This window comes from Apostichopus japonicus, chromosome 16 (genome assembly GCF_037975245.1).
Source record: "Apostichopus japonicus isolate 1M-3 chromosome 16, ASM3797524v1, whole genome shotgun sequence".
In the NCBI taxonomy this organism is placed as follows: Eukaryota; Metazoa; Echinodermata; class Holothuroidea; order Aspidochirotida; family Stichopodidae; genus Apostichopus; species Apostichopus japonicus.
The window spans coordinates 14,793,944-14,938,122 of record NC_092576.1 but is presented as its reverse complement, the minus strand read 5'-3'; the positions used below and the strand labels follow the sequence as shown (position 1 = coordinate 14,938,122).

The 144,179-nt window shown below is 36.7% G+C and overlaps 1 protein-coding gene, 4 long non-coding RNA genes and 1 pseudogene across 12 annotated transcripts; 3 read left to right on the top strand and 3 right to left on the bottom strand.

Annotated features, from left to right (window-relative positions):
- Window positions 1-297: 297 nt before the first annotated feature.
- On the bottom strand, window positions 298-13,393 carry LOC139982022 (AP-3 complex subunit mu-2-like; annotated as a pseudogene).
- A 7,611-nt stretch (window positions 13,394-21,004) lies between these two features.
- On the top strand, window positions 21,005-24,879 carry LOC139983697 (uncharacterized). Of its 2 annotated transcripts, XR_011798800.1 has the most exons (4): window positions 21,005-21,094; window positions 21,203-21,407; window positions 23,372-23,454; window positions 24,643-24,878. It is a non-coding gene; the product is annotated as an uncharacterized lncRNA (long non-coding RNA). The 2 variants fall into 2 exon arrangements; XR_011798799.1 differs by lacking the exon at window positions 21,005-21,094 and having other exon boundaries at window positions 21,107-21,407; window positions 24,643-24,879.
- An 8,703-nt stretch (window positions 24,880-33,582) lies between these two features.
- Window positions 33,583-37,591, bottom strand: LOC139983421 (uncharacterized). Of its 2 annotated transcripts, none has more exons than XR_011798662.1 (3): window positions 36,941-37,591; window positions 36,108-36,264; window positions 33,583-35,836 (listed from the first exon to the last, which is right to left on the bottom strand). It is a non-coding gene; the product is annotated as an uncharacterized lncRNA (long non-coding RNA). The 2 variants fall into 2 exon arrangements; XR_011798663.1 differs by having other exon boundaries at window positions 33,583-35,831.
- Window positions 37,592-47,529: 9,938 nt separating this feature from the next.
- Window positions 47,530-138,649, top strand: LOC139983700 (uncharacterized). Of its 5 annotated transcripts, none has more exons than XM_071997435.1 (17): window positions 47,530-47,604; window positions 85,546-85,626; window positions 88,447-88,767; window positions 98,567-99,220; window positions 100,003-100,341; window positions 100,436-100,549; window positions 101,162-101,211; window positions 101,796-101,817; window positions 102,291-103,807; window positions 118,588-118,793; window positions 121,203-121,279; window positions 122,583-122,638; window positions 123,667-123,786; window positions 124,409-124,617; window positions 130,704-130,780; window positions 132,118-132,188; window positions 136,687-138,649. In XM_071997435.1, exons 2-17 carry the CDS (start codon window positions 85,566-85,568, stop codon window positions 136,702-136,704), a joined length of 3,912 nt encoding a protein of 1,303 aa, XP_071853536.1. In that variant the 5' UTR covers window positions 47,530-47,604; window positions 85,546-85,565; the 3' UTR covers window positions 136,705-138,649. The 5 variants fall into 5 exon arrangements, with proteins under 5 accessions (XP_071853536.1, XP_071853535.1, XP_071853537.1 ...); XM_071997434.1 differs by lacking the exon at window positions 47,530-47,604 and adding an exon at window positions 77,014-77,169; XM_071997436.1 differs by lacking the exons at window positions 47,530-47,604; window positions 136,687-138,649 and adding exons at window positions 77,014-77,169; window positions 133,634-136,579.
- LOC139983705 (uncharacterized) lies at window positions 52,153-58,278 on the bottom strand. Of its 2 annotated transcripts, none has more exons than XR_011798805.1 (5): window positions 57,946-58,278; window positions 55,775-55,917; window positions 54,812-54,986; window positions 53,346-53,512; window positions 52,153-52,485 (listed from the first exon to the last, which is right to left on the bottom strand). It is a non-coding gene; the product is annotated as an uncharacterized lncRNA (long non-coding RNA). The 2 variants fall into 2 exon arrangements; XR_011798804.1 differs by having other exon boundaries at window positions 53,352-53,512; window positions 57,946-58,273.
- On the top strand, window positions 89,870-96,034 carry LOC139983696 (uncharacterized). The gene is made up of 3 exons (XR_011798798.1): window positions 89,870-93,004; window positions 93,678-93,763; window positions 95,027-96,034. It is a non-coding gene; the product is annotated as an uncharacterized lncRNA (long non-coding RNA).
- Window positions 138,650-144,179: the final 5,530 nt, after the last annotated feature.

Here is a 144,179-nt window from a genome sequence, read left to right as displayed (position 1 = left end):
AAGATGACATGCGTGTGGAATAAAGTCGTTGGAACTCTCTGTTTACTGAGGCCGACTCCATTGAAATATTTCCTTGACATTTTTTATATCACCATTTTCCTTTATTTTGACAGTTAAGAAAAACACTCTGAATTCTGCTGTCTGCAAGCGATTTATGCAAGATTCCATCGTACATACTACATACAGTGTACATGTACGAGGTAATTGCTAGTTGTGTAAAGTGGTTGTGTGAAGGTTTTGCATTAGGTTTAATTCCAGTCATTCTCTCTAATGATCAATGGTGATCTATAAGACTGGTTAAAGGAGACTTATGTACTCTGTGATGAATGTAACTTATCTTTCCTTTAGGCTGGTTTGGTTTGTTTGAAAGAAATATTTCCGAATTTCTTGATAAAAAATGAAAAAAAGAAAGATGGAAATTTACTAGTTCATTGGAAAAGCGGCATCTTTGAACAAATAAATGAAAAAAGCACTATCTTTGTTACATGTTAAAAAGAGGAAACAAGTGACAGTGTGACAGGCCCTTTCTTGATGAGTGCCCAGGATAATTTTCACTAATAACAGTGTGACTTGTACAGTCTGTCAATGTGGTATAAAGGATATCAATTTTTTGACAGTTAGACTGACAATCCTGATATGGTAGCCAGGATGGTTATTTATGTGACAGCATGACTGACAGTATCCATCTGCATCTGTGACAGTGAGACTGGCATTCCATTGGTATGTTAGCCAGTACTTCTCTCTGTGACAGTATGACGCACAATCTTGACAGGCCAGCCAAGATGGCTACTTAGTGACAGACATGATGGCCGCGTGACTGCACCTCTTGACGTGACACGCGAGAAGGCTACGTTGTGACAGTCTGACGGACACAATCTGGCCATGGTATCTACGATGTACTGCATTTATCAAGGAAATATTTTGGAATGCACCGACGGTTACTGAACTGGCAATGTTTTCTCTGCTATTTTGTGGACAGCAATAATTCATTAGGTACGGACTTGGAACTTGCCGGCTTTGGTTATGTACTTGACTCCTTTGAATGGTTTGTACTTCTGCAGATTCAATGCAAAAGTTGAGAAAGAAAGCACAGGTCAAAGAAAGAACAAATAACATTAAGATAAAGGTGTTTGATAAACGGCTTCATACCCATACATCATTACAAAATAAAAACTATATATATATTAATAGATATATATGAATGTGTAGCAAATGGTATGATAGACATATATTAAATTAATAAAGATTAACACACCAGAAAAATTCCACTCCCCGACCAGTTTCGTCCTCTTGGTACTCAAGTAACAAAATAACAAGTAACAAAGTAACAAGTATCAAAAAAATAACAAAAAAAAAAAACTCAAGTGCAAAATACAAAGAGAAAGTTGTTTTAATTACCTCTCCGTACATGTCGAGTCGATTCACTTTAACACCTGAAATTGCAAGTTGCTGTATCTTAAATTGCACCTAAATATATGAAAACCTGAGAAGAAAACAAAATATTAGTGTTTACACGGGTCCAAAAATCGGGAACCGGGTACCCGAGGGCCGTTACCCGTCGGGTATCCGGGTACCCGGAAAAAATTTGTTTACGCTCGTGTATCACGATTTTCAAGAAATTTCATATTGGATGCTGTAATAAATGCATTATATTCTCAACTGACAATGTTTTCATGTTCAAATACGTAGGTGTAAGATAAGCTATTAAACCTCCCTCAATAATTTTTATTTGCTTCTGTTTCTTTCATTAACTTGTTAATAAATTAATTATTTAATTATAATTAGCATTACTACTTGCATCTGCTTATGCTAGCTCGTGCACGTCTATTGGATCAAACCATATAAATATCCAATTTAGCTCTTAAACAGTTTTTAATACTACTACTATCTATTATGCAGGCCCAGTGTTCACATTAGCCGCGAGATTGCGCGATTCGCGCAATTTGATCGCATTTGGAATAAACGATTAGTAAAAAGCCACTTGCGAATACTATTTTTTAGTTATCCCGTCTATAATCCATAAACATCGCGTTAAATTCCTTGTCAGCCTTTCCTTCTTTGAAATAAACGAATGAATAAATAATAATTTCTTCCACATGGTAGCCTAACACCACACTAAGTCAATGAGAAATCTAGCTAAGCCTAACCATCTGTTTATTTGCTGGAATTGTGACGCAGTTATAAGACATCCATGGAACACTTTCGTTATTGCTGTTAGGTTCGACCACATGGTTGCCTAACACCACACTAAGTCAATGGGGGAAGTCTAGCCTAGCCAGTAGCCATCTGTTTATTAGCTAAAATTGTGAGGCAGTTATAAGATATCTATGGAAAGCTTTCGTTATTGCTGTTCTCTTCGAACACATGGTAGCCTAACAACACACTAAGTCAATGGGAAATCAGCCTAACCATCGGTTTGCAATTTTTTTTTTTAAACAATCACACTTTGCGTATGATTCGGGTAATAAATTAGGAACCGGGTAGTATCGCGTCGAGCGGACCTCTTCGTTATTGTTGTTATCTTCAACCACATTGTAGCCTAACACCACACTAAGTCAATGGGAAATCTGCCTAACCGTCGGTTTTTTTTTTTTTTTTAAATCACACTTTGCTTAGGATTCGGGTAATAAATTAGGTACCGGGTAGTATCTCGTCGGGCGGGTACCCGGATAACCCGTGCAAACACTAAAACAAATGTTAAAAAATAAAGTTGAGGGGGCGAGGAGTAAACTACTTTACTGTTGAATTTTATTATTGGATTTGCCAAAGTCTGAAGATCACAACAATTCAAACAGTCCTCTCAAGGGGCACCACAGTGTACCACATCTACATGTCCCTTGGGAGACATCCCATAGTGTGCACCACATCTATGTGTCCCCTGGAGAACATCCCATAGTGTGCACCACATCCATGTGTCCCCTGGAGTACATCCCATAGTGTGCACCAAATTTATGTGACCCCAGGGGGACATCCCATAGTGTGCACCACATCCATGTGTTCCCTGGTGGACATTCCATAGTGTGCACCACATCCATGTGTCCCCTGGAGAACATCCTATAGTGTGCACCACTCTAAATGTGTCCCCAGGTGAACATCCTATAGTGTGCACCACATCTATGTGTCCCCTGGAGTACATCTCACAGTGTGCATGCCTAATCCTTAACATTAAACAGGATTGTGTGAGGGTTTTGTTCGCAGAACAGATTTGATACAAAAACTATGGGAATAACATTGTGAGAGTGAAGAGCACAATATCACTACTAAATATCATGTTCAATAATGGAAAGCAAACATTTAGGCATCCATTAAATGGATAGCCAATCATTCTACAACCTTTCTCAATCCTCTCCTGAATAATGAAACACACATGGTACGCACATATTACAATTAGCTAGAGAGAGCAACAAGTAACTTGCCTCAACTACAGGATACACTACTATATGTATTGCTGTGCATGCCATTAAACCATTTCTCCAATAATTAAATTTTGATAAATTTATCAATGGCAATTTAACTATAAGTAATTCTTAATACTTAAAGGGTTCTTACAGCTGCTAACCAACCTGAAGGAAAGCCCCTTTAAACCTTTTAAGTGGCTAGTCTCCAATGTCAATATTCTTCACGTTCACTTGTCGATGAGCCTAGTTCTCTACGGTATCAATGATAACATCTCACAAAGAACGTATTACCGTTTCCTACGTGATTAGACTAACCAGTTAAATCCTGACTGTGAGAATCTTACTAAAGCTTCGTTAACATCTTTCACTTACATTTATAGCTGGGTTGGCCTCAGGAGGTGGCATGCCACTCTGCAGAGATATCTGAGCATAAAATTAAAATAAAATACAAGGATGACTCACATGTTGACATTATGAATATTTATAATTCTGCTAGGGTAAACAAATAAATGTCAAACATTTTTATTAATTGAGACTAAAGTGGGCAACTTGTCACATGACCTGCTTCCGCTTGAAGCTTTGGTCAGGCAGCCATGTTCCAGTAAACTAGGTGTCTACTGATCACATGTTTAATTCATATTGTCAACTGAGATGTAGGCTACATTAAAGGGTCAGGTGGTGTAAGCTGGTTACTTGTATGTATGTATTTTAGATCCTCCTGCAAATGTGATGAACAGTTTTGTCAAGTGGCTTGGTATAATCAAGTTTTTTATTATAATGGAACACATAACCAACCATCAGGACTCAGGGGTACATATTTTGCGAGCAACGATATCACACAGGTTTATTCCATACATAAAATGACTACTAGACAAGCACATGGCCGACATCTCTGCAGAATCTTAAAAATTCAAGAAGGTTGCCATGGGTTGACCAATCATTTCACAGGCACAATAAAAAACAAACGCAACGAAAGATAGAATAACACATACGCCTAGACGCACATAGACCCCTAGTGGCAATAATTTAGGGTTCCAATTTGTGTGTGTAGCAGTTTATCGAGGCCTCTGAAGTTTGTCCAGTCTTCTTGTTACTGTGAACTATACAAACATGCCACAGATCTTAACACTTGTAAAGCACTTCTATAGCCCATTTCCCTATGCAATATCGGATAAATGATTCCCCGCATTAAGACTGCGATGAATATCATGGAGAGCACCAAGTCCGCTTAGGTTATACTTCTCGGTTAAACTGATTCATCTCACCGTGCCCTTGATGTTTGGAATCTGTTTCTGGGGGTTGATCTTTCCGACCTCCCAGCGGAGGGTCTTGTTGACCGGGTCAAAGCTGTAGGTGCCTTGATTGGGTGTCAGGTTCATGTTTAAGACTTGCTTAGGGAAATCTGATGTCACAACCACGTCTTCCACCTGCACAAAGAATATAATAGGAAAGAAGAAATGGACAGATGAACTGAGAGCCGATTTTGAGGTGATTTTTGTAAATTGTTGATATCGTTCGATAATAAAAGCCTATTTACCAACGATAAAAATGGTAAGAATATTAGCCCCGCTGATATGCTTTTTGTATGTTTCTAATGTTAACATGAAAATATTTCTGGGCAAAGACATCTTTTACATCAGATGGCATTTTTTTCACATTTGACTTGATAAGAAAATATAGCATAATGACCTATTTTTTAAACCTATTTAAGGTTCGGTAAATATCTTAGAGCTTTGTAAAACAACCGAAAAAAAGCTGATGTAATCACCTGTAATCGCAATGTTCAAGCATTCAATTCTTGTATAGCAAGGCATAGTGATTACAGAGCTGAATCATATTAGAGACCTGTGAGCTTAATTAACAAATACAACTCCCTTGTAAAACTGGTAAACATCGTATAATAAAAAAACTTAACTATTATATCAATTTTATAAGACACAATTGACATATGCTTTATCAAATGATCATAATGCACAAAATAAACACCACTTATCACACTTTATCCTGATAATTTCATAATTTGAAAATCTGATCTGATTTGAAAACTGGTGACTGCTGCTTCAACCTCCTTGACAAAGCCTTTCATTCCAAAAGACCGACGGATACGAAAAGAAGGTGATTTTACAAAGTTAACATGGCATGTTAAGACCACTTCCCGAAAGTACGTACCAGCCACAAATGTAGTATTTCGCCTCAACCTAATTTACATACCTAATTTACATCATAAAAGGAGACTTGTTCTGTAATGTAAAGGTACTGTCTAATCACAGTAACCTGATCAATTTCTATCGAGCATCAGAAAGGCAAAATTCATGGTTGTCTTATGAGAACTAAACACAGCAGCAAGCAGCAACACAGACTATCGCGGTTTTGATGCTCAGTAAACGGAACCACGGTTGGACTGTTTACCAGTTAAACCATTTGAAGTGATACAATCTAGTGATTAATTACTCTACTTTTGTTATACATATGTTATAATAGAACCTTACCAGTTTTCCCATGGTTTGCTTTGGTCCAATGCTGAGTTAAAATTTCCCCGAACCCTCTCGTATAGTTATGTTTGGACGCACGTAAACCGGAATAGCTGTTAAACTTAACAAGAACCAAACACAATTTACATTAACGATATAATCATCTACACTTCATGACAAATAAAAAATAACGTTACATTATTGTGAACAAACCTTACATTTCTTGAATGAAGGCATACAAAGTAAATAAAATGTACCATTATCTCACTCATTAATCTAATTATCTAACTGTACACCAGCCTGAGAACCTCCCGACCATTTTTGTGAGATACTGTTATTTAGGCACTTTTATCTCCACATAGGCAGAACTTTTGTGGCAATTCCAAAATTTCAGTAAGTTTTAAAATGTTTTCTGCTTATATGTTTGGAAGACTTTTTTCATCAAACTTCAGCACAATGCCCGATCCAACTTGCATGACTTTTCCAAGTTTTCCATGACAAGAAGATCGCTAGTAACATGCATTTCCATGGGTGCTGGATATACAAGGCAACAGAATACACATGCGACTTCAGTATTGAAATTATTACCATAGCATCATGTAAGCAACTGACACGATAATGGCCTGTCATACTACAATATGCTATGGTATGTCATGATAAGCTAAGATCTATCATGATATGCTATGACATATGCTATGCCATGCTATGTTGTGATGCTTTGTATGTCATGGTATGCTACAGTGTTATACCATGCTCTGGTATAAGCTGTGTCATATACTCTATGCTGTCATGCCATTCTATGCTATGCTGTGCAATGTTGTGATGCTATGATACTGTATGTCATGGTATGCTACAGTGCTATACCAGGCTATAAGCTATGTCATATACTCTATGTTGTCAGGCTATGCTATGCAATGCAGTGCAATGATGTGATGCTATGATACTGTATGTCATGGTATGCTTCAGTGCTATACCATGCTCTGCTATAAGCTACGTCATGTACACTATGCTGTCATGCTATGTAATGTTTGGATGCTATGCTACTGTACCATGCTCTGCTATTTAGCTATGTCATGTACACTATGCTGTCATGCTATGCTACGACATGCTATGCAATGCTGTGATGCTATGCTACTGTACCATGCTCTGCTATAAGCTACATCATGTACACTATGCTATCATGCTATGCTATGACATGCTATGCAATGCTGTGATGCTATGCTACTGTACCATGCTCTGCTATAAGCTACATCATGTACACTATGCTGTCATGCTATGCTATGACATGCTATGCAATGCTGTGATGCAATGCTACTGTACCATGCTCTGCTATAAGCTACATCATGTACACTATGCTATCATGCTATGCTATGACATGCTATGCAATGCTGTGATGCAATGCTACTGTACCATGCTCTGCTATCTTGCTATGTCATGTACACTTTGCTGCCATGCTATTCTATTGTGGACTTACTTTGATGCTCCTATATGGTATGAAAGCAGTCTGAAGTTACTATCAGGTGGAACAAAAGATAACACTCTCTCGGACTGCGAACAAAAAAATAAGAAATAGAGAAACCATCTCAGTACAGAGAACCTTACCTGTTTTAGAGAGTTTGAACACAATCAAACCTAATATCGGCACCACATTGTGGAATAAAGAAACCATCTCAGTACAGAGAACCTTTAACCTGTTTCAGAGAGTTTAACACAATCAACCTAATATCAGAATCACATTGTGGAATAAAGAAACCATCTCAGTACAGAGAATCTTTAACCTGTTTCAGAGAGTTTAACACAATCAACCTAATATCAGAATCACATTGTGGAATACATCACAGCAGGTGATCATTGTAGGAGCAAAAGACTTGTAATTTAAGATAAGGCAAAGACGATATGGCCACAAAAACTGAGGGATTACTTCCCCAGACTTGTCTGATTTTCAGCTTGAGTCTCCTTTCATTGGAATTTTGGCCATGTGATTGTTCTCTTGTTTTTACAAGTTAAGTTTTAATTTTGAAGCAGGATCCATATTTGTAAACTTTTCTCCTGGATGAAAATGGGTAACTGAACGATTTTAATAAATACCCCAAAAACACAGAAATTGTTTCAACTGTTATGATGTCAATCAACCAGCTCTTGCCAAAACATTGGTGAATTTTACCCCAAGTAATAAAAAGTTTCTTTCCTGCCTCTGACCTTGCCTCCCCCCCCCCCCCATAACCCCTCTCACTGCCCATCTTGTGATAAGGAAAATTAGCAGAGAAAGCTTAAAAATTCACATCTGCCACTTCAGCTCTTTAATATTCCAGCACAAATTTCAAACCATTTTATAAATAGGAAGCTTTAAGGAAGAGACCTATTAAAAGCTGTACTTGGGTTGGGTAGTGACTTCTTATCATTCTTACCAGCCAAATAATATTCACAGATAATTGGATACCCTTTAAAATAACTATGAGATGATTGCAGATCTAGATACTAGAATACTATTCACTCAACAGCGTGTTATTGTAGTTTCCAAGAAAAAAGCACCACCAACTTTATTTTCTTCTCACCTCATAGACAACAACATAATTTTCCTTGATGGAAGTTTCCGTGCAATCACTGAAATAGTCTTCGAATGTGTTTATGATGCGATGAAGGAATTCAATCACGAATAGAGGAGAGACTGTAAGAAGAGAACAGAAGCATGGTTACTACAGGAATTCAAATAATTATATATACAGGACAGAATTATATGTCAATAATGAGAACATCCCTCACAGGAACATTCCAAAGTATATCAAACGTAGGTACTTGCTCTGTTTGCAGGGAATTAACTCTCGGCTCCACCAACTTCAAAAAGAAATAATTCAACCGTTTGAAATTTCAGTTTTAGTTTGCACTACAGCCTTACAGTACAGTTATTTATGATAGATACTAATGAGGTAGTAGTGGGGTGTGGCTATCACCCGTTTACTCACCTTCAGTTTGTACTACAGCTTAAAAGTGAAGTTGTTTATGATAGATACTAATGAGGTAGTAGTGGGGTGTGGCTATCACCCATTTACTTACCTTTAGTTTGTACTACAGCTACAAAGTACAGTTGTTTATGATAGATACTTAATGAGGTAGTAGTGGGGTGTGGCTATCACCCATTTACTTACCTCCAGTTTGTACTACAGCTACAAAGTACAGTTGTTTATGATAGATACTTAATGAGGTAGTAGTATGCTATGGCTATCACCCATTTACTCACCTTCAGTTTGTACTAAAGCTACAAAGTACAGTTGTTTATGATAGATACTAATGAGGTAGTAGTGGGGTGTGGCTATCACCCATTTACTCACCTTCAGTTTGTACTACAGCTACAAAGTACAGTTATTTATGATAGATACTAATGAGGTAGTAGTGGGGTGTGGCTATCACCCATTTACTCACCTTCAGTTTATACTACAGCTACAAAGTACAGTTGTTCATGATAGATACTTAATGAGGTAGTAGTATGGTGTGGCTATCACCCATTGACTCACCTTCAGTTTGTACTACAGCTACAAAGTACAGTTGTTTATGACAGATACTTAATGAGGCAGTAGTATGGTGTGGCTATCACCCATTGACTCACCTTCAGTTTGTACTACAGCTACAAAGTACAGTTGTTTATGATAGATGCTAATGAGGTAGTTGTGGGGGTGTGGCTATCACCCATTTACTCACCTTCAGTTTGTACTACAGCTACAAAGTACAGTTATTTATGATACATACTAATGAGGTAGTAGTGGGGTGTGGCTATCACCCATTTACTCACCTTCAGTTTGTACTACAGCTACAAAGTACAGTTGTTTATGATAGATACTTAATGAGGCAGTAGTATGGTGTGGCTATCACCCATTTACTCACCTTCAGTTTGTACTACAGCTACAAAGTACAGTTGTTTATGATAGATACTAATGAGGTAGTGATGTGGTGTAGCCAGTGGCGTAGGAAGGTACTTTTGAGTGGGGGGGGGGGGCTGAAGACTGATGGCCGGCCTGGGGGAGGGGTCTAGGGGGAGGGGGTGTCCCCCTCCCCTTTGGAATTTTTTGCATTTCCAGGTGGCCTCAGATGCAATTTGGTGCAATATAGCACACTTCAACACTCACTCCATTTGGAAACTTAATTTTGCATTTTCACCTGGCCTTAGATGCAATTTTGTGCTCCAAATGAGATTTTTTTGCTCATTTGGAAATGAAAAAGGGGATTTCTGACTTGCGAACCTGGGGGGGCGGAATGATACTTCCGCCCCTCCACATTTTTCACTGGGGGGGCTGGCGCCCCCAGCCCCCGGTTCCTACGCCCTTGGGTGTAGCTATCACTGCTGGAACATCTTCATTACTGGAAGCCTGAAAGGAAAGTAGCATACAGTATATGGACAGTTAATTTCAGTAAAATGATTTAGGTGTACTGTACCTAATACTGTTAAAAGTACTGGATCTAGTACTTTATATCCATTGTATCATGTACAGTACTGTATCAAGTACTATGTATGATACTTCATCAAGTAATTTATCAAGTACTTTATCTAGTACTGTATTTACAGTAGTACTGTATCAAGTACTATGATACTTTATCGAGTACTGTATCTAGTATGGTATCTGAAGCTGTATCTACAGTAGCACTATATCTAGAACTGTATCAAGTACTATACATGATACTTTATCAAGTACTATATGATACTTGATCAAGTACTGTATCTACTATCTAGTACTTTATCTACTGTAATACTGTTTACTACAGAATATTATTCTGTGGCACATTTTCAGTCATACCACAATTAACTGTTCCACTTGTTCTGTATACTGAGTGACATCAGAGCCGTGTGCAATGTACAACATGCAACATTCTGCTTTGTGATTATATACTGTATATATACTAGATCGCCCAAAACACTACCATATATAATACATTTTCATCTCTCTATTTCTTACAACTATTATTGTAACTCTACATAACTATTTAATACAAAAGATTAAGCCAAACTATATTACAAATTTTCAAATCATGTTCATGGTGGTATGAATTCATTTACTAAGAAAAAGAAAAAACTTACTTTTTCTTGAGCCTCAAAGAAGTAGTCACAAACAGACCTGCTGATGACTCTCTTCCAGTGTTTCTCCATAAAGATGTCGCTGTAGAAAGATTAATCACAAAAGAAACCCACAAACAATTCAAAATTGCATCAGTGTTTCGTTTCTGGATCTCAAACATTCTGGCTTTAAAAAGATGATGCTTAAACTTTATAACTAATAAAAATGATAGTTGAATAACAACTGTACACACATAATTAGATGGAACATAGATTCCTAGCAGGATAGATTTAGCAAAACACAAACAAACATTGCTTACAGAGATACTGAGTTTCAAGGCCAGTCAGAAATATTTCTGTGGGTATCTGAAAATATAACCAAATTTTTCTGATTTTCATCATGAATGTGATCTTGTGGATTGATTCCTGCGATTAGCTTGAAATAGTTTGTGTCTTGAGACTTTAAAATATCCGGTTTATCGACTGTTACTGATAGCAAAGAAAGAATTTATTTCCTGCACCTGAAGGTTCCATTTTAAGGTTCTGAAGAAAGAAATAGATTAGCATTCAGCCTTAACTGTAGATAGAAATATGGCCATGTTAAACCAGGCATTCCTATTTATTTTTTAGCAAGGACAATTACATTCCTTCTTAACTTTTGTGACAATTGGAAAAAGCGATTGAAATGTTGCACCAATAGGACTCCTAGATGGCACCCATCTAGTGGTTATAGCCTATATCACTTAGGCCAGGGCTAGCCAATATCCTAGTACTAACTTAGGCTATTGAAAAGGGAGAAACTATAGAATATACAGTATCCAGGGCCACTCCGGAGGCCGATCCTAGCGTCTTGATGCAAGGATGCCCAGTCAACATTGCCAGAGCTAACTATACTTTCTCCTTCACCCAGTTGCCATCATATATTCCAACTCCCAAGTTGCCAACATATTAATAGAATCTAGCCTAAGTTCAAGACTACAGTACTTAATATCCTGCCGTGGAAGCAGAGATACGGCCAAGGCCAATATTCTGAAATGGCTGCTCCGATGCTAGGAAGTGTGGTCCAAGACTTGTGTGGTCGCAAAACTGACTACAAAACTTGGCATGGATCCTCGGCTACAGAGTGGGTAAAGGAGTCGACTGGGCATCTATACATCTTGGAACTACTAGGCTATCTATCTCTCAAGTAGCCCTGCATTCACTTTTGACATTGTAGCATAGTGTGTCCATTCATGATGCACTTAAGACTTTAAACTGGCAAAGAGTGCTCATTATTTAATAGCTACATTTTTACGCACCATACCGGGACCTATTATTATTCAGGACTTCTACTTAAAGGGTGTGAAGAATCGCGCAAAAAGAAATGTCTAATGCCGGTAATTTGACCTAGTTTCGAATGAGGTGTAACAGAGTGTTAAACACCACCATCGATCCCAGAAAATACACACACACCTTGCTACAGTGTCGGTTATTAGACACTAGTGTACAGTCAGTACATACAGCTGCGGTCAATACCCACAGCACAGTATACAAACGATACAGCGATGGGCATCTCAGGTCCAGCTAAAGATAACAATTAAGGTATCAAGTTTTATTACAGTCTGCATTTTGAAGCGACACGAACAAAACGTCACTTGCAAGCAACAGAAAGTTAACTTTTTCAGATGGACGCATGTGGTGTGGTCTTCAATGCCTTTAAAAGCAGAATTTACTTGCATAATATTAATTGACCTCCTTTAATAGCAATACTTTTTATGCAATAAATTAATATTCAGTTCTCCTATTCATTCATTACATTGGACACAAACAAATAACAGTTTAGGCCAGCCTAGATATGTATACAGCTTACTTTGACTTTTGAAAATGTTTTGTAAATTTGTAAAAAACACGCATGTGGAGATTTGCTTGGATACGGCCTACTTCAACTTCAAGTTTGCTAACTTTCTATGATACATGGTATAAAAATCATGAATTTCAATAGAGCATAATGCAGAACAGAAGAACACATGATCCCTCGACTAGGGCCTAGGCTATAGCTTCAAATTCAAATGAGTGAAAGGTTATCACTATCAATCTGCTGAAATAAGTAACAACCTTCAAGAGTGGTGTACCACTTTAATACTTAAACAAAACGTTGCATTTGGTCATAATGCTGTCCTCAGTAAAGCCTACCTTAGGCCTGTAGTGCAGTGATACTGCCTAGGCTACAGTGTTAGTTGTAAGCTATAGCCTAACCTAAATACTACTACCATTTCTAGCCTACTTTTGGCCTAGTTAGGCTACGGACAAATACAACATAGGCTATGTTAGACATTTCTGTATGAAGAAAACTCACCCAGAAGCGTTGATTATAAACAAGCTACTGATCATTTTGAGATCAGATAGGTAAATATGCGGGAGAAAAAGGGCTAGTATTAGGTCCAGTCAGTCACCTCATAAACCGTGATGTGTAACTTAACTGTACGTAACTTATCGAGTGGTATAGGTGTGGCAGTAATGAGTGTCCGTGCGTCCGTAGAACACTAATTACTAGGATATAGTGTCTCATGTGCGTGAATAGTGTCTCAGGGACACTTTCCCTTGCTTTCTACGCCACCGTGGAAAGTGTCCGGGTTCTCTTTAAAGAGCTTTAACGTGGTTCTGTTGAGTGACAAACGTTTCCTGGCCCTATCTACGTTCCCTTATGACCTTTAAGGAGGAGGTAATTTACCAGCAAAGACCAAGTTGACAATGATATATCGGTCGGCATGCACCCTCAAAACTCGGTTAAAGCATAACTAATACTCCGAGTGTCGACTGTTGTGGGAAGGAGGCGGCAAATGTTATTATTCTCGTGGAGACTACACCCAGAGGGGCGCTGTCCGCTATATTTCGATCGTCGACTGTCAGTGTCAGAAGGCTGCATAATGTTAAATTATCTTCTGAACTAATTAGTCATGTCTGTCTGTCTGACTCTGCTGCTTATTAATCGTTACTACCATTAGGGTAGTTGTTTGGAAGGTCGGAATTTCTAAACGTTGGAGAAAGATCAACCATGTAGGTTGAAGGTAAATGTATTTCAACCGGTACGCGGCGGCGGAAAGTTCCCCGCCATCCGGAGCATGGAGGTCAAATCCGGGGTCAGAGCAGGGAGTTGTTATGGAAAAACTCCCTGGTCAGAGTCAACATATTTTATTCAGTACGCGGGAAATGTGGAAATCTCCCGCTCTACGTTCTAGGTGTGACAAAGTTTTTATTTCACGCATGCGTATTTGCATTCTACTGTAAAATGTATACTGCTTTTTACTCAGTGAAGTAAGCCGAATGTGCCGTCTACGTCGTTAACGTTACATGTCGTGGGCCCAAAATTTCTTAGTAGTTGAATATTTGCACGCACAGTAATTGCATTAAGAGTTGAGACCGTTAACTTACTTAGCCCGATCTGATATTACAAGATGAATTCTCCTGAGCTGGATACCGATGACGAGTAGGCCTACATTATCATTGTAAAATATCTCTCGTCAGGACTGTACCCTGAAAAGTCTACGTTAAATCTAGAAAGATCGATAAGGGGAAGATCGAAGAGTTTCAGACTGACGGGAGATGCCGATCTAGTTTACGTCGGCCCACATGGCAACGAAGATAGGCCCTTGACCAAAGCCCACAAAATTAAAGCTTACATGAAGGGTTTGGCGATAAGTGTATTATTTGTTTATTTGTAAAAAACTTTTAGAAATTATTTCCACTGAAGAAAATGATTCCATAGATATGCATATAACTTGAACTAAGTGCATTGGCCATTTGGGCCTTGCAGATTATAGGTATATTTTATTATTTGTAATCACCTAAGAGTAGAACTGAAAAGTCTAAACTTTATTAGTGTTAGAGAATATCGTGATGCATAATTAGTCGGCAAGACACGAATAGTATTAGGCTACTATAGGCTAGCCTACTGTAGCCTAGGAGTAGGACTTCTAGAGTTAACCCTATTTGCAAATAAGTTGCTTTATTCAAATTTAAGCCACTCCGATTGGCAATCTCTGAAATAAAGCCTACTTGGTATAATTTATGTTACTGTGGTAGCTGCCAAAACTCCCGGATCAGCTGTCTGTTACATATCAGCTGTGTAGTGTGTACCCATGCTACCATGAGTATACAAGCTTTTAATTTCAATAATGATTATGTGTTTGAAATTGCTAGGTAACAAACAAAAAGAAATCTTCAGGATAGGACTTTTCAGATTTTCTGAAAGATATGTCCTGGGATTAGTCCCCTTACTAGTTAAAACACAAGGTAGCAAGGGAGAGGGGGGGGGTCCCTGTCTTGTCCATTTGGGAGGATCAATTAAATTAATGAGTTTTATTTTATTATCTCTTTCTTTTTAGAGGTTTTCCCATAGTTTTTAATATATTGGTGCCGGGATGTGCACAGACACTGCAGCAGGTGGAATATATGCTATAGGTAATCAGTTGGCCACCTGCCCATCACTTCATTGTCAGAAGGTTAGCTGTGTTGGCTAATAATGTACGGTTTAATGGGCCTTTTTGCTGGTGATATTTTAATTATGCAAACATGTACATGGTTATGGTATGAATATTCATTAAACATTCTTCCACAGTAATTAAGGTTGTTAATATATGCACAAAACAATGTTGCAATTAAATTAGTGCAGGTTAAACCATGGAGCTATAAACCTGGGATTATAGCTCCATGGTTAAACCAAGTTTATATCATTTATATTAAATTTGCAATGTATTATCACATGTAGACACTGCTTGGTGATATACTGTAGTATTGCTAGAATAGTGACCAGAATGGACCTAAAAACTAATATAGACCTAGTGTAATCTCTTTGACAAATTTGAGGGTGGGTGAATAAATTTCTATTCAGGAGGATAGCTGGGTGTTGAGAGAAACAATTGAAAAAAGAGCAAATAAAAATGCACAACAATTTGCTTTCGTTTTATCCCACATGTTATCATGAACTTATTTGACCAAATGATAGGAGTATTTTGGTATAAGACCCTAATTTGAAAGAAAGGGATCTGAGAAGGTGGCTGAATCAATAGAAATATCAGGTTCATTTCAATTTCTGTAAGAGTCCTTGTAGGACACGAGTGGTGACAAGTTCACCACCTAAGTATTATTTTCATCGGCATTTCAGCAGGAGGCACATGTACACCTGATTTTGATGGAATCTGCAATGGAAGTTGTGTAACATGTTTTTTTTCTTCAAATACCTATCCTAGCTCATAGGCCTTACATGTTAATGGAATACATATGGACCACCTTATGCGTTCAGCTTATAAATGCTAGGCCTGGGTCGAAAATACTGTTCACAAGCAGCACAGTTATTACTAAATCACTTTGTTTTTTGTCATCTAAAAGCAATATTTGTTTGCATGATTGTAACTGCAAAGTCATTCACCATATGCATATCAAGTTATCAACCGATGCTTAAAGTTTGCATCCCTTTGTTGGCCAGTGCAAGAGTATAAGGAGTATGTGTGGAGATTGCCCAGAGAATGAAAGATCTAGCTCATTCATTTGTTCTCAAAGTTATAATTTACTAAGCATATATTAAAGATGATCATGATGGTGGTACATTCAGTAGACTTAATGACTCGCAGTACTGTCGGGAATTTTCATGTACTGCAGCCATAACACAAATTCCGCTAAGAACACATTTTGGTATTTTTTTTAGCTGCGTATAATTAAAGCAACAGGAAAACCTTTACATAGGACTTCATAATTATCTGATATGAATTTCAAAATGAAAAGAAAACTGAATTGTGATATGAAGCAAGAATGACACATGAACATAACAGAATTCAGTAGTTGAATTGTTGTCATAAAGAAGTATCCGAGAAAATGTCTTAGGTACGTGCATTCATATGCAGTTCATAACTAAAGTACCAACAAAGCCATAGCCTTTTGTCCAAAATTCATCCCCAATGAACCCATATGCTTATTTCAACATCTATTAAAGTAAAATTTGCTCCTTGGTTAATAACCAAGAAGTCTTTCCTTCCATACTGTAACTCTACAGTGTGAATTTCTGTCATTAATATAACAATTTCTGCAAATTCCCTTCAAAGATTATTTTGTAACATTTCTAAATGCTTACAATATATAGATACCAAAGTATACATATGTATAGGTTGTAGCAATGTATGCTTCCTACATCAGTTAGGTGTAACCCTGTCATCTCACTGACAGATTCCAAGGCAATTTTCTGTCTAACTATCAATCACGCATCCAGGTACTTATACATCTGCCCCCCCCCCCACCCCACATTCAAAGGTGATGAAAATGGTTACCAGGCCTATGATAGTCCCTAGTGACAATTACCATCTAGATTGTCAGCTAGATCACTGCATGTGACTTGCATCTCACTTCAGAGATTTCCCATTGGACTTCCATATAACAGTTGGGTTTGACAAGTCAGTAAGTAATAGGTTTGGTAATGAAGAAAAACATTGGTAACAGAGTCTTCCAGTGTGAGTTACAATAAAAAAAAAAACAATTGAATGTTTAGCATTTTACAAAACTCAGATATAAATCACTTGAACATCAGTTCGTATGATTAGATTGTGTATGGTTCTGAATGCCATTTTACTTCTTTTTTTAGATGGGTGTGGATATGATTGGACCCCTTCCAGAGACCATCAATGGAAATAAGTACATCATATAAACCCTATGTGACTATTTTTCAAAATGGCCAGAGGCTGTTGCTGTAAGAAACAAAACAGCAAAAACTGTTGCAAACTTTCTGTTTGAAACCATGGCCAGATAAATATCCATCTACTTTTGTTTCTACTTTACATGGGATTAGTTACGCAGACCTGCATTTGCACTGTTTTAACTGTGACCCAGAAAGCGGCCAAATGGATACAGGAATTTATAGAAGTTGTTTTTTAAGTTAATGTCAATAAAATGTTAGTGGGATATGGTCAGTGCTTTTAACTTACTTCTTTTTTTTTTTAGATCAGTGCTGAAATGATTTCCTGATTAAACCATGCAGCCATTCTGCAGATGCCAGTAGTTCATTACATTACTCGTAATCAATACTTTAACAATAGTTATTTAAATGTTTCCATTTATTTAGATTTGGGTGCATGAAAATTGTCATCTCAGACCAGAGAGGAGAATTTGTTAATGCTCTGAACAAGTCCCTGTTTGACATGATAGGGGTAGACCACAGAGAATCCTCTAGCTACCACCCACAGACCAATGGGCTTGATGAAAGATTCAACCAAACTCTGCAAAGGTCACTCATCAAGGTTGTCAATGAAAACCAACATGACTGAGATGAAATGCTGTCTTCAATTCTCATGGGGTACCATAGCCAAACATGGTTCAATAGGTCTTTCACCTTTTGCTGTGATGTTTGGAAGGTTTGTAATAATTTAAACCTACCATTGCTGAATAGAGATTTACATTTGCTAAGGCCATATGGTCAATTCCATGATAAGGTCAACATCATACCAAAAAATTTAAAATCATTGTACATTAAAATTGTATAAGTTTCCAATAAATAGAATACTTGTAGATACTAAAAAAAAAATGTTCACCTCCGAAACATCATTTGTTTGATTATGGGGTCGGTAATAACAAATGGTTCCCGTAGTAACTCAATTATGAAAAATACAGTGAAATTTCATTTTGTGCAGATTTGCACATAGTAATCATAGGTATCATCAGTTTTTTGGACTAATTATATTTGCTATAGCATAGTGATCACTTAATAGCTTCAATTTTTTTTCTACATCAAGGCATTAGACAATAGTGGTGAATTGAAAATACCCTTGATTTACTGTCACGCGAGTCACAAAATTGACTGTTTTTGTTTTTTTTTTCTCCTTGCCTGCACAATAGTTTTACTCCAAATAATGAATATCAAGTCTTCACATAGATACCAAAAGGATTACTGAATTTTCCTTTGCAGAAGATTTTCAAATTTTGCAGAAAATCACCCTTTACGAATGTCACGCGAGTCACGTCACGCGAGTCACGTCAATTCAAGATAGTGTTTCTAACTATTAACTGTGTGTTGGACTAATTATATTTGCTAAAGCATAGTGCTCACTTAATAGCTTCAATTTTATTTTGACATCAAGGCATTAGACAGCAGTGGTAAATTGAAAACAGTAAACACACTCGATTTACTGTCATGTGAGTCACAAAATTGACTGTTTTTGTTTTTTTCTCCTTGCCTGCACAAAAGTTTTACTCCAAATAATTAATATCAAGTCGTCACATAGATACCAAAGAGTTACTAAAGTTTCCTTTTCAGAAGATATTCAAATTTTGCAGAAAATCACCCTTTACGAATGTCACGCAAGTCACGTCACACGAGTCACGTCAATTCAAGATAGTGTTTCTACCTATTTACTGTGTGAAAATTACAGGGATGTTATAGTTTGATGAATGAATCACTGATCAAAGATATCATATGCATTCCCCTTTAATTAGGCAACTTGAATAATATGGGCACACATGATGCAACTAATTATAATACTTTCATTGAAATATCAGAATTTAAAATCATGAATATTTATTTGCAATATAATGCCTGTTTTATCACCACATTTGTAAAGTTAGCACATGTCATTGATTTTTTAGTAATATACAAAAACATAATCTATATTTGCATCTGGCACTGCCATGTGATATGACTTGACAACCTTAAGGTTTTAAGTGCTCAATCATTCCCAAAATCCTATGAGCGAATGTATCTTCTCAAATATTACACTTTTGGTTTATTCAAATACTACAAATGAGAGGTAATTTGAATCACATTTTGATAGATCTGTTTCTTAGAACTTTCAAATGAGTGACTTCAACAGACTAAATATTGTTATAAATATTAATTGACAAGATATATTGCCTGAACAACTGTACTACCCGTACAGTATATTACCTACTGTCTGCAATCATAAAGGTAACTCGGGGACATTAATATCGTCTGGACATACCCAAGGGAAGTACCTTTTGGACACTTTCTAGACCAATGAATGTTTTATTTCACTATGCAAGATATAAACCTTCGATTCACTACTGCATTTGGTCTAGAACTATCCGAAAAGTGAACTTGTCACGCGAGTCACGTTTTCTTGTCACGCGAGTCACATTACATCTTCACTATTATTTTCATGCATTACAACATTTTTTCAAAGTTGCATAGCAATTGAGGTAGAGGTGTTTTTCAACTTCAGTATGATTATAAAAAGTGACTGGAAAAATTTTAATAAGACATAAGAAATCGAACATTGTGTGTGCATTCTGATTTTTGCTAATAGTAACTGTCACGCGAGTCACGTTTAGTTTTTCGCCAATTTCACCCCCAATACTTGAGGTATAAATATTTTTTGTCTACTGTTGTAAGCATTAAGGCGTACCTTCACTGCTACATGAATGCTTTCCTCCCAGGTAATTTCTTTATTTGTTTAATGATATCAAATAGAGAGGAATTTGAGTAAAAATGTCACGCGAGTCACCATGGAATTGACCATATACAGAGAAAAAGCAATCAGAGATAAGAGAGTTTGGACAAATCTTGCATAGCTACACCAGTCCTCTGTACGATAAAATCTAATTTGACACATCCCAGGTCCTGGGAAAAACCGCTAAATAGAGGACCATCAATAACCCAATTTAAGTTACAATATCTAAACAAATAAATATTAACCCTGTATATGGTACACTCTGCAGCAAGTACAAAATATGAGCATTCATTAAACTGTAAATGCATGCCCATTAATTTAAAAGATACATGCAATTAAAGCCACTGACATTGGTTTCGTTTTTCATATACTATATATTTATCATAATTGGCTGGTATGCAAGTTGGACCTATAACAGCACAGAATATATATAAGGGTTTTATATTTGTGCTGGATTGAGTATGTGATGTGACTCAAATTTCTGGTTCAATGGTCTTAATAGTGAAAATAAAATATATAAAAATGTATTTATTCTTCAGTCAACAAAGTGTTGTGAATAATCGATTGTTAATTTATCTTCATATATCCAGAGAGCCATTGTTACCAGTCGACATGGAAGACTCCATGTATTCCATGGGAGAGGGTTTTTCAACTCATGTCACAGTCGTGGGACATAATCAAAGGTGTTGTGAAAGAAAAAATTGGCAAAGCCTAAGAACGGCAAAAAAAGAATTTGGATAATAGGCACCAAAAAAGGTAATTATATAATGCTATGTTGTACATTGAAGTTGTAGTTAAATGAATGGCAACATATGCATTGTATTATGATGTTTACGTATATCTGCTGGATTTTATTTTATTCAGAGCTTCGAAGTTGGTTCCAGTGTTCTCGTACGGAATGCTAGAAAGGATGCCCGAATAGGAGGGAAGCTTGAAAACTCTTGGCTAATTGGGCCGTATGAAGTGAAGGCTGTGAATGAGAAAGGACTGTACACACTTATGAACAGTACCACAGGCCTTCCTCAGAAGAAGAAATTCAATTCAATTTTTCTTAAAGAATTTTGCACAAGTAAGATTTCTTTGCAGTATTTTTTTTTTGGGGGGGGGGAGTGGGGGAGGAGGAGGATTGGCATGATTCCTCCAAATTTCCTTAAAAATAATCAGCAACTTAATCAGTTCTGAGTATTTGCTGGCTTATGTGAAGGTAAAGGACTGTAGCTGCCTTCACACAATAAATCAGTTTCGACTTAATGGCCTAACAAATTAACCATTATTGCCAACAATAATAAAGACAGGAATAAGTTAATTGGAAGAAAACTTCAGTTTCCTGACAATTGTTTTCAGAAATTAAACTTCATTTGTTTTAGTTTCGAGAAGATAATTTTATGTGATGTTAGTTTGAAACTGCAATTTAATGTTCAAGTTCTGAAGAGCAGCTTTCCAGGCTTTGATAATAATTGTAACCTATTCATTCATGCTGGCGTGTGTTTGCGTGTCCCACATTGTAAACACGATTTCTCAAGAATCGAAGCTTAGATTGATCCCATAGTTTGTGCAAAAGAGTACATTGTTGAGTAAAAGAAGGGTATCGTATTGTTTGAGGTCAAAGGTCATTCGGGTCAGAAGCCTAATGTTGTGGGCTGAGGTCATAGGCGTACGGGACCATTTTAGTTTGGGGGGGGCAGAAAGTTTTGTGTCCGAAAGTTCCCGTGACACTATCTAAGCGGAGCGCCACCATCGGTTGGCGCGTAGCGTACAAGAACAAGCCTCTCAGATTGCCGGAAACGGCACATCTGAGGCCTTGCAAGTTGCATATAAACATTCTTTATTTTATAATCTCACATTTTAGAAATTTACACTTCCCCAAACATTTGGCAAATTAGAAGAAGAAAAAATGGTTACATCACTTTGAAGAGGAAAAATAGGACAGTATATTTTTTAAGCTCATATTTAGTTACCGTATTTATTATTTTAACACAGTACTCAGCTACCTACAGAAAAACATACATTGTTCAACGACACGTAGGCGGGATAATGTCGCTGTGTCGGGTGAGACTGCAATTTGTCTCACAAAACAGTATAAAATGTACAAAGAATATGATAAACCTGTACTTCTAGGCTTGTAGGCACTCCCCCCCCCCCCCACCACCCATTCCATCAAAAAGAAAATGTTTCTTATATACACTCACTAGTTAGAAAAAAAATTGATCGTGCAAAAAGCGTGGTAGCCCAGGTGAGCTGCGCTTACGGTGGTGTTACACGGAAATATTCGGGCATCATGATGCTACATAAAGAAAATCAATGAATTGTCGGGCAAAAATTTGAAAAAAATTTGGGCAAGCTACTGCATATTTATATATATATATCTCTCTATATATATATATATATATATATATATATATATAGTTTATCCTCATAGGCTGCCAGAATTTTTCAGGACTTTTGCCCGAATTTCTTGTCCTCTGGAAATTTGTTTTTTAAGACTGCCCCCCCCCCCTGCCTCGTACGCCTATGGCTGAGGTCAATGGATCGTTTGAGGGTTCAAATTGTGAAAACCATGTTTTACACAATATTTCAAATGGACAGATGTCATATTTAGTATGTTGATGTATCACAATTAGTAAAAGAAACCTGTTGTTGAGGTCATCATCATTTCAGGATAGCCTGTGATATTGCAAATTTATTGTTTGTCACAACACTGCTTTACTAAGATGGGGGGTAAGTTGTACACCCTATAACTATAAATTATGTCAGATTCATGAAAAAAAAAACTGCTCATGTTACATCATTGAATTAATGCTATTTGAAAGAAGCACATGGCATTGCTCACAATATTGCTAGTAATATGAGTAATATTATAATAATATTCCTAAGGAATTTTCTGTGCTATGATAGCTGAAGGAGAGAGGGAATCCTTTTACACTGGCCAAGTGGCAAGTTTTTCAAAATATTTTCCTAAGGCCTATTTTTACAAATCATGGTTAAGTAAGTTTCCAGTGTGCTATGATTGTGTTCTTTGCTTTGATTCAACAGAGATCTGTTTGCAACAGTTTTTCTTCAAGTTCCACGAAACAGTTGTATGACCAATTGAAGAAACTCAAAAAGTTTGAAGTACAGTAAGTGTTAAATATTTAATTAAAGTGGGATTATATGCACTCCAAAATCATGCAGTTACTGATACCAACCTCAGTGGTATACATTGGCAGTTACAAGCAAAGTTTTGTAGTGCTTAAGCAACTCTCAAAATTCAAGCAGAAACAAATAGTGATTAATATTAATGATAAAGGTGCTCTACCTGTTACCTATCATCATCGCTCGGCCAAACGCTTTGAGATGTTTCGCTACTTGTTGCAAACTTTTGTTGTGCTATATAGTAATGATATGTATACTTTCAACGGTTAAGCACTGCATTTAAATTAATTTTTTATTGAAAATGGGATCCAGTCCTTCTGGTCATATCATTGTTTGTAAGTTTATCGCCCTAAGCCTTGCCTTGTCATGAATTTTACTTTGTGTGATTGAGTGCTTGAACTCTTGGCCCAGTCCTGCCAGAAAATTTGAATCTAACACTAACTTACGTCGAGACGTGACCTTAGTGCTGCAAATAGGTCACACTTGATCAGATCTCACTCTAAGCTTGGCCTTGATACAATACACAGGAATGCGTACAGACTTCAATAGGCTATCAACTTGCCATACTGTATATCTGAATGCTCGCATGCTCAAGGAGGATCAGATCCCACACTTGGGGATTCAAGTTGCTATACTCTGAATAATCGCATGCTTAAGGAGGATCAAGCAGACCCCACAAATGAGGTGATCAACTTGCTAGTCTGAATCTCACATGCTCAAGTAGGACGAGACCTACAAGGGCGATCAACTTGCTATAGTTTGCATTCTCGCATGCTCAAGGATGATCAGACCCTACAATTTGGGTGATCAACATCCTATAGTATAAATTATTGCATGGTTAAGGAGGATCAGACCCACAAGGGCGAACAACATGCTAGTCTGAATATACTCCATACATGCTCACGGTGGATCAGACCCACAATTGGGGGATCAATTTGCTACAGTCTGAATGCTCGCATGCTCATGGAGGATCAGATCTGCATTTGTGGCAATAAACAATATTGCTAGTCTCAATGCTTCACCTTGTTATTACCGAATGCTGCAACATACATTTATTTGAAGTACCCATTCGAAATGATTGCTGAAATCATGTTTTCACAGTAATATTTACTTTCTATTTAATTTCTGTAACTTTGAAGCAATGCTTACTATTCATGCGTCCTTTTCTGCAGGCTGAGTTACCTCAATGACGTTCTTGTCTCTCATGCTGTGGACCATCTCTACCACCTTGTCACAGGTTGCACCGAAACAGAAGCTGAAGCAGCCTGTAGTCTACTGCGCAAAAGCTTACCAAAGTAATGATCCTGATGCACAATTATCTTTTCAATATGATATGTGGTGTAAACATGCATTTTTTTTAGCTTGAATGTGGTTACTTATTAACTTCTCTATTTAGTTAATAATTTTAAACTTTTATATTTAGGTTTAGGTTGGTGCCAAGGGTCAGAGCATTTCACCAGGGCTATCCAAGCTGAATATGATGAGGTTGGAGATGATCAGATGTTTGAGTATAACAACCAGTGGTTAAGACAAGAACTTGATAATTTATGATAAAAAGGTTTCTTTCTTTCATGCATATCGTTATTGTTTGTCCCCCCACCCCCACTGATAGACAATTCCAGAAAAAAAATCCCGCTTAAAGTTTAAGTATGTTTATATGTGCAAGATAGATTAAAAACAGCAAACAACAAGAAAAACAAAGCATAAATGCCATCAGATAGCACTTTTTGGAACCGGCAATAAGTGTCATTATATTAAGCAATATTTAATTCACACATTCCCTCTGTTCAAACCACACTAGATTGGTTTCAATTCAATTCATAACCCCCACCCCCCTCACACACACACTTCCTCCCCCTCCATATGTATCAAAGGGTCTGTTTTTCTCCCCCTGGCAAGGAGAAAAATGTGCACACAAGTAGTATACTGAATAGAATTAGTATTTCTATTATCTTATAATGCATAAGTAATGTCATTGTAAGGTTGAATCAAGAGCAATGTTGCCAGAGAACTCCAGTCAGAATGATGGTAGAAGTAAATCCTGGGATGGTTTTTGTTGATTGTGAAGTTCAAAGTACTCTATGGTGACACAATTCTAACAAAAGTCTCACATAACAAGCATATATTTTACCACACATAGAAATTAAGTTGTTCTATTGGTAGTTGTAATCTATAAACTCATGTGTCACATCCAGGACAGTAAATGGCAGTTAGTTCGTCTTTCTTCAGGTTAATGGAATTTTTACATTCACCATCTAATTTTTTAAATTCTGTTCTGCTATGCTTTGCTGAGGTAATAATTAACAGAAAATTGGCTAAAACAAGCAGAACAATTATCTTTCCAAGATGAGGGAAGCAAGCTCACTTGATATAGCATACATTTCATTGTTAGTTCTAAGCATAAACTTAGAGTCGTGACGGTATGGGTTAGAAAGAAATGATTTGTCATATTGCGTCATCTCAATATCAATGCTTAATTTGTTTGCTGATTTAATAAACCTATGCATTAATACTTGTGTGTGTGGTATGACACCTAGCTTCACACACGCTATCTCAAGAAGGGAAGCTTGGGAAAATGTCACATTTGTATGTGAATCACATTGATTATACCCTATTTTTGGGGTGGATGTCAAAGGGTAAACAGGGTTCAAGTTGTGAAAACCTTGTAAAAATTATAAGTTCAAGAAAGGAAGCTGAACAGATATCATATTTAGTCTGTAAGTATACCACATGGCCACAAGAGGCCTTTGTTATTGTGGAGACCAACAGTGGTCAAATTTGGTAAACCTTTAAAACTTGATATCTCAAGACGAGGAAGCTGGAAGAGATCTCATATTTACTGTAGTATGTTCATGTATCACATTGAGTGAGTAGAAGCAGGCTATCAGTGGTCATTTGTGTCAGCATCTGTCATTGTGAATATACTGTTTGTCACTTCTTGCTGTATTACTAAGATCAAGTGTGTCAGTATGTCCCATTCATATGAAATTATATTCATGTTGGATCATAGAAACCAATCTGGTTTATGCATACATGCTACTTGACAGCTGTCCTCATATGCCATTCAAGTATATCGAGGCAAGTAGCAACTGGAATATAGTTTCTTTATCTGTGATGCATTATGTAGTTGTTGCAACTGAATAAACGTTTTTGTAGCTCAACTAGTTGATTGAGTTCGAATTGTCATGGTAAGCATTTGACTGTCCATCAGCACTGGTTGAACTTTAAGGCCATTGAAGACTTCTTGCCAAACTTGTTGAGGTAAGCATTTATCTAGGGGTTGAATTAAGAAAAAAAAAACAGGTCTGCTTCAAAGTCTTCAGAGGTCAGCTTCAAATCATGGAAAAGCCAAAATTCCTACTTGTATTAAAGTTTGATATCAATCAAATTTGGTCATTGTGATCATCAAATATTAGATCATAATAGTTTTATTTTCAGTGTTGACTGGCCTTGGATGCTCCCCAGTGAAGCATTCAGGTGATTATGCTGTTGACTGTGTCAAGACTAAACTTTTAGTGCAAAGAATATTTATTTAATGTCAAAGGAAAAGGTGGGCCAAATATGTAGACAAAAGCAAGAGAAATGTTAACTGATACCAAGTTTTCTGAATTGTGTACAAATATGATTTCACTGGCTTCAGCTTGCATTTCCCAATTAGCCCTAATTCATTTTTTTTTTTATCTTTTCCAACATTTGAACAATAGTCATTGAGATACTTTGACTAACACTAAACAATGTGAGTGTAGTAGAACTGGTTCTCACACAGCCTCCTTTCCCAGTGTTTATGTTAAACCAGATACTTAGTGTGACCAGCAGCATGTCATTTGAAGGTAGTCTGTATAGGCCACAAAGTTGTATCGTGACATCGAGAAGTACTTTTCTCGAGGTCTTTATAATCTCCAAAATTTTTCTCAGACATTTTAAAAGAACATGCAAAGGACAGAATGTCCCAGTGAGGTAAATTTTCTACAGGTGGTACAAAAACAGTTTTTATTTGAGTATCTGGCATATTTGGAGCAAATGCAACATAACTTTCAGCTGATTTTTGTTGAAAATAAATGATATAGCTTAGAGGCCTTTATACCCATTAACAATACATCGTAGCAACAAACGTTTTGGTGTTTATCAATACCAGTTGTGCATAGTGAGATATTCGTTTGGAAATACCTTCTAATGAATAATGCACTGCCTGACTGTGCAGGCAATATATCATGATGCGATCGTTGACATGTCATGAACACACGAAAACACCCTACACAAACCCTCTGCTCCTATACCATATGATTTTATATTGCTTCCCAAGTACCCTTTCCAACCAGCTAGGCATTGCCCAATCTTAAAATATATCACATGAAAAGGAATTCCCAAGTATTTTCACCATAGTTCACATTCACAGCCTGTCGATAATTAGATTAACAGTATAGCCTGCCTTATATTGATTGCCTGACCAACAAATACTGCTAGGCTACAACTGTGGACGCCAAAGCATGATTTACTTTGATTTATATAACCTTTATTTTCCATGTGAATGTCATTTTGTCTTGAGATCCCCAAGATTTCAAAATTACTAGATGTCAGACTATCTGTTGTTGTCAAGCATTAGTATTAAAAGTAGAAGGGAAATTGGATGATTTTTATAAAACAAAGTATTTGAAACAGCTTGTACTAAAAATAAAGCAACAGATACAGTTGTTCTATGTCACAATAGACGTAGGATGTTGCACGAGTCTTGCACCACTTTTGTCATTTTATAGAAATGTATTTATCTTATGCAGCAGAGATCATGAAGGAGAATTAAATTTGCAATAAATTTTAAATTAAATTAATATTTCCATTCATTTGTCTTGTTTGTCTGTCCAAATATTATCATGCAAGAAATCATTAATGACCATATATTTCAGCCGTTCATCATGTAGTGAAACTGGTCTAAAATTCCTCTATAAATCCTGCCATTAAGAAATGCAAGATGAAAAGGCATACTCCAAAGAAGCCTTGCTGTCCTGATGTTTTTGCACTACGTTTCCATGCAGAAGAGCTTGTAGGACACATTTGTCCGTGCTATTTTCTCATCCTGTCCGCGCGGACAGAAAATCACCACACATGGACGTTTTTTCTTAGTTAATAGTGTCCGTTCGGACAGATAATAATGTCCGCCGGACACAATTCCCCCCGAGAAAGTTTCCTACGGACACAATTCCCGTGGAATAGTGTCCGTGAGACGCCCGGACACTATTCTCTGTCACACCGGTGCCTTCCAATCATAAGGTCCGTAGTTCGAGTCACTCCAAGATTAATGTACGTCGTCCAGTTACAGAGTTGTTGAAAATTGACAATTTAGAATCATGGACGTTAAGTATGAATCTTAGAGACTGACTTCCTCGGTCAGCTTGCGGCTTTGATAAGCCAAGTTAGCTTCTTCGCGAGTTCCTGCTTGCAGGAAGATCTAAAATACATACATACAAGAAGGTATGCTGTATTGGCCCCAAATATGCTGGATATTCAAAAATGGTAACATTTGGTCAAACTTCTTTAACTTTTTTTTTAATTACAATCATTGATGAAACTTTCCTCACTGGGACATTCAGTCACCTTGTGTGTTCGTTAAAAATGTCTGAGAATTATTTGGAGAGTAAATAGTTCCAGGAAAGTACTTTTTGAAAACTTCTAGCAATTATAGTGTCCTCTAATTTGGGGCCTATACTGACTACCTTTAAGTAGTTAAATATATAAAATGATCACTGTAAAACAAGTTCACAACCTGAACTAATCAAACCTATAGTTAAGATATGTTGATTTAGCAAAGAAATAACGTTAAACGTATTGGCCAGAGGGAGGAATGCAAAAACCAGTGAGTTTACATGCATATATCATACGTTTGTGATGATTTCATCAAACGTTGCTGGAGTTTAATGCCATTTCCCATATTTATAACAAATTCAATCCCTATACTCAAATTGAATAAATGTTGTTAAAAATTTCTCATTGATAACTTGAGATAATAAGGGAACTATATAAGGATCATATAATATGTTGTATTTCATTCTATTTAAAACTGAACTATAACATGAAATTAAATATATATATATATATATATATATATATATATATATATATATATATATATATATATATATATATATATATATCGCAATATAATATATATATATATATATATATATATATATATATATATATCGTTATATATATATATCGTTATATATATATATACATATATCGTTATATATAAATATATATATATATCGCAATATAATATATATATATATATATATATATATATAGATATATATATATATATATATATCGTTATATATATATCGTTATATATATATACATATATCGTTATATATAAATATATATATATATATATATATATCAAAACGAAAATCCACGTTAACTCCAAAAGGAAAATATTATTAGAGAAAACCAGAGAAATAAGATATGACTCATAATTGACAAATAAGGAGTAAGTTTTAGAAAATATATTGGAATTTTCGGTCCCCTGGGACCTTCGTCAGCAATACTTGGCAGTCGAATGAAAAGTACAAAATGTAACACAATGAAAGTATGACGCTAGATAAGTGTAAGTTGCAATGATGGAATTAAAAACCAAATAAACCATGACTATACAGGAAGCGGATTAAGGAGCAAAGAACGGATTACATATGCTTGTAGAACTGATAGTTGTTAAGGGCTCCCAAGTCTTTGTTGGGGCCGGTGATGTGAGACTTAATACGAAAGATCCAATCGATTTCTTTACGTTTACGCTCAGTAGTGGATTTGAATTTTGAGGCAATTAAAATACATTTCAGGCTTTTGAGAGAATGACTATGAAGATTTGAAATGTTCGGAAACTGGGAGTCCTGCAAAATAATCACGAATAGCTTTTGTGTGAGTATTAAAACCTAAGCGGAACCGGGAGTCATTGTCTCAAAACCCAAGAGAACCTGGATATGGTTATTGAAAACATACAAAGACGCAAAACAAAACATAATATGGTGTAGCATAACATTTATAACATAAGTTATACAGTATAGCATAGCAAATATAGCATAATATTATAATATGGTATGTCATAACATAACGCAACATAGCATAATATGGTGTAGCATAACATTTATAACATAAGTTCTACAGTATAGCATAGCAAATATAGCATAATATTATAATATGGTATGTCATAACATAACGCAACATAGCATAATATGGTGTAGCATAACATTTATAGCATAAATTATACAGTATAGCATAGCAAATATATCATAATATTATAATATGGTATGTCATAACATAACGCAACATAGCATAATATGGTGTAGCATAACATTTATAACATAAGTTATACAATATAGCATATCAAATATAGCATAATATTATAATCAGAGAAAACTGATGTTAGGCGTTCGGTGCTTTGAAGTAGGTGAAAATTCTTCTGAATGATATTAGCCAGTGGTGGGAGACCAGGGTGGAATTCAGTAACTAATGTTACCCCTTTTGGAACTGGTTTGACGAGTTTTGTACGTCAATGTTTTGGTACGGGGTTTGCTTTTGGCCTTTTTGATGGCATTCCAATAGTACCCCGAGAATACTGTCTGTTTAGGACTGAGGTGTTGTGATAGTTCTTTAGTGCGAGAGCAAATGCGTCGAATGCGCAACGCTTGACTGTACGGAATATTTCTGATACAGTGACGTGGATGGCAACTGCTTGGTAAAGGTAGATGTGCTTGTTCGTGGGTTCATTAAACAAGTCTGTTTTGAGTAAACCATTTTGTAGGGTCACAGTGTGTCCAGTAAGTGAACGTCATGTCAAGAAAAATCTGCAGTTAACTTGATTGTGTGATGAAACGAGTTTTTGTCATCAATGAAGAGTTTTACTTTTAAAATTTGCGTCGCAATGGGCCCATATCATAAAGATGGGTAGAATATGTTTTATTTCCCCAATTTTCCGGATGAAATCCGTAGTGTCATGCACATAGGACGGTAGGGCCGAAACAAGAGGTTGGATATACAGTATATACATATATATATATATATATATATATATATATATATATATATATATATATATATATATATAAATATATATATATATATATATATATATATATATATATTGGTCAGATCCTAACTGCGGGTATATACTGTATAAGGGGTTGTATGTTTGACCGTTTATTGGTCAGACCTTAACTGCGGATATATATATACATGGTTATATTAAGGACTGTTGATTGGTCAGATCTTAACTGCGGGCATATATACGGGGTTGTATAAATGACCGATGATTGGTCAGATCTTAACTGCGGGTATATGTACAGGGTTGTTCACATGACCGTTGATTGGTCGGGCCTTAGTGTGACCGGCTTAGTCCCAAATGACGTCACTCTTACATGTATACACCACGTTCTAATATAACCTCACGTATGTTTCTCGTTTAGATTGATCAACGTTAGCTAGTAAATAATTTACTAATACTGTTTCTTTCATCGTATACAATATATAGTATTTCACTGACATACCAATTTCTTTCCTTTCAGTGATCTGGATTTCTGACACCAATAAGTGGGATCAACAATATCTGCTGGATCAAGAATCTGGTGATTGGCTGGTAAGTACCACGTATTTAGTAGGTAGTAACGGGAAGACATCAGTGATTTAACTCACTAACAAAAGGAACAGGAAAATAGGAAAGTTGGAGTCATAATGTGTAATGATGGTAATTAGTGTTTCTTCAGAGTACTGTGAACCTAGCGTGGAGCGAGATACTCAATAAGATTAAGACAGCAGTTAGGAACAATTAAAGTCAATGAACACATTGTAAGGACATTCTAAATTAAAGAGATGTAGCAGATAAAAATCAGTAAACATACAATAGATAGATTAAAGTGATGTGTTTAATACATTACCACGCTAAACATACAATGGATGGATTAAATTGATGTAGTATCACAAAAATATCAGTAAAAATCAAATGTGTGGATTAAGGTGATGTAGTAAAGCAGAGTACAACTCTGGTTTGAAGGGGGGGGGGATCATGAGAGAGATTCCTTTTTTATATACATTAAGTACAAGTAAATCGAACAATATGATACTGACTTGTAAAGTTTAGACGATTTTAAACTGTTAAGTTTAGACAAGGAGCAAATAAACTTATGTCTAGAACGAGATCAAACCAATGGTATATGGATTACAAGTCCAGGGATCTACTGAGTTTTCCAGAACCTAGTTAGTGGCGATACCTTTATAGCCATTACCTTGCCGGGGTGCCAATCAGATGAAACATTACTTTGCATACCGTGTAAACATGGATCAACATGGATCATGTTTAATAACCCAAATGATGTTTACAGCAATGTAGGAAACATATGTTATTTATCGTTTAAGAAACGAAGATTCATTCTTATAGAAGTTAAATAACAATAGCATTGTTCCTTTTCAACAATTACTTCATTTTGGATTCCACTGTATTTGTAAAATCAACAGCTTTAAACAAATAATATTAATAACCACCAAGTCTTATTGTGCACATGGTGCCTATTCGCCTATTTGTAATAATGGATTTATATGCGTGGGTTGTTGTGAAACATACTCATCTTTAATTATTTATCTCATCTCACAATTAAGACACATTGTTGGAATGATATCAAAGTCTATATTTATATCATAGAATAGTTGAGCTCATAATTTGTATTATTGTTTCTTCATTACTTTCTACAGAAGCAAGGATCATGGTAGGTGAATACACAGCATATACAGGTTATTGAAGACAACCTCAATCTTGGATCTCTGAAAATACTCTCGGTATCTAGAAGACACATGCACGTCTAATGTAGATGACTTTATCAACAACATAACTAAGGAAGTTGCAGCAACTGGCGTCATGATTGTAAATAGTTTGAGGGTCAAACTTACGTCAAATTATTGTGGTTACTGCAGCGTTTATTATCTGAATCTAGAAATACTCTCTCTGGGATACGCAATACATTGACATACATGGCCAGAGGAATGACAACATATGTGAGTGCTTACCGTCAATGAGGAATCAGTATGATGAACAGTCGGAGCTTGAATATACTATGTCATGTGAAATAATGTACATGGATATATATAGGCCATCAGCTGAAGCTCAAAATGTGGCTGTAAAATCAGTTTCGTTCCAGCAACACCGGGTCTAGATTTTTAATGCATTTTTGGGTAGTTTAATGCATCACAAACATTATATCAAAAGTTCTCCAAAAAATTTCCTGCAGTATTTTTGTAAGAAACCCTTGAAATTGGGTATGTTATGTAGACATTACGTGCTACGATGCTATGTATTAGGAACACATGTGCTAGCTAACGTTAGATTTGGTACAGTGGTGCATACATACCACTCTTTTCTTATATGTTAAATTACGACTGATATATTTTTTTTGTATAATAGTTGGGTCAGGGTTACAAGAATGGTGGAAGAGGATTCTGGTCTAAGGGTCAGTGTGGGTTGTTTTCAGGCATTACGAGTTGTGCCCCCCCCCCTCCATTTTCGCCAAAATGGTAAAAAATCACATTTTCAACTTTGAAATATGAAATACAATTTTTGCACATTATAACTTAAGGGTTTTAATTATAAAAATGTACCACTTTTAATAAACTCAGATATAATGCTTTGTAATAAATCAAATATTTTTAGATTTTCCCCCTATGTTATGAATGCATTTCATCTGTGCATGTATGCGTAAATATACACATATAATGAAAAGTTCCTCTCCATAATTGTTACACTCCCCATCCAAACTGTTTTACAAATGCGACCCCCTCCCCCTCTACTTTACATGTAGCTAAATCCCTAGTTACAATGAGATGTACCAATGCCCCAAGACCAGTGAGCTATTTCTTTTGTATAAATCAATATATAAGTTGGCACACTAAGACGTCATGGCATATTGTAGATGTGAAATAAAGTTATAGTCGGTATATATCCGTTACCTTAGTACTCTTTCTACAGTCTCCTGCAAAACTAGGTACTTTCTCCTTGTTACTGAAACGACATGTTTATAATTCGTATTCCTGCAAAAAGAGTTTCCAAGGGAGTTAACGCTTAAAAGAAAAGATCGACAAGGTTTCGAATGGTATTTTGAATAATAATAGTTCTATATTCTACAAATAATATGAATAATAAAGGTAAATCGTACAAATAAGTGAATAACGAAGACAGTTAACTTAAGCCCCAGATATAAAGAAGTAATGTATCTATTAAGACTGGGTCGATACACTCAATGGTGTAGTAGAGCTGGGCCTTTGCGATGATTCAAGATACAGGTTCTTCATCAAAAGGCGCGGCGCGGAATTAATAAGTGATTAAAAGTTCATCCAAGGACAGTTGTACTAGTCTTAACAGTATCCACTTCAATTCACTGCATGGAAGTCAGATATGGTATGGAAAAGGGAAAGTCTATTCCGTAGTAGAGGTGAAGATAATTAGATGAAATAAAAGTCACTAAAGACTTGAATATCCTTCAGTCAAAACTTATACAGATGCACAGAACATATTAACAATATGAATAAAACAGGTAACGAAATGTTAGGGCAAACAATAAAGAACCGTGATATTGGAACAGGGTCAGGGGCGATGGTTCCCCAACAACAGTATATAAACCTTTGACTGGTTTCAGGACGCGGTATTTGCGTCATCGTCATCAGTAAATGTAGTTGTGAATATGCAAGAGGTAAAGCATGCCCATAACACCCTCCTCCCCCCTCCCTTCCCCTCTAAAAAAAAAGTGTGATTTGAAGAAAATGTGGATATTTATCAAAGGTGTCTGGTAGGTAGGGTAATCTACGTAAAACTACTAATGCTAAAATGAATATATGAATAAGATCATGTTTACTGGTTCCTTTAAACTCTGGGGAACAAAATAATGACAACATGACTTTGAAAAAGTTAACCCTCTTCACAAACTTCAAACTTGATTAAAATTTCAGACTAAGATATCGAGATTTAACACCATCACAGTTCATCCTCCAAATCATCTTCCCCTGCATCAACAATCTCAACATCTTCTTGGAAGTTGCTGCAATTTCTATATTTACATAGGTCTGTACACGGTAGTTGTGCATTCATTCAGGAACATCTTCCTTTAAGACATTTGCCGACTCTACAGCTACTGCTGACACACTGAAGCAAAACATCTGGGTCAGGTGGCTTCGTCATCCAAGTGATTATAAGGTCATCATTTTCAAGTTTACATCCATGTCCCTCTGGTGAGAGTGCATCAATCCTTGGCTGCAATGCCCTACTGTGAATAGCAGCCTGGTTGGTGCAGCGCTTAACATGCTGGATCAGAGCATCTTTTGTTGGTGGTAAACTCTGCTCTGAGGAGGAGATGAACAGAACACCTTGTAACATGAAATTGGATATTTTTGAGTCTCACATTTTATGATGGGGTACCAATATAATTACAATTCAGCTAGAAATATGTTGCAAATTTCTTTAATAATTTCAATGGAAAGATTAACCTGATATTGCATCTCAAAGCATTTAGAGAATTTTTTAATTTTCCTTGGGGGAGGACCCCCATATTCCAAAAGTCCTAGATCCACCCCTGAACACTCAATGAACCACACATTGAAGAGAGTACTTTACCTTTCAAGATCTGTATGTCTTCCTTGTCAAGAATTGTATTTAGTTTCTTCAACATAGAGAGTGGTACCTCACTTCAATGGCAACACGGTCTTTTCCTCTAATATTCATAAAATCTGGGCTCATCTTTTTTCCGCTCTGCTGCTTGTCGAAGCAATACCTTAATAAAATGAAATAAAAAAAGCAAATTGTTTTGCATTTTCTGTTGATCAAAATGTAAGTTTGAACAAATAAGAACTAAGACAATTTTATTTATATACCATGTGATCTGCTCATCTTCTATGGACAAACAAAGACACATTCAAATTTTGCAAACCAGTGTCATGCAAAAAAGAATTAAAACAGGCTTTTTTGACAGTACAGTTCATTATCTCTTAATGTTATGGTTTAAATTATACAATGGTAGATTATATCTGTTACTAATAATAAAGGAGACAGATACTTGTTCATTTTGGTAAAGCTAGACAGGCTGACCATAAGACCTTGCAAACCTAACCTTATCGCACCTTTGTTACACTTATCTTTCTAACTAATATAATATCTCTATCATTCAAATAAAGGGCCACAGTAAGAAAACTATGAAGGCTGTATTTAACACTTAGGCTAGTGCCCCAGATGGAGAATTTGAAACAAATTTCCGTTCCTACCACCTTATAACAAAACAAATCAGATGACCATGCCACTAAGTAATTATATTATGTTCAGGTCCAACACTGTGCCCTTTGACTTAGATTCTATCCCTTAAGAGCTACTGATCTTGCATTATGCAACTTCTCTTAACACTTCAACTATGCCACAGAAGTACAAGTAGAGTCGTGTAGTATGCTTAGGCTTACCTCCATCGAAAGTCTCTGCCTGCTGCAGCTTGTCCCGTTTGCAACGCCTAGTAATGTATTGTTTCTTTTCCCACATATAATAAATTGAACAGGCAATACACCAGAGCTTCTGCTTGGTTTCCTCGATCTTTTCCGTCAATTCTTCGTTTAAAATCATATGGGGTCTCCTCTGGAACTGTCCGTTTTCTTGCAGCAATGTGCTTGCTATCAATGAACCGCCTGTAACACTTATCGTGGAACCCCATCATACTATGCTGTTGAACACACGCTTGATCGTAGTAGGCCATGGAGTAATCAGTAGTACGGCGATATCACTGTCTCCGCCGCTGAGATTAAGCCAATCTTTAGCGCAGGAAGTAACTTTATTCCATCGTTTATTCGTCAGTGCCTTGAATGCTTCAAATTTTACAGATTCAATATGCACTGAGCACTGTAGATTCCCGTGTGTCGGAGACTGACTAGCGCCCGTGGGAGCCGCCATGTTTGTTGTTTTCTACAAAGATTGCACACAGAACTCATGGCTCATTGGACAATTCATATCACATGGTACAGATATCTCACTGGCGCACAACTTTTGAACGTAAAACGGCAGGTTTCTTAACATACGCAATAAAAAATATAGTTCGATCTTTCGAGCGGAATTGCAAACAAACTGCAGGAAAGTACATGGAGAACTTTTGGATCATTAATCTTAGTTAATTTATGTATTCAATGCTGTAGAGAAATTTTAGACCCGCAGTTGCTGGAACGAAACAAGCGAATTTCGACCTTCAGCTGATGGCCTAATACCTACGTTTATTATAACTACTTTGGTACATTTATGTAATTATTTTGCAAACTGGCTTTGCTTTATTGGAAACCTACTGTAAATATCATTGTGTATAAAAAAAATGAGCCATGTGTATAGTCTTATGGGTTTGATAGAGTAATAATTATTGTTATGACATTAACTGTTCATCATTCAAATATTACTACAAAAGTAAGTGATATTAGTATTTAATAGTAATATTGTTTGTTTAGATAGGACGGAATGGGGAGGATAGCACAAATGGGCATGGGTGTTTCTTCAAAGAAATGTCAACTATATAATCTTAGCAGAGGGGGAGAGGTGATGATTGTGGGTGGGATTTGCAGGGTAAAGTATTGCCAATTGGACAGAGTACCTTTAGTATGACGGGAAGTTGTTATTTAAATATGACTACCTGTATATTAATATTATAAATGTGGGTTTGGAGAAGGAGGGGCGGGTAAGAAGGTGTGAAATTCTTTTTTTTTTAAAGTAATTTAGAATGCTAAAGAAAAAAAAACCCATCCTCAATGGTGGAAGGCATTGAAATAGTTATATCAACATACACAATATCATTGGAAGTGAGAGAGACTTGTGGGGTATATGAGGTAGAGTTAAGATGTGAATAGGTCATGTAACATGAATTTAAGAAAGCATACAAATTGTAGATATAATAGCTGACTTAATGTGTATGACTTCTAGTCTATTAATATTAGACATGGCGGTTTTTGGGGTGGGGGTAAGAGAGGAGTAGAGGTGAAATATAAATGCATTAGATATGACATATATTGACTACTTAATCGTCTCAAAGTAATAAACAATGATATATTATAAAGTGAAATGAGGGTCCCTTACAGATCAATTGAAGTTTCCCTTTCTGTGATGTAATGCTGCAGTGAATACATTGTACTGACTCATACAGGGGTACACACTTATATCTGGCTATTATTGTTGACCGAAACATTTCTGTGAAGTCACATATTAAATACTTATCATTAAGAAGGGTGTCCTCTATGTACAGAATAATTTTAGAATACAGAACTGTATACGTCGCTCAATGCTTATTCAATTGTATCAATGTGTTTATCACCTCTCGACTCGACTCGATTATGACAATGTCGTACTTTACAAATGTTTATCATCACTCAATAATAAAGTCCAACTGTGCAAAGCGCGACTGTTTGATTAGTCATGAGTGGAATCACAGAAAGGAAGTATTTTTTTTTTTTTTTAAATATGACTACTTTTGTATTAATAATATACATGTGGGTTTGGAAGACGAGGTTGGGGGTGGGGGTGGAAGGGAGTTGTGAACTACTTGTTTTGAAAGTAATTTAGGATCTTAAAGAAGAAAAAATGTCATATTTGATGGAAGGCATTGAAATAGTTATATCAACTAAACAATATCATTGGAAGGAAGAGAGAGGTTGGTGGAGATATCTGAAGGTAGAGTTAAGAGGTGAAGAAGTCATGTGATATCAATTAAAGAAGCATAAAATACTGTAGATATGACAAGCTGATGTCATGAGTATGATTACTTGTTTATTAATATTAGATGTGGAGGGTTTTGGCGGTAAGAGAGGGATTGCGTGAAATATAAATGGCTAAGATATGACAAACGTTAACTATTTAATCGTATTACATTATTAAACGATGATATATTATCAAGTTAAATTAGAGCCCTACTAATCAATTTAAGTTTCCGTTTCTGTGAATGTAATGATGAGATGCATACCTCATATTCATCATACAGGGATACACACTTAGACCTGGCTGTGTTTGTCAACTGACATATTTCTATGAAGTCACATATCAACTGCTAATACATAAACCAGGATGTAAAACAGGGTTTTCAAAATTTGACCCCTGGTGAACTCAAACGACCATTGACCTCTACCCACCGCATTAATCTTCTTGTACTCAATGTGGTACAATAACATTCCGAATACGATCTGTCCAAGCTTCCCTTCGATAATATGTTTAGGAAAATGCGTTTGTGTAAGGATACAGTTAAGAGAGGTGTGAACTAAATGTTTGGCATTTGTTGACTTCATGGGACCTTTGACCTCCACCAAAATCAATAGTTGGCTCCTTAAATTTGATAAAACCAAATATGAGATCTATTCATGGTTCCTGTAAGAGAATGTGTTTCTTCTTGGCCAATGAGAAAATGCCTCATCTTTATTCAGTAGGTAAGGTCATGCCTTTTGCTGTTTGATCATTCCTTCAAGTGGCATAGAGAGATCAAAGGGCTCATTAGCATTCTTGATCTGCGTATGATTAGTTGTATGACTAGAGTTCGACTGTATAATTTACATGTTACTTATGCCAAGGTGTGGCCGCCTGTAATCCCCATACTGATACTGTGTGACCTTTAATTGTCAACAAATTTGCGTTAGGAGTATAATATACCAAATAGGTACGTTTTCACTATTGAGAATTATGGAGTTTTAAATGTAAATGTGAGGTTGTAGAAACTATTTGATTTGCGTCTTTGAGGCTTGCGTTGCATTTTCTAGTCTTTACGATACTTTGTATGTTTTGTACTGCTTGCGATTTATCGATTAGTTTGTGATATATTTGAACGTTAATAGAAAATGTATGTATATATATATATATATATATATATATACTGTAGTTTCCACGGATTGAATAGATGTAAATATCTAGTCAAAGCATCGGTGTCTTCCTTGTCTAGGTCTCTACACGACGGTTACAGTTCCCTTCTTGCAATATCATGTTTAAAGGGATTTCATTATTTGACCTCCACCAAAGGCTTCAACCTACAACAAAGTCTTACCATACTGAATCATCCTTGCATCGTCTGCTTCAAGGCTCTGAATTCCTTGGCCCGGCATAGTTATACCACTACCTCGAAAGACTCTTTTAAAGAAAGACTAAAGACACATATCTTCAAACTTTGCTTTTGATCAGAAGGTTCATTTTGTTTTTTGTTTTACATTGTACAGCGCTTCGAGCATACACCATCTTCTGGATAAGGGCGCTTTATAAATTCTTAATTATGCATCCAGAAGAGAACTAGTTTGGACTCACTGCTGACAAGCAGACATCAACAGATCCATTGAAACTCAGTGCAGTGGAACAATGGGTACATTTGCAAAGGGATACTATAGTGGAAATCCTGACAATCAGGATTTACCTTATTAGCGAATAACATGATAACAAAACCATTCCACATCAATTAAAATTCATCCTCTATTAAGGTTTATTTCTGTTATTTTCTACTGTTACATATGTGTATTTGATAAGAAACAACCTGCTGTGAAATAAGTATTGAATGGAGTCACTGATTTCCAAACCACAATGGCCATTTTAGTGTTCAAGACCAGTATGTGTCACCAATACATTGTTCATAATACAATAATTTTACTGTCTTGACCTAAGAGACGAATACAGTGATATGTTTCACTGATTCAGGAAAAGACTAATGAAAGGATAAAAGATGAATCGGTTTATTACAACATTGTGAAATATATTATCAGCTTGTTGCACCATTATCATGAAAGGCAAATACCTTCAACCAGCCTATAATTATGTGGTTGCATTTACAGCTGGCACATATTAAAGCTTTTAGAGTGAGATTAAAATTGATAGTACGTGTGCAAAGATCAGTGACTGTACCTACGCACCCTGGATATAATTTTCACATGGTAACGACATGGTTAAGACATGGTTACAACATGCCTGAAGTATGGTTGTAATATGATATATATAATATATATGATAAGAAATATTATCAGATAACAGGAATAAGAACTGATTTGACCTTGTAGTGGCTATCTCCTCCAATACTATTTCATCAGAGACTAAAGACATCAGTACCTAAAGTAGTCTATTAGACACACATCTTCCCCCAACATCCCGTCCCGCCACCCATACTTCCGTCCTGGCGACCTTCCGCTGCTCCACCATTCAATACTTAACCATACAGTATTGCTCATATTGAATCAATGAGTTTATGGACGTAATCAAAGGGAACAAAACAATGTTATTCCACATGCTCGCACCCCTACCTAGCAAAGTTAGAAGAAACTATATATATATTGATATATTTTCTTTAACTAAGCGTTCTTTTTTAAGTATATATTGAAAATAATCCCTCTTCATGGATGCTAGTATTAGCCACGAATAATTATAACTCAATGGTAATCTATGATAGTTTTATTAATATTGATCATGAATAAGCAGACGTGTTTATAAATGGGACAATGCTTCACAAACCTGGTTCTGAAGATCACAAAGGCCAAGGTTCCTCTCTGTTTTCCTCATCAAGAATTGAATCCTTCTATTCCAATCTTCTTCTCTTTTGGAATGGTTTCTCGAAACACAAAGGATGTTGTCCCTTGACAGAGAGCTTTTCAGAAATTAACCAAATAATTATACTTTCAATACGACCAACCGTGATTTCCAATAAACACTTAACAAAAGAACATGGTTTCTTAAAATAAGCGTTTGGCAGAGGTCAAGGTAAACACTTTTTGCCGCTACTTTGGTCCAAGGTTGCCAATTGTCGACCTATCTCAGAATCTTAATGAATGGACGAGAGGGCGGATCCATAACTCTTAATTGTGTCTGGTTCTCCTCCTGAAATACCGCTATAAAGAAAATGTTTCACGGGAAATGAGCTAGGTGATGCCAGAACTGACGAGCACCATTCCTAAACTGTATTCATAGTTGCAAATATACTGGGACTTCTGGACGCTGCCACCATATCAGAATCACTCACCGAATCGCCCTGGTCTCTGAAGGAGGAGTAGACAGTGTTCAGGCTGTCAGGTTTAGAAACTTAATGTGTGAATCTCTCAATGCCCTGTAGCAGAAGTAATATGTAAACAGTGGAACTTTTTGGACATCGAAGAGCACGCTGTGCAGCAACAGGATCCAAGGTCTGAAGGAAAACCAGGAGTGAATTGGATCGTGCTTGTTTTGTGCTTGATATAACTTCACACGGCCATTGAGGGTATGCGGGCATGGACGAGGGAATATATAACATTCGATACCTTTCCAGTCGATCGCGATTCCATCTGTTGTCCAGACTAGCTGGTGTAATGACCAAGAGTAACAGTTTGTCAAGTTGATATTGATCATAGATGCAAATAAGTTGTTGTTCGGTCGACAACATCTCCGGAAGAGTGAATTGCAAGTTTCGTTTGATATTGAACACTCCGTTGTACTGAGATGGCCCCGTGACAGAGCATCTGTGAGTTACATGGAAAAATATATTGTTCCGATGAATCCAAGGAAGGAGGTCTTAAATCAATTGACTTCGTTCTCCCTTGTCTGTAAGTCTTAGTGAAAACCGTAATTGGCACAAAACAGTTTCCTGTGAGTGAGTAAGTGTTCTTGCCACCGCTTCTAGTGCCATTTGATTATATTTCGTCTCCTGAACTGTCGGGGACTGCCAGAAGTCAGTCAGCGATGAGAACAGACGTTACGAGTTTCTTGAACAAGGTAGTGAGAATTGAGTGCCACTATCTTCCTAAGACTGGAATCGCTTGTAATAGTGCAGTTAGTGTTTTGAAGCAGCCAAATTGAAAGTCTTAAATAAGGAGCAAGTCTACCACACTTGTCATGAGGCCAAACTTTGTTAGCCTAGATCTTGACGAGATTTAACTTATTTTGACAAATTTGGCGAATTGATGCGAGTAGCTGGTGGATCCTGTCCGGTGCAGGCAGGCCTTACATTCTGTTGAAGAAAGTGCCCTTGCGCTGAGATGGCCCCGTGACAGAGCATCTCTGATTTTGGTTCCATTGACCGTTATATGAGTAACATGAAAAAAATATATCATCGAAGAAAGGAGGTCTTAAGTCACTTGACTTCGTTCTCCCTTGTCTGTAAGTATTAGTGGAAACCGTTAATTCAGCCCAAAACAGTTGCCTGTGAGTAAGTAAGTGTTCTTGCCACCGCTTCTAGTTCCAGTTGCTAATATTTGTCCGCTGCTCCACCATTCAATACTTAACCATACAGTATTGCTTATATTGAGTTTATGGACGTAATAAAAGGGTACAAAACAATCTTACTCCACATGCTCATACCCCTACCGAGCAAAAATAGAAGAATATATATTGATATGTTTTCTTTAACTAAGGGTAATGAGGTTAACTTGTGACAGGAGAGGACCAAGCCCTTCCAATGTATACTTATGCAGTCTTTTCATCATAACCTATTCAAACATAAAATGGTAATTGATCTGTTAAGATGAACCAGTTACACGAAACTGATCAAATTTCTATGTAATGTGCTTATATCAGTCTGGTTCTTCAGCTAACTGTCCATCAATGCACTGCTTTGATGTCAGAAAAAAAAAATGTATACTTTTTTTTCCACATTTAGTTTATAATATTCCATTCCATGCCATCCTGCTGTAGTGAATAACAAACTTTCCTACATCAGCAGTGGAAACTTCTCTTTCACATTAACACGGCTTCCTCTGCAAGCATCGAACCAGCAGTTGCCCTCTCTGAACATTTGAAGGAATAATATATCTGCAAAAGATATATGCACAAATAAGAAATGAGATGGGAGAAGTTTAAACTGTGAGGTTGAAAGCTGAAGTTTGTACCATTTTACAAAACAATTTTAAATGTATGAAAATTCAACATTTATCAAGTCTGGAACATATCTAAACTATTATAGAGATGAGTGATGAATATTTTGTCGGTTTTAACCGATTCAGTTGGTGAAACAAAATATGTAGCATTTTACTGACTGGCAGTCAGCAGTGTTTGGAGATTAACAACTAAATATGCCCTAATTTACAAATGCAACTAATCACATGAAAACATGTTGGATGGTCAAGTAAACAAACCATGGTGTTTAACAGCAATTATTCCTTCTTTGACCTCCTCAGTTATTCAATGAGTCGGGGTCAGTTGCAAGTTAACATTTGGCACGAATAAAAAACACAGAAATAACAGCACACGGAGTATAAACGACCGGTGTGTTGTACAACACATTATAAATGTACCGTACGAATTTGTACGTTCCTATACATAACATAGAGAAGCTGTACACGAATAGTTTTTTTTTTTAAACATATATCACCTTTATGTAAGGTATCTTTATATTAATGATTTCAATAAAAGCGACACAACGCAATGAACTAGGCAGGAATCGAACCAGCAATCCTTGGATCACGAGTCCGAGGCTTAGCCAATTGGCCACCACGCTCTCGTATTGTTATAACAAATTCCCTGGAGTGGATAGACTTAATCAAATTCATTGTTCTATCCTCATAAACCAACCAAATAGTAACAAGAAAGTATTAGTGCAGGTAATACAGCTACATGTATTCTAGTTAATAAGACATTCAACATTGTAGTCTGTCAAATTCTCAGCGCGTTCTTTGAATATGATATCGATGATTTCCTGCAGATACATTGTAGGTAAGGAGTTTGTGACTGAGTTAATTGCCACGGTGAAAAATATCTAGACTAATTCCCCATGATTTAATTCTGCACCTCTAATAAGAAGAATGAAAAATAAAAGGAGACAAAAACTATACGTTAGTTATAAATATAAAAGAGTTCACTTTTGTTAGTTTCATTTTGTAGGAGGGAAATTGTCTACATGGTTGTCTTTGATTACCAGTCGTTTGATTATTTTGTCCAGCGGATGATGATATTGGGTTTGTTGATACAAGAACTACTAACACGTTGCTTGTTACAGGGTTATTTTACCTCAATATTTGATGACTTTTGCGAACAGTTCGGAAAGTCAGGACATAAAACAATGGAATTATTACAAAACAGCTAAAAAATGTAATAATTAATGTGTAAACCTTGTACAAAAATTATTCTCTTCGTAAAAGCAAAACTCTTCACCGAAGAAACGTTCTGTTCCGTACAAAGTAACGGAGACTGTCAAATTTAGATGTATCTTAAAAATCCATACAGATGCGATCTTTAATGTTATGGGTGATCGCAAAAACAACGAAAGCATTACCAAAAAAATCTAAAATAATTCGTAAACTGCACATGAGAATATTAAGAGATATTTAAAGCTTGGTGGTATCAGCAAATGGTTGGACCCAGTGTACTGTGCATAGTCACATAGATTGGCTGGTCGGTTGTTACATTTGTGATTATTTGTGGATTTTTGCGCGTATTTCTTCAGTAAACAAACGTTTTTTTTTAAACAGCAAGTCACTGGACGTATGCTTTTAATTGTAACATCAGTACCACTGCTTTCACTTAATTTCAATTTGCATCTTTAGCCTTTCTGAATAAATAATCTAGATAAATAATTAATAGGTTTAAGAATGGAGCTGTTCTTAATAAGCAAATGTATACTGTGAAAATATCGTACTTTGTACGTTGAAGATAACTTGCGACACTTCAATAGTCCCAATTGATGCCCATTTAGCTAGAGTCCTTGTTGGATAAGTTTCTTTGTCCTTTTAAAATACTGATTGACAATTTCATCAACTGTTTTATTAACCTCACAATTAGAAAAGAATGGCTCATACGTAACGGAAAAATATTTGACCCTGTAATATTGATGTACCACGCACATATGCTTAAGATTTTTAAAATTTTATTTTTATTTTTAGATATATGCACGAAAACGTTTTACTTCAAGAATACATGCTAGTCCCTTATTTCTACCCCAGAGTAAGTTTGATCAAATATTGACAATGTTCTCTCAACAACCGGTGAGTCGCTGAGAACCATTAACATTTGTTGTGATATGAATTACCCTCCTGTGAAGCATCATATGCTAACACTTATTCTCAGTTAGAACAAAACTATGTCAAACCTCTTTCTGAAGTTAGAAATTTCTTTACATTCTTGGAATGCTCTACGTTCTCTTTGTAACCACTTGAAAGATACACCACTTGTTCAATAACCTGTAGATGGGGGTGGGGGGGGGGGCAATGTTTCTATTACATCAGGTGAATGATAAGTAAATACCTCAAGATATTATTTTAAGTCAGTATCATTCTTGCTCAACAACTCTCATATTATCAATTGTAAGGTTTTACCAATTTACATCAATCTTATAGCCCGGATAAATAGCAGACTCTGACTTAAGAATACATTTTTCTCTTTTCAGGGTTTAAATCCGCCGACTCTAATTGTGTGAGTACTATGTTCATTGTGTCCATATAATATGTATTTGACCTACCTGTGCTCCATATATCATTCAAGTACATATTACTTGTGGTATGCATTGTAGGATGCTCTCCAGTATTCACTGAGAAATGTAATATGTTGAATCGGTATAGCCCTTTTTGTGTGTTTACTAATACCCGTTGCATTATATTGTCATCTAGCAGTACCTGTTGATGCACCTGGCTAGGCTAAGATCAATATTCGAACATTTCTTTCCACGCGTGAATGTTGCGAATATGTCTTCCGCCTTTGGAATATGATAGTTGCCAATCTCAGCTGCCTGGTTAACTGTTAGCTTTTAATCTCCGTAGATGCGTATTGGCTCGTCTGGTTTCAATACTTGAACTATAGGCGCTTCCCATTCATCATGTGGTACCGGTTCGATGAGTTCAGCTTTCTCTAATCGCATTATATCACCTTCAACCTTGTGTCTAACAGCATAGGTTACGGTCCTAGTTCGACAGTACTTTGGCGGTATTGTTTAATCAATATGAATGTTAGGTTAACTTCCATTCAATGATCATGTTCTTCTTTGATTATTGGCTCATGTCTACTAAGTATCTCTTTTAGCGACTTTGGACTATTCATATCACTAACCTTGTTTACACTCTGAAATATGGTCACCCTATCAAGTTTCAAACTCGTTAACCAATCACGACCTATAAACAACAGCTAACAAAGGTTCCGCTGTGAAGTCATATGCTTATATCGGCGGTCCTGCCTCACATGACAACGTAATTTGGTAAGTTCACGATACCTTTATCGCTCTTTTCTTCAGATTACATTAAACCAATATCTTTAAGTCTTTCTCCAGTGTTTGTACATACTCTGATTTTAGCTGTACTTAGTACATAATGTGGAAAATATTCCTGATATAACGCTCTCCAACTACGGTGAATGACGCCCTATATAATTCAAAACAAACCTGCTTACCCTCACTTCCTCTATTGCTGCCAATGTGTTGTAATGTAGCTTCATTCGATCATTATGATGTATTGTAAACATTCTTCCCGAGGTGAGTCATCACTTTCACTCCTGTCGTTTTTGGAATGCTTAACAGTCTGTGGTTAGAACGATTTTGGACTTTCATAATGTTCATGTTTCACTTTTAAACTCTGATTGTACATAGACGCTTTTGACCTTTCACACTGCCGCGATATGATTGTTCATCTATGAGCAATACGACTCAGTACGATAATGCTGTGCTATAGGCCTTCTCTCTTTATCCCTATAGATTTGACATGGATTGGCTTTGCTTACACTTTGTGTACCGATTGTTCATTCGTTGTCACAGTAATATGTCTGCTAATTCTTGACTATCTTTAACGTTTTTAGAAGCTACTGCTGCTTCAATTGCTAACTCTAGAGCTCTCGTTAATATTAGATTCCGATTAAGGTCTGGTTTGTATTTGACCATCGTTAATTGCACGAACCAGTAATATGTCATATAGTAGTTGACCAAAGTTACAGATGTCAGCCATGCATGTCAATCAACATAAACATTGCAACTGTCACGGTAGACTTTCTATTAAGGGCTGTTGAATTTAAACATTTACACTATTTCGGATGGTGGAGGATCGTCATGATTTGTCATTAGCTCAACCAGTTTGGTAAATTTACGTTCTTCTGGTTTTTTCGGTGCCACTAAATGTATTATTATATTGTATGCACTCGACCCATTTGCATTATGCACAGTTTCGTACCGTCCTCTACAATGTCAATAACATTGAAGAAATGGTTCATTTGGTCATAGACTCTGTAATCCAGTCGTTCACTACAACTTCAGCATACCACACTTATTACAATGCTCTTATTGCTAGTTCATCTGCTACGGGGTGTGGACTTTCGGATATAATTTACCTAGCCGCAAACCTTCCATCATCTCTCTAGTTATAATTTTGTTGCTTCTAAAATGAGTGGTAATTAGTGTCAATTGGGACTGAAAACAATTGGTCAGGCGATATCATCTTATAAGATCTCAATGGGCTCTGAACAGCGGTTGTTACTGTTCACGATCAAGTTGTCGATTACCAGAGTCTCTCGAGAAGTATATTTAGGCATCCAGCTGATCTAAAAGAGCATTGTACCTAATAGTAGCATCACATTGCTGTATATCATAAAAAATATCTTAATCAAATTGACATTTCTTGTATCGTAGACAATATCCTTTAATGTTGTCGTATTATTCTCATTCTTCCAGTTGTAACTGTCCTTTTTCCAAAAACATTGTCAAATGACAAGGAAAACATAAATATGGTTATTTTCATAAAAAAAAAACATAAATCTCTGTTTCAACTTGCTTGCCGTGACAACTTTGTGTAAAAACGAGCCACGTTGAATAATATCACATTGTAAGTGCTGCCTCCTATTTATTTATATAGTGTAGCACTGTACATTAGCTCGAGTAATACGCCATTATGTGCTATGCAGCTTGTAACACAAAGAACAACAGAGGAAGTTTCCTGAATATGTATGATTACCTTCATCCATCCGGTAATCACAGGGTACCAATTTCAACGTATCATATTTGTTGTTTAGAAATTACTCCATTATTAGTTTCGATACCGGACAATTCCGACGATCCTTTGAAGAAGAAATATGTTGGCACTTTCAGTAAAGAATACAAGTAGCAAGCATTATGTATGTATTACCTAGGTTAAGGACCTGCACAATAGACAATCGCAGACATGGGGTTAAACAAGCAGTAGTGATAATAAATTAGAACGGTGTAAATGGATATGCCTAGGTACGGTATGTCACGGTAGGCTAGACTTAACGACAATCGTATTTATGATAATGCAGCCCCTGGCAATGACTAGTAAGTTAGACACTGTCAGTGTCTTGAACTGGATATTCATTTTGTGGAGTATTTCACGTCGACAAAAACAATCAGACTCTGTCAATATGAATCCCTATCAAACTATTTACATAAGTAGTTTAAATATACATGGTTAAAGATACGATACACTATATTTCTACGTACTGACTTTTGTAACATGTTTTTTGGGACCCCCTATTAAAATGATTCAACGTTTATTTGTTGCAAGTGTATCCTTACAAATATCAACGAGATATATAAAGATATAAACTTGAGTCTGCAGTCAAAAACGACATTTAGTCTTACTTAATGTTAAGTTATTGAATTCGATATCGTAGTCACTAGAAGTATATTTTCGACACATTAAACGTCATATGGCAACTGAGAAATATTTGTAAACACACATATATTGATAAAGAGAGCTCGCTGGTACAGGTACCAAATCCTCGGATGTAAAAACAGTGTGTCATATGTGGTGACTGTACATACTTTAGTTGCTGTATGGCAGGATACATTGGGTTCAGTTCATATCTGACATTCAAATTCTTCAGGTTAAACGTCCAACGAAGACGAAATTAACCCAGGTTTTCTGTCAAGCAAATTACACAAAAAGGAAATGTCGTGTGTACTATTTCCAGGTAGAATCTAAATGGTTTGCTGTAATCATTGTATTATACATATCGTATTATGAAAAGACTTTCAATCGGATCCAAGATAAAGATTGATAGATAAACAACAACATATTTCAAGGCAGATTTCAGACGCGAGTAACTTTGCTTAGGCCAAGTGTAACAAAATGCTGTCATAGTTTGACACTGATAAACGTTTTTGACTATTAAAAAGAGGCTAGGAAACATTTAGGGTTTCTAGGAACTATTTAAACCTGATTTTTATCCAAGAAAAAAAAAACTTTTTGTTCAACATTGATAAATTTACCAGAAATTATATTGCTTTTAATGACGTTTGCACTCGGGTATAAAAATATGGTATATATAAGTGAAAAATCTACGCTATGACTGTCATTGTCTTTAAACCTTCAAAATGTGAGTTAAAAAGGAAAATGCATGGTAATCATACTGCAGATACATAAATTTGAGACAAAAATAGCACAATGAGAAAATTATTTTTTGTTTGTACCAACTTATGTATTTCATGTTATATTTTATCTACATGACCATAAACTGAAATTTAGTAGGTTAATTTCTTACATGACTTAAAAGGAAGGAAAATACCTCGTCCCTGTACAAAAGTGAATCAGTGAAACAAATACACCCCACAACTGCAAGGGAGTGTCATTTAGCACCAAGAAGAAACACCATTAATGGCTTACAATACAGTTCTGAGGGGCGTACCAATACGCCCCGCTACTGGTTGGAGTGTCATTTAGCACCAAGAAGTAACAACATTTAGTGGCTTGCAATACAGTTCTGAGGGGCGTACCAATACACCCCACTACTGGTTGGAGTGTCATTTAGCAACAAGAAGTTACAAAATTTAGTGGCTTGCAATACAGTTCTAAGGGGCGTACCAATACGCCCCGCTACTGGTTGGAGTGTCATTTAGCACCAAGAAGTAACACCATTAAGGGGCGTACCAATACGCCCCGCTACTGGTTGGAGTGTCATTTAGCACCAAGAAGTAACAAAATTTAGTGGCTTGCAATACAGTTCTAAGGGGCGTACCAATACGCCCCGCTAATGGTTGGAGTGTCATTTAGCCCCAAGAAGTACCAACATTTAGTGGCTTACAATACAGTTCTAAGGGGCGTACCAATACGCCCTGCTACTGGTTGGAGTGTCATTTAGCACCAAGAAGTAACAACATTTAGTGGCTTACAATACAGTTCTGAGGGGCGTACCAATACGCCCCACTATTGGTTGGAATGTCATTTAGCACCAAGAAGTTACAAAATTTAGTGGCTTGCAATACAGTTCTGAGGGGCGTACCAATACGCCCCGCTAATGGTTGGAGTGTCATTTAGCACCAAGAAGTGACACCATTTAGGGGCTTGCAAAAACAGTTCTAAGGGGCGTACCAATATGCCCCGCTACTGGTTGGAGTGTCATTTAGCACCAAGAAGTAACAAAATTTAGTGTCTTGCAAAAACAGTTCTGAGAGGTGTACCAAAACGCCCCGCTAATGGTTGGAGTGTCATTTAGCACCAAGAAGTTACACCATTAGTTCTGAAATAACATAATAACACCATTAGGTGGCTAAGAATGCAGTTCTGAAGTCTGTACCGATACACCCCCTACTGCTCGGAGTGTCATTTAGCAATAAGAAATTACATCATTAATAACAACAATAAGTGGCTTACAATGCAGTTCTGAAGGATGTACTATTCAGACCCTCAGATTGCTCTAATGGGCATACTGATACCCCTACTAATAATTTTTCACCAAAAAAAATACAATAATATGAGAAGTCACTGTAACCTTACCCCCCCTCCCCCCCCCCCTTTTTTATTTCACACACACTTAAAACAAGCATTTTAGGATTTGCAGAGTAGAAGACCATGTGGCTGTTTCAGTGTTGCCACTTTCTGAACATGAACACATATACCCTACAAGACAATTAACCTCCCTGTTGTCCCCAAATGACCTTTGACCTTCACCAAAATCAATACGCTTCTTTTAATTAGTGCTACACACATTTTTTTCATCCTCTGTGATTTAGGATCATCACTAGCAACAATAGGCACATTGAGTTCTGTGCCATCATCCCATCAAAGTTTCCTTGCAATGGTTTTCCTCTTGAACGCAATGGCCAGACCAAACAGACTCAGTGTGAGTATTTCTGTGTCATCTTCAGAAAGAAAGAGAGAAATAAAACTTTATTCTACACTGACAGTCTAACCATTTTATTTATTTTTTATCTGTTGCATTGATAGTAAAAAAACAAATGAACAAAGACTGCAAATGTTTTTTGATATGATAAGTTAGCAGGACTATACTGCCATATGATTGCAGTGCTATCACTCTGCTGTCCTCTACAATCTGAGTAATACTATGACAGAGGTCACATTTCTGCCTGTATTAGTAGCCTACATGTTGTTCCCATTATACAAGTGAAGATTCCATTTGAATGTAATGTGTCCCCTTGGAGTAATATTGAATTAAAACATTGAATTTAATTTGATGTGACATTTGACCTATGTTTCTGGGGGGTCTGCTAGACATAGACTTTAACCCTAAAACACCTTCATACCAAGTTTTAAGAAAATCAACCCAGCCATTTAAGAGGACTGTTTGACATAAAATTGGACACCCCACACAGACAACTTTTACCCCTCCCTCAGTCAAACACTTCCGGTGACCATGCAATACCCCACAATGAATGACCCCTATTGGGAAAACTAACCACTACCATGGCAACTGTTGCGTAATACTGTTAATGGTCCAACTGGCAAAGGAACTACAATATTGTACCTAATCCTCCCTATAGAGTGATTAGATAACAATTATTTGAAAATTCACATACTGTAAGAGAGCGATTCTGTGTGCACAACACAACGTTATGTGTTATGTGTAGACAAGGACTTTCCATACACACTTTCAATGTCTTAATGCATAGGTCATTGCAACCTGAATATACAATATGGAGGAATGAGATGAATAACTGCTCGGCAGAAATTCTTCTATAAAAACAACATTCATAGTAGTCACCTTTACCTCAATGCTCATCTGATGCCTGGTTTCCCCTATTTTGATGTGCTTGTTTGCTAACCAAAGTTTTGTATCTTTACATTCTTGTCTGGATTTCTCTCCCTCAGCTCCTTACAGGCTGTCAGATTGTTGATGCCACCAATAACTTCATAATGGTATCCATTTGCCTGAAAGAAAAATTTGTTACAAAATGTGAAAATGAATATATCAGTAACTTAAGTCAAAGTAGCGTAATGTCAGACTTTTGTCCTCAAAGATCAGGTGTAATTGACATGCAAACAGAAAGCCACAGGGCTTAGTGATTCCTTTGCCTATTGTTATTGTAGGGCATTGGAGGGGAGAGTTCTACTGAGTACATGGGATCCACAGTGAAATGGAAAAAAAATCTCTTGCAACTATTAGCAAAGGAGAACTAAATGTGTACTCAAAGATATGGTGTGGACAACCCTGAGTTATCATGTTTTCAAAGGTTTTTAATATTATGATGTATGTAGGAATCCACATGTCAAGTAAAAGATCTGTTCATGTTGTTCTTCTTGTCTAGGGCTAATATTGCCATGTGCATGGTGAGGTACCATGTTTAAGAAGTTTTTCAGACTGAAAGTAACTGACCTCGAGTGACCTTGACCGAAACAGCCAAAAATATAGAAGACAAATGCTTAATTCCTATCAAATTTGAAATTTACCAAAACTTCACTTCTTCAGCTAGAAAAGTTGTCAGTTGTTGACCACTAGTGTTCATACTGAGCATTAACTTCATGCAAGCTGTACTTAGTGAGATATGTTTTCAGAATTTAACTAAAATTGACCTCAAATGACATTTGACCTCAAAAAAAGTTAACATTATAGATGGCAAGTATTATATCAGAGGAACAAATTTGACATTCTATGTAGCTTTATTCTTTGAGTTAGCTCATTTCACAAAGTTTTCAGGTTTAGACCATTGGTTATCTCATATGACCTTTGGCCCCTCCCAAAGCAATAACAGTGAAGAATTTACTAAGGTGGTAGATACCGAATACATTCTTCTAATTGTTCAAAGTGTGAACTATATGTAAGCTGTACATGGTGAGATAACCTGTTAACAAAGTTTCAGATTTTTAGGTGGTGTGGACCTCAAACAATTTTTGACGTACTAAGTAACAGCAAGTGGTAAGCACTCGATTGAGGGATAAGCATACTAATTTCACTTAACCTTTACTTCAGTAAGGTCATTTATAGGGTTTTTAACGGTTGACCACTGGCAATTAAATAACAATTGCAGCTGAGAATTTGCTAGCTTTCTACCAAGTATAAACTTCATGCATATTGCACTTGTTGAATTATCAAAGTTTTCAAAATTTGAGCTAAGGCATCTCTCTCTCACATATGCACACACAAGCAGTCACTGCTGCATGGTTTTTGATAAACAATTATGAAGCACTCCATTATAAAAATCACTTTATAATCAAGTGCTGATTACTCACCGTGGGTTCTGAAAAATTCTCCAAGTTTTCCAAAGTTGTTGCTATAACAGTCAGTGGTTGATATTGTGGTTGTTAAAATCTAACATAGCCTCTTTTAGTTTGGTGAGAAATTACACATTCACTTCTCTCAACTTCCGACCAACTTCTAGATTTTCTATGTCAATATTTGCAACACCTGTGGAGGAGTAAAAACGATGGTAAGTAAATTTCTGCAAAGCTAACATCAACTGACAGGGAAATGCCATACTGTAGGTATGCAAAAGGTTTTCCGTAAACTTTGTAAAGCTAAAAATACTATTCAAACCAAATGTACACAGTGACTATAATGATTGTTAAAGTATGTTGAAAAGCAATGTTCAATTATTGAACACATTATTAATGGGGTTCTGACCCCTCCCCGATAACACTCAAATAAAAACTGATACTTCTATTGATGTTGTAAATTTCTGGTGAAAAGTCACAGTTGAGGCAGTTCTTAATGGGCATGCAGTAGGAGGCATACAGATGGCTCAGTATGAAGGACACTGCACAGAAACTGATGTAAAATGAATTTAACAGTTGCCTACTGTCCTTTTAGTTGTGGGTTGCTGAATATTACTCATACAGTATGCGGGCCCACCATGGTAGCCACAGGAGGAAATTTTGACTAACAAAAGGCCAAAAATAGATTGCTGAAAATGGAAGATGATTGTTTTAGCATCTAGGACAAACTTTTATCAATGTTTTTTCGTGTTGAAAATTAACGCTTATTGAAATTCTCTTCAATTTTTTTTTGTCCAGTAAATTGGTGAACCAAAAAGTTTGAGTTTTTTTTTCCCTTTGTTTTTTGGTGGGCCAGATTAGATTGTCTGGCATGCTCAATCTGGCTAGTAGGGGCCCCCTGTTCTAAAACCACAACAGTTCCAATTCCTGAGGCAGTATATTGTACTGCTACCGTACCTGACAGCTTCTAAGGGTTCTCACCTAAGAATGCTGCATTGACTTCCTTCTTGATGAATTCTAAAGGGCTGACAACTGGCTGATCCTTATTACTCTTCCTCTTTTTGTGAAGCACAGGTAACTTGTGCTGAGCCTTTCTTTTCTCTTTACTTCCTGATGTTGAAGGTCTGTTTTAAAGTGGAAAGAGCAGTTAGTAAACCTGAATATGATAATATGCTAGTGTCCTTTGACTCCTTGGACTCCAATATCTCAACCCCAATCTTGGCCCAATGTCTGACCCAGAGGGGAGAAGGGGTACACATGAGGCTTTCACCCCCATGAAATTGAAGACTGTAAGCATTTTACTGCACTGGTGCATGTCAGTCTCTGAAGCAATAATATTCCTTGTTACTATATTATATTGATTCAAAACTAATTATATACTTGCAATAAAATTTTAGGATTTTGGAGTAGCCGACAACAGGAACGAAATTAGGATTTAGGAGCACTTCACGTTTTAACAATTTTGATATGTTAACACTATCCTGGCTTCACTGATTAAATAGGCTTAGGGCCTAGCTCTTGCTAAGTTGGAGTTGGACGTGACAATGTTATTTTCTACGATATTTTAACAGATTTGTAGGTGCAAACAACAAAGACACACGTTTTTTTTTTAAATGAAAGCTGAAGGTTAAGGAACGTGAAGCATCAATCGAATTAATCAAATAGCTGCACGAAATTAGGACTCACCTTTGATGTTGTGACCTAGCCTACACAGACTTCAGTCTAGAAATAGTGTGCACGCTACCTAGGGCCTAAGTTAGAGTCCGTAGAGGCCCCTTTTCTTCTAAGTTCTATTTGAGGCGTATTACAACGAACCGAACTTGTCAAAAAATTGGCAAAATCGCTTGGTCAATAACTTCCTGGGCTCCTGCCTTCAATTGTACCGTAAATTGTCGAGAGGAATAATAAATTTAAAATGCCGGTATATCCTAGTCATTGAATCAACTTGAAGTAGGCCTAACGTTTAATACTAACTCACATCATGTAGTGTACTTCACTTTTTCACCTTTGACCCTCAAGTTTTCTGTCAAATTCACGTACGTACATAATATAAGCTTAAGGAGGTAGCACTTGTATGTTACTACGCGACTGTGGTCGCCGTTTTCTTGTTCGTCGGAAAATATCACAGAAACAGATTGTAGTAGTAGAAACCGTCAGGAGTGTCACTCGTTGACTTGTTAAATGGCTGTCAGCTTTGCTTGTTATTGCACTTGCTTCAAGTAGCATTTTTTCACTCACAATCAAGTCAGAATTGATTGAAATATCTTTTCTAATCAGTTTGGGTTGTAGACAAGCCACACTACATGACACCGACGGTTTTTTCGTCAAAGTCAGTCTAGAGCAATGTATAGGGTGTCCATTATGTGTTTGCATGAACAACTTAAAAATAGTAATACACAAAATATGACGACAGTCTCGACAGATCATAGAGAAGTTCGAATTCAAGGTATAACGTTAAATGCTTGTCTACACTGCGGTTGGACACCTGCAATCACAAATAAGTTACGCTTGGCAGTTACATTAGCACAACGCGGATCAAGCGTCCTTTGACTCGAGTCAGAGAACAATAGTATTCACTGTTGATGTCAGTTCTGTATGAAGATAAAAAACACTGATAATGTGCATTCTGACAGTTAACCCACCACAATGGAGGTTATAGGTCGGTTAATTACGCGGTGACTTGATTCGGGTTTTCAAGAATGGTATGGTTTAGGCATTTTATCCTTCACTGACCTTTTCAGGTTTGCCAAGCAGAATTACCAGAGATCAATGTCTTAAACTCCAGAAGTTATAAGTACCATATATTTGTCAAAACTCCTTTTTATTCTCAGAGGGTTATGGAATAATTTGTCTGAGAAAGTTGTACTTGCAAGTAGTGTACGAACATGGGAAGTATCACTTCCTTGGTAAGAATGGCTTTGGGTGTTCATTTAGAATATTTGAGAACAAATGGAGAGTGAATGCTTCCAGGAAAGTACTTTTTGAAAACGCCTAGCAATTTTAGCGTGCTATGATTTGGGGCGATTGGCTATGCACTTTCAATTTATTTTAAAAGCATACCCATATACATGCAAGAACCAAAAACTCCACTTGGTTATTCTTAACACAAATATATTTCATTATACGGAAATAAGTCCAAAAATTTTCCTCACCTTAATGCTGTTTGGGATCGGCGGTATATTTCGAATCTTCATGTAATTGGTGACAAGGGCTCTTTGGTTCCAAAAGTAGAGTCCGGACAAGTCCGAAAAAAAGTAAAATTTGAGTCTTCCTCTGCCACACACCAATTTCTTGGTCTCGTCATTTTATAAAATTATTATTTAGGCGTTTCGAACTTTTTCGCAACTTCGGCTCTACGATTTTGCGTTTGGTGCATCCGTGCATGAGCAGTCTAACCTTGTCAGGGTATAAATACGTTGGTGGTCTGAACAACTCCCTGGTCTAACAAACGTATACGTATGTGTGTGCAACTACGACAGTGAAAATTTACGATATCAAGTAATAGTGCGGATGTTTGTGGTAGAAAAAAGACAACAAAGTCTGGTTGAACATCTCCACTTTTGCGGTCAACATCGGGAGGGCCGATGAAAGATGATATTACGTAATCATTCCTATCACGTTGCGTTCTCTCACACAGGAAATGAAGGTTAACGTTTTTTAAGTTGACGACATGCCATGGCCTTAGCCTTTAATTAGAACTATAGTTGTAAATAATGAAAACAGTGTAATTGGCGAATAGGATCATTTATATACCTACCAGTATGTGTATGCATGGAGGTCAAAAACAGGTAAAAATACCAGGTAAAATGCTGGAGACCAAAACTTCCCCGTATGCAACACCTTTGAAAATAAAGAGGCGCGGGGGGGGGGGGTCGGAAAGAGGATTCAAGAAAGTTTGTAATATATAGGCTTCTTAAATAGTGCAGTTCCTAAAGGGTCTACTCGTTTGTATTGGGTTTTAATGCCTTCTAAATCGCTTAATTTTCAAACAGTTTCTGTGAAGACTACTATATTTCAGTCATACTTTCTCAAGCGTGGGCACAATGCCTAAGCGTGGGCACAATAAAGTTACTGTCACACATGCATGTTAACCAATATGTATATGTGTAGTGTACGCGGCTGCGTGCAGTACATATGTTGTCTATGTATATATGTTAATCGTACTGTCTTTTTCCCGTGTTGATAGATGGGCTATAGTATGGGGTGCCTCCTATGATAGTAAGAAACCCGTTACCATTAAGTACCATTGACGTTCCCATCAGTGGCGTCGCCAAAGGGGGGGGGGGGGGCTGGGGCCTGAAAAAAACCGTGCCCCCAGGTGCCCTTCCCCTTCAGATGCGGTTGTAGTGTTAAAAAAAATACTCAGACAAAAAACTTTATTTGCCTAAATTAAAAACATCAATATTGGACAGATGCAAGCCCGAAAATTACTTCAAGTTGCTAAATATAGCACCAGATTGCATCTGAGGACCCTTAAAATTGATCCAAAATTCATAAAGTGGAAGGGAGAACTCTCCCCTATCACCCCTCCCCCAGGACGGCATTTAACAATACACATTGTGCCTCCATAAGTAAGTGATGTGCCCCCCCCCCACCTGTACTATATGAAAGAGGACAGTAATGATGGATGAAGAACCCGAAGTACATCTGTTTTTCCGTATCACATATTATTTCACAAAAAATTACAAAATTTAAACCCCAATGACGTGCGGGCATAATCTATACGAATGCAATACATCACTAACTATAGGTGGTGGCGAGATCTTCAACCCTAAATGTGATAGATTTTGTGGGTAACTTCTGCATATCAGTTTCCAATCTTATTTCCGAAAATATTAATCAATAAGAAGTGCTGAATGTGAATAAATCCTAAATGAGAGTATATGCCTAGAGTCGGCGAATAAACAATTTTGGTTGTAAAATGTATACATGATATTTTTCTCAAATTGATACATATGACCTTGAATTTTACCCATCTTTTTAATTGTGTTAATGAAAATGACATATGTAAAGGAGGATTTTGTAACACCTTTAGATCCACAGATATGTGTGTTTTCCACGTCGCAAAAAAGTACGCCCTCTATTCCATTTTGTTGCTAAAATGTGTTTTTTCCCTCTTTTGTTGGAGACTAGGTATTTTCCTTTATATAGTAACATGATTCAGCTAGGAGTTGATCACAATGCACAGAGTAAATTGGTAAATTTGTATAATAATATTCCAAACAAAATTAAAATAACCCTAACAATTAGACACAAGCATTTTACTGTTTTCCAAAATTATCATGGAAGTTTGATGTATTTTGCCACATTAGGAGGCTTTAAATGTATTGTCAATGTTAGTGCGATTAATTAAGTGAAAATAGCTATGGCTGTAGAAAATCGGAGGGTTGAGCGCCGTAGGCTAGGACTATATTGTAATGGACTTGTCGCAACAGAAATGTGTATGTGTTTGTGTATGGGTGAGGCGGGGGGGGTGGGGATATAATGATATTCTTCATAGCAAGTGATTTTAATGTTATGATCACAAGCTGGCTGAAAAAATATACCATAATTTATCTTACAAGCATGCAGCTATTTTTTTTGGGTGGGGAGGGGGGGGGGGTGGTCAAGTCGACCGTTGTTTATATAGGATCAGCAAAGTCGTTGGGAGCTGGGGTTAGCATCGATGTGGGGCAGATCTCCATGCCCCTGCCCCCATATCCCACCGTGCTACTGTTTACAAACAAGTGAAAGCGACATTTTCCAAATGTATCCATGTAAACCACAAATGAATACTTCTACAGAAAGGCTAACCTAACACAAATAAGACTATAGGCATGCATGTGTGTTTGACAAGTAATACTGATGAGAACTCCGCATAGTGCATATTTTTACACAGTACAACTAAACAAGTCTACTACAGTACTCTTATAAAGGTTACCAGCGTTAGCCTTTTCACACGATAGATCTAGCGTATTTTTTCACCTTTCTAGGATTCCAGCATACGTTTTATAAAAAATCGCACCAAATCGGTAATTCACAAAATAATTACTTTGTTTTCTGAAACTCTGAGACCAAATTACCACTTGGCAACCCAATAAAATATATTTATAGGCTTCCGTGGCTTTTACACTATAATACCGCGTGAACTGTTTTAATATTAATGGGTTTTTCATACTTGGGTTTTTCATTAGGACTGAATCAGTATTTTTGTAAAATCCACAGTTAATTTTCTTGTATTATTTCCTGATTGTTATTAACCGTTTTAACTTGTTAAAATAATCACTAGACTGCTTATGATATGAATCAGTGCAACGAACAGTCAACGAATTATTGAAAACAACACATAACAAGTGAGTGAAACTGATTATCTAGCGTTTTCTGGGGTTTTATTTTGGCAAATCTAACGTTTTTTTGTTACTTGTCGCTGGTAACCCTGATTATTATTATTATGCTAACCGTAAATGACCTTTGGCCACCCCGTACTAGTTTTAAGTGATTGACAGATCAGCTGTGCCGCAACCCATTACAACTCCCTGGTAGTACAGTAGATACTGTAAGTGTAATCGCACAAAAACATCGTGTGTTATGACACATACGTTGTACTCCCTGTCCCAGGGCAACTCCGAATATTGAGCCTATCGTTTTAAATTCTACACTAGTTGCTAGCGTCCATACTGACACGATTTTTATCGTCAACTCTTCTTTGAAATCGGGTGTTTTTCGTAAAAAGCTTGCATCCTGAATTCCTGACTATCGTCGATACAATACAATCAGCGACGTAGCGAGGAATTTGAAAGGGGGGGAGCACTTTTTGCGATTGATATGGATTTTCAAAGTTGTAGGCACGACTATCTGAGCGGAGCGCCACCATCAGTTGGCGCGGAGCGTACAAGAAAATTTTTGGTTTTACAAACCCCCCAGATGGTTCCCTGGCCTCTTGCTAACTTGAGACACCTCATTCAATATCACTTTTAAACCCCAAAAAACAAATGAGTTAAAATAGTACGTAATTCAATACTACATAATGTATTTAAAATTAGCAAGGTACATGTACAGAGTAGTCTTACGTTTCAACTTCTGATACTTATAGATACAAAGATAGGCCTGAAATGTCTTTGATACAACTATATCCAGTAATTGTCTTTGATACAACTGTAGCTATTAAATGTCTGATTCAATACTATTATAATGTATTTAAAATTAGCAAGGTACACGTACAGAGTAGTCTTACGTTTCAACTTCTGATACTTATAGATACAAAGATAGGCCTGAAATGTCTTTGATATAACTATAGCCAGTAATTGTCTTTGATATAACTGTAGCTATTAAATGTTTAAGTTAGCCTAATAAGAGAAGGCGAGAGGTATCCGACGATTGCAATCTGATGCAAATTTCTCAACTGTTTTCTTAACTGAAATATTATCAGCGTAAACGGGTTCTTAACTACATGTTAAAAAACTGACAAGATCGGATCCTAGTCTTTTTCGGCGGGTAGAGTGTTGAATGAAATGGCACGCGATAGAAATGACAGCCTAGATGACAGAGGAATAGGTCACTTAATTTAGCCATATTCTTGCTACGTTCATTTCAATAGTTTTTCTTGTCTATAGACTCTTAAACTCGTCCAGCAAGCTTATCGATTTTAATTATGGGTGTTTTTAAAAAAAAAGATAACTTGGCCAAGAAAAATGTAGGCCCGGGCCTACAGTGCTACATACTGGCTACGCCCCTGATCATATGATATCATAATCAGCAGATTTTGTTTCCTGTTTGAATTCTTTTACATGTTCTTTTACATAATATATCAGAAAGACAAAAATAGTGCTCTTTTACAATTTTTCCAGTAGGATGATTCCTGTTTATTGTCCAATGTCTGGACTTTAATACATTTGACGAACTTAACTGATGGACAATATAAACTTTCATATTTTGTAATATTGCCAGATATGCAGTGGCCTAAAAACAAATATTGTTATCGCAGTGTATTAGCAGTGTAATTATTATTACAGGAAGTGCGTATCACGTACGATTGCTAGCTTAGCTTCATAACATGCTGTTCGTGCAACACCTTAGGACGACTCATAGAACGAACGTTGTCGACGTTGTTGTGCATACAGTTCGTGACATTCCATAGAGTGCGGTCAGGTAGGCAATATGTATTTTATTACACAGTGGCCAACTGTAGGCTTGTAATTGGCTATAAGCTAAATTTAGCTAATTGCATCTGCCAAACTAAGTAAGTAGTTGAATCAGTAGGCGTGAATGTTACTACGATTACAATCGATTTAACGGAGCTAACGAGTATTCAAGATCAAGAGAGCACTGACAAAATACCATGCTAAAAACGACAGTTTAAAAAAAAAAATCGACACTGAAAGGGGGGGGGAGCTGTTGCTCCCCCTGCTCCCCCCTGGCTACGTCCCTGAATACAATATAATAATCATAACTGACCTATGAATCTTACTTAGCATTGTCACTCTAGGCTATGAACCTTGAAAACGAAAGTTTTGGACCAAATGTACTACTAGTACGCGATTTCCGGCTGCGAATGACACATTTCCAATCCGAATTTTTTACCGGCCCGGGCAAGGATCAGATCCATAGTACGGCTCGAGTGCAAATGCGACTGGATCAATGCATCAGTTTACCCCGTGGAGAGATGATCGTCTGATAAAATCAGAGGATCTGATCTGGATCTTGTATAAAAGCACAAGTCCAAGAACAGATTTAAGAACTTAGGTAAGTGCTAATTTTCAAATTTAATCTTTATAGCAGCAAATATGCTCATATACTGCATTATTGCATACTGTACATGGTGCATATTGCTATAATTTCAGGCTTTTCCAGTTACAAACATCCCCCTGCCCCCCCCCCCAAGAAAATATAACAAAACATAAATAACAGTTTTGGCATATATATGACCCTGCATGGTCCAGTGTGCAGATTTTTACTCACATTTGTTGCTCTCACTATGTATGATTGTGGGAACTAGGAACTGTGTCCCAATGGCTAGGAAAATTATTGAAGGTCAGGCTATTTTATTGAAGTTAATGAGTTTTGTCCTTTTTTACAAGTTGTACTGAAGTTTGGTAGAACAGTACCATTTCGACAAGATATTGTCAACTAAAAATTCACTTTTCAACATTGCAGCATTGATACTGACATTGGAGAAGTCCTCTCCCTCCATACATCCACATACAGTACCTCACAGATGTGCAAGATTTCATAACAGGGCTACACAGTCTGCATAAAGTACTAACCTCAGAAGCCATCAATCACAACAATATTGTCTTGCCTGATTGCAACTCCATTGTGGAAATGAAACCTGAAAACTTTGTCCCTATGGTTGTGGTCAAACAGTATGTCAATAAAGGATCATATGACACCTAGCCAGTTCATATCACAGTGTAAGGCAGTCTGTACTGCAGCAACCAACAGTGAATATATACAGTCTTCAAAAGCAGGGTTAACCACAGAAAGGGAGTAAAACTGTTGAGCAGTGGTCATGCTCTGAGCAGGGAGTTGTTATGGAAAAACTCCCTGCTCTGAGGACTTACTCTTTCAATGCATGCCTTTGGATACTGTTTCACATTCATGGCTCATATTATTGTGGTGTGCAGCTGAGTAAATGAAGATTTAGTTGTGCTCATTTGTCATTGTGCTCCACTTACATGGGAAACAAAATGTGTGAAGGAAACCTTACAAATTTGAACAAATTACCAGTTTTCTCTCAGAATGTAAAGAGGGTGATCCCGACAAATTGGACATTGAGCCAACTCTTTTCTCATCTCCACACAAAAGCAAGGGAAATACATCCCTACCTAATACACTTAAAAGGAACGTGAGCATGGATAATGAAATGGAAAATTTGGAAGAGGAACCAACTTTAAATAATCATACTAAAACAAAACTTTCACTGTCGTTTGAATGGGGCAGTCACTGTGAGTCACAACATAAGTAATATTTCTCCAGATACAACAAATGATTCGCTGCGGTTGTACCTTGACATAAGTTCAAATGGAAGTAGTAGCAGTAGCTTTGGTATTGCCAGAGAATTTTCTGCATCAATTTCTTCATGTGATCAAAACCTTTTTTTTTTCACCAGGAGTGAGAAAAAACGAAGGAGACGCAATCAAGCATTGATCCACTGCCTATGTTCCCATCTGATTGCTGTGATGGTAGCTGTATCAAATCGCTTTCTTACGATGACCTAGAACAGTCTTTTCTAGAGTTTAGTGAAGTGAGGGAAACTTAGCTAAAGCAATTCACTCTGGACAAGATTTGGATTCATCAGGAAAGATCATGTCACACCTGAGACAAATCTTGTTCTATTCATGTAATTTGTGGGAAGATTGTATGTGAGAAAGCATTTTGTATGTTCTTTGGTATTAGTAGCAAGTTATTCAAAGATTGTCTGAAATAATTTCAAGTTGGCAAAAAAATGCAATTCATGGCAATAAAGGCAAGAAAAGGATGAGAACAAAAACTCCATTTGCACTAGCTTGGATGAGGTGTTTATTTGAACATATTGGAGATTACATGCCCCACAAAACAGAAGTGCACCTTCCAGTGTCATACACAAAGACTTCTCTCCATGCACGCATGAAGAAGGAAATGATAGAAATTGGCATTGGTGAACAAAGCATCATTTCCAAGGAATACTTTATGGAAATCTTTAGAAGAGTTCAAGATTCCTAATTATTTTATCTTGTGAATGTGCAGGATTTATGACAGTTATTGTTGCATACATTGCATGGGAAAAGGGGAATAAAATTTCAAATTCCTCATAGCTAGTAGCTTTAAATTGATTATCTAGCATGAAGACATTGATAAAGTATACTGAAACTTGTGAGGTCGAAAGTGCTGTTGTAAGACTGTTTTGCCAGAATTCAATTTCACACAAACAATAGCTGTGTACATTACAAATGATAACTTTCAAGTACTGTACATGGTCTGCTGATCAATCACAATTGGTGGGTTTTAGCCCGGGGTGTCAAAACCACAGGCATTGCATCCTTTTATCTTTGCTGACTATGGAGGCTTTAACTTCATACAATCCAGTGACATTTAATCTGTTTAGTTAACTACATGTGCAGTCCATTAAACATTTCTTCAGAAAAATGCATGTGTCTCTATTGTTACAGTAGCTTCAGCTTCAGCAAGCACAAAGCTGTACTGTACATACTGGAGAGAATACACCTCACAGCTAGTGTACCACTAAAGCTGCATTATCATTCCTTAAAAATATTAGAATTATTGTCAAAAATTTTGATTTGAAGAAGTTCTAAAGAACATGTTACATAAGTTTGATTGCAACCTCCACTCAAATCAGGAGTAAAAGTGCTTTCTGCTGAAATGTCAATGAACAACTCCCTTAGATAGTGACATTTTCAGAAAGTTCCCCCAAATATGCCGGAAATTAAAATATGCTTACCTTTGGTCAAACTTCTTTAATTGTTTTAATTTCCACCTTTGAGGACATTTACCTCAACTGTCTGGGAAAATGATTAGGGTCTTATTTCCAAACATCCCTATCAATTGGTCTAATAAAAAACATGAGAAGATGTTGTACAGCTTTACTTGTTCTTTTCTCAATAGCTACTCTCAACACCCTATACTCCTTTAATAAAATTCTCTAAAGTACCTAAAAGAATGCTTAACTTCAGTTATTATTAGTAAAAAATTTCAACATGCTCATTGCATTATTCTATGGGTATTCATAAAAACAACATGGTTCAAATTGACACAATAAAACTCTATCACTAATCACTACATTACTTTTTCTTGATTAGGTTAAGCAGTTCAATTTTACACCATTGTGTGAAGTAAAACTTATACTTTAAATGCTTAATTAAAGTATTTCAACATTATATTTTTCTAGACGACTGAGTTTACTGTGGGTGGTACTTGAAAGAGGTAGCGGAAAGAACGAGGAGTGGAAAGAAAAATGAAGAATGCCGACAATTGCAAGAAGTTCATCTTAATCATCTTAAGTGAGTCAAAATATTTTACTAATTTAGAGTTAAAAGTTGATGTCTGCTTTCCTTTTTGAATCCTTGCAGAAGTCAAAAGCAATAGAAAGACTATAGATCTATTCCTTCAAGTCCTCTATATGTGTGGGTGTGTCAGTGATGCTCCTAGTTAACACTTATCTCTTTCAAAAACTTGCTTGAACTACAAATTGGATATAGTAGCCCTAACTAAGATGATAAACCCTAAAGTTCAGAGAAAGGTCATTGGATCGGTCTCAATTTTTCGTAACAAGTAATTAAAATGGCAGAAAATGAGATAGGGGCCTTTTCTGGCCTTACTTTGAGTGTGCTCTATATTCACAAGCAAAGGCATGTTTGACTTTTTATTTCCATAGGATCCTTGCCCAGTAGTAGTTGTACGGGAAAAGTGCAAAAAAAAGTCAAGCGGGTGGTACGTTTTATGAACAGCGCCCTCAAACTTAAGAAATCTCACTTCTGGCCCTAATTGGGGGTCCATTTTGGGCCTGTGGGTATATTTATTTTTTTTTTTAAATACCATTTTTCAGGAGCGTATTGACCCTATTTTTAGAAACTCAAGTAAAAGAGTTGTGTATTTTGTGTTATCTACTCAAATTTATGACTCGAAAATTGCGAAAATCACCTCGTTCATACGTATGAAAATGCTTGCACAAGCCGATTTGAGTAATTCAAATGACAACAACTTCTTAGCATTAGCATACAGGTGCTTAACAATTAAGAGGGTGGTCCACTAGCATAAGGACTACAAATAAACTGCATTTCCAGGGTCATATGCTGAACGATGTCTGTGAACAGCACCCTCAAACATCACATTTTACAAATATTTTGGGCTATTTTGAGCATTTCAAGGTCAAATTTGGTCACAATTAAAAGTTTTATTTTTGGTTTTCAATACAAACTAGTAAGATATGTATAGTTATGATGCAAAGAATGTGCTAAAACATATTTTATATAAGTTATTAATGCTCTGGAGAGCAGCTTAAAGTGGCATATATGAGAGTTATATCAGCCCTACAGAAACATGCTTGCGAGGGCAAACAGTGGTAACATTATATCTTCATTCAAGGAGATCATGCTAACAACATTAAAAACTATTGAAATGTATTAAAAGGGTTCTGTCTAATACTCTTTGACTCCCACCCCCCACCCCCTAACACCCTCCCCATAGTGCACTATGCATATTTGTATACATGCATACAGTATGTGACTGGCTTTTACTGCAAAGAGACTGCATAAACATGCATTCAAGGTATACTGAATTATTGGTATGGTCCACAGTGTGCACTATATATGTGTGTACATGTTCAGTACAGTGTTATTTTACACTAAGTACTATTAAATACACACTGTTCAAAATAATGAACAGTATACACACTGTACATGTATTTACTGGTTAAACATTCCTTTTAAATTATTGAAAGTCTTTTAATTTATTGAATTAGCAAAAGAATTATACACTACATTGCAAATATTTAAAAAGACATTGAAATATGCACTATGCACTATATATGTGTGTACATGTTCAGTACAGTGTTATTCTATGCCTAAAACACAGGTAATCACCTACAGAAGGACAAAGGCCATTCAGCCTGACAGCTTCATCTGTGATATTAGTGCCTCATCTCTTGCTTCAATTTCTAGTGACACTCCAGCAGACAATGCCATCAGTCTGTATAACTCTGTCCTATCTTCCATCGTGGACAGTCATGCCCCAAAGAAGACCAGACGCGTTCCGGCGCGTTCACAGCCAGACTGGTATACGGCTCTGATAAGAGAGGCCAAGCAGCAGCGGAGGCAGTGTGAGCGGCTGTGGCGAAAGACCAGGCTTACTGTGCACAGAGATATGTTCATCGAAGCTAAGCGAAAAGTTAACATCATGATAGCAGAAGCAAAGTCAAGTCATTTCCACAACATCATCTCTGAAAATAGCGGTGACTCCAAGAAGCTCTTTTCTGTTGTTAGCAATCTCCTGGGTAGGAAGGCAACACCAACATTACCCCCCGACAAGGATTCTAAGGACCTTGTGCATGAGTTTAGCACATTTTTCATTGACAAGATCACCAGAATTAGAGCCAGTATAGTCAGTGAAGGGAAGTCAAAATCCTTCTCGTTGACAGTGCAGAAACCGCCATCTTGTGCACTAGATATGTGGGAGCCAGCTACAGAGGATGAACTGAAGCGGATCATAATGGCCTCCCCGTCTAAGAGCTGTGGCCTTGATCCGCTGCCTACAAATCTCCTTAAGCAGTGTGTGACACCTCTCTTGCCAGTTATCAGCACTATTGTGAACAACTCCCTCATAACTGGCGATGTACCATCCGCTTTCAAGCTCGCCCATGTGACGCCACTCATCAAGAAACCCTCGCTGGATCCTACCGTTCTCTCAAATTATAGGCCAGTGTCAAACCTTCCATTTGTTTCAAAGATTCTAGAAAAAGTTGTGTCATCCCGTCTTACATCCTATCTTGAACACAATGGTCTACAGGAGACTCATCAATCTGCATATAGGAAACACCACAGCACCGAGACTGCCCTCGTGCGCATTCAGAATGATGTGATGGTAGCTCTTGGAGGTCAGAAAGCGTGCCTGATGGTTCTGTTAGACCTTTCGGCCGCTTTTGATACGGTTGACCACCTCCAGCTTCTTACTACACTCAGTGACCTTGGTGTTAAAAGTACCGCCTTAAAGTGGATGACATCATACCTCAGTGATCGCCAACAGATTGTGTGCCTGGGAAAGGATTCTTCTGACCCTCAGACGTTAGAATGTGGCGTGCCCCAGGGTTCGGTCCTGGGGCCTGTGCTCTTCACGGTATACACGTCTTCACTGGGTCAGCTACTTCGCTCACAGGACATGGACTATCACTTCTATGCAGACGACTCGAGTCTCTATCTTATGTTCCATCCCAATGACATTACTATCACTGTGCACCGTCTAGAGAAGTGCATAACCTCAGTTCGGCAATGGATGTCACACAAATGCCTGAAAATGAATGACTCAAAGACTGAGGTGCTTCTAATATCATCAAAGCATCTGGCCAGAAAGATAGAGTGTCCAAGCCTCATTATTGGTGACCATCAGGTGGAGCCTAGTGATGTGGCAAAGAGCATCGGTGTCATAATGGACAAGCATGCCTCTATGGAAGACCATATAACATCTGTGTGTCGGTCTGCTCAGTACCATCTGTACAACATCGGAAGAATACGAAAATACCTCACCAGAGAAGCCACAGAGCAGTTAATCCATGCTTTCATAACATCTAAACTGGATTATTGCAATGCACTTTTATGTGGACTACCAGTTAAACAAATAAAACGACTGCAAAGGCTTCAAAACATAGCAGCAAGGATCGTTACACTAACAAAAACATCTAGTCATATTACCCCAATATTGCATGAACTTCATTGGCTGCCAGTATCACAGCGGATTAGATTCAAAGTCCTTCTTCTTGTGTTCAAGTGCCAGAACAACATGGCACCTCCATACCTGCAAGATCTGATCCGTCTTTATCAGCCAACAAGAGCCCTACGTTCTTCTGGTCATAGTCGTCTGGAGGTTCCGATCACCAAGACAAACAGCTATGGGAACAGAGCTTTTTGCGTGGCTGGGCCACGCCTCTGGAACGAGCTGCCAGCTGAACTTAGAACTGTTTCTAGTCTAACGACCTTTAAATCAAAGCTGAAAACCTTCCTTTTTAGACAGCATTTTTGCAATATTTAAACTGTGTATTTTAAATTCCTTTCATGTGCAATACTCAAACGTGCATGCTTTTTATTTTTTCATACTCATTTATATTGTATTTAATTCTGCATTTTTTACTACATATTTTGTGTCATATTTTTATATTTCTTTATTTGCTGTTCATAGCGTTTTAGAGCACTTTTGTGGATTTTACGCTTTACAAAATAAATTATTATTATTATTATTCTACACCAATTACTATTAAATAAACACTGTCCAAAAACATGTACAGTACACACTGCACATTTATGTACTGGTTAAACATTCCTTTTAAATTATTGAAAGTCTTTTAATTATTGAATTAGCAAAAGCATACACTAAATTGCAAATATTTAAAATGATATTGAAATATGCACAGTATTGAATGGAATGACCAGTACACAGTGTGTACTGTACATGATTGTGGACAGTGTGTATTTATTTAGTGCTTGGTGTAAAAATAACACTGTACTGAACATTTACAGACATATATAGTGCACACTGTATGTATGCACTGGTTCACATTCATATTCTAATCTGATATAGGGTTGGGTAGAGGATGTGGGTGGGAGGGGGGTGAGCTACATGCATACAGACAATTTGAAGCAGAAGATTACCTTACCAAATAATTCAGTATACCTTGAATGCATGTTTATGCAGTCTCTTTGCAGTATTAAAATTCAGTCACATATATGCATACGAATCTGCACAGTGCACTATGGGGAGGGTGTTGGGGGGGGGTGAGAGGGAGTCAAAGAGTACTAGACAGAACCCTTTTAATAAAAAAACATTTCAATAGTTTCTAATGTTGTTTTACGTGGTCTCCTTGAATGAAGATACAATGTTACCACTGTTTGCCCTCGCAAGCATGTTTCTGTAGGGCTGATGTAACTCTCATTTTCGCCACTTTAAGTTGGTTGCTAGGCGGGGTCGTAACCTAGCAACGAAAAAGTTTTCAATTTTTTTTTTGCCCAATTTCATCCTTTGAGACATATGGCAAGACACCATATCAGTTCCAGGCGATTCTAAGAGGGTCGACGTGGAATCGACCCAAAAATCTGTTGATTTGGCATGGATTGACCCATATATCATTTACATTATTTCTCAAATGATATTGGATCAAAACTCAAATCAATATTTCTTATCTGATATCGTAAACCCTGTATCAGTTAAGAGTTTATTTTGTATCATAATATGTTCTATTTTTACTAGGTCAAAAAGAGAGCAGTAACATCTTGCCCGCACTAAGGCGTGCCAGGTTTCTTTGGAACTGAATACCCTTATAGTCGATGGAATGGACCAATCAAAGACTGATCTGTCACATTTTGTCCAGAGTGATAAGGATGTAAAACATCCACATCCACATAACAGGTCAGTATTATCATGGAGGTCTGTTTTACCTCCGTGGTATTATGAAGTGACCTAAGAGTGCACAAGACGGAAAGTGTTTATGTCATTATAAGTGTAAACATCACGTTTTCTGGTTTCCGAGAAATTGTAATCCTACAGTATGAAATTGTGATGTCATGTTGGTGTATAGTACAGTATGTATGTGCGTGAGCAGTATGTGTGTGTGGGTGTTTATACAGGGTGTTTGTTTGTATGATGCCTTGTTTTACAACACAATGTCTCAAGAGGGGAAGCTTGATTATCTTCATAAATAGTATAAGGATGGACACCTAAGGTTACAAGAAGTCTAGTGTTCCTTTTGTTTTGGTTGAGGTCAAATCAATTCTGTTCTTTATTTTGTTGTTCTGATCAAGATAATGGCCTTAGTATCCATCAAATATTATGTGACTGTTTGTTTAGCTCATACCAGCATGCTGGTGTGAGCTATTGTTACAGTGCGGCGTCTATCACTCTATCACTCTATCATTCTATCACTCTATCACTCTATCCGTCAACAATTGGTAAAACAGCTCCCACTCGCACAGTGTTTGATGGAATTTCATGAAACTTGGACACAAGGACCATTGGGTATAGGGCCATCAGAGATGGTCCGAAATTTGGGGTCAAAGGTCACCTGTAGGCTGTAATGGGCCATTTTGTGGAAATACGCCAAATGCTTCTTCTCCTACAGATTCTATGGTACAATGTTGAGGATTTGTCACGATAGTACTATGGAAGTTTTACCTTCAGGGTGTTCATGAATTTGAGATTAAAGATCAATTATATTTTCAAATTGCTCCTGTTCGTACAGTGTATGGCCAGTAATAATGAAACTTGGTCACAACGTTCCTCAGGATGAGAGTTACGAGGGGTGTTCGGAAAAGTGAGGTCAAATGTCATTTAGTGGGTCATCGGGGGTCATTCTTTGTAATATTTTCAAATATCTCAATCTCCTCAAGATTTTGATGGATCATATTCAAAGTTGAACTGATGATTGTTGGATTGTGTATGAATAAGGTGATGCCTAATAATTTTTGGTCAAAAGTTAATTAATTACAATTAATCCCCATTGTTTAAAAAAATCTGAGCCTTCACCTTTTGCCAAAGCTCCTTTAATTTGTCTCCCAGTTTCTGCAGTGTTTGTTTACATTTGTGGTTAAGCTCTGCAGAAGCTGTTAGTGGAATTAAAACATGACTGGGAGTTGTTGTTAACTGTTGAACTATATGCATGAGAGCCCTATAGCCAATCAGCACTTGCCGATTCTTAGAAGTCTTTGAGCCTGAGGTACAGTATGTAGGCAGTCAGCCAAAATTTTGGCAAGGAGTGCTTCAGATCTGCTCAGGTAGAGGGGAGAAAGTTTAATAGGGTAGGTCAGTGGTATTGTTCGAGAGAGTGGGTAAAATAGGATTTAAAGGGGGAAAATAGGAATTATAGCCAGTGGTGTGGCCAGGATTCTGCTAACGGAGGGGGAGGGTGGGGGTTATCCCTCATGGGCCCAAAATTGGTGGAATCTGAAAAATGGCCTGAAATTTGGTGGGCCATAAAGTTTTGTGGGCCCTACATTTTTAAGCTCGAAAAGGTATGAGCTTCTGCACCATTGGTGCTCTAGTTTTTGTTTGTTAAAGCACATAGTAGGTTAATTATCAAACTTTATTTAATAGCAGAAAACAAGTAAAGACAACCTCTTTATCATACATGTCAATGAATTAGTATATATTCATTCTTCTCTTTCTTTTCAGGTGTCCTAATTCACACTAAAGGTCCATGTGACAAGTTTGCATATATGTTATGACTGATCTGAAGCAAATCCAACATGATTCAAATATGACCATTACATGCAATTTGTGGACACTAGTGAAGCACAAGGATACTCTTGGGAAGGATCTGTTTTTGGAAATGGATAATTGTTACAGGGAGAATAGGAACCGCTATCTTCTGTCCTTCTGCCCTTCTGCCCTTCTGCTCCTTGCTTTTAGAGTTGAAGATCTTCAGAGTGGTGATGTATATAAATGTTATAACTTTGCTAAAGAAGTTATTGAAGTATCTGACTATATTCAAGTTGGGAATATAGCAGCCGTAAACCTCATTGATTCAAGCACACGACCATACTTTGGAGAAGTCACTAAAATTTAAAAGGATGAGGTTATTTTACATTGGATGAAGGGATCCTGGACTGGAGACTGGAAACTGCTAGACTGTGGCCAAGGAAGAAATAAGCAGCCATACACACCATCAGTTTCTTACCATTCCTTAATGTTCTGGGACTTTAATTTAACCTATAAAAATCGCCTTCCAAAGAGGGAAGTCTGTGACTTGAAAGAAAGATATGCAGCTATAGATAAAGAATTTGAGCTGAATAACTAGGAAACCTTATGTTTTACACATACAGTACTATTGATTGGGTAGTGTGTACTCTTATTTTCTTGCAACAACTTGTGTAAAAGAAGATATGTAGTTTTGAGAAACACACACAATTTTCTTGGTGTATTGCTTACACTTAACTGGTTGGGGCGTACTGATACGCCCCAGAGATATATACAATTTATCATAGGGGTGTATTTCTACTCTAAACTGGTTGGGGCGTACTGGTACACCCCAAAGATATATATAATTAATCATAGTAGTGTATTGCTACACTTAACTGGATGGGGCGTACTGGTACGCCCCAAAGATATATACAATTAATCATAGTGGTGTATTGCTACACTTAACTGGTTGGGGCGTACTGGTACGCCCAAAGATATGTACAATTTATCATAGAGGTATATTTCTACACTTAACTGGTTGGGGCGTACTGGTACGCCCCAAAGATATATATATATAATTAATCATAGTGGTGTATTGCTACACTTAACTGGTTGGGGCGTACTGGTACGCCCCAAAGATATATACAATTTATCATAGTGGTCTACTGCTACACTTAACTGGTTGGGGCGTATTGGTACGTCCCAAAGATAGAACTTATTACAAGTAGAGGTGTATTGCTACACTTAACTGGTTGGGGTGTATTGGAACGCCCCAAAGATACAAAAAAAATTGTACAATATATCCATTTTGCCCCAAAATGACTATTTATCAAAAAATACTTGTATTTTATGTTCGCTTTGGGAAAATCATACCAAAAATAATCATATATTAAATTTTTGCTATATTTTGTCAAATTGATTGATAAAAATCTTTGCTTTTGTTAGTAAGTGATGGTTTATTCAAAATTCAGTGAATGTTATGGCTAAATTGCTTAATTTGTTAGTATCTGTAACAGCAAACTCTTTTAAGACATCTAATCCACCAGAATAGAGATAAAATGTTTATGTCTGCTCGTTTTACTATGAATTAACAAGGTAACACTGTTGTGTAAAACTATTCCATGTAAATGGCTATGTATCCTGCATTTCTGAATAAATGTATATTTACAGAATTTTACAAATAAGAAATGTTACATGCAAATAAATGAGAAAATACGCATCATATTTCAAATGTCATATTTTTCATGTACTTATACAATGCAAAAACTAGGCCTTGGTTAACAGACCACATTTCAACGTAAAAGGGTTGAATTCACTCGTACATCTTTCATTTTTCAGCTTTTACTTGGAGAAAAAGTGAAAAGTCATATTTCCTTAATTATCCAAATGTTTCCTTGTCTCTTTAAAGTAAATTTCATGATAATTTAAAGAAAAAGACTGCTTAAAAGTTCACTTACAATTTGAAAAGACAAGAGTGATCTTGTGCAATTTTGGCTAGATAAACGTATCACAAACAACTTAACACCATGTTCCATTTATTTCACAGAATTAAGGAGTAAATTCGGCGGCAAATTAAATAATAACATTCCAATCAAAACAGTTCTAATGAAGAGCCTTATTTATTATCGCACACAGAATAATTAGGTCTATTGTAACACTTTCCTCCTAAGGGTAGCGCGGGCCAGCAGGTTCAGGATTATTGGCCTACATGTAGTATTTTTAATTTGCTAGAGAACGATGACATACACAAATTAAATCAAGAGAATTCTACAGTTTAAACAGGATACATTGAATACGAAACGACTTCTTACAGTAAGGTTGAATGCGTAGCACTAGATGCGTTTTACAAACTTGAGGCTACGTGACCTTGGAGCCTACCAGTAAGTTGGTTCTTCCAACGGCAATCAGAGTAGACTGTCCTGTCCCACCCAAATAAAACATTTGATATCAATGCCTTAACAATACATGTAAACAGCACATTTATACAAATGGTGTACTATACCTTAACTTAAGACATATTACCCAACTACTACAGTGCATTCCCACCCTCCCAAGAAAATCACACTCCGTATAGAGATGAATGAGATCACATAATTAAAACTTGTGTTACATCATTACATTACAACCCCAGGATAAGCCTGAGCCACATTCAGATCCATATGAGCAGCCCCAAAAGCCATAATCTGGTAAGAATTAAAACCACCAAGCGATGCTTCTTTCGGATTCATTGTCGAGACCTTACAAAGGTCTGCTGTATAGACCCCAACTATAGCACGCTGGCATTGAAAAGTTCCTTGCGATTACGTTATCGACTTGCTTTGGTCCTAACGGAAATCTTTTCACCGATAAGTCTGCAACGCCTGCCACATATTTTTTTTCTTGTATGATGATCTTAGTGAAAACGGTATGATTAACTACACTGTAGACATGAACATATTTCCACACAGTGTTTACACAATTAGCCTAATGGTGATAAGAAGCTATGCAGGTTAATAATTGTAAAACCTGTGGTCGATTTACGACCATGGCCGGTCGATTACGTAATCACAAAACCTTCCTAGCTATAGCTTGCTATTATTAAAACCAATAAAGCAGATATATAATGCCAAGGGAGATAGTCCCGTATAACTCCAAATGGGATATAAACTACCCACACCACACTGTACCACACACAGACCGTACACATATAACTCACTCCACAGTAACTGTGTTACAGTATTATTGTAAAACAGAAAGCAAATGCTTCAGAATATCATCTCCTTAATTGTTGACGTTTCTGATACAGATCATACAACATTGCTTGAACAGGAAACGCTGAATATTTTCCAGTGTTGTAATACGAACCAGGAAGTAATGAAGACATGTTCTAGCACGCCACACTCACTACACTGTGTGTAGATTGATCACATTTTATATTATCGTAACAGCAATAGGCAAGACAAACCAACACGCCATGTTGAATTGTAAACGATTAGAGTCTAGAAAGGAAAGGAAATCAAATTGGAGCATATGAATTATTAAAAACGGTAAGACACACATTGTCTAGGCAGTTTTTATCAAACAATTCGCAGTATAAGATTACAGACATTGATGATTTAGATGATGTTAAATTCTATCCTTTAACGTTGTACGTAGGGTTAATTCGTTTTGTACATTACAATATTAGCTGCTTGGTTTAAAATTGACTATAGTGATGTCAAAAGGCTGTGACATTGTAGCAAGTTACATGCAGTGAAAGAACACGTGAAATAATTAAATATTGTTTTAACATTGATATCGTCATTAGAGCTAATGATATGAAACTATAAAGTATCGTAATGTTACTGTATTGTAATATGAATAACCTCATCAATTTGTTTAACTGAAACTGCACGTTTACAACGTTTACTGTATTAGTTATACACGAAAAGTGTTGCATTAAGCCCTTTATGCGTTTAATATATTGCACTACATATAAAATCTGTGACCATGACACATTGTACTGTAATTATAGAAGTAATACTGGTTTAATTAAAAGTTAAACTTTAATGCAGTATACATATATGAGTGTTACTTGTTAGACACACGTTTAGTACAAATCTTAGTGCTGTAGAGGAGTACGTTGATACGATAACCAACGATTTTGAGTATAAGGTTCCGAGTAACAAGTACTCCAGTCGGTGTGTGATCTGTTTTGGGTTAATTGCCGAAGGCAGGCAATTAGCCTATGCAGTCAAGTTGGCGTGTGTGCGTGTTATCCGTGTATGTGACGCCATTAGTTTAGTTTAGTTTAGTTTAGTAGAAAAAAAGGATCAGGAGGGAGAACAACAGAGTTGTTGACAATTAATAATTCATAATCATGGACGTTAAATATGAATGTGAGAGACTGACTTCGGTCAGCTTGCGGCTTTGATAAGCCAATTAGGCTTCTTCGCGAGTTCCTGCTTGCAGGAGGATCTTATATACATACATACATACATACATACATACATACATACATACATACATACATACATACATACATACATACATACATACATACATACATACTTACATACTTACATACACTCAAGTCCCCATCAAGGACCCTATAGGAGAAAAACAAATTGAAGACACAAACACTCAGACCTGATTGGAATACTTAAAGTGCTTGTCCAAATCATTCTTAAGCCCATTGACACTACTTGCAAATACATCTTTCCCAGGCAAACCGTTCCACTAATTCACAACCCTATTAGGAAAAAAAAGTTATGCCGAATATTATTCCTGCTTTGTGACTTTTGGAGTTTAAGACAATGACCTCTGGTACAACTACTATTAGCAAACATGAACATGTCGGTAAAGGATAAATTGTCAAAACAATTACAATCTTGAAAACCTGAATCAAGTCACCACGTAACCTCCTAAGCTACAGTGTGTTGATATTCAACAGTTGTAACCGCATATAATAAGGAACACTCTTTAAAGAACTAATCATCCCAGTAGCCCTCCTCTGGACCTTTTCAAGTACTTCCTTATCCTTAGCAAAACGTGGGTTCCAAGCTTACACAGCATACTCCAGATGAGGCCTAATCAACTGCTTATAAAGCCTAACTACTACGTACTCTTTCAAAACACTGAAGTTCCTCTTGATCATACATACTACTACCAATGTGCATTAACTTGCATTTATCAATATTAAAAAGCATTGACCATCCCTGAGACCAGGAAAAAACATAATCCAAATTCGTTTGAAACTTCTCAGAATCGCTTTTGGAAGAGACCTCAGAATACAATTTGGTGTCATCAGCAAACTTCTTAGCTGTACACAAAATATCTCCGTCTATGTCATTTATATCGGCAACAAACAACAAGGGACCCACAACAGAACGTCCTGCCAAGAATAAGCACAGCCTTTAAATACCACCCTCTGTTTCCTACTACCAAGCCAATTCTCGATCCAAGACAGTAAATTCCCATTAACACCCGTTCTCTTTAGCCTAAGTAAAAGACGCTGGTGGGGAACTTTATCAAAGGCCTTCTGGAAATCCAGGAACACAACATCTATAGACATCTGCCTTTTTAGTGAGCTTGTTACATCTTCCATAAACTCAAGGATATTAGTGAGACAATACCTTTCTTGAAGCCATGTTGAGACTCTCTGATCAAAGACTGACTGCTGAAGTGAATGACTATAGACTTTTTAACAATAGACTCCATGACCTTACAAACAACACTATTGAGACTAACGGGCCTATAATTACAGGGCGTATATTTATCACCCTTCCTGAAAATTGCGTAATATTAGCACATTTCTAGTCCTTAGGAACATAAACTTCATTCATAAATGTACTAAAAACCAATGAGAGTGGAAAGAAATGTTGTGCAAAAGTCTTCAACACATACGGATGGAGTGCATCACGTCCTGAAGTTTTAAAAACATTTAGACAAAGCAGCTCCTTTATGACAACCTCATCCGAAAATAAGACCGTATCCAGCTTAGGACTATCACTTCCCCCCTGAAAATCTGGAATACTACTCATATGTTCCCATGTAAAAACCGACATAAAATAGTTGTTCAAAGATCTTACAGATCAGTTACTATATTATCAGCCTGTGGTGCCCTAAGAGAAACAATTGCATCTTTAACTTTCTGTTGTGACCTGACATAAGACAATAAGGCCTTTGAGTTATTTTTAATATATTTAGGGCAATGTTATTTTCGAAATTCAATTTTGCATCAGAGAATAAGCTTTCTACTTTCAGCTGATCAATTTTAAACTTGCCCAAAAGATGTATTCCTCCTAAAAAAACTTCCACATTTTACGTTTTTGCCTAATTACACATCTAAAAAAAAACTTTCTTATTCATCCAGTGAGGCATACTGCTTTAACGACGACGATTCTTCCACGGAACATGATTTTCTATAATGACCTTTAATTTATCAGCTAAACAAATCAAAGACTGAGTAGCACTCATATCTCTTAACAAATTAATCCAATCTGTACCCTTTAGTAAATTTTCAATTGCTAATGTATCTGATCTCGAAAAAATCAGGGATTTTTTCCTTGCTAACAGAATTTACGACTTTGCAAACAACATCAAAAGCAAGTATATCATGGTCGCTTGTTCCTAGTTTTCTTAGACCCGTCAAATCAACAACATTGCTTGGATCGGAACTCAAAACAAGATCCAGGATATTATCCCCCTTGTAGAGAGAGTAACATGTTGATGTAAAAAAACAATCTTGCATAACATCTAGAAAATTACTACCCTTCCTACCATTGGAACCATCTATGCAATTTATGTCAGGAAAATTAAAGTCGCCTTTAATAACAACATTACCTTTAGCAGCCTTTCTAATTGAATCCAAAAGCAAGACATCATTATCATCGCTGCTGTTAGGAGAACGGTAAACAACACCAATATTTTTTAACATCACTGGACCTCTTGGATTTGTCTGCGGACAACTCGCACCAGACCTAATTTACAAAAGAACATTGTAACTAAGATTCCTCAACACTTACAATATCATCCCTAAGATACAGTAAAACTCCCCTACCAATCCCATTATGAGTATCCTTTCTGTCCTGACGATACACAACATACCCCGGGTGAGAAACGCCAGCACTATCAATGTCCTCTCTTAAACACACCAGGTTTCAGATCATCAAGAAGCATAGTAACTTCAGCAATTTTTTTACGAATACTTCTAGAATTGATAAAGACAATCTTCAGCTTATCCCTGAAACTATGTACCTTAGTCTGCCTCCTGATAATGTTAGAACCATGACTATCTCTTTCCTTGCTTTTAAAACGCCTATAATTGCCTCAAATAGAAACGTAATCCTTATCCAAAAGTATGCCTGTCCTCATCGGCCCCTCCAATTTAGTTTAAACATAGCTGTTCAACAGAGTAATTCACCATCCTACCAAACAACGAGGCCCCAGTATTAACTAAGTGCAACCCATCCCTGGCGAACAAATCCCTTCTACCCTGGAAACAAGACCACATGTCAATAAATGTGAAGCCGGAGTCAGAACACAGACTATGCAATAAACCATTAAAGTTGCAATCATATCTGACTGAACCTTGTTGTTAAATCTTGGCTATAAACTACAGATGACAACTTTAGCACGAGCTGATGCTATTCGACACATCAAATCGTAATACCTTGACTGAATTATGTTGAGTGACTCCTTCAGCACAATATTGGTGCCTACCTGAACCACAACCACCTCCTCAGTTGACACAATTTTGTTTACCCTTTTACCGACACGAGACGATATCTTAAGATAGGTACTCACAGCGTATCTCATATTTGGCACCTGGCAAATACACCCTGACCTTTTTTGCTTTATCCGCCCTGCAGAACTCTCGGTCTACATACCGTACTAGTGAATCCCAACACAATACCATTCTTCCTTTTTACTTCTCTCGTTCCCCATTGACCGCTGTTTTCATCCACACTACCATCGGCAATCACATCACAATCACCACAACATCACGCAACTACTCAGCAGGTAACACTTCGAATCCATTACAAGTTGGAACATCCTCGCAAAAATCCCTTTCTACAGCTGTACTTCTTACAGTCCTACTATTCCCGACTTCAGTCCATTCACAATTACAGCTTTCAATAGCTTCTATAATTCCTTAAAGTCCACACACTTTTCGCTACAAACAAAATATATTTACTAGACGCTGAATTAATATCACAATCCAAGCCAGAAACCTCAAACTCGATCAACATATAACACCGTTTACAGCAGACTACACGATCAGGCACAGCCAAAAGAATACATTAAGGCACAGAAAACCCGCGACACAGCAAATCGACCACTCACGATAAACAGCTTAGGCTCAACAGAGACTATACACCGAACGATAGGAACCACTGACGCTACAGACCTAAATCCACAGACAGCACTGAAACAAAATATAAAAAAAACGCTCAGATTGAACACAAAAACATGCAGAATGACAGGAACAGACAATAAATAACTCCATATAAACAACACAACGAATCACAAGGTGTTTTGATGAAAAAAACGATCCCAGAAATAAACGAGTTTAAAGGGCTCCGAAAAGTACGTGTGTACGCTTGAACGACCAGTACAACCACCCACCATTGCTTGTAAAGACGATATCTTAAGATAGGTACTCACAGCGTATCTCATATTTGGCATGTGGCTTGATCTGATTTAGTGAACGAAACCTATTGTTTTTGGTGGATGTCAATTGTCATATGCGGTTAGCGGAGGTCAAAACATGAACATCTCAGTCCATCATCTTCAGAAGTATTATGGAGTAGGTCAAAGGTCATTTAGGTTAGCAGAAGTCAAATCCTGAAGAAAAAAGCTTAAAAGTAAACACAGTAGATATCGTGTATAGCATGTGGTTCCGTTAATTGAATGAAAGGTCCCTATTGTTTTTCAACGAGGTCAGAGGTCACTAAGGGTCAGCAAAGTGGAAAGCATGCAAATTTAAAAAAAAAAATGTCTAGAACCTGAGCTTCCACATACTTCATATTAGTTTGGTAGATTAGGAAATATTGTATAGCATTTAAAATTAGTTTTAGAGTAGGTCAAAGGTCCTTTAATGTCATAAGAGGTTAAATATATACAACCTTGTAAAAAATTAAACTCCAGGTAGGGAACAACAGCAGATCACATATGTGGCTTGTGGGATCCTCATAATAATTGCAAGGTCTCTACAGGTTTTGGTTGAAAACACATAATGTCTTAAGATTCTACAGGTACACTACATTGCTATTGGACTTTTTGCCCAGTTTCAAGTTAAGTCCAGTTAATAGTGTCTTTACAATTGATAACACAGGGTAATTCACTCTGACAGAATACTTGAGCACACTTGATCTTACACACATCAAGACCTGACCTCAAACTTCCCACGGTCATCGTACGACAGGCTGTTATTGTCAAAACAAAGCACCTTTGCTACGAAAGTGCTGAGAGATATTCTGTCCAGTGTTTGTTGAAGGTGGTTTTTCACCAGAGTTTTTCAAGATATTTGTAAGAAATATTTGCAGCTGGAATTTTCTTGTAGCTTGTTCTACATTATATTATATTTGTTTTGTGGCGGCAAGCCGGGTTTAAGTATCTTCACTCGGTATCTTTGTCATCCGAGTGCAGAGAAGCAATTTTCCCCAAGTACTTTCAAGCAGTATAGAAATAAATCACTGATTAATTAAATGTACAATCAAGAGTTTGTGACTGATTACTTCGGAAATGACGGTCACGCCAAGCAAGTGATTTAACAGTTGAAATCCACGATGCTCTTCATTTATTGTTAGTCACCAACTTCAAAATATATCAAATATTATATTGATCAGAACATTTATGATCATATGGAAATATAACTTTGTGGTAGCAAACAGCTAACTGATCAAGTACGGCATATTATTTTGATAGTTATACTGTAATCCTTCTGCTACTATCTTGACACATACACCGTTCATGAACATTTCATATCTGTCTGATGAGTCTGATTACATTTATCATTCATTTTGGTGGTTATCTGGATTAAGAACTTTACGAAACAGTTTTATAGACAAAAAGAAAGATATAACAAGGTTTGAACGTCAAATGGTGTATTCTGAGGCACATTTATCTAAAGTTAGGTCCGTAATAAGGTATACATGTTAGGTTTATTTAGGAATGACTGTTTTGTGTGAGGTTAGAAAAGATGCGTATACCCGGAGCCTCCGGAGGAGTGGTTCACATCTTCTCAGAATAAATATTACGAACCTCAGACTGAATCATTTCAAACATTCAACTACCAGAAGTACATATATACGTGCGTGGCGTCACAATGCATGGCTAGCATAGATGAATTCATTTTGTACCTTACATGGAATGGCCTCACTTTGCATGATTTCTGATATCGCTTCATAGTGCATCATGCATTTGAAATTGGCTTCACTTTGAGATGAATTGGTAGATGTCAAAAGTCACGTGATGTTGACAGGTCCGATGCAGTTTGTTAGAAAAATCAGTGACTGAGTAAATGATTTTATTTTGAGAATTAAGTTGTTTTTTGAGAATCAAGTTTGCGTATCACAATTTGTTACCAGTTGGCTTACGAAAAAGTTCAAACACGAAGCACTTGCTCATTTTGGCTAGGCTTAGTTGTTAGTATAGGGAAGTGTGGAGTTAATAATTTCTGTTGTTGAAGGAGTATTATACAGTGAAACAGATACAGTGAATGCGTGCAATGATCTTTTATTTCTTCGTGCCTTCCAACTTCAGTTTGACAATTGGAATATATCCATTGTTTGCCAAGAATATGTGAATAATTGTCTTACTACAATAATTGACACACTCCTATTGCAAGCCGAACACATATTTTATATTTAATTTAGTGGTATAGCTATGTGAGGTAAGGGGATTGTGGAAGCATTCAGCTCTGAAACACCATCAGCTACCCCCTCCCCCCCCCCCAAGAAAAAAAAGACATGATATTAAATACTGTAATATTATAGGACATATCATCATGATAAAATGAGTTAGGCCCCCATAATTCTTTATTTAATTTTCTCAGATCTGATAGCTCACTCTCTCCCTAGCCCTCCAGTACACTACATGCATCTATGCATTATCTGTGTTTTAGTAAATACTAGGTTTATGTTTATAAGTTCACGGCCGGGTAACGGAATGGTATATGATGAGGGTTCAGTCACAGACTCAACAAGAACTGGCCAATTGCTCTTTCAAGCTATATATATTGTTAGCCCATGGGACCACATGATGATGACCGAAACATAAATGGTTTATTCCGAAAAATAGCAAAGAACAATGTCAAATGTGTGATGTGGCGTTATTTTACAATTTCTATAGCCCATCGTAATAATACGTATTTCTCTTTATACCTTAACCACCAAATTCGACTAAGGGAAGTTTCAAACTTTCTCCTTGGCTTTGAAGAACTCTTCAGAATCGTTATGAAACTACTTTTACTGTGAGATAACCCGATTTTTATAAAGTTATCAGTAGAAACGGTTACGGTACGGTTAAGGTTTTTAACCGTTATCCAGCTATTCCTAGGCTATCTTTCACAGGATTACAATACACTTTGACCCTTTTCTTTGCTTTCCCTGTACTCTCCAGAATAAACAAAATACAGCCTACTATCACTAGTCGTTCGTTATCAGAACAAACACAATATAACCACCTATATTATTTGTCAATGGTTTTCTCGGACTTCATTACTTTAACAGCTTAACATTTCTTATTGTGGGAGCTGTAAGATGAGTTACCATGTTTGTCCCACAGCCCAGCTATAAATTATGAACGGTTAAAAAACCAAGTTATAATGCTACCTCTATAAACAACGACATACAAACTGGCCTTTCGCTTTATCTTGTAACCTTGAAATTGAACGTTTCATTTACGGTCACCGTTACGTATGCTCATTCTATTTTTAGATTCTGGCGTATGAGAAGACATGGCGATTCTCGACACAGGAATCCTTATAGCATTGACGATATTACTTACACTATCTTCAGGTGAGTAGTAATCGTGTGAAAAGTGGAGAAACATTTATTACACGTACGTACGAGTATCTGCACTATCGTGGCTGTATATAAGATGTTAAGCATGTTACAACTGTGCACCTCTTTCGTATTTCCATTTTTGGTTTCAATAACAAGAGAAACCTATACATTTATGACGGGGTGTGTATATGTGAGTGACGCCCAGATTGTAAGCACGATATCAGAGGATCAGATTCATGGAAACAGTTCATATGTGGCATGTTTAGGCCTATGCCCCTTATTGAGTAGGATATCCCTATTGAATCGGTTTAGGTCAACGTTTATCTGAGTTCAAAAGAGGTTAAACACTGGAAACCTTTGTAAACATGATATATCAATTAAGGAGCCTTGGATACTTTTTGGTTTGCATTCATGATGGCGTATGTGTGTGTGTGAGTACGTTTGTGACGCCCAACTTGTAGACACGATATCTCAAGAAGGAAAAGTCAGACCAATTTGATAGTTAGTGTGTAGGGGTACCACATTCAGTACAAGAAGCATGTTGTTTTTAGTGGAGGTGAAAGGTCATTTAGGGTCACCGGGGTCAAATTGTGAAAACCTTGTAAACACGATATCTCAAGAAGAGAAAGCTGGGTCAACTTCATACTTATTGAGTAAAAGTACCACATTTAGTACAAGTAGCCTATAGTTTTGGTCGAAGTCAAACATCATTTGGGGTCACAAGGGGTCAAATTGTGAAACTTTGTAAACACGGTATCTCAAGAAGGGAAGCATGGGCAGTGAGTAGAAGTACCACCTTAAGTTCAAGTAGCTTATAGTTTTGGGCGAAGTCAAATGTCATTTTGGGTCACCAAGGGTCAATTTGTGAAAACCTTGTAAACCTGTGCTGTGGCCGAGTGGATAAAGGCGGTGGCATTTGAATCAATGAGGCTTAGCAATCGGTAGGTTCGGGGTTCGATTCCAGGCCGGGTCATAGTAAGGTGGGTTTTTCATCCAAGAGCATTCTACGGTTTTCCCATCTGAAATGACTTTCTAAATTGAAAATATTCCAAATTTGAGTTAAAAGCTTGAATTGGAAGCCACCCGACGTGTAAGTTGTAATCCATAAGCCCTTGCGGGCTTCTCCCACATTTGTGGTCGCTTAAGCGTCGTAAAAATAACTGCTGATTATTATTATTATTATATCTCAAGAAGGGAATCATGGGCAAACCTCATAGTTGTTATGTAGGAGTACCACGTTCTATAAAAGAAGCCAATTGTTTTTGGTGGATGGCAAAGGTCATTTGTGGTCACCAGGGGTCAAATTGTGAAAACCTTGTAATCACGATATCTCAATAGTCGAAGCTTGGGCCGACCTCATATTTGCTGAGTTGAAGAAGCCTATTGTTTTTGGTGGAGGTCAAAGGTCATTTCCGTCATCAGAGGTAAAATCGTGAAACCCTTGTATACACGTACACCCTCACTATACATTACTTCAGATTCATGAAGAAAACTGATCATGTTACATCATCAAAACCACAATGCAGTTTTGCATTCTGGTTATACTAGGATATGTAGATGAATTATAGTCAGTAGAAGAATCTTATTTTCTTCTACAAAGTTAAAAATTATCCGAGGTTACCAGAGGTCAATAGGTGAGAACTTTGTAAACATGATATCTCATGACATGAACTATGAATACCCTTTATACGTGGCGTGTTTATGCATCATAATGAGTAGAAGAACCTATTGTTTTGGTAGCGATTACACATCATCTGAGGTGACCAGATGTCAAACACTGAAAATAGGATATCTCAAGATACGAGGCATGGATCCTTTTCAAGCAGAATTGTGGATGTGTTTTATTGAGTTGTATTGCTTTTAGCGGAGGTCAAACGTCGTCTGGGTCAACATCCATCTAACTCTGAAAAGCTTTTGAACCTGATATCTCATGGTAGAAATCATGGATGTTTCTCATGCATGGTATATATATTTGCCATATTGAGTACAGGAATCATGTTGTTGGTGTAGGTCAAAGTTCATTTGAGGTCATCAGAGGGCAAAATATGAACATCTCAAGAACACTATCTCCAGACCCTGCACTTAAGAAACTGGTCTTATAGATGCATGGAAGGTTAGCCTTAAGTAACTTGAAATCTTTGTAAACACGATATAACCAGATAGAAAACTTGATTGGCTCTCATATATTGCATGTGGCTAACCTCTAAGCAGTAAAAGGACCTTATTGTTTTGTGTTCATGTGGAGGTCAAATGTCATTTGGGATCACCAAAGGTGTGTCTATAAATCCTAACAAACACAAACCTTCTTAAGACGATCTCAAGCTTACATTACATAGGTCATATACTAAGAGAACAAGAACCCTTTCATGATGGGTTGAGGTCAGAGTTCATATTGGGTCAGCAGAGGTCAAAATATCAAATGAATCTCATCAGGGTAAGTATTAAAAAGGCAACTTCAGCTCTTGGAGAGTAAGCAAAACAAATTGTTAACAACAAACAATGACTCTTTGTCTTTCCTTGATCGCTGTGAAAATATGTGACACGATTTTGCCATCAAACCATGTAAGCACTGGATCTGTTTAGATTTGTAAGTGTTCTCCCTCTGCAGTATGAACTTCAGCCATTGGCAGCTTGCAAACTACTATTATGATGCATATATAATGCATTTAAAGGCAAGTTACCGCTGGAAGGGATTTCCCTCTGGATTTCTTTGTTCTTTAATCTGTTGATTTTCATGCTTTCTTAATTGAATAATTTAACGCCTTACGTAAATGAAACCGCTACTGAGTTCGAGAACTATGACATAGCACATTCCATTGTTCTCCTCTACAGCAACTTCGGCAGAAGTTACAGAATGCGCACAGACACAGTATGTTGAAATTGGTACAGTGGGACTCATTCCGTGTTCCTGTAATGGAAGTTCTATGGCACTCATAGCTTGGGTCAATGTTAACGAAGGAAAGACCCTTTTATTACTTCATGATGATGACAAACGTGGAGATGGCTACGAATCTGGAGAATTTGATATTTATCCTAACGGATCGTTACTTATAAATAACGTGACCGCGAGCCATGAATCTGTATACCGAGTATCAACGGCAATCTCCATTTCGAGTTTTAGAATTTCGAAGAATATCTGTGTGCAAACAACCGGTATGTAGCTTTCATATTTTAATTATTGTAAACCTACTGTAAAGTGTCAGAACCAAAATTAAATATATTATAAAAATTGACATCAGCAATCATTATTGAATAACCGCTCCCACACAATAGAGTAAATTAAATAGATGAATTAGATTGTAACTATGTCGTACTTAAATTAACCTCTGTGTGGATGCGTGTTTGTAAGTGACACTTGCTTGTAAACACGGTATAGAAAACAAAATTAATGTTGGATTTACTTCATATTTGGTATGTGGATCCGTCGTACTGATTACAATAAAGGATTTTCTTATCTGCGAATTTCAAAGATCGTTTGAGGTCAAAAGAGGCCAATGTCTGAAACCTTGTAAACATGTTAACTCAAAAAGTACACTTTCTTGAACTTCATACTTGGAAGTCTAAAAACATTGTAAACATGATAACTCCTAAACTAAACCTACATTTAATGTTAGAGTTCTCCAATGCTTTGATTTCTATGTGGTGAACACGGTTTGGTCAATGTTAGTTTAGTAGAGTTTTTGTTTGATTGAGATTTATAGGTCTTCAAAAAAGTGTGCAATCATTCAGGAGATTAAATATGTTTTAGTTAAAGAGTTGATATTCTTGCTTTTATCTGTTTTACACAAACTCACAGTGGAACTTGCAATTTCCAATGGCAGTGCACTAAGGGGTCAAAAGGTCAAATATATCAAATCGTCTCAAAATGTTTATATTCTCTTTGATTTATACCCGATGATTTTAACTTCAGCATTAGGATGTGAGAATATTTAAAGTGTATAAGCAATTTCATGTTAACTCTTATTTGGTAACGAAAATTATGAAAGGGTTGGTTGTTGATAAAGTAGATTTGCTAGCACAAAATTGGTAAAGCAAATATGTCCATTTTCTCATACATATATTTGCTTAAATTTCACATACTGTGGAAAGACTTTTCTTTCTGGAACTTGAAACATTTTGAAATAATAGTCTATACTGTAAAATGATTACAATTAATTAGTTGATGCCTACACAGAATTTATCCCTAAATGACTGGGAAAAGAGTGCATTACATTGTTATTTAAATTTTCGGGGTTGGGGGCATGGGCGTGGGCGGGGCGGTTGTTTTTTACAGTTGGGTAAAAATAAGATTGAAACCTTTTCTTTTCAGTATTATTTATAGTCTTTCCAACGTGCCAAAAATTGGCTTCACAGTTCACTTTCGTAGCACACTTTTATTGCCAAGGTTTGGTCGATGGATATGGCAGGAGGTGCATTTGAAATATTTGTTTGGTTGTTGGCAGGTTGCGGAGTTGTTTCTTTTTCTGTAAAAAAAAAAGGAAATTGTGGCTTCATATTTGTCAGTGTTCTAAAAGATACTACCATGTTGGTTAGAGATGTAGCATTATCAGGTACACTAAAATAAGAAACGATACTGAAAAGATAGCAGAACAAGCATTACTGGTTTAGTGAAACATTAGGACAAGACTAAAACAAAACACTTTTAGAAAGAAACAGAGCACATTCCCTTCAATTGTTACAACACCAGTAATATTTTAAACAATTATTACTTAGTACATCTGACATATATATTATGATAAGAATGTACTATGAAATTTATCCAAATTGGGTAAGACAACGAAAATGCCCCCTCCCCACCGCCTCTAGGCCTCTACTCCAAATTCCAGTTTCAAACAGGAATTATATTCCAGCACCGGTACTAAAACGTCTTCGTCATTTGACTAATTTAGAATTCACAAATGACGTCAGATATACGTAGCCGCGCGTGCGCACTCTGCAGGCGCCAGGCCTCTAGCTCTTGATGATTCCGACGCCATATTTGATACTGCAGGAAGAAATTCTGGAGCCGAGAAAATGTCTGCAATCGCACGGTGGGTGTATCTTATTACTTTACTAAATTGTGATTTAATTGTAAGTTATTCTTTATTTAGTATTTTTAGAATAGATAGTTAAATTGATGACAAGTAAATTACCAGTTTTTAGTTCTACTTAGCAACAACGAACGTTCGTCGTTCTAGCCTAACGTTATGCCATATGCATGATATGTGCAGGATACCTCATACTCATAGGCCTAACGTGATTCAATAGGCTATGATGTGCACAAAAATTGATCTTTGCTTATTTTTGTAAAGTTCATTCTCAGACTGAGAACCATAAAATGTTAACCTGAGTAGGGCTTAGCTTATTTACTGTTCAAATCGATGAAATTGTCAGACTGAAAGTAACGGTGAACAGCGTTATAACTACGGTGGTCGGCACTGGGCGGGCCCGACCAGCACGGAGGATTTCCGCCCACCATTCCGGATGAAAAACAGCTTCCGACCGGCACTAATTTCACATAAAAAATACTGCTTAAAACGTAACTATTTGTGAATAAAAGTGTTAGTTGCATTAATATTTCCGTCCTTAATCGTGTTCTATTTGCAATTGTACAAGAATCATGTTTTGCAAGGACAATTTTCCTGAATGTTTAAGATTTAAAAATCTAAAAAAACTAAAACCAAATCACAATCTAACTTCTTGTACACTTGCACATTAGCGTGAACCAGAGCCTAACATACAGGAAGGCTATAATCCTACTTGTGAAGAACAGGACCTAAACTCCCTAGCTAGGTGGAAAAAAAATCGGTTTGCTGTAGGGTAATTTTCGCACTCCAGCGAATCTATACTTTTTTTTAGCCAGCTAGATCGTAAACATCTCTTTTCATATCATGTGTCACTGGATTGGGGGTTTACAGCAATTGGTCATGTTTTCTCGAAAGGGTGTATTACAATAACGTTTCTGGAAAAGTTTGTCCAGTACACGTGTCATGATCATACCGGGGCTGAGCTATACAGCAGCTTGGAGGTCCTCTGCTTCATACACTGCAATACGATGTGGTGAATTGAACTGAAACTGTTTCGCAAATAAGCTTGCATAAAATTTTCACCGAATAGTCACTTATATCTCTAACCCTATGGCAGCCTAACAACACACTAAGTCAATGGGGGAAATCAAGCCTAACCATATGCTTATTCGCTGAACCTGTGACGCAGTAGGCTGGCACTAAAATTATCCATGGCTTAGAGGGCTGTACTACTATTATGCAGATATTAACGTTACTGTCAATGGTCTTTGTAGTTAGCATATATGTGTGGCATAGCTTAATTGTTTTGTTTGACTTTTGGTATGTCAACATGGGTTTTCTGTAGTTCTTGGGGGCATATTTTTAATGCAAATGGCTAATTCACATTTTCAATTGTAGTTGCGTACCACTCGTTGAACAAGGCTAACAATGTACAATGCGCAGGTAAAGGCTATACTTATGTGCTGTTTTTATCAGACTTTCATGTAGCCCGTTGTCACAATTGTTGATAAGTGACTAAGAAATTTTATTTATGAGGTTTGATAACTTGGAAGATTTGCAAGTGTTGGTGTATGTAAGAAACAAAAAGTGAATTCATCAATCCCATTAACATATTTGAAAATCAAGGGCACTACGGTCAATGGCAGGTTGTTCCTACTAGGCAGAAACCGTACTGAGCCCTATATTTGTTATCCAAAATTTAAATTCTTTTAAAGTATTATACTTTTTTGGGTCAACTATGCTCTTTATACTTTTTTTGGCAATTGCACTTTTTATGCCAATTAAGATCTCTAGTGATGTCAAGAGTGAAGAATTTCTAAACACTTCCTGATAAATTTGAATTTGTTAGTGATTTTTCAGAATGCTGTTGGGTGTGATCATGTTGAGTGCCAAATCATGCCACATTAATGACTGTTTCTGCCTTCATGATATTGTGGGGAAATGTCAATGATGTAATGGCTACGAATAAGGAGAAATTACATGACAGAACAGCATTGGCAATTTGGCACTCAGCCTGTGACACCCAGAAATATTGAAATTTTAGCTGCTCCTGCACTAACACACACTAGAAGTAACCTTTATATTCAGCTTGATTTTTTCCCCTCACAACCAATAATGTAAATATCAGTGAATGGTGTGCAAGTAGGTTTATTTGTCAAACCCTGCAATTGATATTTCTGTATATCTATTTCCAACAGGTATGCAAAGAAGAAGGCATCCATGATTTGTTTATAGCTCCATGGTTGTAGGAAGGTCTTATGAAGTATGGCAAATCTTTACTTAAGGTGTATCATGGAATTAGAGGAGGGACTTAACCTTAGATGTAATGTTGCACAATAAACCAGTATTTGAAAAAAATATTGGTAATTACCAGTTCAAGCAAGGTACGATACCACAAAAATGAAAGGACCGAAGTACCATCAGTGGCAATACTTATGAAATAGTGTAACTGGTGATAGCATGTATTACACATACCCTATATCACATAGTTCTGAAGACTAAGTAAAGTATGTTGCTTATTTATCTTTTTTGGGAACCCAAGTATTTCTGTGAAAACACTGTATTATCGGGTGCCATTTTTGTCAGTACAACTAGTACTTGTTTTCAACAGTACCATGCAATTTCACTCAGATGGGTTCATCAGCACGAAAGCAAGCATCAAATAGTGGATCCTAAATAATTGAAGCAGACATTTTGCCTGTCATGTTTATGACACACATGTTTATGATTGCTTGTGTGGTGCTTCCCGGGTCAGTACTCTAAAAAGGAAAAGGTTAATCAGCAGAGCTCTGACAAGGCTTATAATAGTTACATTGTTATGAATTGCAATAAAATCCTGGTGAGAAGGAGCCATGTAATGAATTCGTATGAAGTCCATGAAGCGGCTATCCTGAGGTTTGTCCGATTTAACAAGAACACAAAGTGCTGCAGAACAATAAAGACAAAGTGTTATTCAGAAACATTAAAATTTCTATGTATAAGAGAAGTAACCGACGTTATATGGGTATCATTGTCATGTACACATCTAATTATAATTCTTATTTATTTTGTCAACAGATGCCACTGCTGTTGCTGCTGTGCTTGGTATTCCATTGCTGTTGAAGGAGAAAATAAAAAGCTTCCTGATATTTGCTGATGAAAGTGTAAGGACATATTTAACCCTTCAAGTCCCATGGGATCTTGTCATAATTGATTTGCAAGTGCACTTTTCAAAAAATTAAAACTAGACTTTACCATTTCGCTACGTTACAGGACTTGGTATCATTCGAAAGAGCTAATCTTTTTTTCAGAAAATGACACTTTTTTATGGGGGGGGGGGAATATTGAATACTGCCCTCAATCACACAAGGGCAGTCCGGACAAAGGGGAAAAAGTTCCCCTTTACAGTGTTGGATATATATATATTTTTGTAAATTTTGTAAAACAAGTCTCTAGGATCAAGGGCATGTAGTGTGGGGGAAACTTCTGCCAGCCATGTTAAGTCCGCCATTCAGTGGGGTGGGGTGCTGGGGAACTGTATGAGGTTCTTGTTGTTTTTCAATACAAAGTTCCCCTTTCGTGGGGATTTGTCCCATGCCCTATTCCCATGTAGGCGTCCCTGTTTGTACATTCTTTTACCAAAAGAAAATATGTGGATGCCTTTATGATCTGTAGATAGCCCCTAGTGCTTTTATTAGTGATATATATGGTCAATTTCATTTAAACTTAGCATGGTGGTGTTGGTATAAACATTTGCCATTTTAATTTGTTCAGATTAATTTTCATGAGTGGACAGGGATAGCAATGAATTTCCTACAAAACGCTTGTAAATCTCATGAGAAGTAATGTGATGGGTGTTAAACCATAATTAATAGCCAGTTTGAATTTCATCTTGAAAGCAAATGTTTTTTCATGGTATTTGGAAACAACAGTTGGCACTAACTGAAGGTGAAGAGTTGGTCTCTGAAAATGTAGGCCATGTGACCATACCTTTGACGCATAAGGAACAGCTGTGCAAAAAATATGACCTGTAAAACTGTTCATAATCTAAGCACATTAGTATTATAATTTTCTTATCAATATATGTGTGGAGTGTATGGTTTTGGCACATTGTTTTGTGATTTTATTGTTACTTTTGAATTGTCCAGGGTTAGTGTTAGAACTAATTTTTAACAGAGAAAACAAATTTTCCAAATTTAAATGCAGCTTGATTGGTTGGGATTTATTTCACTTGTCGCGAAACTGCATGCAGCTAGACAACAGCCATTTTGCTTAAAATCACACTTGAATGGGAATTTAAAAAAGTGGTGTAGAGAGCCAAATTATTTCAGGTTCAAGTAGGGTGACTAAAAGCCACATTGATACCAATAATCACCTGTACCATACCATACCATGTAAAATATTATGGTGTATTTTCTTGCTTATAGAATGAAGACCCCCAAGCCTCTACATCAGGGGAAATGGTGCCACTTAAAGAGAATCAACCTGCTTTACAATATTTGTTGATGGGGAAGTTGGATCTTGCAGTCTGTTGATTTCGGATTTGTCTTCATACATTGCATCATTTTACGTTTTCGACTTAGCTTACCCCACTGTTTGAAAGAAGACCATGGTATTCATTCAGAAAATCATCTTAAGCATTAATGACAATTTTAAGTTAGACCTTTCCATTTTAAGTGTGTTGGAGAGGGTTAATCAAAACCTCCAGGTGTAAAAACAAGAATAGACCTCTGACCGTTGTCGTTTGTCTGCTGTTAAAACGAAATTATCATACTTTTAAACTAGTTGATACTTAAAATGTAATTCATAATAAGATTTAAATATTTAGCCCTCTACATAAAATGAAATGGTCCCACTTGTGCAGAATAAACTCACTTTACAATATTTGATGGGGAAGAAGGCTCTAGCAGTTGGTTGATTTCAGCTCTGTCAGCATACATAGCATCATACTATGTTTTCAACTTGGCTTATCCCACTGTTTGTAAGAAGACCATGGTCTTCATCCAGAAAATCATCCAGTATTTTCTGGTCAACTTCACACTTGTTGTGTAGCAGTACATTTTGAAGCAAGGATTTGAGTCATGACATGACATGTTTTTAATAGAACTTTGACTTTTCAGTTCTTATTAAAATTTATTTGTCCATTATGTATGAGTGGACATACTGCTGTATAATTTTTATATCAATATATTGTATTTTCAATCCTCTGACACAATTTGGTGATTGGGACAGCCATTATGGGACCAACTTGTTTATAATATTTGCATCCCTTGAAACAGTTCTCTGAAAATATTGGCTTAATCTGACAAAGTTTTTTTTAATGATTGAACCATGGGAGAAATATCACCCCATTCTAGCTGTAACACTCCTATTGAGGCTTTTCATGTATGCTTTTCAAGATATGTTATAGCAATAAATGAGTCTGGTAAAATAAAGCCATGATTTCTGTATTTTTTATTCAAACATACCTTTTCAATCTTGCAATAGGATTTTCTTCATTTACCCCACAAGAATGCCCAATTTGTTTTTTTTTCTGGGAGGGGGGGGGGGGGCGGATTGTATTAGCAACAGCCAGCAGGAACCCTGAGTGAAACTTAACAGATTTTATGCACACGAAGATCTCCACGCAAACTGGACGCCCAAAACATCCGTTAAAGTGAAATCAAAACTCATGATGAATGGCGCATTAGTCTGATGACTAATGAATAACAGGTCAAGTGCTGTGCAGGACTAATTTTGGAAGTCACCAGACTAAATGAATGGTCATATGACTATGATATATTAGTCACTTGACTAGTTTAGCATATTAGTCATACGACTAATCTTTGCTGGTTAGTCATTTGACTAATTTTAATTAGGCGTACGAAGCACTGTGCAGGACTAATTTTAATTAGTCAATTTGACTAACTTAGATTAACAGTGTAAATATGATCAAAGAGTGTAATGTATGTCAGGTCAAATCAAGGTAAGCGGAAGGACTTCAAAGTACATGCACAAAATACATGCACAAAATACATGCATGTAAAAATCCAGACCCAGATTTGCAAAGATTTGTGGCGGCGAGCAGTTAATTCTGCACACGTTAAGAAAATAGCTCCCCTTGTGCAGCAAACTTCTTCAAAACAATGCGTACAATTATCTACTTTGGTTCGTTGTTCTCGAATTAAACAAGATCGGTAACATTTGAACGTATTTTAGTAAACAACATCCTGCAACAAATATTAATCTTATTTATCCGCAACGACTGGCGTTATCTGTACTAATTTAGCTCTTGCAACATAGGCACTTGTAACGTTATTTTTGTGGCTTGGCATTGTATAGTATGGCCGTGTTTGGCTTATATTACGTGTTTTTGATGATAATAAACCAGGGCCAGGAAATCGACCAAGCAGTTTTGAATAGATCGGAGGGTGTTACATTTGCAATGATAGAATGAAAGTCTATATTTATTCGTTAGATTAATCGTCTATTAGATTTTCTTTGAACCACGGTACTTTCGTAAAATTTCGCTAACTAAACAGGGTGCAGTTACGTGTTGTTCAATTTGACCAATCACTGTCCAGGACTCTGTGTATGCTCTGTCACATCCGAAACAGGCGTGGTTCGTGATTGACAGCTCGGTTGTGATGGTTTTAGTCATCATATATTCGTTTATATTGCAGGTGTATGTTAGCTAGAGTACTGTCTAGAAACATTACACAATATAGCCTAGCATTGGTGTAGCCTAGTTAATGGACGAAACGCTGAACTGGTTATTTTTTGTGACCGAAATAACTTCAAACGGGTTGCAGTAACAAAGACCACTCCATTGAATATCAACAACTAACTAACTTTCACCTTCACTGCACACTACAATGACACGTGTTTGTATACAAATACAGTTGTTCTGGTTTGTAGTGGCATTAGTTAAAACGATATTTTTCTTCGTTTTTAAAGAGAAAGTAGAACTGTTAATATATTATTTGGATAATACGGTATTTTTCTTCACCGGTCTTTGTGAATAAGTCGTGTCTTTCCCACATTCGTGTAGTTATGTCATTAGGTATGTTGCCGAACAAATGTCTCACTTATAGCGGCACAGTACTGACTACATGTATATATCACAGATCGGTACACTGGATTAAGTGCTTGACCCAGGAAGCGTGTATTTGCTTGCTATGAACAAGATCCGATAAGTCAAGTATCATGTGTCCAGCCCAGGGGCGATTGCTTCATGTAAAGCGATATAACATATTATTCCGTTTTACTTAGTACAGCAAAAGATCAAAGCAAAAACCAGACTTCGGGCTTGTAAAACGTAAAAAAAACGTGAAATGATAATGTTAGTAGATTTTAATCATACTGCATGGTGTATACATATCCTGATATCTCCTGACATTTGACACCATAAGGACATCGCGTAATGCTGTATTTTTCCTATTGATATTTTTTACCGAAAAAAACTGTAATGTATTAACGATATGGATATAACGGTTAAACTAATTTCCTTTATCGGTCTTTGTATGTCGTGTCTGTCCATGATTTCCGTAGTGAGGTAATTTGGTGCACTGTCGAGCAGAGGTCGCACTACAAGCTGGATACTACTGCCTATGTTTGTGCTGAATGGCACCTATCTAAGTTATAACGTGCATGTGACAGTACTGGACCACATTATATGATATTGTTTTTCCCATTGGTTGAATGATGTATACATTTTTAACAATTTAGTGAATGATTTTGTTATCTCAAGTTTTAATATGGGATCATTTAAGTAGCTGAACAGCATTCATGAAAATGTCCCTTAATTGAAATTGTCAAAACTGCTATAGGATAAAATGTTCACCCAAAGATGCAGAAATTGTAATTCACCTGGAAACTCAATGCAACATTCATCGTCGTTCAATATATTTCAGATACAGTCACGTGTTTATCAATAATCAATGTGATCAGTACAAGAAAATGTATTCTTCAATGTTCTTTTTTAATAGTGAAACCAGCTATAACCATTCCGGCCATCGAGGAGTGTTCAAACACATACGGTACTACCTGTATTAAGTCGACAGCCGATTCCGTTGAGGTTAACTGCTTTGTTAGAGATAGCCGTCCCGCAGTCAAATTGAGTTGGACGATAAGAACTCATGGTGGCGATCGCATCCTACCATCAAACTATATTAATTTTACAACTAATAACGTGACATATACATCACATGTTACAGCAACGTTCTCTTTCGGGGAGTCATCTGTTTTAAGTCTTCTGGTCTGTCGAGCAAATAGTGTACCACTGAATTTGGTGGAAGAAGAAAAAGACTTTTTGGTTGAAAAAGAGATAGATTACACTTCCTTGGCAACTCCCATTAGAATATATTTAAAGATCCATTCACCGATGAATTTATCCTGTACAGACCTTCGATTAAACATAGTCGTTTGGAAGTGGTCACCTCAACAAGATGCTTTTGAAACCCTTTATGTTAGCATCTTTGAGAAAAGTAATCACACAAAAATCAGCAACAAGGAATACAAGCTAGGTGATGAGGGCAGTCTTTCTTTACAGAACACTTTGGTAGAACACGAAGGACTCTACGCTTGTGTTTACGATAACGGTGTCAGTGGCGGCATTGTGTTGTACGATGTGCTTGTGATGGGTAAGATGGTTTATATCATTTTATCTGTTATGCTTCTCAGTCTCTACTGTATCACCATAATAGCATAATTACATGGGTATTGGCATAAATTTCCCAATTTTCATAATACTTTGTTTCATCAAATTATCAAACTGTTACTATGCAAGATCAGAATCAGTGTCAACGACGGCCATGTTATGGGCTTTATCGATATTTATCTTGCCCACATACCTGTTTGTTTTGATTTTCAGTTCCCTGTTTTTTTATTGCTATCAGACAATCAATGAGCCAATAACACTATCCATGTCAGTATAAGTCAAATCTATATGGAGTGAAGATAATTAAAATCTCCCATGAACAACTTACAGTCTCTAATAGGAATTGTCTATGTGATACTGATAATGTCTGTTTGTGTATCAATACTTCGGGAAAATTGTGGCGAAACTGTTCTTCCTCGTAAAAGATGTAGTCTAATAGTTTACACTACAGTCGCAACTAAACTTCCATAGACAAATCAAGCTGACGTATGTATCTAGATACCTGGACGTGTGTCATGCCTTGTCCCAGTATGTGGCAATACACAGCTTATACTCATACTGCAATGTAATGTTAAACTCTTAGACATATCCTTAATTCGTTATCATGGAATGCAGTATCACAGGATATTTGTTCATTTGAGCACATGGTTTGACATCTTCATGCTGTATCCATTTTACCTTTTATAAGTTATGGGATCAAAATACTCGAAATCTAACACCAAATATACAAACATTTAATCTATTTGATGTATTATTTCCTTTCAGTTGATCCAACTCCAGTTTTTCCCTTCATAGATGGGTGCAATCACCAACAATATTGCGTCCTGGAGAAACAACCTCAGGACGTTTTGACTTGCTCGGTGCTGGGAATAAGACCTAAAGTGGCTCTTGAATGGAGAGCCTTTCGAGAGGAAACAACCATTGACTTTACACAACACCAATTAACGGTGACACAGATCAGCGACTTGTATGATATATCTCTGACAGTTAATTTTGACTTTACTCTAACAACTCAAAATAAAGTTACCGTAGAGTGTCGCGCTGTAGGAGAAAATGCTGAGCTATTCAGCCTTTCTACGAAGGTTGATCTGCTCTTTCCAAATGGTAAGTTAATACACGTTGCGTTAAATGTGCAGCTTTGAGAAGTCTATTCATGATTACTTGTTGTTATTATTTTCGAATTTTTGTTTATTTATAGTGCTTCCCACAGAACAGAAATCGTACACCATCACAATAACCATAATCGCCGTATTGGTCACGATGTTGTTGATGATCATCATCACAACCGTTGTGGTGATATGCATAATAAGAGGTACAGTACATATTACTATTAATGTTACACGAGTTATACATATTTTAGCTTGATGTGTATATCTGTATTTTTCAACACAACAACAATACCTGGAAACATGGAATACTAGACGTAGTCACATATGTCAACATAGGAAGCTTGTTGATAGGGATACTAATATGTACCGTGCACTTTCTGAAAGTAAATATATTTATTCATTGATTAAAGTAAGTGTCCACCGTGTAAAGAAAGTCATAACGTTTGCACAAACAATCGTTTTCAAGTTTCTTTCTGGTAGATTGAACACTGCACAACTCTTTATTAAGATAATTATTTAGGATAACGAGAACTCTTTTTTGATACACTATACTTATTCCTAATGTGTTTCTTTTATATAATTAGAACGGAAGATGGAATGTTTATTGCGCGGTTTTTTAAGGTCAAATTGAGCCAAAATAATAGGATTTTTTTCTGTACGTGAACAGAACTTCAAATTTTCCGAAAATTGTTATTTGTAAAATAATCACACAAACAATGATAGTCAAGTAAGCATTTTCTTTCCTTTACAACATCTTAAACTACCCACAATATTCTACATCAGGATGTTTTAATAAATCTTCGTATTCTTTTCAGCGAGGAAAATGAAAATGAAACGATTTAAGCGTGGAGATACAGAAAATGAGGTAATGTTTATTAATTTACTTTCTTTTAATAACTGAAGTAGGCAGTCACTGTATTCTTAAAGCAGAACACAGGGTTACTCATTTTGCGTTTCTTGACTGGAGTTAATTGGTAAATATTATTGTTTTCATTAAGCTGTATAATCGTTTTCATCATCAAAAGATGTAAGCAAGTATTCATTATACACTGAAGCGCCGTTTGCACTATGTATGATAATTAACGATGTGATACGATAATATAACAAAACCTTAGTTCTCCACACATACGACACATATATGCGATAAATGAAACTTCGGCGTCGTTGGAAATATTGCTGTTGTCCCTCTTGCAACCAACAGTCATGATGTAGAATATTATTGCTTGCAAAACACTTCGCGAAACGACACAACGATACATCATGTCGGTAACTATACAATGTGTGTCAAACAACCTCCATTAAGTTCAACACATTTTAGACACTTAGCTCCATATCAAATTCAAACGTATAAAGCGGATATCGCTATAGGAAGTATTATTGATGCAAAATATCAGACTTTATGTTATCGTTAAAGTATATTAAAACCATTGGAATGTTTTTTTTTCACAGGGTATCGCAGTGAGGGAAAATGGTATGTGTTGCAAAAGATATTAACTTGACGTTAATATCGTAAATTGGTAATATGCATTACACTAACAAAACAAAGAACATGTAATTTGTCGCGATGTGATCAACATTTTGTAAGCACCTCACATCATATACACTGTATTGTAGTGATAATTATGTAATCTTACATGATTCAAAGATTCCGCTCATTATAGCTAAATTATGAGTATACACATAGACACACTCTATTCTGGTGGATGAGATTTTAATAATACTTGTCACGTCGTTCTACCAAAGGATATCTTACACACGTCATCGATGGATATGTTGTTATTGTGTATTTATCTGAACTCCTTATTTTAAATAGTCTGCTTAATTCAAAGTGACACTGCTCGTCAAAAAGGGTAACATTTGATACATTGTATTATAAATTATTTACTAGTCAATATATTTGAAACTCATCATATACATTGCTAACCACGATTCTTCTTATCACAGATTACTCGGAGAAAGCTGAGGCCTTCATCGGACAATTAAAATCCAAGTATGAAATATTTTACGATTCTGTGCAACCAATCCCCTACATTAAAGATAGGATGTATTGCGTGGACAAGGTATTTGTTGAGGGCGGTATTGAATACATGACAGGTATATCTGGAGGAAAGACACAATGGGGTAAATTGTCATCCTACCAAGAATTAGTCAAAGAAAACTGTTTAAAAACAAAGCGACAGATTCTTGAAGGTGAACCTGGATACGGCAAGTCAACATTGACTTTACAGTTACTTTATGACTGGTGCAAATCTCTATCTACATCACCGTTAAAGAAAGTAGACGTTATTATTTATTTACGTCTACGGCAACTTGGAGGTGTTAAATCTATTTTTAGTGCGATTAGAAAATTCATTCTACCGAGGGATTCAGATATAAGTGAGGAAGATATACAAGAAATATTGAAGCAAATGAAATCTGTGTTGGTTTTACTGGATGGCTTTGACGAGTATCCCGATCAAGAAAGTACAGAAACAGACATTTATCACATCATGAAGAAAAATATGTTTCGGAGATTTAACGTCATTCTAACTACAAGACCATCTTGTGTTCCAACCGATTTTGCACCTCACTCCGACCGTGTTCGGCTTACAGGTTTCGGGGAAGAGGCGCGTAGAAGGTATGTTGAAAAGGCTGTTGTTGGAACATATGGAGAAGCAGTGGATAGAATCATGAGGAAATTGGAGGAAAATCCCGTTCTTGATGACCTCTGTCAGGTTCCTCTATTCTTTGTTATGTTTGCGCACATGGCTAACAAAGACGAACATTCTTTAACATTCAATTCTGTTACTAGTTTTTTCCGGTATATGATATCCTGTTTTCACAGTCATATGAAGAATAAAATGAAAGACGAAAATGTAACAAATTTTGAGTTATTAGAAAAAGAACACAAAGTACTAGACAAACTCGCTTTTGAAGCTTTGAGTGGAAAGAACCAGAATCTTGTTTGGAATCGTGAGCAGCTTCGCAATCAGCTAGGACATGAGTTTTACGATCAGTATCTTCGTATTGGTATATTCGTGGAAGAAGAAGAATTAAATATCGCGGATTCACCAAACGCACAAATTCATATTCAGTACAATACAGAGGTTCATTTTTATCACAAAACCGTTTGTGAGTGGTATGCTGCACATTACGTTGCAGAAGAATTATCTGGTGGAAATAATGTTTGTATCGACGAGCTTTTGCAAAATTTAGATCCTTTTGACCTGCAGTATTTGTACAGATTTGCGTGTGGAATTAACAAAATTGCCGGGCAGAAAGTTATCCAATACCTGCAGGAGAAAAAAGAAAGCAGAAAGTTCGCAATTCTGTGCATGCTAGAAAAGGAAGACAAAACTGATATATTTCTAAAATCAGTTTGTGATATAGTTTCGACTGTAAGAACAGACATTAAGAAGGAAGATAGTAAACTACTACAGAGATCTACGATACAAATACTAGATATTGCATCGAAAAATCAGGTAATTATCGTTTCACCAAATAACGTGTTTACAAGCTATATAGAATAGTAAGAATACAATCACAAACATAGAAATACAGGTATAAAGAACAAACATTACGTCATACCATTGTTGCAACCATAACAGGAAGTGTTTCTCACAAAGACAGATGTAAGCCAAGACCGTCAGCACTTGCTTAACACCAATTCTTGTTCTCAATATATAATGTGCGATTATATATACACCATCTTGAGATATAACTCTTACAATGTTTGCATTTCTTACTTTGACAAAATTAATATCACATCCACCGACAAATCAACTTCGACATATGATTCATTGAAATTGTCACTTCTCAATATTACCATGTTCACATTCCGTTCGAATTGCTTATTGTTTTGACTTTACGTGTCCAATGTGAAACTATCATAATGGACTGTGTGACTACGTTATGTACTGAACTACAACGGTGTCCAGATGTAATCTTAGATGTCATAAAAAAAAAAAACTATTTACCTCCAAAGAAGTTACCAGAAAGAACATTTAACGTAATAAATGTCAATCGCTCCCCCTTCCCTCTCTAAAGAGGGGAGGAGGAGCGGAATATCAAATCACATTTGTTGACCTAAAATCGCAGCTCATCTGTAACGAAACAAAATAGATATTTTTGTATTCGTGGTATTTTTTTTTAGTTCTTAGTTCCTTGCTTTAGCAAAAGGAACCTATGTAGTCACGTTGACTCGTGTGTTGGTGACGCTTGCTTGGGTACACTGTAAATCAACAGGGGATAATTGTACTTAACTCAAACTTAGTATATAGATCCGCAATAGAGAGAAGGTGTACCATATTGTGTTTGGTGCCTGTGAAGGTCACCAAATGTCAGTTAGAGTCCAGAAACCAAAATATTTAAAATAGCAATAACTCCCATTGACAGGATTCGACATGGTTAATATTTTAGAAGTAGTTGTGAATGGGGTAAGGGATCGTTTCCAAACATAACGGTCGTATTACCCAAGGTCAACACAGGTCAATTAGGGGTCAAAAACTAGTATATTTGCAATAACTTGAGAACAAAATGTCCATCAAGGTTGGGAGTTACGCTATTGTAATCCAATAGTCCACCTGTATTTGGGTGACCTTTGTCCTAAGGTTGACCTCCAGTGACCTGTATTAGTTTCTTTCAAGTTGAGTAGTTTAATTTTCGTGGCCATATACCGATCTAATTTGTCCATAAGTTGAATCCTCTGCAACCTTTGTGTGCGAAGTTATTAGAGATCAAGGTTTGTTAAAATTCTTAATAAGTACAGTTAGGATGATTCTGTGAGTTCTGTAAAAAAAAGCCAACTCTTGCTCATATCAGTCACCTGCTCCTCAACAGGTTCTCAAAAGGACCAACGGTTGATTTGTGATATTTTTGGCAACAATAATGTGTGTGTGTAAATTGGACCACTTAACATTTTTAGGACAGCGCTGCTCCCTTGTAAATATTCCTTATGCTCTTGTTATCAAAACATTTTTAATACAACATATAACATTCTTTAACGTTTAACTCATTTCGAAGATGTCTTAGAAATTTTGACGTTTTGTCTGAAATTACCGATGTTACTGTACATCTCGAAATGTTATATATGGTAATGAAATGTTATATATTTATGCACTTTACAGTACAAATGTCTAATAAGTATTTGTTTCTCAGTAAGGGGACATACGGGGAGGAGGTAAAGGTAAGGCCCGTCTTGGTTTTATTCTGAGCGTTTAGCACAAGTACAATTGGTGCCCGTGTTCGGACGTTATTTAGATGCTGGGAAATTTGAAGTGTCAGTTCTGCATATATCTTTATAATCTGTTTGGTGCCCCTGCCTATGAGTTGTAAGTAAGTGATTTGTTTACGGAAATTTACTTCTTAATTATTGTGATTTTGGTTTCGATGATAATCGTAACCTTTGCAATCATGATTACGTGTGTATGCGTTTGTTTTGCTCTCAGACCGAGGACTTGAACAAAAGAATTTCAGGTCCTCGGTTGTGATTTCTAAAGAATCACCACGTCCTCGGAAGAATTCTATTGTATGGGGTATTGTCAAAGTTAGGGTACGTGGATTTGAACAATGGAAAATACAATGGGGTCCTCGGTCTGAATGAAACACAAATATGTGTGCGAGTGTGTGTGTATGTGTGAGTGCGCTTGTGACGCCCAGCTTGTAAACACGAAATTTCAAGAAGTGTGGGTCAGACCAACTTTATATTTTGTGTGTAGAAGTAACACATTAAGTGCAAGAGGCCTATTGTTTTTAGTGGAGGTCAAAGGTCATTTGGGGTCACCAGGGGTTATATTGTGAAATCCTTGTAAACACGATATCTCAAGATGGGAATCATGGACATACTTCGTATGTAGTGTGCAGAAGAACCACATTAAGTACAAAAAGTCTATTGTTGTTGGTGGAGGGATAGGACATTTGGGGTCACCAGGGTTCAAATTGTGAAAACCTTATAATCACGATATCCCAATACTGGAAGCCTGGGCCGACCACTTATTTAATGTGTAGAAGTACCACACTGAGTTTAACAAGCCTATTGTTTTTTATGTAGGTCAAAAGTTATAGGGGTCATCAGAGGTCAAATCGTGAAACCCGTGTAAACATGTACACCCTCACTATACATAACGTCAGATTCATGAAGAAAACTGCTCATGTTACATCATCGAAACCACAATGCAGTTTTTGATCTCTAAAGCTTTCAGGCTGTTAAAAACCGTTAATTAAAGTTCCAACATGACCATTTGCAATGTCCTTCAATACGACGAAGGACAAAATCGTGTCTTCAGAGATTGTATTTCTTTATCACGCGGATTCATTACAATGTTTTTAATTATATTCATTGAACGAGTTCATTTAAATAAGGATCGTAGTTTTGTATTGTATTTCTGAGGAAATGTCGTGTTTGGGAAGTGCGCCATCTATTATTTGCTCTCATAATCCCATATAAATTGAAGTAGGGAGAAAGACGTCATATCCACATATTCTGAAGCCGTTCATCCAACTGGTATAGCTTTGCTTGTTCGGCAAGAGAGTACCGTCGCGTAATACAAACACTACGTCTTTGACATAACTTAAGTGATAACGTTGACATAAATCACTCGAAATGGTAATAGCGTGTGCCGTATTTGGGTTCGAAAATCGTCAAAAATGTGGCAGTGGTCTTACTGGACTGTAGTTCCACAGGTCATTCTCAGAAAGCGATAGTAGAAAGCAATTACATAGAAATTTAATTACTTTACTAGCGTCTTCTGCTTAGCTGCTGTATTGTTATTCACTGGACTCTGGATATAGTTAGCCTATATGCCCTAGACCAACTTCGGCCGTCTTATCAGATGGGATATGACTAAGCCTAGTGACAAAAATTATCACCACCCCAGTTTACTTAAAACTGTATTGCTAACGACAAATACACATGCCAGAATAACATGGAATGACGGCTATGATGTCCAGGACTTATCACTTACAATTCAATACTAGGAAAACAGGCTTAGTCTAGCTTAGACCTATTGCCCTTAGTGTAAATTAGGTTATCCTATTGGTCATAACTTAAGCATAGAATATTCAAGTCTATTAACATATATAGAACTTTTTGTACAGATATTCAAAAACATACTCCATTTACAACATATCCCCGACACTGTATTTTTACATAAGCAGTATAGGTCTTAACAGTATTCTGAGATTTGCGGTAGGCCAAAACCTACTCTGCAGAAAATATATTTAAATATTTTTTTGAAAATTCAGGAAATATACTGATAATTTTTCGGGCACTATCTGAGAGAAGGATAAATGGTTTTGTGTTATTCAATGGTTAATCTTATGTGAGGGAATCTGTGCGTTCCATGGCAAGTAGCCATGAGTCATTTCCGGCTCGAACAAAGGGTCCTTGTGTGTTACGCAATATAGCCAGCTGGGAATAGCTCAGTTAGCGTGCACACTATAAATTTCAAGACGAATCAACAAGCACGAATAGTTTATCGAAAGTTTGAGTTCTAAGTAATAAATGAGCATGTGATGCACTTGGACAATCACATTGTTGACACTTGGAGGTAAATATATCTTTCTTTAACCTGTTAAGTTCTTGTAGCACTGGAGTGATTCAGTGATCGTATATTTTACTTAATATTATCGACCGTTTTCGTATCGGAAAGGCTTGGCTAGGGTACGCTATCCTACTGTACAGATTATGCCGGGATAGGGAAGCCCTATTCTAACGTTATGTTGAGTAGACATACTGTGGGTTACATATACTTATATTAAACTTGTTTTATTGAAGATGTATCTTAATAAATAATCTACAGGTTTTACTTAAGGGTTGATTTCACATTCATATTTTAAAGGAATGTATTATAGAGATTATAGAGATAATTCTAGGAGCCAGTTACGTAAGAGGCTCACATACACGAGGTTGAGATTATGTTCTGGGAGAGTGCCCTCTGTTTCAGCCAAGATGGCGCCGCCCATGTAACGTTAAATTTATAGTATTTTATATGTATACAGAATGAGGTTCATAACATGTAGTTACCTAACGTAACATAACAGCATAGCCTCACCATGTGCATCTATATTTTTAAGTGCTTTTTCTATATTATCAGTATTCTTTCTCTTTATTTTACTTTTAACCATTAAGACTTTAGAGATATTTTCTCTTATCATATTTAAGGTCATGACTACCCACTTAAAGGGATAGTACAGTTACAGCCTTAAAGTGATAGTATGCACAATAGTTAAGATATTTTCCTTCCCTTTGACCAAATTCAATGGTTTGTATTAATTTCGCCATGCACTATCCGAGCTAGTATTGTTTTACTAAAATGTTATAACTTAAAGCAGTATATATGTTTGGTAGTTAAGCCGTATATGGACAATACCCTTTTGTTTAGTATTAAGTTGTTGTTATTGACAGACGTGTCAGGGACTTAATAGTCGCAGCTACTTCTACTATGTATTGTTTTACGTTGGATTAATACCACTGCTAGTTAAGTTAAAGATGTCATAACGATGTCCGTGCATGTACACCTTTTAGGCCTTGGTCTTAGGTGACGTTAATATTTTACCTCTAGAGTGCGTATATACCGTATAGTCATTTTTCCTGTTTTTCACTTTTACTCACTTCTTCTCTTTGCAGTGTGTCAGGGGGTTTCTCTTGAGTCTTACCCACTGCCCTCTTGATTTTACCAATTATATCTAATTTCATGTTTAAATACATGGTGCCACCAGACCATTGGTGAAACACAAAATCCGTTGTTATTTCTGTCTACTACATCCTCACAATTTGGTGTCAGAAGTGGGATGTGTGGCAAAATTTGAAAATTTTAATCAAATCAAGAGGGTAGTGGTGAAGTAAGATGTCTGGAAAGGCAGTGAGGGAGATCCAGAGGAGACTAGATGAGCTGACGATGGAGCTACAGGTGGCCAAAGCAACCAAACAAAATGAGAAACCCAACACCGTTTATGTTCTTCCACCGGAGAAGAAGCTCCGATCTTTCTCTGGATCTGATGGATGTCAGGTGAAAGCTTTGTAGAAGATGTTAAGACGGCTATGAAACTGTGGAGGCTGACTGGAGCAAGTGCTGCAGATTTCATTATTGCTCATTTAGATGGTCCTGCACGTCGAGAGATACGCCACCGGCCTAGTCAGCTGACCTCCGACCCTGACAAGATACTAGATGTCCTTCAAGAAACCTTCGGAGAACGGTACACTCTTGGCTCACCGATGAGGCGAGTGTACAACTGTACCCAAGGCGACAGAGAGTCCACCTCTGACTTCGCCTTCAGATTAATGGCGCTGGCAGAAAAGCTGTCTACCCTTGACGATGTCCCCAATCCAGAGAAAACCATAAGGGAACAGTTCTGCGATGGACTTCGAGACAAAACCCCACGCAGAGAGTTGAAGAGACTGATGAAAGATGAAGGTCACATCTCCTTCATTCAACTTAGAGACTGGGCCCTTGATATGGGGGAAGATGAGTCTCCCAGCCATGACAAGAGGATGGCAGCTGTTTCTTTTGCTGAGACAGTCGGAGACAAGCTCTCTGACACTTTGGAAAGCCTTTCATCAGCCATTTCCAAACAAACCGAAGCAGTTGAAGCTGTGCGTAAGCAACAGTTCGAGTTCAATACACGGTTGGAGAGACTGGAGGACCAATCTGCCAGAAAGGGAACATTCACCAAAAGACCGAAACGAGACAGGTCAGAGATTAGATGCAGAAGGTGCCAGGAGATGGGACACTACGCCAGTGAATGTCCTAGTCCTGTAGTGGTAAGCTCTAGTGCGTCAAACTAGAACCACCCAGCGACAGGAGCCATGTACTGGGTGACAACTGTTTAAAGTTAGGCTCGATTTCAGAGACAGCATTGGTGGGGAACAGGCCGATCGTGACGGTGAAGTTGGCGGATGTGGAGATAGAGGCTGTAATAGATACAGGCTCTCAGGTCACTATAATACCTGAGCAGACCTTCCAGGAGTATCTTGGGCACCTTCCATTGGAACAGTTGAACTGGTTGAATCTCAGAGCTGCCAACAATACAGACATTCCTTATACAGGTTTCTTCCTGTCAGATGTCCAACTTGGGGGCATTACAATCCCTGAGCGGGGCATTCTGGTAGTTAGATTAGCCAAACCAGGATGTATGCTTATAGGAATGAATGTTCTGAACCATTGCGCCCCAGAACAGCTTGCACAACTTTTGGAATTGCCTTCAACTCATCAACCTCAGGTATAAGCCAAAGTAGTCCAGGGTGTTGTCAAAGTTGCAGGAAGTAGAAAGGTCAGAATTCCAGCTAGATCTGCCATTGTAGTGCCAGTGACAGGTCTTGTATGTTCAGAGGCTGCTGAGGTTATTGTGGAGCCGGTGGAAAACATACCTGCTGGTGAGTCCGTCTGCTGCACCTTGACTTTTGCCTGTAAAGGTCGTCTTAATCTTCAGGTAGTAAACCTTTCCGAAGAAGAAGTGTGGCTTAACCCTAGAGCACCTCTTGGCAAACTCCAATATGCAACCATGGTTGATGATGGCAGTGTCAACTTCGAGGGAATTAATAGGCTCAATGCAGACATGAACTACATCCAGATGGACAGAGAACCAGATGCAGAATCCAAAGTGTCAAAATTACTTTGGAGTGGTCCTTCCAGTGAGCAACGGCAACAGGCAGAGAATCTGCTTCGGATGAATTCTGATGTTTTTGCTGCTTCAGACACTGATCTAGGTTATACAGACAAGGTTACCCATCGAATTTACCTGAAAGACGAAACTCCTATCAAGCAACCATATCGACGAATTCCTCCTCCACAAATAGAGGAAGTAAGGGAACATGTCCGAAAGTTGTTGGGTGCAGGAGTTATAAGGGAAAGTACTAGTCCCTTTGCTTCTCCTATCGTCCTTGTCCGTAAGACAGATGGTTCACTACGGCTGTGTGTGGATTACCGCAGGCTCAACGAGAAGACCATTAAGGATTCATACCCAATACCTCGGATCGATGAGTCGTTAGATGCACTGCATGGAGCAGAGTGGTTTTCCTCCATAGACCATTTGGCTGGTTACCACCAGGTGGCAGTTGACAAAGCCGACAGATGTAAAACTAGTTTCACCACACCATTTGGTCTGTTTGAGTATAACAGAATGCCCTTTGGGTTATGTAATGCACCGGGAACTTTCCAACGCCTAATGCAAGCCTGCCTGAGTGACCAATTCTTTCAGTGCGTTCTCTGTTATCTGGATGATATCCTTGTCTATTCCAAGTTATTCGAAGAACATCTCACTTACCTTTCACTAGTCTTTGATAGGTTAAGGAATTTTGGACTAAAAATCAAACCAAGTAAATGTGAGTTGTTCAAAGCTGAAGTGAAATACCTGGGTCATATTGTGACACGAGATGGAGTAATGACAGATCCAGGGAAAGTAGATGCTGTGAAGAAATGGCCGACTCCCAAAGATGTAAAGGAGCTTAGGTCATATCTTGGTTTCTGTTCCTTCTACAGGAGATTTGTTCCTGGGTTTTCTAAAATAGCTGGACCTTTGCATGCCCTTGTTGCTAACTGTTTGAAAGAAAGGAAGAACAACCAACGTGCAGCATTTACCTGGCAGACAGAGCATCAACAAGCTTTTGACACTCTGAAGAGCAAATTATGTTCAAGACCAATACTGGCCTATGCTGATTTCAAGTTGCCCTTTGAAGTGGAAGTTGATGCCTCCTTCCTTGGATTGGGCGCAGTCCTGTCACAGGTCCAAAACGGAAAAAAAATGTGTCATAGCTTATGCAAGCAGGACCTTGCGTGGACCAGAACGCAACATGGAGAAGTACTCCAGTATGAAACTTGAACTCCTGGGGATGAAGTGGGCGATAACAGAGAAATTTAGAGACTATCTGCTAGGCTCAACATTTGTTATCTATACTGATAATAACCCTCTTGCCCACCTTAAGTCTGCTAAGCTAGATGCAGTAAGTCAACGCTGGGGTGGAGCTTTGGCAGCCTTCGAATTTTCTGTGGCATACAAACCAGGTAAAAGCAACCAAGCGGCAGATGCCCTCTCCAGGAGACCTGTGGATAAAGTTCAACATAACCATGTTTCATCTGCTAATTATGTGCATACAGCCAGAATGACTACTCTTCCTGCTAACCTTCAACGGGCACCTACTACAGAGAATCCAGTACATGTTAGTGCCCTTACGTCTTTACCTATGTTCCCGGGTTATGACAACACACAGCTAGCAGAACTACAGCAGAAGGATAAGTCGATTGCTCGACTCCTGCACTACATTACAACCAACCAAAAACCTACTCCTTACGAACAAGCACATGAGAGTGAAGATGTTGTACTGCTGTGTCGGCAGATGAACAAGATCAAGACCATTAATGGGCTGCTGTACCGGGTCACTGAGGACAAGCAAAAGCAACTGATCCTCCCACGTGTTCTCAGGAATGATGTCCTTGTAGCATGTCATGGCCAGGCTGAGCATCAAGGGTCTAACAAAACCCTTGGATTGGTGAGGAGTAGATGTTACTGGCCCAAGATGACTGAACATGTTACTTCTTGGTGTATCCAATGTGACCGTTGTGTTAAAGCTAAAATGGGTCCTAGAATTAAAGAGCCGCTGCGGAGCATGATCGCTACCAGGCCGAACGAGATGTTGGCAATCGATTTCACCATCCTTGAGAAGGATACAACTGGTCGAGAAAATGTTTTGGTGATGACTAACGTTTTCTCCAAATATACACAGGCAGTAGCCACCAGGAACCAAACCGCAGAGACAACAGCCAAAGTACTGGTGAGAGAATGGTTCACCAAGTTTGAAGTTCCCCAGCGTGTACACTCTGATCAAGGCAGAAACTTCGAATCATCACTAATTCGTTCCCTATGTTCCATGTACCAAGTAAAGAAAACAAGAAGTACTCCTTATCACCCTGAAGGAAATGGGCAGGTGGAGAGGTTCAATCGTACTCTCCATGACCTGTTGAGAACTCTACATGCAAACCACAAACGGAGATGGTCCGAACATCTACCAGAAGTGCTGTATGCATACAATGCTGCGGAACACCCGTCGACAGGATTCTCGCCTTTCTACATTATGTTTGGCAGAGAACCAAAACTTCCAGTGGACTTCCTGCTCAATGCCAACTCTGACAACTCTGATGATGACAGTCCAACTAATGAAAGGTTACTAAATCACGCTGAAAACATGAGGATGGCATACCAGAAAGCAGGGGAGCGTATGACCAGTGAAGCTGCCAAGAGAAAGGTTAGATATGACAGGGATGCACAGGAAAAACCTTTGGCATTGCAAACCAGAGTGTACCTCCGGTCTCATCCTCAAGGACGGCACAAAATTCAAGACCAATGGAGCCCTGTCATATACAAGATTATTGGAAGACCTGGGGGTAAAGCTAACTACACCATACAGCTTGTCGACAATACTGGTGAAGAGAAAACTGTTCATCGACGAGAGATAAAGCCGTGTCCCATCGTTTACCAGGAGCCTGAGGTTTCCCCGACTGATGATGACTGCTCTCCACCACACCGTCCTTCCACCAACTCAGACAGTAGCACCAGTGACAGTGACTATAATGACCAACCACGAGACGAAGCATGAGATCTGGTAGAGGAAGACACAGAAACCTATACCATGAGCCACGAAGTGTCCAAACTAACTTCTTAGAGACAGACCCGACTGAGAGTCTAGACAGGCGACTGCAGTCTATCCATGATAGGTCAAAACAAATTTTGGACGCAGTTGCATCCCTTACCTAAAATAGTCTTCTACTCCTAACACATTCTAAAATATGTGTTTCTATAAGTTCCCTTATCTATTAATTCTCCAAAATCAGTTCTGAAAAGTTTTAGTTTCAGTTCAAAGTTGTTACTAGTAAAAGTTATTACTAGTAAAAATTCAGTAGAAAATTCCAGAGGATTTCTGCCTTCCAATCTTTAGCTACCAGCGTTGATATTGTAAATAGCCAGTCAACTTTACTTGAGCTGAAAATATTTTAGAATACTCTCAGTTGTTGCTGTTTTTATTAACCTTTTCTCTTTTTCAGTGATTGCTGTTACTTTCTGAAGTGCCTCTTCCAGAGAAGTGTGTCCTAAGTCATTAGTAGTTGTTTTCTGGTACCTCTACTACAATACTTTAAGGAAAGTTTTAACAGTTGTATTTCATGTTATGTATGATTTTCACTGAATGTTTGTATTCACTCTTAAGGTTGTTTAGTAATAGTTTGGGGACAAACTTAGTTATAGCAGGGGAGTGTGAGGGAATCTGTGCGTTCCATGGCAAGTAGCCATGAGTTATTTCCGGCTCGAACAAAGGGTCCTTGTGTGTTACGCAATATAGCCAGCTGGGAATAGTTCAGTTAGCGTGCACACTATATATTTCAAGACGAATCAACAAGCACGAATAGTTTATCGAAAGTTTGAGTTCTAAGTAATAAATGAGCATGTGATGCACTTGGACAATCACATTGTTGACACTTGGAGGTAAATATATCTTTCTTTAACCTGTTAAGTTCTTGTAGCACTGGAGTGATTCAGTGATCGTATATTTTACTTAATATTATCGACCGTTTTCGTATCGGTAAGGCTTGGCTAGGGTACGCTATCCTACTGTACAGATTATGCCGGGATAGGGAAGCCCTATTCTAACGTTATGTTGAGTAGACATACTGTGGGTTACATATACTTATATTAAACTTGTTTTATTGAAGATGTATCTTAATAAATAATCTACAGGTTTTACTTAAGGGTTGATTTCACATTCATATTTTAAAGGAATGTATTATAGAGATTATAGAGATAATTCTAGGAGCCAGTTACGTAAGAGGCTCACATACACGAGGTTGAGATTATGTTCTGGGAGAGTGCCCTCTGTTTCAGCCAAGATGGCGCCGCCCATGTAACGTTAAATTTATAGTATTTTATATGTATACAGAATGAGGTTCATAACATGTAGTTACCTAACGTAACATAACAGCATAGCCTCACCATGTGCATCTATATTTTTAAGTGCTTTTTCTATATTATCAGTATTCTTTCTCTTTATTTTACTTTTAACCATTAAGACTTTAGAGATATTTTCTCTTATCATATTTAAGGTCATGACTACCCACTTAAAGGGATAGTACAGTTACAGCCTTAAAGTGATAGTATGCACAATAGTTAAGATATTTTCCTTCCCTTTACCAAATTCAATGGTTTGTATTAATTTCGCCATGCACTATCCGAGCTAGTATTGTTTTACTAAAATGTTATAACTGAAAGCAGTATATATGTTTGGTAGTTAAGCCGTATATGGACAATACCCTTTTGTTTAGTATTAAGTTGTTGTTATTGACAGACGTGTCAGGGACTTAATAGTCGCAGCTACTTCTACTATGTATTGTTTTACGTTGGATTAATACCACTGCTAGTTAAGTCAAAGATGTCATAACGATGTCCGTGCATGTACACCTTTTAGGCCTTGGTCTTAGGTGACGTTAATATTTTACCTCTAGAGTGCGTATATACCGTATAGTAATTTTTCCTGTTTTTCACTTTTCCTTACTTCTTCTCTTTGCAGTGTGTCAGGGGGTTTCTCTTGAGTCTTACCCACTGCCCTCTTGATTTTACCAATTATATCTAATTTCATGTTTAAATACATGGTGCCACCAGACCATTGGTGAAACACAAAATCCGTTGTTATTTCTGTCTACTACATCCTCACAATTATATTATCATTACCATTGTAACGACCTCCCAAAAATGATAACCAATAAGGTGGCGTAATAACACGGCAAATAATTGTTTGTAATTGGCATGCGATGTAATAACCGATGTATACCTATATGGTATGCACATTAACATGTTGGAAGCACAGAGAGCGCGCGAAAAAGTTTGGTTATATATTTCGGTTAAGTCGTTATAGCCCTCCCTCCACCCTATATTTTTCGGTCAAGTCGGCATAACCCCCCCCCCCCCCTCCACCATTGGGCTCCTACGCCTATGGTCAGAAGTACTTACGTACCACTCTGGTCGCCATAACATGTCTCTGTTGAGAAAAATACACCTCGTCTTTTGAAAAAATGGGTTAAATCAAATTCAATTTCAAAGACGTACACATGATTAGGCATTTTGCCGTACAACGCAAAGAGCCATGAAATTTGTTCAAGGCTTTACTGCTTAAATACACACGGCGATACACTGTGTCAGTATTCTTACTAGTGCAATTTCTATGCATACACCAAATATACAATTAAAGAAACAATAAATAACAATTCCAGGACGCTTCCTTTAATCTTTACATTCCAACGAATAAACATCTGTTTCTAAAGCACATGCAATCCTGCCGTATACAGTGATCTACGTACGTACACATTGTATTACTATTGTAACATTCAGTGTGTACGTTTAGTGTGTCATTCATTCCCTGCGACATACAACTGGATTTACGTCTTTTAGGCGAGAATATCGTTTGTGGTTTGCTGATGTTATTAAAATAGCTGAAAGTAGGTGAAATTAACGAGAACGCTGTAAGCCTTACCTTACGCATACGAGTGCATTATAAGTCATTTTGAAAGGGAGATTATCAGCAACGGTAACATTGTTTCTGTTTTATCACTAGGGGTTGTAATATAGCTTCGATTCCTAACTCTACCGTATGGACGTCAATCAGGCATAGGCTAGGCCAACTTCCTTCAAATACATCCACGGTTAAATGAGTAGAGTTTTTGTTTCAGAATGATACAGTAGGCCTAACTGAATTTAAAATGTCGTTATGATTTTGATTTAATCCGAGAAGCCTTTATTGATGTTACTCGCTCTACTAAATACTGTGACATATTACAGTAAAGTAACGATGATGTATATTAGATCACTGTAAGGCTGGAAAGCGTGAATGGGTGCTGGCTGATTGATAACAGATAAAGTAGCACCAACAAAGTACCAAGTAAGGGAAATATGAGATAAATATTTAAAATAGGCCAACTTACAATCATTCTAAGCGTTATTTAAAATGATTTCAAAGTAGTTTTACAATTTGCTGAAATCGTCACTCTTTGCTTAAACATTCTTTTGGTTACTCATAGTTGGCTAATTATTCTAATCATAATTTCTGATTTGGTCGCTTAAAGTCTATCAATAAGCCAATCTGATGGGAGGGGATTTCTAAACAGTATCTCTCTGACTGACTATTTTTTCGAAGTACTAGACTAAGCTAATAATCTTGTGAATAGTATATTTTTAATTACAAGTAATTAGGCCATTATAGCCACATCTCACTAGCTAGTGTTCAATGTAGAATATACATTATGGTATGTATGGAACTGCATCTGTGTCTCCCGGGAACGGAAGTCCATTGTCGCGGGCAACTGACGGCAGAAAGTGTCCAACATCGGATTGATTGGCGAATGTAATACATAAATGTAGTAATAGGCAAAAAGGGGAAATAAATTATTCACTGAAAGAATAACGAGGGGGAGATGGCTAAATTATTTATTTCCGAGCCAACCTTAAAACGATTGTAAAAATATATTTGTTATCATCATTTTTGGGGGGGTTTTCATTTTAATGAATAAAAACATGTAATCACTCAACATATTTGATGCATACAATGTGATATTGTGAATGTTGCAAAATTGGTTACAAAGTAAAGGTAATAGTTAACGTCGTTACTATCAGATACAGCATTTCAACTAGATTTTAAATGATAAACTGCAGCTATCGTGAAGAGAAGTCGATTGTAGCGGGCTATTCACGGCAGGAACGTTGTCTGGTCTCGGCTGGTTTGTCTGTAATAATACATACATGTACCACCTGGATCAACTATAATAACTGCGGAACGAACAACATTTGAGCAGGGTCTTAATCATTTAATCTGGATAAAAATGATATGATTTAAACCATAAAATGTTCTTCATATTATTCCGTAAATTGATAAAAAAAACATTATAACATTTTTGTTTGGTCAAATACAGTTCATATCTAGCGTGGATACAGTGTTAGGCGTTCATATGTTTCTGCATTAAATGGAATGAAACGTGCATACGAAAACATAACTGTCAATTTTGTTTTTTAAAGTTATCAGTTAATTGTGAAGTTCATTATGTGAAAACTTAGATAATTTATGTAATGCAAATCATTTATGTATATATTTCTTGTTTATTAACATGTATAGTCGTTCGTTGATTATTTGGTCATTTGTTTGATACATGTTAAATCCTTGCTATATGCTTACTGTACATGTGTCTAATATTAAGGAAACACAAGTTAACTGTGATCTTTCTTTCCTATTCTTCAGATTCCTATACTTCATCTTTACCTACAATGGTCCTTCAGTGGATTTGACGGTGAAGATATCAGACTTGAGTCCGGTCTTTGTTTATCAAGCCTATCATCAGTACAGAAGATACACGTCAATGTAGGAGGAACTGAAGAACTTAGCGAGGAAGACGTGATCGGATTAATAAACTATGGCATAAAGTCACTAAAATTCAAGGCACTATGGTAAGTGGTAAATCACCTTACATGCCTTTCGTGGGGTTGGGGAGGGGGGGGGGAGTCAGAGGGTTAACGCTAGAAGTACATATTTTTTATAAGACTTGTTGCAGGGTCTCGTGCATTCATATTCTACACCAGTTGAGTTTATCGAAATCATATTTAAAACAAGGTGCAGTTTGTAGTGTTACGCTACTTTAAAGGAATTTTAAATTGGGAAATACCTTAAAATTTGAATTTGCTACTCAGCACTTTACAATAGTTACTTTGCAGTTAACATCAAGTTGTAAGTTGTTTTTTTCATGTGTGAGGGTATGGTGTATCTGTCTGGGATGGAGAATTTTCATTTTATTAAGTTTAATAAGGCTTGACCTTAGAAGTTAAAACCAAAGTCAAAGGGAAACCACAAACAAACAAAGATAAAATGAGCAAATTCAAACAAACAAAACATTATGTGCTGTATCATATAGTTATGCTAAAATGTGTTAAATATCAAAAACACAAAATAGGACATTATTTTTGGACGACTTTCTTGTTGATGGATGAGAGGGTAAAGGGATGCGTTGTTTTAGTTAAATTCATTTTAGATGAGCGTCAATGGTTTCAGTGATAGTTATTCGGTACTTGGTCTAGATACCTGTGTTTTGTAAAAGTAAAATAGTCAGGGTCGCCTATGAATCTGTACTTCACAGCACTGTGGGATTATTTTAATATTCTTGGAATGATGCATAAAGTTGGAATGTTGGTATTATAATATTTTGTAAGTTTATGCAAGATATTTTAACTTTTTGAGTACTATCACATGTTTGTTTTTATTAATCGTCACCAAAAGTGGGCCGATGCATCCACACCTTCTAAACACCTCGCTTCACAACAGAAAGGAAGAAAATCAATCCATTCATATCCAGCTCACCGTTGCCGTGATGGCACAAGATATTCTTTGATTTCATAACATGTTAAATGTATTTGGGCCATTCTCGGTCACGTGTGTGACGAAAAATTGGGAGATCTGCACTTTACCACTAAGTAACTACTTTTAGGTAAAGAAAGTTGGGTTGATTGAAGTACTTAAGTATGCACTAGGGGACTCTTTTACAAAACCATATACCTTAGCCAAAATCAGAACATTCATGTGCTGGCAGAGGAAATATAAAGGTCGGTCACGTGTGTGACGTGAAATGAAACTGGCTCTTTTGCACAAAAAAAATTGGCAAATTCCTCAGTTTGTAACAGGGCTGGATAAACCTAAATTCTCATATTACTACCTTAATGTGTTTCCATTCTAATAAGACAATTCACCTAAATATTTCACTTCTAAAATTAGCATACTAATACTACTACATAAGCTAAAAAAAGCCGGTCACGTGTGTGACATTCTGAATTTTCATTCCATAGTATGCAATTTTGCAGTGCAAATGTTGACTCTAGTAATGACCACAGAACAGCACTGATGTTGATATTCCATAGGAATTACCTTAAATCAGTTTTACTGCCATGATTTTTTTGGTCACGTGTGTGACATTGTTGGGTCACGTGTGTGACATTCTGCATGTTCATGGATGCTGCAATTTCATTGGATGAAGCTTCCCTCATTTACATATAACACTAGTCATGCCATACACACATGACATAACAACAGTCCAAGTCCACAGTGCTGCTGCAATTTCATTGGATGGAGCTTTTTCATTTGCATATTACACTGTTGTCAGGCCACACACACACACATAACAAACAAGTCTGCTATATTTAGTCCATATTTAGTCCATTTAGTTTTGTTGAATGCTCAACTTGAGGCTTCATTGTCACACACGTGACCATAAATGTCACACACGTGACGATCGGTCACGTGTGTGATGACTAATTACAGGCTATAATTAATCGTAGGAATAATTATTTGACTGGATATTTTGCAGAACTAACACTCTTTACCTAGAACGGTTGCATATCAAGTGTGGACATCATAAGGCACATCAGTTACTTTTTATGAAAACGTTTGCGTTATTTTTGTCACGTGTGTGACATCAAAATTATGCTAATTAGCACCCACTATTAACGAAGAATTGAAGATCAGGAATCTCTGCTTTAGGAATGAAATAAATTAACTCATGTATAGCTGCCTCCATGTGATAGTTGATAACTGAAATATTATTTCTAGATACTCATGTAGAAAAAAACAAATTTACAGTTAAAACTACAAATTTTGGCTAAAACTTACAATAATGCAAATTTATGCAAATTAGTATGTTATGGTCGTCATTTCAATGAAAAAATATGAAACAGAAAACTTGAGGTATCCCTATAAAACAAATTATAAAACATTTGCTCCTGAAGAACACTTTAGTTTTTTCATGCCAGTTTCATTTTCCACAGAATGGCCAATTTATTACTGTAACTTAATTCTTGTATATCCCTTTGAAGGCTTGGTAACTGTAAACTGCCGTCTTCGATCAAGCCAGATATCATTCCAGAAGAAGCAAGTTCAAGGAATGTTAAAGGTCAGGTATTATATTAGCCTTATTAATCATTTAGATCATTCATTTTGGAACAAAGCTTTTCACTTTATTGCGCATGAAGTTGCAAAGGTTGGGTAAGAAGGGCAAAATTATAATTTTATTTTGCTACCTTTATGCAGAGGTATCTTACGATTCGTGATCTAAGCTGTTATAAACAGACCTAGAATATTACAACTTTAGTCACAAGTTTGTCAAAACATACCAGTCCTTAAAGACTCGATTGGCTAAAATCAAGGTCCCAATGACAACAAACATCAGTTATTGTACAGTCTATTGAGAGCAGTCCTATTAAAACCCGTAATATGGGGCTTATGTTACAGAGATAATACCGACTTTGACAGACAATTGTTAATCGACTCACCCTGTGTTTTTGTTCTTAATGTCTACTAGAAGAAAAATACATTTGCTTTTTGTTTCTACCGGTAATCGGCAATAGAAGGCAACAGCCCTAAGATCTCCATGAAAGTGGAAGGGTCAGTTTTCTTAAACATTCTCTCGCCTTTGAAACACAAACCTGAAACTGAATTCAAAGAAGTAAATCCATCGACGGTCAGTTAACTAAATGTTTGTGTTTGTGTTAACTCATAAACACTAATAATAGTAAATTACTCTCCTTAGATACTAAAAAAAAAATAATTATTTGAATAAAAATAAGGACTGTGCGCTAGAGGTATTAGCCTAGGGAACACTGAGAACACTTTATTGAAAGGATTCACCACCCTCCCCCCCCCTGCCCACGTTCTTTGTCATCAGTTGATGTAATTCAGTGTGAGTTATTTATCACACACATCATTGGTTTAATTTTGTTGACGAGATAGTACCGTACATTTCCATTGTATATAACTGTTAGCAAATGCAGCTTATGGAAATGAAATATGGAATACTATACAAATAATGAATGGTTATGAGTGCAATAGTGCACATATTTGAAATATTTGCACTATTGCACGAATGGAAACCATTCATTATTTGTTTTATACAACACCTTCAAATTTGGATATAATTGGATGTAAAATGCACTGATGCAACAGATTGTTTTGAACAGACAGGTTTCTCTGCTCTTACCATTGAAAAAAGTGCTATCAAAAGAGTATAACGCATGGTTCTATTTCATAGCGTGCAATAGAGCCGATTTTGCATGCAATCGACGAGCAATTGACCAATCAAATGGCCGGAATAAAATTAAGTGTTGTATAATAAGCAATTTTTAAATTACACATCACATATGTTCTATGTATAATTATCTTTTTTATTAATTTAGTTGTATTCATATATTCTTGTACAGTTATATCATCAGGTGAAGCCTGTTATCTTGATTTCAAATCTGGTAAATGGAGCAAGGTTGGTAATATTTGTTACTTTTATATTTAATATTTGTATTCTGTGCATTTAATAGTAATATGTACTGTAAAGTGGAATTAGGGTGGGTGGGGAGAAGGTGCGGCCAATTATCTAAGTAAAGCCATCATCCTATAGGGGTTCTCGATGTATATTGTCTCCCGGTATGGAATATTCCGCAGGCAGAAAATGTGATTCTCACAGGAAGGACAAAACTATTCCATATTTCTCATTCCCGAGATCTTGCTCGATACTCTATAGTAGATATGGTTGTGTGAAGGTGATTTATTTCTTACCAGATAAACCATTTTTACTTTTATACATATATCACATAATTATTGAAATATGCAATGACCTTATGGCACATGTGCTTCAAACTGTTTTCTGTAATTTCTAGCTTAAATTCGTTTTTAAATTTACGTTTGATTCAATCTGAATGCTCCAGTAGCTGACATTATACCTGGGACATAGCTAGACCTTTGAAAGAAGGGGAGGGGGAGGGACGCAGAATTTTAAAACCGGCATTTCTAACAAAGGGAGCATTCTTTCACTTAACGGAGCGCCATGATGTACAAAGAAAAATGTTTGCCCAAAATGCCTCTCTCATTACAGGAATAAACAATAATAAGAGTATTGCACTACGTAGATTGAGAAGGGTCGCTTAGCTTCCTTCTAGCAGCAAAGAGGGATTTAATGATATTTCCTGCTTTTATATACATTTTATTTACGGGGTACTAAAAGGGGGGAGAGAGCGCTCCCATTTCCCCTCCCCCCTCCCCTCGGGCAACGTCGCTGCATTTTTTCCATTTTAAACATGGTATCAGATTGGTGTGTTTATATTACAGAAAAGGTTCATAATATTTGCAAGCAATCAACTTTAAGCAGCGAAATGTTGAGGTTTGTTTAAATGTCTGCTGAATTAATTAATCTATTAATCTTCTCTATTAACACAAAATATCATTGTCTCCTTAACGTCTCAAGTTTGCATTAATATTATTCCACTTAATAATTACTGTTTATTCTTTCAATAGCCTGATGACATCCGGACTATTGCAGAGATGTGTTCAGGTGATTTGTCCATCAAGAGAGACATCAGTGAGTCTGTACAGAGGTCAGTCATAGAGATCCTGGTGGATGCATCCAATCATGACGTAAGTAAAACATAAAGGCATATATTGAATAAATACATCAATACAAGTTTATTTATTTTATGAATTCAAACTTACAATATGACCATACATACAAACAATTAATATTAATACACTAATAAACTACTGAGCCTATTGAGTCTAGAAAAATAAACAACAAAGAGTTGTTACAATATTTCAGTAACTTGTTAACTGAGACATTTACTTTGCAACTAAACACTAGTTTGTGTCAATGATTATTTAAAAGCGTAGCAGACACAACAGCAATGTAACACAAAATAATACCAGACACGTAATTTGAGATTCAAAACTTGAAACGTTGGGATATAGGCCCATTAAAGTTAATGACAAAACTTATTTATTAAATTTGATAATATCAGCATTAATCAGAAAAATAACTAACAACTTCACTATTCATGCACCTCCATAGATGTTGACTATGGTAATTCATGTAACTATCCTTCCATTTTTAATATCTAATTTCAATCCATAATATTTGTTTTCTTAATATAAATCCTTCCTAAAGCCTATTTAGCTTCTGTTTCTCTAATAATCTAGAAACATATATCAATCCTGTAAACAAACATGATGATATTAATTATATTAATTATTTTCCTTTCTTCAGATTCCCATACACTGTGTGAATCTAGTCTTGTCCTTTAGTGAGATTGATGAAGATGGGAACATTATCCTCTCCTCTGGTCTCTCTCTACCAATCCTAACATCAATTGAGGAGTTGTTCATACAGACAGATAATGGAAGTGAAATGAATGAACATGAAGTTAATGGAATATTAAACTATGTACAACACTCTCAAAGATTCAAGAAACTGTAGTAAGTATAATTAATAAATATGTAGATATATGTCTATTAAATATAACATTGTGTAATACAACTATAGATAGTAATGATGAATACAGTAATAACTGGTGAGTGAGTTTTTAAAATATTTAGTTAAATGAATTAAACTTAACAAAATACAATGCTACTAATTACGATATGAAAATCAGTATACTGCTTTTTAAATTCCTTGCCCGAAGGCTCAATAAATCTATGCGATGGTGATTGCGTGTGTGTGTGTGTGTATGTATGTGACGCCCTTGGCTCGTAAACACAATAACTCAACAATGGCATGTTGGATTGAAGTCATGCTTGGTACATATATGTGCCATACAGAGTAGAAGAACCCTAGTGATTTTGGTGCTCATCTCATGAATAATAATGAGGTCACTGGGTCAAACATGAAAATCTCTAAATACTAATTTTTACAATAAGCCCACTGGCTTTTGTTTTAGAAATTCAAGAATAAAATACATTAATTAAAGTAAAGTTATTGAGATAAAAATTATGAATAAATACAAGAGATTGAAATTCAATTACTGTTGTGGATAAAAGATATTATTGACAAAATGATTTATTGAATGTTATAAGGCATTTATTTAATTCGTTATATAGAATTGTTTGTAGACAAAGGAAATAACATTTGTTTTTAATTTAGACAAATAATTGATCATCAATGTTTGAAAAGATAAATCAGATAAAATGAGAGATAGTGAGAGGTGGAGACACCTTATGTATTAGGTTAAACGAAATAAATTAATAAATTAAACCAAGAAAGAAAATAAGAGACTAAAAATAAACCAGCAAAGATCAAATACACTTGACTGCCCGGTTTTAAAACTTCTTCAAAACTGGCAAAAACAAAGATAGAATATTACAAATCCATGAACGAAATAAAAATTGCTTACTTGTTTAACTTATTATCTTTAGATGGTTTGGCAAAAACAAATGTTTTTTTTTTTTCTATTTGAAGAAAGAAATAATAGTTGTCAATGCATATTAAAAATTAGGGCCCTATTTCATCTCAAATTCACCAAACAAATCATAGCAACATAAAAAGACATCTTAAAAATAGATTACCTTTGTTATGAAGCCCTTTTTGGTTCCTTGCTTTAGCAAAAGGAACCTATGCAGTCAGGTTGGCGTGTGTGTGTGTGTGTATGTGTGTGTGTGTGTGTGTGCGTCTGTGACACTTGCTTGGGTACGCTCTATCTCAATAAGGGAATGATGGATTGAGGCCAAAATTGGACTATAGATCCGCCATATGGAGAAGGTGTGCCCTATTGTTTTTGGTGCTCACAAAGGTCACCAAAGGTCAGTTATGGTCCAAAAACCGAAAATATTAAAACTGCAATAACTCCCAGTGCCAATGTGCGACAAGGTTGATATTTTGGGACAAGTTGTGAACTGGTTAGGGGAACATTTTCAAACTTAACGGTCATGTGATCCAAGGTCACCAAAGGTCAATTAATGATAAAAAACTAGTATTTTTGGGACAACTTGAGAACAAATTGTCCGTTAGGGTTGGGAGTTGCTTCAATGTAATCCAATTGCCGACCCGCATCTGGGTGACCCTTGACCTCAATTTGACCTCTGGTGACCTTTTCGTGTTTTGGGGATTTTTAAAGTTTCGATGCTATTTTCAGATGTTAAAGGTACCTTCTGATCATAAATGTCAATGGGTTGACCCCCATTTGACCTTCGTGTGCAAAGTTATTTGAGGTCAAAGTTAATTTTCACACATTTAATGCAATAACTCCCAGTGCCAAGGTGTGACAAGGTTGATTTTTTTTGGACAAGTTGCAAATGGTATAGGGGAATATTTTCAAACTTAACGGTCATGTGATCCAAGGTCACCAAAGGTCAGCTAATGTTAAAAAAGTAGTATTATGGGGGGAGAAAATGGGCAAAGAAAAAATGTTTGAAATTTTTATAGTTTGATGCTACATTCACGTCTCACCAATCAAAAATGTCAACATGTTGACCTCAGGGTGACCTTTGTGTTTTAAGTTACATACAAGTTCAAAGTTAATTTTTTGACATTTAATGCAATTAAATCTCAATGCCAAGGTGTGACATGGTTGATATTTTGGGACAAGTTGTGAATGGGGTGGTGGAACATTTTGAAGCTTAAAGGTCATGTCATCTGAGGTCACCATTGTTATCATATCTGTTGACACGCTTGTAGGTGTCTTATATTTCTTACACTTTCGACGCCATATTTAGATCTCAAAAGTGCCTTTTGATAAAAAAAATCCAATCACATTTTGTGATCACAAAAGTGTTGGCTGTAGTGTTGGTTACTTTATGGGAACATGTAGGACCACAAGTACTTGGACTTTTTCAGCCCAATCTTGCTTGATAATATTACATATACCCCAAGCAAGGAACCACAGTGCCCTTGGGCTCTTGTTCATCTTAATCTGTTAACATCAACCCCACACACCCCTTTGCGTTATACAACAACCCTATTTAGCACGGCATTCCCCTTCACCCTGTAACTGCTCCCTCACAGTTTTTTTTTGTCCCACTCACACCTTTATACATCCGTACCTCTCATACCAGAACCAGTTTCCTCAACCCATACGCACCCCTCTAACCTTAACCTGCTCACCTTATGGTGGGTCTAAACTCCTTGGCCGATGATAAATGAACGATTCTTGTAACTTAGTTGTTTAGAATATTACCCATGTATTTTATCACAACGCTGCTTCAACGGGGTTTTTTTTCAACCCTGCTCATACCTCTGCCCTCGCCCCTCGCTCTCATCCCTCTTACCCCTCTCTCCCCCTCCCCTCTCCCTCCCCTTCTCAACATGTACTTTGTTCTGCAAATTCTCCCTGCTCCCATCCATATTCCTTGCACAGACGTACACTATCTATGTCGCCATTTTCCATATATACACCGTGTTGTATATATGACCGTGTACTGTAACGCTTTCCGCTTCTGTAGTGTGGTGAAGTACCCAGTTGGCAAGTAAGGAAGGGTGGTATAGAGAGAGACTCGAGGACACCGTTGAATAAAATACACTAACAGTGCATTACGATCTTTGAAAGTATAATTATATATACAATGTACTTGTCGTACATCTTCCGTAAAGTAATAAACAAATAATATATATAGAAAATAATACAATAAAACCTAAACACAATACAAGGGTGGCGTACATTAACTAGCCCTAATATGTAGGCTCCCTAGCACCGCAGCTAACTATAGGCGCTACGTCAAGGACAACGCAGCGCAGGCACAACGCAGCTTAACTATAGGTACTGCGTCAAGGGTGACACAGCGTAAGGACAACGCAGCGCAGCTAACGATGCGATTCGTCAGCCCGAGAACCCTACGCTGCGACGACCTTGCGCAGGCACAAGCAGTTACGCAGCGCAGCTGCAGAGTGCATAACTCGATCCTCTGCAGAAGCCAGAAATAATCTAAGTCCCTAAAACAACGTACAAATTCGTTTGATCAAATGCATTTCCAGGAGCCCTTTTGGGGCGTCTGGCGGGCCCTTTGCAGCAGAAAATGTGTCTGGCATGGGCCATTCAGTACTATGTGGCATTCATGCATTATGTTGACATTGGTTTCAAGTGGTACCTCGTTCGTTTGATCAGATGCATTTTTGGGCCCCCTTTAGCCGGCCCCATGTGCCACATGCAGCAGAGGGACCACGGCAGACATCCACTTTTGGATATACTGGGTTTTTTCCACAAATGTTCCAATACTCAGATATTGGTACCTCGTTCATTTGATCAAAGTGCACTGGGCTGCCGGGCTATAATGCGAACACCTGTACAAAGTACATATTCTGTTATATCTCTTAGTTACCCTGAATACATCAAACACATGTACCGCTGAAGGTCACCTTGACAATCGGTAAACCTGTACCTCTCTTTTTTACAACAATGTTAGCCAAGAACTAACAATTCAGTTTTCTTTCATTTAAATATTTAAACAGAGAAACCCATCTTGTTTAATTGTTCATGTGATTCTTCTACATATATTTAAACACTCAACAGGACTCTATCTTAGGTCATTAATTTATACAAAATGATTACTCCGATGTTTGGAGTTTCTTTGGCTTTTGATTTTAACTGTTCATCAAGGAACAACACAATAAATTTTACGTTTGAAACCGAAATTGTGTGCACGATTTACGCAATGACCCACTGATTTTGTTGGCAACCAACCCTCTTGGAGTCATATATTGTTGAAATGTAGTTTTCTTATTGAGAGTTAATTGTTTTTCAGATTTTAATCTCTTGTAAATGCCTCTAGACTTTTTAGGGAAATGAAATTTCAAAAGAAAAAGAAACAACCTTTTGTCAATACTTCTCTTATTTTCACTTATATTTGGCCTAATTTACGCCATATGTTGAATTAAAAATAGGCGTGCTTTGCCATAATATACATCTTAATATATGTCTGAAGAAGTAACTGCACTCTACTCATGAATACGTATCTGTATTCTAAAATGCATTCTCAAATCAGCATAGCTTACAAAACATTTACAAAAATACAAGCATTATTATACTTAGACATGGAAACTTTTATATCGCAACAAACCTACTGGAAGTTCTACCCCCTCACCCCCCCCCCCCCAACTTGCGACTTCTTATTGAACTATATGTTTGCTTTTATAGAGACCCTTTATGTAATGTTTGTTGCTCGCCCGTCCACATTTATTATACCGAGTTGTATAGACATATCTGGGCTCTGTGCTTTAAATAGTTCAATGTAGATATTATGATTTGTAGGCGTTTAATGTAGACGATGATACAGGCTACAAGTTACATACTTCAATGTTACGTAACAGGGTAGGATATGATTGGTGTTTGAGAGAGTAATTAAAATTGCATTCTGAAAAACTGTAGGTAGCATTTTAACTACTAAGACAGTTGAGCAAAATGATTTAATCATCATTCATAAACTTAGTACTTCACTTATAACCTGCTAAAGAAAATTGATAAAAAAATCCTGCATATTTAATGCAACTTGACTTAACAATCAGACTGATATTTGCATTGAGATGAATAAACTTAAAACTGTAGAATTATAGAGTGATGCTGAGGGCAAACATAACACCCATATATTAAAATATTAAAATATTTCGTTTAACTTGAGAGAATTATACTTATCTTTATCAATGATAATTACAAACTTGATTTTCATGTTTAATTATTAACGTGTCTATTAATAATGTTATAGAAAGGTTATGTTGTCATGAGAACATTTTAAATTTAATTATTCCTCTATAACATGTCTCCTCTCAAATCGTACATTTGACCGTCTACCTAACATGGTAAATTTAGTAGCATTTAGCACAGCGCCCCCGCCGACCCACTTCCGGGTCATCACCCAGTTCCTCTATGTGTCCTTCCGTCTCCTGACGTAGAACCTTGTACAAGAGGAAGATTACTTTTCTGCATAGGTTCATTATATGTAAGGCAACAGACAGATCACGTGATGACGGACGGAATTACTTATTCATCATCCATTAATTAAAGGTCCGGTTGGGGTGTAGGGGTATATATGTTCACAGTACTAGAACAGGTTACAATACACGAATATTACATCCATGTTTGAAGTTTGAGTTTCCGATCGATGATAGCTAGTTAAATCGTTAGCGTTGATCTCGATAAAAGCTTCTTTCATGTTAATAACCTCATGAATATATCATGTTATATTCATAATGTTAGTACAGTGACTTCAAAAATGAAAACTGTCGAGGAACATAGAGGCTAAGTATAATAATCAACCTTGGTAAACAATACATATTATTTGAACAGATATTACTTTTACAAATATTGTAAGCTTTGTCTTTGGTCTTGTTCAGAGGAAATGACACTTCCCTTCATATGTACGTAGCAGAATTAACATGTAGAGACTTCTATATTGTTTATGATTATTGGTCTCAAACTTGAGAGGTTATTAATTAATCTATGTATTGAATAATACACAGGAATATTTCTTGATCCATTGGGGGGGGGGGGCAGGGGGGATGGTTGTAATCATGACTATTAGCTGAAGTTTGTTACTGTGTTACTGTATTTTATGATTTGTTGTCTTTTCTGTGATTTCAGTCTAAGTGATTGTCTGCTGCCTTCATCTATACCTATTGGACCATCTTTATCCGCATTGAAATCTCGAGATGTTACAGGTGTGGTATATTTTACATATTGATCAATCATTTTATATTGGCGTTTTAAAAGTTCTAGAAGTGAAAGCATCTGTACTGTTAGTAGATAACATACATAAATGTGTGACGTATTTACCTGTACGACAAAGGAGAGGGTCAACGTGATTTCATCAAATATGGAAAGTTAAACACTAATACCATGTAAGGCTACTTACATAGGTAAATGTAAAATGAAGTAAGATTGACAAAAAAGGGATAATCATTAATACTTTGCGAATCCAGCGAAGAATACTAGTTGTGGTTCAGTATGCATGGTACAGTACCTTGTTTACACGTGTCATCATGTCTTGTGTATAGGTGATGCTCTTAGAATTAAAAAATCACATAACTATGTAATTGATTTGAAAATGGATTATGATAAGTGGGTTGCTTCTGGAATATTTGTGATATTCCTTTTTGATTGAGCCATTTTTTTTTTTGTAAATCACTAATCTCCTCTTGATGTGTTTTGGACGCTTGCAAAATACAAGAAATACAAACAATTTTGCAAAAACATTATTATTTACCTGAAGTATTTGCAAATTCCCAAAGTCGTATATAAGAAACAACTAGATCTCTTACAAGTTATCATCCTCTCCCAAGCGGATAATAAAATCACAAACACAGTCGATTTGTGTTATTTTTCTTTACAAAATATGTTTCTAATCAGTGTATATGAGATATAACTAAGGGTTATAGCAACTATTCTGCTTTGTTCACACTGCCATGGTTGAATTTGAGAGTTACTTATGTATGTTTTATAGGGATCATAAAACGACCATGGTCAGATGTGTGATGCACACATGTGCAATCCATTTCTTAGAAAAAAAATCATCCATATTTCGTAAAGTCACGATCGCGGTTAATCAAGTTCTTTAGTTTACGAGCTGAATAGCCAGGGTAAAATTATTTCGATTATTACAAATTAATTCAAATATATGATTAAACACCCCAGTTTTGAAGACTAAAATGAAAGGGAGTGATATTAGTCGGAAAGATTCACTAAATCAATGCTTTGGAAATACTCTACTTTCAATGCATCTTTTGAAGGCATTCATATTATATATATATAAGTGTATTTTCGTAGTAAAGGAGATAGTAACAGCAAATTTCAGTTGACATTTCTTGTTTACGAGTATAAATCAAGACCGGCTTAGTCTCAAGGCTATGACGTCACTCTTAAATGTTAGATTTATGCACCAGGTTCCATTAGAAGCTCACATATGTTTACCATTTGGATTGATTAATGTCAGCCAGTCAATAATACTTGAATATTGTTTCATTCATCGTATACAAAATATACTATTGTATTCTCTCAGTGGTCTGGATTCCTGACACCAATAAGCTGTATCAATCATATCTGCTGGATCAAGAATCTGGTGGTTGGCTGGTAAGTGCCACGTATTTAGTAGACCTGTAGTATTTGGGAAGACATCAGTGATTTAAGTCACTAACAAAAGGAATATAAAAATAAAAAAGTTCGAGTCATAATGTGTTATAATGGTAATAAACGTTTCTTGAGAAGACTTTTATCCTAACGTGCAGGGACGTACTCAATGAGATGGAGACAGCAGTAAGGTATAAGTAAAGTCAATGACCACACTGTACGGACATTCCAGATTTAATAATAGTAAAGGAGTTTTACTCCCGATCGACCTCACGTGTATCCTGAGAGAGATCCTCGGGGGATAATTATGTTTTTGTCTTTATGTTCTTTCTTTTTTTGTTGGGGGGAGTGAGGAGTGTCAGTTGTCTATGTTGAGCCTGCAGGGAATGGCTGGTACGTGTTATGAGTGTTAGCTCAGTGGTTAACGCCGGTGCCTTTCAATCATAAGGTCCCCAGTTCGAGCCGCTCCAAGATTAATGTGTGTCGTCCAGTTACAGAGTTGTTGACAATTCATAATCATGGACGTTAAATATGAATGTAAGAGACTGACTTCGGTCAGCATGCAACTTTGATAAGCAAGCCAATGAGGCTTCTTCGCGAGTTCCTGCTTGCAGGAGGATCTAAAAGACATACAAAACATACACACATACCTGAAGTATTGTTATAATTCAGTGATGTAGGGATGTAGTAAATAAGTACCACTCAATATACATGAATCAGTAGATTAAAGGGATGAATATAGAAAACGAATATATACATTGTAGTAAGTAGAAATATAAAGCAAGTATAAGTAGTCACTAAACACAACTAAATACACACTCAGTGAATTAAAGGGATGTCAATATATATGAATCAGTAGATTAAAGGGATGAATATAGTAAATACATGTAGTAAGTAGTAAATATAGATTCCAACCATTAATATCTGGATTAATATCTGGAAATAACAAGTTTACCACTAGAACAGGTCGAACCAGCGGCTTATAACTCAAAGGGTACTTTTGCAAATCTCGGCCTAGCTATAAACTCCTTCTTTCTGTTCCATTGCTATAATTTACCAGTCAGTGTTCCCCTAGTTAAGTTGCCTGTATGTTTAATAAACCAAATGATGTTTTACAGCAATACAGGAAAGATATGTTATTTATCGTTTAAGAAACAAAGATTCATATTTATAGAAGTTAAATAATATCAGCTGTTCCTATCAACTTTTACCTCATTTTGGATTCCGCTATTTTATTAAAATCTACAACTTTAAACAAATCATAGTGATAACCACCAAGCAATGTATTAAGATGCGTGAGCTGATGTGAAACATGTTCCTCAGTAAGAATTAATCTTATTAATCAAGATAAAGAAAAATGTTTGTTGGAATGATATCCCCGTCTATGTTATATCATAAAATCGTTAAGCCTATAATTTGAATTATTGTTTCTTCTTCATTGTCTACAGGAGCAATGATCATGATAGATGAATTCACGGCACACGGGTTATTGAAGACAACCTCAGTTCTGATTCTCCTCTCACTGAAAATATCCTCGGTCTCTGGAAAGACACATGAGAGTCACATGTGGATGACGTCAATAAAAGCATAACAAAAAGGAAGCTGTAACAATCGGTGTCATGATTGTAAATAGTTGGAAGGTCGAAAGAACGTTAAACTATCGTGATAATTGCAGCTTTTGTTATCTGTCTCTAGAAATACTCTCTCTGTGATAAGCAGAACGTTCTAACATGGCTTACATAGGAATGTTAAAAAAACGTGATTACTTACCGTCATTGAGGATTCAGTATGATTAACCGACAGAGCTGCTGGAACATCAAATAATGTACAATGCATTATAGCTACTTTCGGTTACTGTAAATAGAATAACTACTTATGTACATTTATGTAATAATATGTCAATATTGTTAATTTGCTTGGCTTTACTTGAAGGCTACGGTTTATATTTTTAGTCTGAAGTATGAGCCAAGTGTATAGTCTTATGAGGTTCATGTAGTAATTGTCTTGTTATGACATTAAATATTGATCATTCAAATCTTACTACAAAACTCAGCGATATCATTTTTAATGTTTGATCGTGTTTCTTGAAATTACGTAATCGGGAGGAATAGCCCGAGTGGGGAATGGTACATTCAATGTTAACAGGTTTTAGGTGGGTGATGGTAGCAGGAGTGAGTTGCAATGTCAAGTAAGGACAATTGAAGAGAGTGTCCTTGCTATGACTAGCTTATTTTTTTTTAAATATGACTACTTGCCCATTAACACTATTCATGAGGGTTTCGAGGGGGAGGGTAAGGGTAAGGGAGGTGTGAACTAGTTGTGTTTTCAAGTTGTGTTTGTGTTTTCAAGTTAGAATGTTAAAGAAAGAAAAATGTTCTAAATTATGGCAGGAATTGGAATAGTTTTATCAAGAACACAATACCATTAAAGAGAGGCTTATAGGATGTATGAAGGTAGAGTTAAGAGGTAAATAAGTGATGTATGTCCAGTAAAGAAAGCATACAATACTGTAAATATGACAAGCTGACTTAATGAATATGACTACTTATCAATGTTACACATGTAGGGTTTGGGGTAAAGAAGGGGTACCGGTGGAATTGTAAGTTTAATATCAAACAAAGTAAATGGCTTTGATATGACAGACGTTAAGTATTCAATCGTGAAAACTATCAGTCGGAAGTTATATGTTATGTTATGTTATTTTACACAACATTTTTCCCACAATATTATTATTGTTATTAAGGAAAGTTTCATAATATCATATGATCTATTTGAGGGAAGAAATTAGTTATTGAAACTACTGACATCGAAATCACTGATGCTGGTTATTGGGTGACAATAACATAGTTTCGGTTATACAGAACATATTAAGGCTTGACGATCTTTTCCAAATTAAAATTCTGCAGATGAAATATCGGAAGTTTTAGAGCTGTTAAATATAATACATGTACACGTCTCTTGACACGTTACTTATATTGAAGATAGATTTGATTAAATACAATATAGTTACGTTACGTCTCAAGATTTCAATTCAGTTTACTAGAGTGAGAGGGAGACAGCTGTAGGGTACAATAAATGTCAATGAACAAACTGCAAGGACATTTCAGATTAAAGAAATGTAGTAGATAAATATCAGTAAACAAATAACGGATTTATTAAAGTGATGTCTATAACAAATTACTACACTAAACATATAATGGATGGATTTAAGTGATGTAGTAAACCAATGTATAAGTAAACATAATATGTGGATTGAGGTGAGTTGTAAAGAAATACTGGATATGCAATCATTGGATTAAAGGGATGTATATATTAAAAAAATAAACAGTGGGGTAAGTATTAAAAATAAAAGAAGTTAATGTAGTAACGAAACACAACTAATATACAATCAGTGGATTAAAGTATCACTAAATATGCGTTCATTTGATTAGTATGATCTACGTAGTAAATAAATACAATCTAGTAATTAATAAACATAAAAGTAAATAGGTTTGTTCAAAGTAAATAACAATAACAGAATATGATGATTATCATGACATTGTTCTCTATGGTAGCAGTAACGTACATGTTAAGCTTATTTTAGATTGTAACGATACAATCTACTGTGACACATAGACAAAACCAACCATCCATAAAATTGGAGACAATAAACACAATTGAGCACGTAACGAAACAGGTAAAAAGACAAAGATAACAAATCTAAGCACGGATGATGCGGTTTAGTTAATATATAGAAAGAAACTCTAACGATCCAATCACTCGGTTAAAGTGAATTTAATTTAGTAAGCATGAATATGGAAATGTACAGGTAGTGATTTAACATAGTTAATTCTACTAAAGAAATAAACTGCAGAAATAAAAGGGCATATAGTCAGAACGATATTAGAAGCTTTTACCTCGGGGGGTGGGGGAGATAAATGACATTTCATATATGTATACTTAATACAAGTAAATCAAATCATAGGAAACTGACTTGTAAATGTTATACAAGGATCAAATAATCTTAAGTCTAGAACAGTATCAAACCAGTGATCGCTGAATTACAAGCCAGTGATCTAACAAATGAACTACCCAGCACTTAACTATATAGGTATTGCCACCAACTATAGTTGGGGTCCCATTCAGAAGCAAAACCTCCGTGTAATTACACTAACGCAATAAATACCATACTTTTAAAAACCGTCAATGTAGAAAACAGATGTTATTTATCATTTCAGAAACGAAGATTAATTATCATAGAGGTTAAATTAACAACAGTTTTGTTCCTTTCAATATTAATTCATCTTGGATCCCACAATTATTTGTATATAACTGTTAATGTAATATTATTGTAATGCTTAGGGTACTAATCGGCCTATAACGAATTCTTCAATAGATTAATATGCGTGAACTGATTTGAAACATCATCCTCTATAATTAAAAATCTTATCTCAGGTTTGTTGGAATGACATCCCCGCCATTTTTTTTTACCATATAGAATAGTTATTTATTGTTTCCACAGAAGTATGAACCATTGTAGAAGATGAATACACAGCAGACACACGTTTTGATTAAAACCTCGGTTCTGATTATCCTGTCATTGAAAATACTCTCGGTCTCTAGAAGACACATGAGCGTCTAATGGAGATGACGTCATCAAAAAATCAATAAGGAATTTGCAACAGTGTACGTCATGATTGTAAATATTCTGAAGGTCGAAAGTACCTCAACTTACCGTGATTGCTGCAGCTTTAATTATCTGTTTCTAGAAATACTCTCTCCAGGATACACAATACAATGACTTACATGGCCATAGGAATGGTACAATAAGTTATTTTTTACCGTCATTGAGGATTCATTATGATGAACCGACATGACTAGAACATTACATGTAATATTAACTAATGTACAAGGTATTCTAGCTACTTTAGGTTATTGCCATTTTTATAAATATTTATTTACACTTTTGTAATAAGATTCCAATAATTTAAAATGGCATGGCGATACTTGATGGCTCAGTATATATTTTTAGTCTGAAGTATAAGCCATGTGTAGTGCCTATGATTTTGATGTAGTAACTGTCTTGTTATGGCTTTATATGTTGGTCATTGAAATCTTACTACAAAATTAAGCGATATTCGTTTTTCATGTTTGATCGTGTTTTTTTAATTGACATATTCAGGAGGAATAGCCATTGTGGGGACGGGTGTTATTTATAAGGAAATTATCAAAGTTATGCCAACTACATTCAATGTTAACAGATTTTGCCAACTATATTCAATGTTAACAGATTTTGAGGGGGTGATAGTAGCAGGATGTTCTTGCAGTGTCAACTAATGACAATTGAAGAAAGTGTCCTTGCAAAGACTAGGTTATTTCTTAAATATGACTACTTGCCCATTAATATTATTCATGGGGTTTTTGGAGGAGAAGGGTGAGGGAGGTGTGAAATAGTTGTGTTTCCAAGTTGTTTTTGTGCTTACAAGTTAGAGTGTTAAAAAAGAAAAAAAATTCTAATTGGTTGAAGGCCATGGACTAGTTTTATCAACAACACAATACCATTAAAGAGAAGCTGATGTGGTGTATGAAGGTAGAGTTAAAAGGTGAATAAATCATGTGATATCCAGTAAAGAAATCATACAGTAGTGTATATATGACAAGCTGAATTAATATGACTACTTGTATATTAATGTTACGTGTGAGGTTTAGGGGGTAAAGGAGGATGTTGCTGATTGGATGACAATAAAAAACTTTCGATTATACAGAATACATGAAGGCTTGACGATCTTATCCAATTAAAACTCTTTTAATTATCAAACTGTTGATAAAGCTTTACTTTGTACGGTACATATACAAATAAATATATTTCCATTGTTTTTTAACTTTCTTCATGCCAAATTTTCCAAATCTCATGATAAGCTAATCATCCGAGGCGTCTTAAATTGTATCTGCAGATAATGATGAAATATCGAAAGTGTTAGAGCTGTTTAACATAATACATGTACAAGTCTATTGACATGTGACTTATATGGAAGGTAGATGTGATTAGCTAAAATATTGTGACGTGATGTCTCACAATTTCAATTTAGTTTACTAAAGTATGCGTGTCAAAAATGTCCTTGGTAACAATACAAGATCATTACGTAACATCATCAATTATGAGACTTACGCTGCTCCGGTCATGAGTTATATTACTATATAGCCATGAGAACTGAATATAATTGTAAATCAGTCGCTTGATAGTATAATTATTAATACTTCAATAAAGTAGACATTTCATCGTATTTTATAAAGCATTTACATACCAATTCCGAAAATTGTCGTAACTTTTACGATTATTCGTTATCATTTTGACTCTTTATATATTATTGCTTCATGTTTTGGTCACTATAGCTACAACCTTCTTTTGTCTAATTGTTTTCGCAGACTAAAGAATGAAACATTTAAAGCAACAAAAATACAAGTCAGAAAGAGAAATTACTGTAGTTACTTAACTTTGTTTTCTTTCTTTGTTATCAAATTAATTTTCGTGAGGACAGGGTGAAGGTTAGAGGGCAGTGGCGGACTGGCCACACGGGCATGTGGGAAATGCCCGGTAAGCCGGTGGGCTGGTGAGCCTGGTAAAAATACAGCCCATTTTTACAGTAGATATTATAGAAATGCCAATGCATTCTGCCATATATATATAGCATTGGCAGAGAATAAAAAAATTATTAATCTGCACCTCGTCTTCCAAGAAACGAAGTAAGAGAGGTAAAATCTTATTAGATTATTTGGATATCACTCAGCAGCTAAGTCCTGAGAGATTATGTATGAATTAAAATAACCCACATACAGTAGGGTGTTTGGTTATCAAATTAGACAAATGTTAGTCGACGACTTTTAGTATTTGTCCCCGGTTTACCGATTTCGCGAAATAGATCCTCAGTATATGGCGACAAAAGTGTGTAAGTAGTATAGGGGACTACCCTATAGAAAATTTCCTAGTATTAACCAGGGAGCTCCGGAACATTTTTTTTATTCCTTGTGCTATTTTTATGTGCTATTTCTTAAAAGATAGCCTAGGGTGCACTGATGCAAATCTGAAAGGGTTCACTCTCAAATGTTCACGCAGTCCCCATCCCGGGAGTAAGGAGGGGTAAAATCGAAATTATTTAAAGTATGCCATGGTGGGTATCAAATGAAAGGAAATGATACCCGGAATCCATATTCTACAATACTGAGAGGGGAACCCTTAATGCTCTCATATTCCCCATGAATTAGGGGAACCCAGGGACAGGTCAAAATGGTATTTCATATAATATATGAATAATATAGTATTAGATATGACTATCAAATGAAAGGCAACAAACACAAAGAATATGAATCTACATGTTACTATGCTGAAGGGCTGGACCTTTACTGAAAATATTAATCTACACCCACTATTGGCTCGGTTGGGCAACGTGGGTGGGGTGGTTGGGACGGGTAAAAACTGAAGTTTATGAAAGTAAGGCATAATTAGTCAGTGGGCCGAACCCCAAATATATGCTTAAAAATTGACATCCGTTGCATTCTTTAGTCACTAAGGTTTGATGGTTGGGAATGGTTGAGGAACACCTGAACAATATATTTTCACTTGTTGTCCAGTGAAAAGCGAGTTACTCTTTGAGAAATCGAAGGATTTTGAGGGGGAAAATTCACACACTGTAACGCCATATAGTAGTTCTGCTATTTATTTTTTGCTGAAAAATAAAAATTCAGGCAATGTCAATGATAACTGCAGACAATGAAATATACGAATGAAATATACAAATGACCAAAACATGGACATAAAGTGAAAAGGTCGAAGGTCAAAGGTCAAAGTCATGACCTCAAGGGATACTTAACTGTTGGAAATACATTAATATTTGTTGATATTTTGAATACAAGTGCATTTATTTTTTTGGAAAAACAAACCATTCATCCACCGCCTTGACCTGAAATGAAATATATTACATGATATGAAATATAACAAAATAGTTTTGCAAAGAAGGAAAATTGTTAAGAAATGAGCTGTGTTGCATATTAACAGATGCCACCAAAAGGACTTGTGCTATGTTATGTACAAAAATGTTTTTCATGTAGTTTCTTGTAAGTTTAACTTAATCTGTGAGGGGAATACTGAGTGATGTTAAGTAATTAAATACATTGGCTCAATAGTTCACTTATTGAGCTCATTCCTTTTTAAATATAAATGCATCATGCAACAGAAGATCCAAAGGGGGTCAGCCGGTCAGAACCCCATGGGAATTGTTAAATATATTGATTTTATGAGATACAAAAAATTCGTCAACAGTAGCCTATCATCCACATACAAATTTTAAAAAAGGCATTGAAACTTGGGTCACAATTTAATGACGATTAACATTTTGGATCTGTATTTCATCACTCTAATTTGTTTCTACCCCTGCCACCCCCCCCAAAAAAAAAACACATACACTTTCTGGAAAACGTCAAGGTGCATATACAAAAAGAACACATTTATAACAAATTGAAGCATGTGTTTGTAGCAGCATCAAGGGCATATTTCAAACATGAGGAGAAAAACAGGTTCATTTGGTAATTAAATCAGTCATGACAAGTGTTATTGGACATCTTGAGCCATTGCTTGAAATAAAAAATCATCAATTTTACCCATAAGTTGTCTCAACTTGAGGAATGTGACATACCTTGATCCTGCTATTACAAAAAAGGGGTAAAATGCATTGATAAATTATACTTAAGTTTAAAATCTATCTTTCAAAACATGATTTATCAGCAGAACAACTTATTATCATATAAGGAAACACCATAAGTGACATGTTTGCACATCAGCAAGACACCCTATTGTACAAGTTAACCCCCTTGGAATTGTCAAATATAATGATTTTATGATATCAAAAATAAAAATTTGGTCAACAGTAGCCTATCATCCATTCATCCACATACAACTTTTAAAAAGGCATTGAAACTTGGGTAACAATTTAATGATGATTAACGTTTTGGATCTGTATTTCATCACTTCAATTTGTTGTTTCTACCCCTGCCACCCCCCCCCCATACACATTCTGGAAAACGTCAAGGTGTACATACAAAAAGAACACATATATAACATACAAATTGAGGCATGTGTTTGTAGCAGCATCCAGGGCATATTTCAAAAATGAGGAGAAAAACAGGTTGATTTGGTAATTAAATCAGTCACAACAAGTGTGCCATTGCTTGGAACTTGACAAACCTTGATCCTGCTATTACAAAAAAATGGTTAAATTGCATTGATAAATTATACTTAAGTTTGAAATCTATCTTTCAAAAACATGATTTATCAGCAGAACAACTTATTATCATATAAGGAAACACCATAAGTGACAACATGTTTGCACATCAGCAAGACACCCTATTGTACAATTGTTTTCCTTTAAAATGTACCTTTAATTTTTTAATTTTCCACAATTGGATGGATCCATAAAATAAATGTACCATTTGTATTGGTAATTTATAAACTTCAAATCCCCTTTAGACAAACTAGTAACCAAATCCAAGGTGAAATCAATAGACTGAAAAATAAAGAAAAACAAAACATTATTTGTAACTAAGTGTGTAACTATGACAGCTCACCTGTTTGTTCCAAGTTTAATCATGGTACGAAAGGTGGCAACTTCAACTGTCAATATCTCAAAAAAGGTACATAGGAGTTAAATGTCAACTAGAATGATTAGATTATGTTCTTCTTTAACATATCAAAATGAGATTTTGACCTGGACTATTCTTTTAAAGGAATGCTGCACTGGCCCCAGATATGCCAGATATATAAATATGAATTTAGAATAAGAATGTCTGAAAACATGTTGGAAAGTAAAAACCTCAAGGAAAGTCATTTTTTCAAAACTGCTAGCGATTTAAGCATGCTATAATTTGGGGCCAGTGCAGACTACCATTAAGTTGAAATTCTATTCTAAGATCTCTTCTTCATCACTGTCTCCATAATCATTAGCATCATCGTTGTAACCAGCAGAAGCAGCATCTCCCCTATTGGTACATGTCTTGCATGTGCAAGCTTCTGTGCAGTTGAGTGAATTTTTTTTGCATTGGCAAACATTTGTAGAGCAGTTCTTTTTGCAACGACAGCTTAAAAGTTCCATTATTGCCTTTGGAGCTGGAGGTAATGTCATCCAAGCAATTACAATTCCAGTCCCGTCCATTTTCCAGCCCTGTCCAATAGGGGTAGGGAGTTCAGGGAATGCTTTTAGAGCATTTCTCCAGATATATGCCTGATAATTTGCCCTCTTGATGTGTAAAGACAAAGAATCCTTGTTTGGTGGTAGGCGCGAGCTTTTCACTTGAGTTCTTGTAAAATTCTCATGTCTAAGCTGATTCACTGATGTTGTTGTTTCAGAACCGTACAGCTTACAAACAAAAGTTTCACACTCAATGAGCAGAGATTCAGTTACTACTGCATGGGATCCAAGCTGATTCATGGCACTAACAGCACCATCATCATTTAGGAAACTGGATAGGCTCTTTGCTTTCCCTTTACCGTAAAATGAACTAACAGAGTCACAGCCGGTAAATGCATGCAATCCAAGCAAGCCTCTTGCCTTATCTATGCCTAACGATGTTGATATGCTTCCAATGTCAATAATTCTTCTCTTGTTCTTAGTGCCAGTGTCAAAGTACAAACAAGATTGGATAGACTGATAATGAGTCACACCCAAGACTGCAACATCTGTATCTGGACTTCTTATAACAACAGCTGGATGGTCTTTTGCAGCGTGTTCAGCATGTAAAAACATCCGTGTGTCTGCTTCTTCATGGTTACAGAACAATTCTGGAATCTCCACCGATGATATTTGAGTCCCATCACTTGTTAGAGAGTGACACTTTTCTCCATGAGCAACAACCAATTTTATACCTTGTAGCTTTCTTGCAAAGTGTGGTTTCCTCCATTCATCAAACAGAAATTGGATAAGTTCACTCTTGTTTTGGCCATTTGCAAGATATTTCTTCCACTGCATTGGTTTTTTCTGTGCGGCTGACATGACTTTAACTCGAATGTCTCCTGAAGAAGCCCTACTTTGTCGCTCAGCAGTTTTGATGCTCAATGGTAGATATCTATCTGGAACAAAATCCACCCTTTTGCATCTTGAAGATCTTGTGACTGTTAAAAGCATGCTTAGGACTTTCTCTGCAAATTCACCAAATGTAGAAGCATCACAATTAACAAGTTGCTGTAACACAGCCATTGCATCAAATATCCAAGCAGGATTCTGTTCAGCTACCCTTTTGACTTCCATTGGTGCATGGTCCTTTTCTAGGAGTTGGAGAAGTTTTGACTTGCAAGTCTTGACCAAACATCCTCCAGGTGTGGCGAGGGAATATGGATAGGTTCCAAGAGTGTAGGTGAACATATCCTGAAGATCGACTTTCCGTTGGAGATTGTTATTGATCACCAATATCGAGCTGAAGAGATTTCGATCTTCCTGAACATTAACTGTGGGAGAGACTTTTACCACTTTCTTTATGCTGTTGAAAGTTTTCAATTTCGAAAGCTTCAGTGTGGAATAAAAGTCTGTGTTGTTTGTCAAGAGCCTATCATTCACAAATTTTAAAAACCTTTCCTCACCAATGGCTTTTGCACTCAACAAATCAGAATGAACTTCAGGAGGAGGGACATATCCTGCTGTGAGATGCATTAGCTGGTCGCAATCTTCAGTGAACGGATTTGCAAAACCTTCAACGGTATCCATCACTCTTAAGACATCTTCCTCATCCCTCTGAAGTCGACTTTGGTCCTTATGATGCCAGACAGAGCTGTCATTTAGTCCTGCCAGTTCTCTGCATTTGGCCACAGTTGCAGCTCTCTCTGGGGATGACAGTATCCACTTTGCCACAGCACCACTCTTAAGACTAAACCCAATAATTCCACCTGGAGACTTGGTATCTTTATTGAAGGTCTGCTCAATGGCCATGTCACAGGCCACCTGTCCAAACTTGTTGTTTCTCGAGCGTTGAACA

What these genes read in the sequence shown, in the direction of transcription:
- LOC139983700 (XM_071997435.1), top strand. Translation starts at nt 85,566, where the DNA reads ATGGCGATTCTCGACACAGGAATCCTTATAGCATTGACGATATTACTT. An exon ending in TATCGCAGTGAGGGAAAATG is followed by an intron (nt 101,818 to 102,290) that starts GTATGTGTTGCA and finishes TTCTTATCACAG; the next exon opens with ATTACTCGGAGAAAGCTGAG. An exon ending in AATCTGGTAAATGGAGCAAG is followed by an intron (nt 122,639 to 123,666) that starts GTTGGTAATATT and finishes TTCTTTCAATAG; the next exon opens with CCTGATGACATCCGGACTAT.